General features: G+C 39.7%; 3 protein-coding genes across 3 annotated transcripts; all 3 read right to left on the reverse strand.

Moving 5' to 3' along the window:
- Positions 1-13,938: 13,938 nt before the first annotated feature.
- Positions 13,939-83,900, reverse strand: LOC127651305 (neuromedin-K receptor-like). The gene is made up of 5 exons (XM_052137088.1): positions 83,533-83,900; positions 61,137-61,325; positions 55,784-55,934; positions 21,232-21,428; positions 13,939-14,251 (listed from the first exon to the last, which is right to left on the reverse strand). The coding sequence occupies exons 1-5, from the start codon at positions 83,898-83,900 to the stop codon at positions 13,939-13,941; spliced, it is 1,218 nt and encodes a 405-aa protein (XP_051993048.1).
- Positions 83,901-104,784: 20,884 nt separating this feature from the next.
- LOC127651839 (uncharacterized) lies at positions 104,785-107,661 on the reverse strand. Its single transcript, XM_052137873.1, has 9 exons — positions 107,631-107,661; positions 107,424-107,486; positions 107,280-107,303; positions 107,117-107,194; positions 106,983-107,018; positions 106,861-106,893; positions 106,723-106,758; positions 105,704-105,766; positions 104,785-105,603 (listed from the first exon to the last, which is right to left on the reverse strand). Exons 1-9 carry the CDS (start codon positions 107,646-107,648, stop codon positions 105,172-105,174), a joined length of 783 nt encoding a protein of 260 aa, XP_051993833.1. The 5' UTR covers positions 107,649-107,661; the 3' UTR covers positions 104,785-105,171.
- A 2,884-nt stretch (positions 107,662-110,545) lies between these two features.
- On the reverse strand, positions 110,546-115,098 carry LOC127651844 (uncharacterized). Its single transcript, XM_052137877.1, has 12 exons — positions 115,072-115,098; positions 114,853-114,952; positions 113,474-113,521; positions 113,065-113,139; positions 112,897-112,950; positions 112,653-112,721; positions 112,438-112,467; positions 111,960-111,998; positions 111,818-111,868; positions 111,591-111,674; positions 110,914-110,943; positions 110,546-110,776 (listed from the first exon to the last, which is right to left on the reverse strand). The coding sequence occupies exons 2-11, from the start codon at positions 114,904-114,906 to the stop codon at positions 110,920-110,922; spliced, it is 528 nt and encodes a 175-aa protein (XP_051993837.1). The 5' UTR covers positions 114,907-114,952; positions 115,072-115,098; the 3' UTR covers positions 110,546-110,776; positions 110,914-110,919.
- Between the last annotated feature and the right edge of the window lie 29,081 nt (positions 115,099-144,179).

A 144,179-nucleotide genomic window follows, 5' to 3' on the forward strand; every position in this document is an offset into this window, starting at 1 on the left:
TATCATAGTTTATGTCAAGTTAAGTACAGTAAGGTTGTGTCTATGTTTTGGTTTTGTTCCACATCACATTGGATTCTACAATTGTAAATAAACTGCACCTGGGTTCTACACTTCATCATCGTCATCTACTCCTGTGTCATTGCCTGCCAGCATAGACCCAGCAGTTCAGCTTCTGAGCCTCTATCAAGGGAGTCATCCCCTGGAGGATTACGTTAAGGACTTTTGTGCCCTAGCCTGTCAGGTGGCTTTTAATGAGCTCATCCTCAAGGACATTTTTCAGGTCGGAATTAATGAGCCAATCTCCCCCTTGATGACTGCCGGTCGCAGTCCCCTCAATCTGGCCCAATATAAAGACCTTGCTCTGCAGATCATTGGTTCCATGTTCACTGTGGGGGAGGCGAATACCGAGCCAGAGTTCCACGACATGGCCGCCGCAGAGCCAGAGTTCCACGTCACGGCCGTCAAGCAAGAGTTTCACATCATTGCCAATGAGCCCATGCCTGCCATGGCCAACGAGCCAACGGCCATGTCTGCCACCGCCAACTTCGGCCTCACGGAGGAGAAGGAGGAGAAGGGATTTTGTCTCTGAGTCTCAGCCTGTGTTCATGACCACAGAGGTCATTCCCAAGACTCTGTCCATGCCCACGACCACAGAGATCGCTCCCAAGACTCTGTACACCCACAACCACAGAAGATATTCCCAAGTCTCTGTCCATGTTCACGACCACAGGGGTTGTTTCCAAGTCTCTGCCCATGTTCACGACCACGGAGGTCGTTTCCAAGTCTCTGCCCATGTATACGACTATGGAGGTCGTTTCTAAGTCTTTGTCCATACCCACGACCACAGAGGTCGCTCCCAAGACGCCGCTCATCTTCACGACCACAGAGGTAATTTCCAAGTATCTGCCCATGTTCACGGCCACGGAGGTCGCTACCAAGACTCCGCTCATGTTCATGACCACAGAGACTGCTTCCGAGACTCCACTCATGTTCGCGACCACAGCGACTGCTCCCAAGATTCTGCTTATGTTCACGACCACTGAGGTCTTTCCCCAGTCAATTAGGACACTTAGTTTCGAGTCTCCCACAGCTCCAGGCCATGTCACAGCCACGGCAGAGTCAGCTCCAGGCCATGTCACAGCCGTGCCAGAGTCAGCTCCAGGCCATGTCACAGCCGTGCCAGAGTCAGCTCCAGGCCATGTCACAGCCGTGCCAGAGTCAGCTCCAGGCCATGTCACAGCCGTGCCAGAGTCAGCTCCAGGCCATGTCACAGCCGTGCCAGAGTCAGCTCCAGGCCATGTCACAGCAGCACTTCAGACTGCTCCATGCCATGTCACTGCCACGCCTCAGACTGCTCCATGCCATGTCACAGCCAAGCCCCAGGCTGCTCCATGCCACGGTCCAGGCCCACCTCAGCTCCACGGTCCAGGCCCGCCTCAGCTCCATGGTCCAGCCCCGTCTCTGCTCCACAAGCAGAGTCAGCTCCAGGCCATGTCACAGCCGCCCCAGAATCAGCTCCAGGCCATGTCACAGCTGCGCCAGAGTCTGCTCCAGGCCATGTCACAGCCATTTTCATGTGTCTTGTTTTTATTGGTTTATTATTTAATTATCTTGTTTAGATTTCTGTTTTATCATTGGTTTATGTTCCCCCATGTCATGTATTTAAGTCCTCATGTTTGCCATTGTCCCTTGTCGAGTATTGTTTAGTGTAACGTTATCATGCTATGTCAAGTTAAAGGTGGGGTATGTGATTTTCTTTTTTGACCATTTTTTCAAAATAACTTGAAATCCTATTCCTAACCCACTTACTGGCTGTAAATTAGAAGCACTGAAATGAAAATTAAGCAATTTAATCATCTGTGGAACGGGCAGGACTCGAAAAACTCCAGCCAATCATTTTCAAGACCATCTAGAATCATTGGACAGAAAATGTGTTAATCAAACGGTCGTACCATGCCCCCTCCCCCACCACCCTGGCTGCGTGTCCCGTTCAGTGCACATACTCAAAGCTCGTGACCCAGTAACAGGAAGCGATTGTATTTATGTATGGAGAATAGAGCTTTTATAGTGCTAGTGGGGTTGTTCCACATTTCTATGAATCCTGTTTTGAATAGAAGACCGCTGTACAGACGCCAGGGCTGGCGATGTTCTTTTTTTTACAGTTATGAGAAAATCAGCTCTACACCTTTCAAGAGTGGTATGCGACCCCCTCCTCCTGCTGTGTCAACAATTTGCTCTGAAAAATTGTCTGACAGGTGAATGCACTGTTTGACTAGTGAGTCTAGAACACTGCTAGAACACTGCGCATCTGAGTTTTCGCTCGTGCATGATTGCGCGTCCATGTTTTTCGAATGGGTGGAGTCAGGGCCAGCATTGGAGGAGAGAAGGTAGGACCTTAGAGTTGTGTATTTCAAAATCTGCCGGCCGTTTTGCAAATCACATACCCCACCTTTAAGTCAAGTCCATGTTTATGTATCATAGTTTATGTGAAGTCAAGTACAGTCAAGTTATGTTTATGTTTTGGTTTTGTTCCACTTCATGTTGGATTCTACAACTATAAATTAACTGCACCTGGGTTTCTACACTTCGTCATCGTCATCTGCTCCTATGTCATTGCCTGCCAGAATCGTTACATCAGCCGCCTAGAAAATATGGTTCTGTGTATTCTATAAAATACAAAAATGTTTGCGTATTCCATACTCCCTCCAAATTAATGGGCAATCCCATCTAGGCCCCTACAATAGGAGACAGACATGTCCCTGCTAATCCTTTTGTATCTATATTGCAGGGCCTTGAGCAACATGCTAATACCAAACTCAACTTGAGTTTTTGCATATCTAGAGTATTCCAATTCAGTTACTTACTGTATGAAGTTCCATTTTTGTCAGGATACTGCCTTAAAGCAGCTGCCTATGTAGGTAGTAGGCAGTGGGGAAGCTCACTTGGTTTTGGAGTAGAACCAAGAACAGATAGACTTAAGACAGAGACATCTCTACACAATAAAAAAAAAAAAAATTATAATAATAATCTGTAGAGTCAATTATCAGCAACTGTGGTTGCAAAAGATTTACCATGAAAAATACGGTAACCATGTTTCAGGCTTTACGAAATATAATTTTGATACCTGTACACTTTGCATTGTGCATTACTGTTTATATTAAATGATAATCTTGATACATTAACCTTCTGAAAGTATAAAAATCCGCTTTTCACTTTAGAATGTATTGATAATCCCCGTAGTAATTACAGAAGGACACATGATGATGTGAAGTTCATCAATAGTGGCCTTCCAGGAGCAATAACCAATACATTTGTAGAGACAGTGCTCAGTGTCACTAAACACCATCAGGGTAATGCAATAATACAATAAACATTAACTAAACTACATCAAATATAACACAGAACACCCCAAAATACATAACTGATATTAAAGCCAGCTCCGGTTTGTGCTTGTCGGTCGGTGCCATCTTGGAAATTATGTCAAATGAGAATCGATCTGCCTCGAGTTCAAAAGTTTTTTGTCTGACTTCGTGTTGCATTCCAGTCTTTATTTCCTAGCAGGAGGTAGGCAAATTCAGAGTTCTGAGTTGTCTGGAAAGCAGCATCAGATCTGCAACGTTCTGGTACTTTCTTTAATTGCTTTTAAATTTTTTCTCTCTCTTTTTTTATTTATTTGGTTTTTAGGTACCAGGTAAGCATATCAATAACACATAAACTTAACAACATTTTCCTTTACAGGTTTCACAGATTTATTTATTTTTTAAGATATGCCTATAAAAGGCTGCTTTGATGTAGCTGTGTGGGCAGACATGGTCTTTTATGGGCAATAAAGATGCAGCGATGGACAGTTGGAGCATTGAAAAGATACCACATGGTTTAAACACCAATGTAAATGTTAGCATTAATCTATTTGAACAACTTTTGCCTTCAGGACAGCTTCAATTTTTCTGGAATGCATGATATTTTATCATCCCAAAATGGGATTTATTGGGATAAATGGAAACACCTGTTCCTGGTTGTCTGAAGTGACATCCTAATCATATCCTTTGATTGTTATACATCTATGCAGAGTAATCATCATGAATCACACAAGATTAAGTGCTGCCATATCATTACAAATCCCCCGCCATGTTCTACAGCTGGCAACAAACAGATTGTGGGTTGACATCATGTGGCTTTCTCCAAAACATAAACATAGGATAAGCAGATGTAGGAAATAAGTTGGCTGATAACTCAACAGACCCTGTTACTTTTTCTGTTGTTCAGGATTTAGGTTTTGTGATATGAAGCCTACCCCAGGTTATGCACGTTTGAAACTGACAAAGAATGTCAGTATTAATATACATTCCAATTTTGAGAAGGCCATGACCAATTATAGCTTAAAAGCATAAAAAAAATTTTTTTTGGCATAGTATTCAGATTTCATAGTCTTCAGGTTAAATTGCACCTTAAAGGTGGTGTGTCATTTCAGACCTAGAGGTCCATAAATAATGACTGTTTACAAACAGGTTTCGGCTCCCTAGAGGATAGTCCTGCCCCAAACTCACTACTCAATCAATACTATGTTAAAAGCACCATAGAACAGTAGTGTTTACACTTTTCAGCCTATGAATGGCTTACTTTCACTTTTCTTATTAAACTGGTACTGTATCATTTATTTTAACATAGAAAAAATACACACATCACCTTTATTCACTTTTTAAGACTTTTGGACACTGATAAATCCAGTCTTGTTGGGTGAAAACAATCAGCCCCAATCTCAACCTAACTAAGCTGATCTGTAGTTTAATCTACTCAACTGCTTCACTGTCTCCTGGGGACACACTGCTGCAGCCTCTCTGGTGTGTTCCTCTAGGGGAAAGACAGGACTCTCTCAATTCCCCTTGTCTGGGCAACCAAGTTCTACCACTTCTGAAAGAGTCCTGTTTTCAGTGGAGCTGTCATCTGTCATCTGCATGGCACAGGAGCTTACCATGATGCACCTCTCTGCCAACCGGACTGCTATAGGAGGCCCAAATAGAGTAAATTTGGGACAATTTAGGACCATTCTGATGCTTAGATCTACAACAAAATCTGGGGTCATATTCATTCTCTTGGTAAACTTTGGAATGAGGACTGATGTTATCATAAGAGCCTCTGTATTTGATTTGTCTGTTTTATTGATTATTTGATTTCTTTTGAGAGTGGATCATTACTCAAATTTGTTTCTATTCATCACACAAAGTGATAAAATGGCTTCAGAAGACTTGGAATATAATACAGTAGTCATATTTGATTAATTTTACTGTGGTTTTATGGTGTGTGTGTTTTTTTTAATCCTTTTTCAAGTTTGACAGACCAAGTCACTATACGCTTGTATAATCCAGTAATTAATATCTGTGAAGTATTTTTAAATTCATGGTAGAAAGAAGGTCATACAGGTTTGGGAAGACATCAGGTTAAATAATTACATATTATTTATTTTCCTTTTTATCAGTAAAAATTACTGATTTAAACTCATATTTAAAAATATTTGTTTTGTTCCCTTTTAATGCAGTCTGTACGCATTTTCAGATGTGCGGAAAGTTACATGGTAACTCCTTTTTAATTTCCTCGCTCCTTGTTGTGCATTATAATACCACTATCTGTAGCAATTTTGTCTAAAACTTTCTTTCACAGAGTTCCTATCCTCACTATGATGGCTACATCCATAGGGATGAAAGTTGATAAAATAATTTCCCAGCTTTGCACTATACCAAACTGTAGTCCTGCATGAGTGGACAGCTAGACCAAGCTGACTCTTCGTAGTTCAAGATTACAAGAAGATTCAAGTTAATCCAAAGGCAAAAACAGTCCAGTATTGAGTTATCCAGCAACAATGACCTCCACAGCACACACCAGTCCTTAACCAATCATACAGGTGTGTTACATTAACTGCTTGATGATCCCGACCCTGCCCTCAATACCAGCTAAGAAGTATTGTGCTAAGAAAGAGATTGGGCTTATCCTCTAACACCCTAGCACATCTCATCACATCTCAACACTTTGAATACTGTCTCAGAGAGTGGAGTAACTTAGAAACCACTTAGTATTGAACCACTGTAGTAAATCTGGGAAAATATTTATACACACCTACATATCTACAGAATGCACTTCACAGTCTAGAAGTGAGTTGTGTGTCCATACTATGAAAGTTATGGAACTTGGACGCAGATTTTGTCTGGTAAGTATATTTGGGTGTCCCCATTGAGTCACTTCCCATAAAGAAATGCCTTGCGGAAGTTTTTGCTCACCTAACACATCAACCCTATGTTCCTTCTGCACATTCCTCCAATGATTGGTAATAGTTCTCGTGTGGTGCAGATTATCCCTCATTGCATGCTATGTCTGTTTGGATGGTGAAACTGATACATTCATGTTGTTCTCGCACCAGGTGTATGGTCGAAAATAAATTGCAGTATGCTCAAAATCAATTTTGTCCCAAGGAAAAATTGATTAAGCTCTTGTGAAGTGTCAGAGTTGAAGATCAAACCACTCTTAAGGCAAATCTTCAGTTTGTTGTGGACCTTGAGAGTTTATATTCTGAAATTGTGTCTAGAAGCAAACACAGTTTATTTCTTCATACCTACAATAGTAATCCTTGGTGATCATCTGGCTATAATCATTGCTCTGTGTTTGCCATTAGGGCTGTTTCCTCATCCGCTTTATATATATTCTTTGACATTCCTTACTTGTGTAGAAACTGTGTCGTGTATTTCCTTCTAAAAACTAGTCAACTGGCACAGTGTTCCCTTTCATTTTGTGTAATTTGTGAGTAAAATTCAGGTTAAGACACCTGTAATGGATCATTAGCTTCTCATTCGGCCTCTAATAGACTTAGGCAACACTACAGTACTTCCATGTTTATCAGTCGATATTTATGAGAACGTAATCTCAAGTTCTGGTAGGTAATTACTTATTTTTGAGTAGGAGTAGGGAACCTTTTTTCACTAAGGAGCCAATTTTTAAATTTTTGGTTGATGCATTTTTTCGAAAGAGCCATACCACAGACTAATACGTTTTTCAATAAAATACAATGTTTATATTGCACATAGACTACTCAAAAACAAACACATATGCAAATATTAATAGGTAACATGTTGCAATATAGAATCGAGTACATGTGTTTGTGTGGGTCCCCATAAAATTACTTGATTTCACTTCATGAAAAATGTTATTTCCCTTTTGGGCTGGGCGATATGTAAAAAGCATTTGAATGATAATCATATTTAAAATATCATGATATCCGATTATATGGTCAATCCCCAAAGTCTGTGAATATTTTTGTTTTATTGATTTTGCTTTTAAAATTAAATACATTTATTGAAATGAAAAACTTGAACAAAAGACATCTCTCGAAAAAGCAATACAAATAACGAAGTGGTAAAAAATCTTATATATAACCACCTCCCCAAATCCAAACATTTACTGCCACCAACAGCTCCATTTGCCATCATGTATCAAGTATCACATCAGGTGAAAAATTACTAACAGCATACAAATTAAGAAGACAATTATAAATGTAAAGTTATTTATAATAATCATCATAATAAATAAGCATAAAAAATTCTTGTGTTCCCAAAAAATGGTGTTCACAATGTGTAAGAGTGAACTAAACTTGCAGTAGCTCACAAGATGATCGGAGATCATGTGCAGCATTCTCATAGACTACATTATTCTTGCAAACAGTTTTCAGATGAATGAAACGGAAAAAAGGAGTGATAACTCTTTACATGCGAGTTCCATGAGACAGGGTCCGTTGCATGCCTTTGAACACCGAATCAGACTCGAGCATTGACATCTTTCCTTTTGTCTGTTCTTAAAAATATAATAAAGTGTGTTTATTCAAACATGTCAGTATTTCTTGTCATGTGTCACTCTGAGACATCTTACAGGTCACCCATCTTTTGCAGGTAGATGAGAAAAATTACTGCGCACCGGCAGCTTTTCTTTAATATGTTCTTCAAAATATAATCATGTTTCATAAAATGCGTGTCTTTGTGTCTAATTTCTTGTTATATATCTCTCCGACAAGTCTTTCAGGTCGCCTTCCACAGTGGCTAGTACTTCAACAAAATACTCTGCATTTGACCGGTGTTTATTTCAAACCTTGTTCACCAGAAGTAGGCTGTAAAATTCGGGAGAGAGGAAACCAAAACAGTGTCATTGACTTCAAGCTTTGCAATCGCACCCACTCTTTCTGTTGGAAAAGTATCTCTAGAAAGTTTTAAACGATCATGTGTTGGTGAATGGTGAGAGATCCAGCGAGCCACTTGATTTTGAACAAAGAGCCACTTGTGGCTTGCGAGCCATAGGTTCCCAACCCCTATTTAAGAGGATTATTAGTGGTGTTTGCTTAGGCATGCATAACTATTACTTTCGCTCTTAGTTATGTAAGCTAAGGGAACAAATCCCTAACCTTAAGTGTTTGATACATCAAATGAAGTGGATTGTTGAAGAGAGGTGTATTACTTTCCTAAGCAATCAGACTCATGATATTTGCCAGGCAGACAATAAAACAAGTGGAAAAATCAAATTAAACAAAATATTACAGAGGAACCCGTGGCAGGGAGGATGGCAGGGCCGGGTCGTGATTCCTCCACACCCAGCCCCTCATTATGCTGATGAAGCCCGAGACGGATAAAGGTGACCCGAGACTGCAGTGCAACATAGAGAGAGATACGGGCAGCTGCCCTACACCCGTGCTTGTGTCCTTTTGGTTCAGTTCTTGATTAAAATATTATATACTGTATATTGTCAAGCCGGTTCTCATCTGCTCCTTTCCATTGAACTGGGTTACACTGGTGCCGCAACCCGGGAAGGAGGAGGGATGCACCGTAGTAGAGTCCTCGCCACTACCATCCACCCCAACGGAGCAGCCATGGCCATCTGTCGGGAGATGGAGGAGCCCAGCCGCCTGAGAGCGGAGGAACGGCCTCCGACCGCGAGGGGAGGAGGGGCTTCTCACCAACCACTTGGAGCAATCAGTGCCGCTGCAAGGGGCGGATGAGACCCCTTCCGTCCACCGGAATGCGGCGGGAGTTCCGTCTGCCAGGGGCCGGAGGACTGGCTCTGATCCACATGGGGAGGCACGGCTGTCGTCTGCTAGAGGGTGGAAGACCAGGCTACGGCATACCAGAGAACCGGTGAGTAAATTATAGTTTTTTTCTTCTCTCTCTCTCTCACGCCTCACTCTCTCCCACTGCCACTCCGCATTGGCCTTTTCCCTCTATTTTTAAACATTAGTGTTTCAATTTGGTACCATTGCCATTACAGCGTACAAGTACCGCATTTTTTGGTTGTTGTTTCCCTCCACTTATATTATAGTTATATCTATAGTTGAGTCAAAAGTACAGTAACACTTTGCAGTAAGATTGTATTTGTTTACATGAGTTAATATATACTAACAATAAAAAATACTTTTACTGTAATTATTAATCTTGGTTAATGTTTATTTCAATATATACCAACATATTTTTTAAAGTACCAATAGTATATGTTAACATGAGTTAATACATTATTAACTAACCTGAACTAAGAATTAACTATTTCATTTCTATATATTAACATTACCCAAGACTAAAAAAATGCTGTTAAATATAGTATTCATTAACAAAAATGGAAACACTTTGCAATTAGGTTCCATTTGTTAATATTAGGTACCAACATTAGTTAACATGAACTAACAATGAACAATAATTATTAAGCATTTATTAATATTAGTTAATGTTAATTTCAACATCTACTAATATTTTTTTAAATCAAAAGTTGTATTTGTTAACAATAGTTAATGAACTATGCACTAACATTAACTAACAACGAACAATTGTATTTTAATAAACTAACATTAACAAAGATTATTAAATTCTGTAAATTTATATATATATATATATATATATATATATATATATATATATATATATATATATATATATATATATATATATATATTGTTGTGTTTGTTCAGTGATACCTAATGTTTTAACTAATGTTAACAAATGGAACCTTATGATAAATTGTTACCCAAATTGTGTATGTCTGTTTCAAACACATAGTTCAAAACTTAAATTGTGGTGAATTCTATCCTCCAAACTTCAATTCTAATATCTTCCTATTTTTTATATACTGAACATAACTATATAAACTGTATAAGATGATTTTAACCAAAAGATTAAATTGTGTTACTTGGAAAAGGTAATTTATTATTGTAAATAAATGTATTAGGATGGAGAGCTGTGTCATTATTATTGGGGCAAGTTGCTTTATATGCTGGAATTTTATGGCCAAATATTTTTGGTATAATATTGGTATAGTTTTATAATCACAATATTTGATGGCCAAAGCAATAGTTTGATACTTTTGTACAGTATGTTACCTTTGTTACCTGTTTTAGTAATGTAACAAAGTACATATGTTACCTGCTGAATTAATAATTATTTTAATGCTTAAATTTGAAAAGCATACAGTATAATACATTTACATTTATGCATTTGGCAGACGCTTTTATCCAAAGCGACTTACAGTGCAGTTATTACAGGGACAATCCCCCTGGAGCAACCTGGAGTTAAGTGCCTTGCTCAAGGGCCCAACAGTGGCATCTTGGTGGTGCTGGGGCTTGAACCCCGACGTTCTGGTCAGTAACCCTGAGCCTCAACCACTGAGCAACCACTGTCCCCACAATAATAGATTGTGTAATGTCAGATTTAATTCCAACTCCATATATTGTGCCAACATGTCCCACTATTGACAAAGGGTCAATGAACTGTGTTTTGTTCCAGGGCAATGGTGAAATTTTTTTTTTCGTTTTTTTTGCAGCCATGATTTTAATGTGTGTGCCTATAGAGAATTTGTCTTTTAATAATAAATTAAAACACCAAATTCATATTTATTAGAACTCTCTCCAGCTATTGTTTGCCATTTTGGTACTATTCAATGACTTAAATCTTGGGATTTTTAAAATGTTTTCCTCAAAAAAGTTTTAAGCTCAGTAGCACACTGTTGGTTAACTGTGATAAACTCACCTAACTTTAGTGTGGGAACATTCTACTACAAATAGAGCAGGTCAGCAGCAAGAGACATATTCACAGAAAGGGTTATCTGGTGGTTTAGGGATTAGTCTCATTTGAGTTACACCGGATTTAACAAAAATCCTGCACACACATGACTGAAATATTAATAAAAGTACACTGTCTAGTCCTCTGAGCGCCTCAAGATGAGCATAGATCAGTGGCTCAGAAAATACACCACTTCATCTGCTATAACATGAATCACAAACATATTGAGTCTGGAGGCGATTTCACTTTACGCTGCTCAGTTGACCTTATTTTAATTCAAGTAACTGCATACCCAAGTTTTTTTGTTCTCACCACAGAAATATTGTTATAGCTGAGATTTCAAGTGATGTTTATACAGGAAGCACATATATATATATATAACACATTTATTTCCATGAATCACTGTTTGGCAATTACAATAATTGTACTTGAATCAAAAAATAATTGGCACTACAGAGCTTTTCAAGCAATAACATTCAACACAAATAAAACAAATTAAAATACTTAAAGATCCATTACATAATTAATTACTACCTAACACTGTTCACTATATGTCTAACTGCATGACAGCCAGCTTTAATACAGCATTGTATACTTTACCTAAAAATGTGAATGTCTGTAAACAATTATAGTCATTTTAAATTATGTACAGTAAAATGGAAATTGAGAGTTGCTTGTTTCTAGTTTTATAAGAAATAAAAGCAGATATTTAGAACTTTTGCTGAACAATTTAGTTAAAAAACAAAATTTTCACAAGCTACAACAGAGCATTCAACAATGGAGCAGTGCCAACCAAACTATGAGTATATAATTTAACTCAACTGATAATTTCACAATCATTTTATAATTAATTAAAAAATCTCAAAGCTCATCTCTTTAAACTTAGTAATTTGATCAAAGATATAAGATCCAGCCTCAACCTGCACAAACATTTTCCTCACGTACAGATTGCTATACTTACATAATTACATAGCAAAGCAAAATATTATCCTCATGTTAAATTGTTATTAGGCACAGCTCATGTAAAGTTGAGCCGCATTGTCTAGTCAGACCTCAAACAGATCATTACGGTACAGCACATTTATTCATATTTGTACAAAAACAACATGTGCTTCTTTACACACACTGGAATTAAAAAGAAATGCATTGAGGGTGAATGGGATCAGAGGAACTGTATTTATAAAATTATGTCAGAATGGAATCCAGAAAAGGCTGATTTTACCATAAAAACATTCTGTCAGTAGAACCAAAGAAAACACTAACTTTGACTTTTAATACAATTGCTAAATGCATTCCATTAAGGATGCAAGGTGGCTTTTTAACTTTTTAAAAAGCATCTTAACATCAGAAACACATTCATTAGGCAATAATGTGTCAACGATTTTACACTTTCGCAAATGTTTAGTCAGACAGTTCAGTTGATAATGGATGTGCTATGGGATTATTCATACATTTTCTAGTTCATAAATGTTTAATAATGCACAGAAACCTATGCATAATACATACATTTTTATCAGCAACTTTCAATGTCTCATCATGTCCTTATCTGTTGCTTTTCAAATGAAGTGTTACACAAGTCCTTACAATCATTTCATTAAGTGTGACTGGTGAATGAATGTACCCATGAGCACTATTAAAACATGCCCATGATGTAATCTACATTCATGGTTAATACTTTCAAATTGTCTCAGCACATTCACTAGGTGTCTCTGTCTTATATACTAGAATATGAGTAACAGGCTTGTCAAATGCAGCATTTCGGCTACAGTATGCAAAAAATGAAAGGTTAATAATATGGAACATGGTTAACATCAGCAAAACCAAAATCAAAACACGAAGAAACAAGGGAAAGAAAAAAAAATGGCTTTAAAATAAAGTCTCCTCAAGGAAAGTCACTTAAAGGACACGGAACAATGCAAGTGTTTAAAAGAGTTGAAACGTGACGAGAAACCATTCATTAAACTACAATAGGAAAAGCTTGATTAATTTAGTCAATTAAAATGCATACTTAGTCAATTGAAATGGTTATAAAATAGATATATAAAAAATGCACATAATCTATAAGGGGTTTGGGTGGGGGGGGGGGGGTTGTTACATTACAAATTATACATTTCACATCACAAATCAACCAAAGAGCTGGTGTCCTGGAGATGTAACCTACTCATTTATCTGCACAGGAATTAAGGTCAGTCTGAACACAAGATACTGTCTAATTTATGCAGCATGCTAACATTGTTATAACCATACGATTAAAGAGAACAACCTCTTTGCGCATGCCTGGTCTGGACAAAGTGCTCTTTGGATGTAGGACCATGTTGGTCTTTGGCATGATGAGGGCTGATGGTGGTGTAACAGGAGCCAGCTGGTACGTGATAGCTGTGCAGTATGTGTACTGACGCTAGAGACTGTAGGATTTAGCCTCTTCTTAGCGTGCCTGCCATCCATGCCGGAGATGGCGGTTCAAATCACCCTTGGAGTGAGTCGAGCAGGACCGGTTACAATGGCTCTCCACTATGTCAAAACACCTTGAAATCTTCCATAAAACACATTTCTTCAAGGGGTCATATCATAAAGAATAATATTTTCCTTGATCTTTTGAGAAAAAAGAGCTTAGGAGAACACACTGTAACTTTAAGGACTCAACACTTCCTCCTCAGTTGACAATTAATAGAAACTAATCAACAAAAATGTATTTTTCTTTGAGAACTTTGAGAACTCAAGGGGAAAAAATATAATAAAAAGTATGATATGCCCCCTTTAAATACAATATTATGTTGTTGTTTACATGCTAGTGATATGATGAAAATGGCAAGTCTATGTTTTCCTTCTCATTCGTGACCCTCAGATTTTACAGAATGAGACTTCATTACACTGGCTGTGCCTGATACATCAGTATGAATCTTACATCAAAGTCACTTTGTGCATATGTCTCTTCTTTGCTCGTGGCAGGGTTAGAGGAGCCATTGTGCTGGTGGTTGTGAAGGCTCTTCCGGGCTGGGTGGGCAGAAGGCTCTGAGGGGTCACACACAGCGGCAACAGAGGTCTCCATTCGTGAGAGTGTGTACATGCTGCTCTGATGCGCTACTTTGAGCCGTATGGCTCGGAGCTCGAGCTCATCATAGTCAGACACTCGCACAAATGGGCACCAGCGGAACACACGTTTAAAGCCGGCCCTGAACCTGAGCCCAGAAGAGAACATGATCAGACTGAAAAACTGGACTTATCTATGGGCAAACAAGACAGTATTGTAATAATATTGTACATTAATGCATGAACTTGTGAGATTAGGTGTAAGCTTCTTCCCATGTTCTACTCAACAAATTACAGGGTGATACTCACGAAAACATGGTCATTTCACATTTCAAAATCAAAAGAAACAAACCAAGAAATTACATTTTGCATGAAGGAAATTAAGCCCATTGTAGAACCAAGATTTTTTTTTTGCATTATGACATTATTTTCTCAGCAATTAAGCACATTCTCCTTCCAAATTCACATTACCTTGATGCTATCATATAGAAACGATACTGAACTATCGGTATGAGTATTGACAGATGTTTTATCGGCACACAAATTTTGTATTGGTGCATCCCTAGTCTGGATGTCTAACTTTTTTTTTATATTTATGAGGTATACTCAATGTTCTAATTAGATCTTGTGTAAATAGCACCAGCCACACAGCACGGCTATATATGGAATACTCAAGTATTCTGGTGGAAACAAACAAATTAAAGACAAACTACACCCACATGTGTCGCTGCACTGGCATACTGAGTAAAGATGACGGGCTGTGCTTTTTTCATGCGGATGACCAGTGTTCAATTCCCCCATTTGTCCCACTTTTCCCCATCCTGTTTCCTGCTTCCACTATTAATATTTCCTTTAAACGTGCACTAAGGACTTTTTGATAATAAAAAGGTTTTACATGTAAACACATGAAAAATATTTTTGTTTTAGAAATATGTAAAAGATTATGTACAATCACATGAGACTCAAATCTAATAAAAGCTGTTAATTTTACATGTCCCCTCATGGGCCCATTTGAGTTTCCTTTACTCATGCTGCCTAGAGTTTTTTTTTGTCTATTGAATGCCCTCAGAAATAAAAAATTTTGTCCACAGAACGATCCAAAAACAACAAAAAACTGCAGTATGGCCCAATGAAGAGACTGTGCGTCTATCCCTCACAGTCTTGTTGTCATTCCTGTCAAAAATCAAAGATGGCGCTGCTGTGAATAAGATCTATGGGTGGCAACATCAACATGAACACGTTGGAGTGCCGAGTTGTCAAGCTGGTGCAAACACACCCACATCTTTATGATTGTTCACATAGAGGTTAAGAGATATGGACTGGAACTCTTGGAAAGAAATTGTAATGAAGCTTGGTGTCGATATTAAATAAAAATTAGTGCACTTAGTATAAATAGCCTATTTTTTTTCGCATTACAATATTGAGATTAGAGAGGGAAATGTTCTTAGCTTTCATGAAAATAATATCACAATGCAAGAAATCTAAATGTTCTAAAAATATACTTCATTTTCTTTAAGCAAAACGTTATTTCTTATACTTTTCATTTTGAAATAACGTCTGGACCTATTCTTGATAATTTATTATTAAGGTTAACATGATCTGCAAACAACAAATCTATGAAGTTGTTTTGATAGACAGACTTGTTTTGATAGACAGACTTTTCATAAACAAACATGTTTGCCAAACCCCAAAGTTCTTTAAACAAAATCTAAAGGTCAGTCCATTTCATTGAAGAAGAAATAAAAACTATATCACAAGCTAGGAGTCAGTTAAACAGAGTCTGCTGCCAGAATAACAATTCCTAAGTATTTTTAATAATTGGATGCTGTTGTATACATTGAATATCAGTCTGTTTTTGTCCCTTTATTCAGCATTTTGATAATGATCCTGCCATGTCTAGTTTTCTGGTTACTGTGTAGCATATGGCTGCAAATTGTCATTCTCTACTGGTATCATTGCAATCTAAACCAAATTGGACCTGAATAAATTAGATGTAGATCATCTATCTTCCAGTCTTGCATTTCAGCCATCATTTAAATGTGTTTTTCATCTGTGGTGCATTTCCATAAAGTCAATGCTACAGCTGTCCCAGCCTGATCAAGTTAATGGTGGTTAACAATGGTTGCCAAGCTGCAATTGGTAGATCTCTCGAAAAAACTGGCAGAGCCAGATAAAGGTCATAAGCTACATTTTAGGGTGAGCTATATATACAGTTAAAGTCAGAAGTTTACATACACCTTAGCCAAATACATATAAATATCGACTTTGCCCTGCGGATCAGTGGTTCAACTTTCACTGTGGGTGAGGCGAATAACGAGCCAGGGTCCCCCATCATGGCCGCCAAGCCAGTGTCCCCCATCATGGTCGCCGAGCCAGGGTCCCCCCATCATGGTCGACGAGCCAGCGTCCCACGTCATGGTCGATGAGCCAGTGTCCCATGTCATGTTCGACGAGCCAGCGTACCACATCATGGTAGACAAGCCAGTGTCCCACGTCATGGTCGACGGACCAGCATCAAATGTCATAGTCGATGAGCTAACACCCATGCCTAGCGGCCAAAGAATCAATGCCCACTTCTGCCACGGCCAACGAGTCAACGCCCAAGCCTGCCACGGCTAACAAGATGAAAGCTTCATCCATCCCAGGGCCAGCGTTATTCATCTCGTCGGTCCCAGAGCCAGCATTTCCAACCTCGTTCATCCCAGAGCCAGCGCTACCATCTTTGGCCACCTTAAGAGGAGGAGAAAGGCTTTCGTTTCCCAGTCTCTGCCCATGTATACGACCATGGATGTTGTTTCCAAGTCTCTGCCCATGTTCACGACCACGGAGGTCATCTCCAAGTCTCTGTCTATGCCCACAACCACAGAGGTCATTACCAAAACTCAGTCCATTCCCACGACCACAGAGGTCGCTCGCAAAACTCTGCTCATTTTCACGACCCAGGACACTTAGTTTCAAGCCTCCCACAGCTCCGTTTTCCAAAACTTGGCCCCACGTCATGGCCGACAAGCCTGAGTTCCATGTCATGGCCGCCAAGCCCAAGTTCCACGTTATGGCAGACATGCCAGAAAGAGCTCCAGGCCATGTGACAGCCATGCCAGAAAGAGCTCCAGGCCATGTGACAGCCACACCAGAGGCAGCTCCAGGCCATGTCACCGCCACGCCTGAATCTGCTCCATGCCGTGTCACACCTCAGCCTGTTCCACACCAGGTAACAACCACGTCTGAGTCTGCTCCATGCCATGTCACGCCTCAGCCTGCTTCACGTCATGTCACAGCAACGCCTCAGCCTGCTCCATGCCATGTCACAGCCACGCCTCAGCCTGCTCCATGCCATGTCACAGCCAAGCCTCAGCCTGCTCCATGCCATGTCACAGCCACGCCTCAGCCTGCTCCATGCATTGTCACAGCCACGCCTCAGGCTGCTCCATGCCATGTCACAGCCACGCCTCAGCCTGATCCATGCCATGTCACAGTCACGCCTTAGCCTGCTTCATGCCATGTCACGCCTCAGCCTGCTTCATGTCATGTCAAATCCACGCCTCAGCCTGTTCCATGCCATGTCACAGCCACGCCTCAGCCTGCTCCATGCCATGTCACAGCCAAGCCCCAGACTGCTCCATGCAATGTCATAACCCTGCCTCTGCTCCATGGTCCAGGCCCACCTCTGCTCCATGGTCCAGGCCTGCCACTGCCCCATGGCTCTGCTCAAGCCTCTCATGACTCCACCCCCCACGGGCTCCACCCTGTTCCCATGCTTCACACCCTGTTTCGCCAGGCCACGCCTCATGCCCTGTCTCACCATGCCACGCCCCGTCTTGCCAGTCAACACCACATACCCTGTCCCCCCACCCCCACCCGCCCCCAGCGCACTATTGACTTTGATATTTTGTTTTGGGGCATCGAGAGCTGCCCCGAGAGGGTGAGATATGTAATGTCTATATGTGTTTTTGTTTTGTTTACATGTCTTTTATTTTGGAATTCTAGTTCCTGTTTCTTGTCATCTGGTTCCCCTGTCATGTGATTTCATGTTTCCCTACATGTTCATGTGTCTTGTTTTCATTGGTTTATTGTCTTATCAGTTCAAGTTTGTCATTGGTTTTAGGTTATTAGTCTTGTTTTCTTGTTTATTGGTTTTCTTGTTATTGTTTTACCCAATGTCTGTGTATTTACACCCTCATGTTTGCCATTGTCTCTTGTCAAGTATTGTTAATGTAACCTTGTTTAAGTCAAGTTTAAGTCGAGTTTATGTTTCATGTTTGTAGTTAGGGTTTTTGGACACACGTTGTAAATAAACTGCACTTCGGTTCTTAATTTTCATGTCATCGTCTTCGTCGTTGCCAGTGCCAGCACAGCGTTATAGGTATAACATTTTGGGTAGCCTTCCACAAGCTTCTCACAATAAATTGCTGGAATTTTGGCCCATTCCTCCAGACAGAACTGGTGTAACTGAGTCAGGTTTGTATGCCTCCTTGCTCGCACACGTATTTTCAGTTTTGCCCACACATTTTCTATCAGATTGAGGTAAGGGCTTTTTGATGGCCACTCCAAAACCTTGACTTTGTTGTCCTTAAGCCATTTTGCCACAACTTTGCTTGTGGTCATTGTCCAATTGGAAGACCCATTTACGATGGAGCTTTCTTCATGGCTGATGTCTTGAGATGTTGCTTCAATGTATCCACATAATTTTCCTTCCCCATGATGCCATCTATTTTGTGAAAGGCACGTGTCCCTCCTGCAGCAAAGCCCCCCCCCCCCAAAAATATGATGCTGCCACCCCCATGCTTCATTATTGTCAAAAAGTTCCATATTTGTTTCATCAGAACAGAGGAAATTTATCCAAAAAGTAAGATCTTTGTCCCCATGTGCACTTGCAAACTGTAGTGTGGCTTTTTTATGGCAGTTTGTGAGTATTTGCTTCTTCCTTGCTTAGCAGCCTTTCAGGTTATGTCGATACAGGTCTCATTTTAATGTGGATATAGATACGTGTCTACCTGTTTCATGCAGCATCTTCACAACGTCCTTTGCTGTTGTTCTGGGATTGATTTGCACTTTTCGCACCAAACTACATTCATTTCTAGGAGACAGAGTGCGTCTCCTTCCTGATTTGTATGATGTCTGCATGGTCACATAGTGTTTATACTTGTGTACTTTTGTTTGTACAGATGAACATGGTACCTTCTGGCATTTGGAAATTATTCACAAGGATGAACCAGAATTGTGGAGTTATTGGCTGATATATTTAGATTTTCCCATGATGTCAAGCAAAGAGGCACTGAGTTTGAATGTAGGCTTTAAAATACATCCACAGGTACACCTCCAATTCAGTACAGCTCCTATCAGAAGCTAATTGGCTAATTGTCTAAAGGCTTGCTATCTTTTTTTGGAATTTTCCAAGCTACTTAAAGGCACAGTTAACTTGGTGTATGTAAACTTCAGGCCCACTGGAATTGTGATATAGTCAATGAAAAGTGAAACAATTTGTCTGTAAACAATTGTTAGAAAGGGTTAGGTTTTGTCATGCACAAAGTATATGTCCTAAATCAGGGGTTCTCAACTGGTGGGTCGCAGACCTGTTTTGGGTGGGTCTCGGTAAGCTGGTCAAAAAAAAAAAAAAAAAAAAAATGTAATATGCGTCTCATGTTTGATTGGTCTTTTATTTTGAAAAAAGGTTTATTTTGACAGGCATTCGCCAGAGACGTGCGGTAGTTTACTATGGTAGCCATGGTAACCATTGCCATGGTAACCATCCTGTCTTTACGTTGTTTTGACATTCAGATTCGAGATGGCGAAGCGCAAATATGACCCAGACTATTTAAAAAATGGATTTTCGTACATTGAGGATAAAAAGGGACAGAAACCCCAGTGTGTGCTTTGTAGTGAAGTGCTTGCCAATGACAGCATGAAACCGTCCAAACTGAAGCGCCATTTAGAAACCAAACATCCCGCATCGAAAGACAAGCCGGTGGAGTTTTTTCAAAGACGTCTCCAGGAGCTGAGGGCATCACAAAATTGTCTGACAGCGTCTTGCTCCAAACAAGTATCTTGTTTTGTGGCCTTATTTATTTTGAGTGATTTTGACATTGATTTTATTCACTTTTGTACATGCAGTTGTCATGGTCCTCCTTAGTTTCTTATTAATTTGCTCTGAATAGAGTAAAAATATCTTGTTATGTGGCCTTATTTATTTAATTAACTTTTGTACATGCAGTTGTCAGGGTCCAGTTACTTATTAATATGCTCTGAAATGCACGTTGCACGGGATAATATATGCATGTATGTAGGGTTATGTTTTTAAAAAGATGATATATGAGTGTTTTCAACAGTTATTTTTGAAAAATAAATTTTGTTGGTTGAATTCTAAAAAAGTGGGTCGCGACTTAATGACCATGGGAAAATGTGGGTCCCAGGGTGGGACCAGTTGAGAACCCCTGTCCTAAATGACTTGCTAAAACTATACTTTGCTTATATTAAATCTGTGGAGTGGTTAAAAAATTTGTTTTAATGACTGCAACCTAAGTGTATGTACACTTCTGACTTCAACTGTAATAGCTCTCACAGTATGTTACACCATGTTTTTAACCAAACAGAACCAAATTTGATGCCAATGATTTCGATTCGTTTAGCAGGGCATTCACATAAACTTCCATGAGGTCCAGTTTCTACATTTCCTTCCAAACAAAGGTTTGAAAAATTATACTTTACATCATCTCAGACGTCACCATGGTATATGACTAAGAAATTAAATAGTAATGTGTAGTCATTTATTTGTATAGCACTTATTTAGTGAAACTAAAGCACTGTTTCTTGTCCTTCACTGGACTTGTAATTATCGTAAAAGCCCTTTCATTTAAATCATCGATTTATGATTAATATTTCATAGAATGACGAGCATCTCAAGGGTGCTCATTACTGCATTCTAAGACCTAAAAAGCAGAGAACAGCACTCATGTTGCTATGACAAAATACATTTTTGTCATCATAAATCTTTTGTTGTTTTGTCAATCTCTCATTCAAGATGGGAGATTGAGAGCACTCGCTCACTTAAAAATACCCTCGGGTATGCATGTCGTACAAGAATGTGCATTAGTTACGAGAGTAATTGCGTCAAAGTGTGCTTGTTTCTTACCTGCTATTCAGGCAGCAGTAGATAATGGGGTTGTACATGGTGGAGCTCATGGCAAGCCACATGACTGACAGATAGATCTGCTGAATGAACTTCCATCTAACCAGTTGCTTGTTCAGGCCAGTAACAAGGAAATATATGTGGTATGGCAACCAGCAGATGGCAAAGGTCACCACCACGATGATCATCATTTTCACCACCTGGAAATAGTAAATGAGGACAAGAGTGAAATATTACATGACATATCATATTAAACGTGCATCTTATGCAAAACTGATAACTCTGAAAAGCGAGAAAAAAAATAACTGGGTTCCAACATCTCTTTATAATGAATTACATTTCCAGTCATTCATGATTATTGGATTAGGATTTTTAAAATCTATTTCAAGCCACTGAACAACAGAAAAATATATAATCACTGAATAAACTTGCTTGACCTTTTAGGATTTTATTAATTTGATAGTGTTTCACTGGGGTAAAAAATTAAATAAATAAAACATATCTATTTTAACTTAAAAACTTAAGTTAGCAGTATTTGCTGCCTTTAAATTTAAAGTAAAATCAGTGTGGCTTTACAACTCATTTCAACTCATAATTATACATCTTGTCTTAAAAATAGAATGTGAAATAAAGAGTTGAAATGATTTGAAACTTTGATTTTACTTAAAATTTAAGACACCAATTAAACTTGAAATGTTTAGTACATGGATATTTTGAGATAACAATATATATATATATATATATATATATATATATTAATTTTTTTAATCCACTTTTCTAGATTACTAATTAAATGTAAGGAACTTGTGACACTGAGCATATTAACTCAATTTATTTGCTTCCATCAAAAAACAAAAGAAGCTCCTTGCAACATTTTTAAATCAAGCACAATAAATGACTACATTGCTCCTGATCCAAGCTCTGGTCATTTCAAGACTGGACTACTGTTGATAGGCCTTCCAGCTAGCACGATTAAGCCACTGCAGATGGTCCAGAGCGTTGCAGCGTTTCTGGTCTTCAATCAGCCAAAGAGGGCTCAAGTCACCCCACTCTTGATTTCACTCCACTGGCTGCCAGTAACTGCCCATATCAAATTCAAGGCTTTGACTCTGTCCATCAGGAATGTCAGTGGAACAGCATACTCTTCCTTAAATTTACTCCTCCAGGTCTATGTCCCAACTCGCTCTCTGTGATCAATGAATGAGCGGCGCCTGGCCAAAAGTCCATTTAACGATCATTCACTCTTTCTGTTCCTCTGTGGTGGAATGAGCTTCCAACCAACACATGATTTGCTGAAACACTCTCAGCATTCTTGAAACAGTTGAAAACACATCTTCTGTGAGCACTTAACCAATCCACACTAAATACACTTAATATTTAACAATTAAAAAAATAGAAAACCTTGTCTGTCTCTTTCTTCTGCACTAGCATCTTTACTATATCAGCCACTGTGAGAACTTAGTAGTTTGATACTGCTGATATCATATTGTTGACTTTTCTATGACAAATTGCTTGTAATGTTCGACATTTGTAAGTAACTTTGGATAAAGGCAGCAGCTAAATGAGTAAAGGTAAATGTACTGGGGAAAAAATGGATTGTCAGGTCAACTAAAAATTTATGTACATTTCACAAACCTTTACTCAAATTCCTATGCTGATCATATCATTTTTAATGAAAATATTTGTAATAAATTATTAGAGAGTGCAAAATAAAAGCATTTTCAATAGTGGACCCACTTTACTGTAGTCAAATTGCAAATTGTACGCAAAAAAGTGTCACACTTTTCCAATTGATTTCTATTTGCACTGCATGCAAAATAGCATCTCCCTTTTATAATTTGACTTTTATCTTCGATGAAAATTTTTAATAATTTATAGGGCTGTATATGGTAGAATATATATAAAGAACAATGAAGGGCCAATCATATCACAAACAGTTTTTATATTCATTACATTCATTATTTGAGACACTGCTTGTTATTCAAATCCTAAACCATTCAGCACACCCAAAAGCATAAAACAATGTCAGATACCAAAACGTTGGTCTTACCACCAACAAGCTCAGATATGCAGGGCGAAGCAATGCATATGCAGCAAGAAACAAAACATCTGCCAACATATTACCAACAAAACCAGGACACCACATGAGGTCTTTGCATACTTCCCCCTAAGTTCTTGGCAAATACGGCATATTTGTGCTCTACAGTGTGACACATATGCAGGAACAGTAGGTGTATTAGGAATTAAATTAAACTGTCCACATTCTACATCAATATTATGTAGGGACGCTTATAATGGAATTACCCGGGTTCAACAACCATTATAAGAAAGATAAAGGACAAATAATTACATTAGTTGTCTGAATAAAAGACACAATGGCTAGAGCACTGAGAAGCTGCAGAGGAAGCGAAAAAAGCAAGAGAGTTGAATAGGAGAGGGAACCATCTCCGAAGACTTCTTATTTGGTAGGAAACTTTTGAACTGAAATTGGCTGCACCACAAAGGTGTCCTGAGCCAATCAGAAGTGGCTTTTCAGAGTCGCCTGGTCTGTCCTTTTCAAAGTGGATTTACAATCCTTTGTGTGACGAATTCTTACAAACTTCCTGCTCACAATAGTGCATGTTTAATCATTAACATTTATATCTTGAAAACGGTGCAAGAGACATGAAATTAGTTGTCATCAACATTGTCTACGTAAACAAGCAAGCATTTACTTACTAAATATGAATATTACACATGTAAGTAACAAAACATGTAAATCCCTGATTACAAATCATACTGGTTAATTCAATGGTTTTACAACATGGATAATACAATACATGTTATGAGTAACCTGTCTGTCTGGTATATTATCAGGTTTAGCCTTAGTTACCATTCTAAGTAGAATGAGATGAAGATTATACATATTGATTTGTCAATTATAAGTGATTACAAATCATTACACATATTTGAAAAGTTACATCAGGCTATAATCTTTAATTTGTCAATTATAAAAGTGATCACAGGTCATATAGTCATTTTCAGAATTATCTAGCAAGGCTAGGTATTGTTTACATTTTGGGTCCAAATGCATTCTGGACATTTTAGAGGGTTAAATCACAAGTACTGAGACTTTGTGTGAAATCTTCATGGATTCCTTTTAGCTGGTATTTGCAGAATAATGATCACAATGTCTCATGATCTGATGAGTCTAGTTTAAGTGTAGCAAATTGGTTTATATCGAAGGACAAAACCAGAGTGAGTTTTAAGCCTTTCCAGGGGTTTCTAAGGAGTGTGTTCATTTCTTTTATTGTCTGTAACCTCTGCCCTCATGCAGAGATGGTCTTGATGGCAGTGTCAGGGGATGACCATTAAATGTGGGGGTATTTCCTTAGCAGCATGAAGTTCTCAAGTCATGTGCTATCTGGACAAGTGCCTTTGTTCATTTTATTGGCCAGATGTGAGCTTCAGCCAGACTTCTTGCCGCCTAGTCGAGCAGAATCTTTTAATTTATGACGTTGAGGAATTCCAGGATTAAAAGTTTGGGTTTTCTAGATTCAAGTCATATTGCAGCAATTGTTCACTTTTCTGCACCTAATATTCTACACGTAAGTGGAAAAATAGACATTTTGTCCTTAAATTGATAATTCACCTAAAAAGTAAAAATACTCATTTAATCATCCTCATGTCATTCCAAAAGCTTATAACTATATTTCTTTTGTGAATCACAAAAGCAGATGTTAGGCAAAATGTTAGTTTTAGTCACCTAGCGAACGCACAGTCCATAGAACCCTAGTCTAAGGTAGATATGTGTCCCACTGAGTTCAGTGGAGAAACATAAATATGTTCATTGGACAAGAGGGTCTAAATTCATAATTTTGAGTCCCACCAGGATGCAGTATGTCTGGGAGTCTACGGGAGTTTCATGAGCCCAATTTGCATTGATTCAGAATCTTTGGAGAAAGAAAGAATCTGCAAATTTTATTAATCCCACCCCAAGTTCTGATTGTGTTCACTGCAAACACATGAAGCTTGGGACACTGCATTCGCAGCTTGCTTTCATCGAGAAAGTGGAAGCCGATCACTTTCCCTCTTGCTGTTCTCCATTTGTGCCTCCTGAGGGACCACATGATGGAGGGGCATGAGGGCGGTATGCAGAGTGTGGAAATTTTGAGGAGGATATGCTCCACATACTACACAGATACTCCACACAGAGTGTCTTCCCCAGTGTGGTTTGCCCATTATGACTTGTGCCCTAAGAATGATGTGCATGGTGTTACGTCCAAGGACGTATTTATTGTGTGTCTGTAACATACCAGGAGTGTTATGTGCATGTGTATTTTTCTTTTCTCTCTCTTTCTCTTTACTTTTTGTGTCTTTGATAGGATTAAGGGCTACCACCTGTGCTCGTTAACTCGGGAGAGCTGTCCGCGCACTGACTGGTGCGTGATTCCTGAGGAGTCAAATAAAGCAGCAGAGAAAACGCTGAGAAAGGGGGGAGAGATATCGTGGCGTTTGGGGTTGTTCCGCTCTCCAAGCCCAGACAAGCGAGTGCTGGTTGCGCTCTTTGGTGTGTGTGTGTGTGTCACAATGTGTGTCCTAGTGTGACTTGAGCTTACTTTTTTTTTCTCTTCTCCTTTTCTTTTTTTTGTATGATTAGTTAAGAGTTTGTGGGTAATGTAGGGTGGAGGATACCCATAATGTTTCTCCTGTTTAAAGGTTAGTTAGGGAGTGAGGGAAGTTATTTGTTCTTTTGTTTTGTTTTCTGTTGTGTATAGATAAGTTAATGTTATTTCCCCTTTTAGGTAGACGTTATTTTGTTTTCTTTTGAATTGGGCCCTCCTCCCGAGGTAATACTTTTTGTTTTGGATTTATTTGTAATGTGTTTCCCCATTTAATATTAATTCTTTTCTAGCTTCGGCTAGAGTGTAGAAATAAAAGGCAGACATGCCATTTCAAGGTGAATGTTGTTTGGCTATTTTGTGAATCTGGGACTGGAGAGCTGGAGATCCTCAAAGTCTCTCCACTGTTTGTTCGTCGTTCCTTATTTTACCCCTAGACAAAAGGGGAAAGACGTAACAATTGGGGGCTCGTCCGGGATCCAGGCAGTAAAAACAAACCCGCTTGTCTCCTTGACGCGCCGAATTTCGACCAGTCATTCTTGGACGAGCATCGTTTTTCCACGAGCGAGAAAAACTTTGAGAAGGGGCATATTCTCTTACAAATTTATCAGCGGATGACACATAACTATGCTGTTGGTAAGTTGGTACCTCCTGCAAAAACAACTTACCATGCTAAGCACAAATTCATCCGCGGATACAGCGGCTTCGGCCAGCGTGGTTATCTTCTGCTCATTTAAGTGCTGCGCAACTTTTTCTAGAATACTTTTTTTTAAATCCTCTAGTAAAACTAATTCACAAAGTTGTTTAAAAGTGTCAGTTTTACTAGACAGGCACCATTTTTCAAACAACGTTCTCTTCTCTCTTCCAAACTCAACATACGTTTGCCTGGATGTCTTCGTATGAGATCGAAACCTCTGGCGATACGCTTCGGGAACTAACTCGTATACGCGGAGCACTGTCGACTTTACCACATCATAATCAAGCGAATCCTCCAGGCTTAATGCTGATATAACTTCTTGTGCCTTACCCACGAGACTACATTGAAGTAACAAAGCCCACATGTCTTTCGGCCAGTTGAGTTTACCAGCTATTCGCTCAAAAGCTACAAAATAAGCATCTACTTCAGCTTCTCTGAAAGGAGGCACGAGTTTAACATATTTGCTAATGTCAAACGCAGACACAATAGAAGCCGGAACAGATCTATCTGCCGACATTTGGGACGTTGCAGAGGGTGGTCGGGAACGAGGTACGGGCACCGGTTTTTTTAAGCCTTCTCGATCTAATTTACGCAGTTGAATTTCACGCTCCTTTTCCGCCTCTATAACGCGCAGCCTAATAATTTGAGACTCACATTCTTGTTTTTTTATTTCTAAATCTAATTCTCTAAGTCTAATCTCCAACTTGGGATCATATCGTACTATCTCAGTATCTGAAAAAGCCATAGGTGTAACATCGCGATATTTCTCCCTATCCAACCCCTCTGCCAAAATACCATCCTCTACTAGCTTGTCATATAATTCTTCTTTTATAACTTGCTTAGTAGTCTCTCTCGTCACTCGAATATTAAAAAAAAATCTGCAATCAATAATAGATCTTTTTTTCTACATCGTTCAAAAACTTCTGTGGTAGGAGAAAGAGTGAAGGCTGTCAAATCGAATTCCATTTCTCCCACCACAAGAGGTCTCTTTCCCCTCCGCTATTTCGAAGACATCTCAGACAATAAAAAGAGAAGAGAGTAAATTTCAACTCACCACGTTGTTTCCTTCCCTATAGAAAAGCTTCAACCACGTCGTACGGACGAGCCCCCAATTGTTACGTCTTTCCCCTTTTGTCTAGGGGTAAAATAAGGAACGACGAACAAACAGTGGAGAGACTTTGAGGATCTCCAGCTCTCCAGTCCCAGATTCACAAAATAGCCAAACAACATTCACCTTGAAATGGCATGTCTGCCTTTTATTTCTACACTCTAGCCGAAGCTAGAAAAGAATTAATATTAAATGGGGAAACACATTACAAATAAATCCAAAACAAAAAGTATTACCTCGGGAGGAGGGCCCAATTCAAAAGAAAACAAAATAACGTCTACCTAAAAGGGGAAATAACATTAACTTACCTATACACAACAGAAAACAAAACAAAAGAACAAATAACTTCCCTCACTCCCTAACTAACCTTTAAACAGGAGAAAAATTATGGGTATCCTCCACCCTACATTACCCACAAACTCTTAACTAATCATACAAAAAAAAAGAAAAGGAGAAGAGAAAAAAAAAAGTAAGCTCAAGTCACACTAGGACACACATTGTGACACAATGTGGACATTTAATCTCTGAGTGTAGGGAGTGGAATAAGAAGAATGTGAAAACAAAAGGTGTTGCGCTCACGCGGACGCTGTCAGGGGTGCGAGAAGCTGAAGTGTCTGGTTATGAAAATATTTATTTTAAATGGGCAGGTGACAATCTCTGATTCCCAGTTCACGCAGGTGTCGATCTTAAGAGATACGGGTTCTTTTCAGTCTTTTATACTAGAGAGTGTTTTGCCTTTCTCGGAAAAATCGTATACCGGTACTGATGTGTTAGTACGAGGTATAGAAATGGGCTGCGTACAGGTGCCTTTACATGAAGTGGACTTAAAATCGGATCTTGTCTCTGGCATTGTTAAGTTAGGTGTTCGTAAACAGTTGCCTGTTGCTGGAGTACATATTATTCTGGGAAATGACCTTGCAGGGGGCAAAGTTTTTTCTAGTCCAGTCGTGATGCATAAACCCATGGGTAAGGAGCAGCCTGACTTAGGTGTTCAGTTCCCTTCTGCTTTTCCAGCATGTGCAGTGACACGGGCTCAAGTTCAAAAGTTTCGAGATGTTGTTAATCTCTCTGATTTGTTTTTAAAAACAGAATCCAAGACTGAAGAGTCAGATTTATGTGAGGTGAGCAATGTGACAGATACTTCATTGATCCTTGAAGCTCCCTTTAATGTTGAAAAGGAGAAATTGTCAGCTGAGCAAAAAGCAGATGTTTCCTTAGCAGAATGTGTTAAAGCAGCGGTCAACGTGAAAGACAGAGTGGACGCTAAAATAGGTTATTTTTGGGAGAATGATTTGTTAATGCGTAAATGGAAACCGCTTTATGATGAAAAAGGTTTGCAGGAGACGTTTCAAATTGTTTTACCTGCTAGCTATCGCGTTCCAGTTCTAAAATTGGCACATGAAAATCTCATGGCAGGTAATTTAGGAGTGACGAAAACTGTTCGCCGCATTTCTAAATATTTCTTTTGGCCTGGTCTTCGATCCTCTGTTGTTAACTTTTGTCGCTCTTGTGATGTGTGTCAGCGCATTGGAAAGCCTAATCAGAAGGTACCCCGTTGCCCCTCTCTATCCCATACCGGTAATAGAAGAACCGTTTGAACGACTTATTGTTGATTGTGTGGGTCCGCTGCCAAAGTCCAAATCAGGACACCAGTATGTGCTAACGATCATGTGTGCAGCCACTAGATTCCCTGAAGCCATTCCCTTGTGTTCGTTGAAAGCACAGACGGTGGTAAAAGACTTGGTTAAGTTTTTTACTACGTTTGGTCTACCGCGAGTAATACAGAGCGATCAAGGAACAAATTTCACTTCTAAAATATTCACACAAATCTTGAAGGAATTGGGAATTGAGCACAGAGTATCTAGTCCTTATCACCCTGAGTCACAAGGGGCCTTAGAAAGGTTCCATCAAACTCTAAAAACTATGATCCGCGCATATTGTTTGCAGACGGGAAAAGACTGGGTGGAGGGGTTACCTTTTCTGTTGTTCGCTGCCAGAGAAGCAGTTCAGGAGTCCTTGGGATTTAGTCCCGCCGAACTAGTGTTCGGACATACCGTGAGGGGTCCGTTAAAATTGCTGTATGAACATTTGTTGATGAAAAATCCTTCTTCTGTGTCTCTCTTGGATTATGTGAGTTCTTTCAGAGAGAGACTTCATAAAGCGTGTGATGTCGCTAAGGCTCATCTAGTTGTCGCACAGTCGAAAATGAAGCAGCAGTTTGACAAAAAGAGTGTCAGGAGGAATTTGCAGGTTGGTGACTCTGTTCTTGTGCTTTTGCCAGTGCCTGGTGATGCTTTGCAAGCAAAGTTTTCAGGATCATATGTCATAGAGAAAAAGCTCAGTGAAACTGATTACGTTATTCAAACTCCTGATCGTCGGCGAAAAACTAGAATTTGCCATGTGAACATGCTTAAGGCATATGTGGAGAGGGAACCGAAGAATGCTCTGTCTGTAGACATGCCATTGGTTTCTTCCGCGGTCACCATAACTGCCTCTTGTGCGGTAGAGGATGATGGTGTTGCAAAAACTTCTACCCCTCATCTGAAGAATTCTAACATTTTGGGTGACTTACGCAGTTATCTGGTGCATTTATCTGAAAAACAGTATGAGGATGTGTGTAATTTGATCCAGTCTTTTCCCTCACTTTTTTCAGACGTGCCTAGCAGAACATCTGTATTATGTCATGACACTGAAGTGGGAAGTGCATCCCCGGTGAAACAGCATCCGTATAGGGTGAATCCAAAAAAACGTGAAATTATGAAGGGTGAGGTAGAATATCTATTAAAACATGGGTTAGCCGTACCAATTCAGAGTCCATGGAGCTCCCCATGCTTGCTAGTACCCAAACCAGACTCCACATATCGCTTTTGTACGGACTATAGAAAAGTTAATAACCTTTCAAAACCTGACTCGTTTCCACTGCCTCGCATTGAAGATTGTATCGATCGGGTGGGAGCAGCAAGATATGTGACAAAGCTGGATCTGTTGAAAGGTTACTGGCAGGTACCTCTTACGCCACGGGCTTCAGAAATTTCCGCTTTTGCCACACCCGACAACTTTCTTCAATACACTGTCCTTGCGTTCGGGATGCGAAATGCTCCTGCGACGTTTCAAAGGCTTATGCAGAAGGTTTTATTTGATGTACCGAAGTGTGATGCATATATAGATGATGTGGTATTGTATTCAGACAGTTGGACAGAACATATGACTAATCTTGAGTTATTGTTTACTCGATTGTCAGACTCATCCCTGACTGTAAATCTCGCAAAGTGTGAATTTGCGAAAGCAGAGGTGACATACTTGGGAAAGAAGGTGGGTCAAGGAAGCGTGAGACCTGTAGAAGCGAAGGTTTCTGCGATAATAGCCTATCCATCTCCATCTAATAAACGTGAGCTGAGACGTTTTCTTGGAATGTGTGGGTATTATAGAAGTTTCTGCAAAAATTTCTCCAGCGTTGTGACCCCACTTACTGATCTACTTAGTGATAAAAGGAAATTTGTATGGTCTAATGAGTGCGAGCATGCCTTTTTATCTGCTAAAGACCTTCTGTGTTATGCCCCTGTTCTAAAGGCTCCGGATTTCCACCGCCCTTTTAAGCTGCACGTAGATGCGAGTTCATCTGGGGCAGGAGCAGTATTATTACAAGAGGACCATATGGAAATTGATCATCCTGTGTGCTATTTTTCCAAAACGTTTTCGAGGTGCCAAAGTAATTACAGCACAATTGAGAAGGAAGCTCTTGCTTTAGTACTGGCACTCCAGCACTTTGAGGTTTATTTGGGAGGTAGTAGTGTGCCCATTATTGTATTCACCGACCATAACCCTTTGACGTTCCTTTCCCGTATGTGTAATGCCAACCAGCGTTTGATGCGATGGGCATTAATTGTACAGGAATATAACCTGGATATTAAACATCTGAAAGGCACTGACAATGTCGTCGCGGATGCGCTGTCCAGGGTATAGTGTGTCCTAAGCCATAAGAAAGGTTGTTGTTGTTTTTTTTTCTTTTTTTCCCTTCCTATAATAAGGGGAATATAGGAACGATTTATTGGTGGGGGTGTTACGTCCAAGGACGTATTCATTGTGTGTCTGTAACATACCAGGAGTGTTATGTGCATGTGTATTTTTCTTTTCTCTATCTTTCTCTTTTCTTTTTGTGTCTTTGATAGGATTAAGGGCTACCACCTGTGCTCGTTAACTCGGGAGAGCTGTCCGCGCACTGATTGGTGCGTGATTCCTGAGGAGTCAAATAAAGCAGCAGAGAAAATGCTGAGAAAGGGGGGAGAGATATTGCGGCGTTTGGGGTTGTTCCGCTCTCCAAGCCCAGACAAGCGAGTGCTGGTTGCGCTCTTTGGTGTGTGTCACAATGTGTGTCCTAGTGTGACTTGAGCTTACTTTTTTTTTCTCTTCTCCTTTTCTTTTTTTTGTATGATTAGTTAAGAGTTTGTGGGTAATGTAGGGTGGAGGATACCCATAATTTTTCTCCTGTTTAAAGGTTAGTTAGGGAGTGAGGGAAGTTATTTGTTCTTTTGTTTTGTTTTCTGTTGTGTATAGGTAAGTTAATGTTATTTCCCCTTTTAGGTAGACGTTATTTTGTTTTCTTTTGAATTGGGCCCTCCTCCCGAGGTAATACTTTTTGTTTTGGATTTATTTGTAATGTGTTTCCCCGTTTAATATTAATTCTTTTCTAGCTTCGGCTAGAGTGTAGAAATAAAAGGCAGACATGCCATTTCAAGGTGAATGTTGTTTGGCTATTTTGTGAATCTGGGACTGGAGAGCTGGAGATCCTCAAAGTCTCTCCACTGTTTGTTCGTCGTTCCTTATTTTACCCCTAGACAAAAGGGGAAAGACGTAACAATGGTTTAATAAATTTTGCAGTAATTTTGAGTCCCGCACATTGTGCGTCTCTGGGAGTCTACAGGAGCTTCATGAGCACTATTTGCATGAAATGATCTGAATGTTGATTGGACAGTGGGCTTTCAATCAATGTATTTTTATCTCACTTGAAAGCCAGGCTTCTCTATATAATAATTGTTTGAGCTTTCAAATGGGCTGAACAACATCAAAAATGGCAAATCATTGAAATGGTAATGTACATGATTGACACATTTCAAATTAAAACACAATCGTTGTCATTCAATAAGTGCAGAATGCTCAGCGGTGAAAAATAAGTTGATTACTGTTTATTTAACAATTAATTTAGTGATTAAAAAACATAAAACCTAATAATGAAATAATAAATGAAATAATAATAATAATGAAAAAGGTACACTTTTGTTGACTGACATCTGTGCTTCCCCTCTTTTGAAAAGCACCAACTGCCACTTAAATGCTCTGCTGTCAATTGTCAAACTGTGTTTTGTGTAAAGCCACTCTGTGGCCTTCCACCCTGTCAGTTTTATTTTGTCCTCAAATATTTGCTCTCTCTTCAAACAAGTGTGCTTCTGAGCAAAGTGTGAAGTGTGCCTGCAGGAGCTTCTGCCATAACAAATCCATTTCCCATTTCCTTTCTTCGAGAGGTGAATTGTTTTCATAGCCACATCCCTGAGACTGATTGTAGGAGCCCCCTGCATCACTCCACCATTGAATTTAATTATATTGTTCATGATTTCCCACAGATAGAATGAGTGGAGGCGTGGTTGTGTCCTCTTTGATCTTGATTAAGATCTCCACAATGAATGAATTAATACAAATTTGAATATACTACTACTATTACCACAACAGTATGCAATTGACATATTAATTAAAGGGGTCATGTCATGAGGAATCAGATTCCCTTTCAAGAAGGTAACTTTGACGCTGTGTCAGAAGCTGATGCTATGGGAGTACCCCCATAGGGGACAGTGATTTTGAAACCCATTACCATCACGCCAATTTGATTGGCTGGTGAAGCTTGGCTCTCCGCCTATGCTGTAGTCATGGTGAGCATATAAGCAGAAGCCCAGCTTCACATCACAAGGATTTTCCTTTTCAGGGCTGCATTGACATCTCTTATAACTTTGGAACCCTAAATCAATGTTCATTTTGCACCCGGTGAGTGGGAACGAATCCAAACTTCTCCCTGTCAGTAGCAGATGATGATCATATGGCATCCATTCTGATATCAGTTCTGAAGTGTGCACATTCCCCAAGTATATGCTCATCTGCAATTTGTTTCTAGCATCTCACTCTGTCACTGGCCACACATATGTGCCACTGTGCTGCCACGGTTTAAACTGAACTTTTTTTTCTGCCAACCCAAGGTCTAATTATGTTCATTGCTAATGTATGCTGGGGACACTGTGCTCACAGCTCGCTTTCATTGAGAACGTGGAAACCGATCCCTTTCCCTCCCGCTGTTATCCTTTTATGCCTCCTGAGGGACCACATGATGGAAGGACATGAGGGTGAAAAACAGAGTAAGGAGGATTAGGGGGATATGTCGCCAGCACAAGCCTTGTGTGCCAACGATACTCCTCAGATTGATGTGCATGGTTTGATCATTTTGGCAGGCGAAGATGTAGAAAGTGATGCTATATCACTGAAGGCCTCTGATGCAGAGACTGCAAGCATAACCAGTTGATGAATACAGGACACTCGCAGTACTTAGACCTGAAGGACACGTACTTCCACGTCTCTTTCTTGCCTCGACACCGACCCTTCCTACGGTTCGCGTTCGATGGCCAGGAGTATCAGTACAAAGTCGGCATGTCCCTGTTCCCTCACGTCTTCATGAAGCTTCGCAGAGGCAGCCCTTGCCTTGCTAAGGAAAGTGGGCATTTGCATACTCAATTACTTCGAGGACTGGCTCATCCTAGCCCTCTCTCTCGAGTCACTATGTGCCCACAGGGACCAGGTGCTCAGGCACCTCAGCCGTCTAGGGCTTCAGGTCAACTGGGAAAAGAGCAAGCTCACCCCGGTTCAGAGCATCTCTTTTCTCGGCATGGAGTTAGTCTCATGGAGTCAGTCTCAATGACAGTGTACCAGCGTACAACGAGCGAGCTCAGTCGGTGCTGAAATGCCTCACCTTATTCAAGCCAGGCACACCGGTCCCTCTAAAACAATTACAGAGGCTCCTGGGGCATATGGCGTCCTCTGCGGCAGTCGCGCCACTGGGGTTGATGCATATGAGACCGCTTCAGCACTGGCTCCAGACTTGTATCCCGAGATGGGTATGGCACTGCAGCACGTACCGTATGTTCATCATCCCCGCCTGCCGCCAGACTTTCAAACCATACAGCAGGTGTCCCAACGTGTTTTGGCCACCACAGACACCTCCAAACAGGGTTGCAACGGGCACGCAGCTGCCCAACTGGCCTCTCAGATCTCACGCTCCTCGCGACAGCCCCCTCTGTGGAAAATTCCCTTGAGGAAGGAACTTCTTTCTCAGGGATGGGGCACCCTCTGGCATCCGCGCCCAGACATCTGGAACCTCCACATCTGGCCCCTGGACGGGACGTGGAAGATCTACTACCTGCTGTTCGGGAATATTTTTAATGGGTGGATTAAGTTACTTTATAGACTGCGTAGTTACGGTTCAAACAAATTAATTTATTTCAGATTATTTTACTCTGGATACTCTTTCCCCCTTATTGTTCTTGCCCTGGAACTATTAGCAGCCATGATAAGAAAGGAGGATGATTTTTCCAGGGGTGGCAGCTGGTGGCATAGTGCATAAGCTTTTGCTTTACGCGGATTAAATTTTATTATTTGTCTCCGACCCTACTAGTCCTTTGCCTTGCCTCCACAGAATTATTCATTCCATTTCTAAATTCTCAGGATACTGAATTAATTGGATCCAAAGCTTTGGCTCTGACAGCATACTGCCCAATAATGGCCTTCCAGCCAGGCACCTTCCAGTGGCCCAAACAGGGCATTAAATATTTGGGCATTTTATTCCCAACAAATTTGAGTGATTTAGTTAACAAAATGTATTGAGTGATTTTGAATACATTAACAAAATGTATTCAAGCGATGTGGGCAGGTGGGCTTCATTACATTTATCTATGATTGGGAAGGTATCTATGATTTTTATTAAAATGACTTGTATTCCAAAATTAAATTACTTGCTACAATCTCTCCCTATAGATATCCCCCCCTCTTATTTCAAGCAATTTGATAGCACAGTGAAGTCCTTCATTTGGAATGTTAAACATCCCAGATTACATTTCAATAAATTAGATAGGCCGATTGACAATGGTGAGCTAGATCCACCCAAGTTTTATTTTTATTTTTCCCACCCGTTCCCATGGCTGACTGCCAGGAGGCGGCGGCCATTCTCTCTGCAGTTTCCCTGCCAGCGCTCCCAGCCAAGGAGGCCATTCCCCAGTCACTGACAGTGTTTCCCGGCCATGGAGGCTGTTCCCCAGTCCAAGGCCAGCGCTCATGTCCACAGAGGCCATTCCCCAGTCGCTGTCAGCACTCACGTCCATGGAGGATGTTCCCCAAACTCTGCCAGTGCTCACGGCCATGGAGGTCTTTCCACTGTCACCTCTCATGGCAATGGAGGCCGTTTCCCAGTTGCTGCCAACGCTCACGGCCATGGAGGCCATTTTCCAGTTGCTGCCAGTGTTCCTGACATCGCTTGCTGCACAGCTTTTCCAGTGCCCTGTGATCGTCGACAAGCCTTTCCAGTTTCCTGTGGCTTTCGATGAGTCTGTCCAGTTCCCCATGGTCATGAGTCTATCCAGTTTCCTGAGGCTGTCAACAACCTGTCCTGTTCCATGTGGTCATCGATGAGTCTGTTCAGTTACCCGCTGTCGCTGACAAATCCGTACAATACCCTGTGACCTTCAATGAGACTGTCCAGATCCCCCGTCCTGTTTTCTCCCACCCATGGTTGTTTCCACAACCTCCACCCTGATATGTCCTGCCGGCTCTGCCCTGGTTTGTCCTGCCGGCTCTTCTCTGGCCTGTTCTGTCACCTCCTTCCTGTTTTCCCCTTCCCCCCCACCTATGTCAGATTTCAGCCACTTATGCTGATTGTGTTTTGTTGTCCTTATGGCTGTGCTCTGACACTCTAGTGTCTTGTCTAGTCTATGTGAGAGTTAATGGCTCGTCCTTTTGGCGCTGTCATGCATTCTCTTGTCTTGTTGGTTATTGGCATTGCATTGCTCTTATGTCATTCTTGTGGCTTGCACTCATGTCAATTGTTTTGTGTTTGTCTCTCATTACCTTTGTGCTGAACATCCAGGTCGCAATCCTTTGTCATGTTGTGCTTGGGGTTCAGCCACTTCGGTCTTGGTGTCCCATCTTGTCTGTCGTTTGGCATGAGCACATGTTGCCTTTGTCTCTGGCGATATACGCTTGTGTTATGTGGGTTTTGTGTCTGTCAGAGCTTGTGGCTTTTTTAGTTTCTGTATTGCCATATGTCTCTCAGTCTTGCTTCACACCCTGCCTCCTTGTATGCTCATTATTTGTTTTTTGGATTCACCTGTCCCTCAATAACCTGTTTGATTGCTCTCCCTTTATTAGCTCCTCGTGTTTGCTGTCCTGTGCTGGATTGTTGTCGTTGGTTGGTTTCCTTCCCTGTCGGTTCAATTCTTTGTGTATTTATTTTCAGTTGGTTTTGTTTGTGCTCTTTTCTCCCATGGAAGTCTTGCAGGTTAAGCTAGTCAAAAAGCCTTTTTGGAACACCAGCACATCAGTATTGTTGCAGAACAGCATTCAAAACAGGACAGGCAGAACATGCATTTGTTTTCCAGCAGTGTGTTGCTTATGCTGACACTATATTTATTTATTTTATTATTTATAAATGAACAATAAGTCATTTGTAGTAAATTATCCTAAATATTAAAAGAAGATTCAATATTTTTCAAATTCAGCCTTAAGATTTGTTTTTGTCTTAAAACAAAATAAATTGTGAGGAATTAAGTTTAATAATCAGCATTTCAAATATGACGCCAGACCTTCATAAATGAATAACTGTGAAACATAAATAATTGAAGTAGAGATCAGAGGACTACACAAAGCAAGCATTTCACACACACTATCTGTCAGTCTTGTGGCATTATTATGATCAGATGTATAATTTCCACTGAAAAGTTTAATTGGATTTGGATGTTTTTATATATCTTTGTAGTTTCATCAAAGATCCCAAATACATTTTCAATTGGACATATCATCAGTATTCCACTCCCAAATACCTGCAAGTGTCAGAAATCTTTCAAGAGATTACGTAAAAATATCCCCATCACATTTCAAAGGCATGGCTCTCACAGATGGATGTTGTGCCGGATCTAATACAGGAGGTGAAAGTGAGAAGGTATCCCAGGGTAAAAGCAGACTGTATATGATTGCCACTCACGCTTACCTCCAAGCCAATGTTTTCCTCCTGATAAGTCTCCAGACGGAAGATTGTGCATGCTGAGAGCTGGCGGGTGCATACTGCATTTGACTCCACAACAGCATCTACCCTTTGTTTTCTCTTATCTCGCTCTGCCCCTTCGATTCAGGGATGAGAAAAGAAAAGTAGACTCTCACTGAAATAGAAGTCCTTTTTGTGATTGTTGCTTGAAGTAGTGGACAACTGTAGATCTTTCATTAGGTTGTAGAATGAAGAATGGACAAATAGACAAAGCTTTGATCACTACACTGAAATAGCTCATATCAGGAGAGACAATGAAGTGGCACTCTAACCATCTTGAATAGTTTTGGTTCAAGAAATAAACACCAAAGCGAGTGCTGAAAACTTGTTTAAAAGATTAATCCTGTCATCTTTGCACCAAGGAGTTCTAAATACACTTGGAAAGAGCTATCCATTAGTATTCTCATTCATCTCAATGGCAAGTAAGCTGCCATCTCTGCATCTTGGGCACTTTTTTTTTGGGTACCCAGATTTTGAGACATAAATATAATGTAACTAAATACACTTGAGCCACAGGATAATGATGTCCTGATGACACTGATTGGCAGATGACATAGGAAGAACTTTCACTGTTCCAAATATTTCACTAACGAATATCAAACTTGTGCATGAGCTTTGACATCAAAGGCAGCAAACTCCATTTCAAAATTCCATTTTAAAAATGGGCACTGGTAAAACACCTACTACAACATAGTGTAGCATTTGCGATTTATAAACAAAATTATTTCATCAGAACACACAGAAGCTTTTAACAGGTCAGCAATGGTAAAACAAGCTTTTTGTACAGTTTCGGCTCCAACCAACAGGGCCTTACTGCCCATGCAAGCCAGCCTAACCCTGGAAAATGTAACTGTACACTTGAGGGATGTAGAAATGCAAATTAAAATGCAAGACTGTGTCTTGCATTTAACGGGAATAAAGGAACAGCTGAAAGTGTACTTAATCACGCGTGCCCGTCTCTTTCTTTCCTAAATCATATTAATTTAATACATCATTCACAGTATGCTCTTACCATTCCCGTGAGGGAACATAGGCCCCTAGAATCATCTCAGTAGTGGCCCTTAGAGGATGAAATCATGTGACCATTAAGTCAATACATTCTCATTAAAGTAGGCTGAATTATTAAAACAAATAAATGTGACTAATTGCTATATTGACACCAGGGATTTGGCATCAGGACCAAAGCCAATCTTTAAAAAATATGATGCAGGCCAAAGTCTAATGACAGTCACAACAAAATGAGCTGTCAAGAAGCAAAACACCTATGTTTTATTTTCAAAAGGTGACCAAAGGGTAAATTAAGAATGTGCTAAAATGATTCCCTGAGTCTTGCATGATGACAATGAAAATTGTACATCTGTATTTTAATAGTTAAAAAAATGTTCTTGCTTGTTGATGTTTTCAAATGACTCATTATATTGACTTATTCAGCTTTTAGGCACACAAAGGCTCTGAGTAGCTCAGGGCATATTGTTTGGGCAATATATAAAGAATAATTGCACAAATAGACTCATGTAAATAGGTTGGACATGCCTGCATTAAAAGGAGGCTTTTGTGTGTGGCAAATGTATAGGCATGACATTCTACAATTTCAAGTATGGGCACTTATATGACTTATATTACTGTATAACCTGTAAATGTGAGAATAATGTGAATTTATTATTATGGCTGTCAATCGATATTTCTTTTATCTAATTAAACTGATTAATAATTAATTGAATAAATTACATACATCATTATTGGCTGAGAAAGATAATCCAAATAAAGATAATTCATATGAGAAATACATAATAATTCAAATATTTATAAACATCATATATAGGGCCTGTAATAGATATATAAGAAGGATAGAAAATCAGTTTGAAATAAATTGCATTATTGCGGCAGATGAATAAAGAATTTACTAGACAATACAAAAAGTGGCTTAAGAACATAATATATTAGGCTTGAGTAAAAATATAGATTTTCCAATTCATCACTATATTGATTCTTAAATCACAAGATCAATCTTTTACTCTATGCACAACCTTCTACTATAATGAGAGGAAATCACTTGCATTTGCAACCAAATTTCACACTATTGGACTATAATTTATATATTTGGCAACTGGCTGGTAAATGTTTATATTTCATTCACCAGTGATTGTGTAGTTTAGTGGTGGACTATTCAGCAGCGAGATCCTTTCACTGCATGTTGAGAGTAAAAGTTGTTCTGTGCAAAGACGAGATCAGCGCAACCCATTTGTAATTAAATAATGTCTCTTTTAATACCTTTTCTGTTCTCTACAGTCAGTTGTTTATAAAAACAAAAACAAAACATTGAATTCTAATCATGCATAGCACAGATGATATAAAGCCATTCGAGTTCTCTTTCGTTAACATAACATCTACAGACTCTCTTTACAGAAATGGAGGTTTTGATAAAGAGACAGTAACAGTTTTTAGCACGTGTTCAACAAATTAATGTAAATACTTGTAAATAGTCAAAATTATGAGATCAAACAATAAAAATGTATCACAAATAATATATGAAATATATTTTCTTATTTATTTATTGAATACATGGATTTGTTCATTTTTAAAAAGCCAAAATGTGACCAATATGATGACTATGATTTTTTTACATGAATACGAATACAATATAATTAGCAAAATTAATATTTTCATAATGTTCCTAGTTAGAAAGTCTCATGATATTCTCATATCATTGAACAAGCCTACAGTAATCTGTTTTGCATTGAGTTTGTGTCCAGACCTCACAGTATGCATTTTTATGTTCAATTTGCTCTATATTTTTAGTTGTCACTCTTTGTACATGTGTGCCTCATCATCCATGTGCAGCAATTACATCTTTGCAGATCCTTCGCATTCTAGCTGTCAGTTTGTCCAGATTGTATTGAAATCAGACCAGAGGTTGGGTTAGAATCCATTGTGCAGAAGAGTTTAATGAACACATCCAAATCAGCAATCACAAATGTAGTAGGTAATACAGGCAGAGGTTGGCAACAGGTAATCAATCCAATACAGCAAACAATACAGAAGGGGTAATCCAAGAACGTAAATCCAATAAACAGGCAAAAGATCATAACAAGAAGCAGAATGAGATAACAACAGGTAAACGCTTGGTAAGGCAGGTAAACTGGCAATACTTCGCAAAGTTGAATTGAGTGTGCATGGCTTATATACAAAACAAACAGGAAGTGACATGGTAGGAACTAATGGGGCAGGAAACAGGAAGTGACAGAGTTCAGTATTCAGGTGAGGGCTCCCTCTGGTGGTCGGGAGACTGCTCAGATGTTACAGAACCCCCTTCCTGCACCGTAGCCGCAATCGAAGATCCCTTGTAGATTGCCAGACTCTCTGGCCGGGCAGGTAGTTGGGATGGGGACGCTTCCTACGGTAGGCCTGAATACAGTACATTGAGCCCGGATGGCACGTTAACTGACGTTAATGTCTAGTAGTTTACAGAAAGCTTGCCATACACGTGATGGGCCCCGGTCCGACACAATGTCCTCTGGCAGACCATAGATCCTGAATACGTGGTGAAACAAAGACTTAGCAGTTTCTGTGGCTGTAGGGAGACCTTTAAGGGGAATCAGATGACAAGATTTAGAGAATGGGTCTATAATGACCAGACTAGTGGTGTAACCACTGGAACTAGGGTGATTGGTGACAAAATCTGTACCAACCTTATCGTTCGTTGGATACCTGGGTGTCCGGTGCTGAGAGACGTATGGACCCACTGGGTGATGCGTTGTCTGAGAGTCCGTGGAACGTATTGTTTGGAAGGAGGGCAGGCTGTAGGGATGTTGTCTGTTTGTTGATCCCATTGGATTTCTTCCATAATGTCCAACCGGATGGGAGAGACAATGACTGCAATGAATGTGGTAGGATGGATTCTGGGTGACAGGGGCCATGTGAGGGATCATATCTTCTGGAGAGTGCATCTGCTTTACTGCTTTTACTGCCTGGTCGGTAGGTGACTGTGAACTGAAATCTGTCAAAAACAGGGACCAGCGTGCCTGTCTAGGATTCAGACGTTTAGCACTCTAAATATTTTCTAGATTCTTGAGGTCAGAGATTACCTGGAATGGGTGGACCGCCCCCTCTAGCCAGTGTCACCATTCCTCTAATGCAGCTTTGATGTACAGAAGCTCCTGGTTGCCCACATCATAGTTCCGTTCTGCACTGGTCAGTTTCCTAGAAAAGAAACATTCTGCCTGGTGTGCCGTGCCTTTGTGAGAGTACAGCTCCTATCCCACAGTCGGAAGCATCAACTTCTATGATGAATGGTAAATTAGGATCTGGATATTTGAGAATAGGGGCTGTGGTGAAGGTGGTCTTGAGCTTTTCAAAGGCTACTTGCGTTTAGTTATTCCATTGCAACTTCTTGGGTTTACCTTATAAGAGCGAAGTTAATGGAGCTGCGATGATGCTGTAGTTTCTGATGAACCATATGTAGAAGTTTGCTAAGCTTAGGAATCTTTGTAGTTCTTTGATAGTTGTGGGACTTGGCCATTCTGTTACTGCTTTGATTTTAGACATATCCATCTCTACTTTTTGGTGACTGATAATATATCCTAGTGTATTCACACTGGTGGTGTGAAACTCACATTTCTCAGCTTTCACATTAAGTTGGTTCTTCTGTAGGCGAGTTAGTATTGTCTTAACATGTTGAATGTGTTTCTCTTTGTTTTGTCAGTAGATCAGGATATCGTCAATGTAGGCGATAACACACAGGTTTCAGAGATCACGGAAAATCTCATTGATGAAAGACTGGAATGCTGCTGGTGAGTTGGCAAGGCCATAGGGCATGACTTGATTCTCATAGTGCTCTCTTGTGGTGAGAAAGGCCGTCTTCCATTCATCTCCTTCCCTGATTTGGATGAGGTAATATGCACTTCGGAGGTCTAATTTTGTGAAAATTCAAGCCTTGCGTAGTTGTTCTAGGGCTGAAGGAACTAATGGAAGAGGATATCTATATTTGACAGTCACTGAGTTGAGGCCAGTAATCAATGCAAGGTCTGAGGCCAACATTCTTCTTCTCCACAAAGAAGAATCTTGCTGATGCAGGGGATGTGGAAGGGCGTATGAAGCCTGAAGTTAATGCCTCTTCAACATAACCTTCCATAGCCTGAGTTTCTGGAAGTGACAGTGGGTATACCTTACTTCTAGGAGGAGCAGCATTAGCAAAGGAGTAGCCACGGCCGTCCGCCGGGGGACAGAGAAGTTGCTGTCAGCCACCTGGTCATGGAGGAATGACCACCATGAGGGGAGGAGGGGCTCGCTACCGGCTGTCTGGAGCCGCTGCCAGGGGTGGAGGGGCTCGCTCCCGGCCGCCAGAACACGGAGGGGCATTCCATCTGCTAGAATTCAGAGGACTCGCTCCGGTCGAGGACTAGGCGACGGCATGTCTGTGAACCGGTGAGCAGTTTTTGCTCGTTCTCTCGCTCTCTCTCTCGCTCTCTCTCTCGCTCTCTCCCTCCCCTTGCCTCCCTTCCAGGTCTCGAAAGGTGGGGAAAGCCTGTAAAGGAGGAAGAAGTGTGACGATGAGGGAGGGTGAGTGCGCATGGCCAGCCCCCAATCGGGCTAATCAGCCGAGGAGAGGGATAAATCCCAGCTGGATGTGGCAGTTCAGAAGAGAGAGAGCCACATGCAGCTGCCGTGTGTTTTTGTTTGTCTTTTTAAGTTTTCATGAAACGTTATTTTGATGGTTCGTCCGGTTCCTGCCTCCTCCTTGCCCATTTTAAACCTTGATACATTGATGCTGAAACCCAGGAAGGATGCACTGTCCAAGAAATTCTTGCCGCTGACTGAGGATTACGTTGCAGAGGGAGTGCTCGATCTGGTGACGCTGGAGCACTGCATCAACAGGAAACCGGAAGGGACGGCTGAGGGATCCAGTACCATAGACAGGTCTCTCTCTCTCTCTCTCCCACCCCACTCTTCCCTTTCTCCTCTCTATTGCACTGTTCCCCCTCCCAGGCAAGCACAGGTCGGATTCGGAGACCGGTGTGATCCATCGATACTCCCTCCATAGAAATGGGGGGTATGTCACAGGTCGTGATGGGGGTATGTGGTGAACAATCTGGGCAGCGTGAGACCAGGAAGATAAGTGGTGAATTACTTCCACCTGCACGCCACAACAGCCTCACTTTCCAGCAAGAGGAGGTGGGAGTATTTAATTAAATTAATTAATTAATTAAAAAGTACATTCTGTAATACATACAGTAGCAACAACCAATAACAATCATCATCATTGCAGGGTAACTGAACTGCATACTACAACAAGCTGACAAATTAGACAAATCATTCCAGTCTGTCAGTAAAACAAATAAACTCACTCTTGATGCCAGCAGACACACTCAATCTCATCCTAATCAGTAATGATACAGTAAAACTGATGGAACTGTTGCTTTTCTTAAAAATCATGTTATTCACAAACAAAGGTTTGTGGACTGAAATCATGTCACTACTTAGAATGTCACTTTAAGTACCATCATGTCCTCTTATGTAGTAAATATAATTAAAAGTTTTAAAGCAACATTGTTAATGTGTAGGTCAATTAGAAGTTGAGAGAACAATATCTATATAATATAATTTTCATTTTCTATTATAGCATAATTTCACGTACAGCATCTTTTAAAAATAAATCTTAGTTAGTCTTTCTATACCAACAGCCTATACCAACACTACTGTCTGACGATTTGAACAACACCATGTTCATTAACACTGTATTCATTTTAAAAGAAGTTTAATATTTAAAAAAGCATCTCAAGACACCTGCATTCTCTTTTACAATTAATTTTGCAGGACCGTCAGATGTTTTAGACACTGTTAAGTTAAAAATAATTGTAATATTTATTAACGCATCTCGAGACACCTGTGTTCTGTTTCACCATTAGTTGCGCAAAGCTTTTTCAGCGCTGATGTCACAAATCGACATTCTGATGAAGTTCAGGTTGCAAAGAGATCTTGATGTGAATGTTACACATGATTCCAGATAATTTTTCACCCCGCAAAGTTTCAGCACTTGCTAAATAGGTGATCCAACATTTTTTCCCCCTTTTGGTCTGACATGCAGACAATAATTACACAAGTTAAATGCTGAATCATTTAAAAATCAAAGCATCCTGAAGAGGTTTATAAATGCCTCATGGAAAGTGAACCTTCCCAGGCAGAATTAGGTATTTTCCAATGATTAAGTATAGGCCTATATGTTGCAGGCAGTGACAGAAATTATTTTGTGATTTTATCAGGGGTGGAAAGAGTATTGAAAAATAATGCTCAAGTACTGTTACTTCTTAAAAAATGTAGTTTGAGTAGAGTAAAAGTACCTGTTCTAAAAACTACTCAAGTAAGTGTAAAAGAGTAGCTCATTTAAAAGTACTCATGAGTAGTGAGTATTGAGTACTGAGTTGCGAAAGCTATGCCCCTTTACAATAAAACTTGATGCTGCAGTTTAAAAATGTAGCACACATATCGTAATTTACATTCCCTTCTATGGCTGTTTGAAATAATGAAAATGAAATAAATAAATTAGTGACATGATTACAGAAATTAAAAGATGAAAAAGCTATTTTCAATCTCATAATGTATGAAACATTAAAATCAGTTTATGTGTAGGGTCTACATTTTCCTTAATGCTGACTGAGAGGCTTTAAAAGGAATAATTCATACAAAAATGAAAATTCTCTCATCATTTAGTCACCCTTATGCCATCTTCAGCAGAACACAAATTAAGATTTTTAGAAGAATATCTCAGCTCTTTTGGTCCATACAATGAAAGTGAATGGGTGCCAAAATTTTGAAGCTCCAAAAATCACATGCCAGTCGGGCACCTGGCGAACTGAATCATGTAGCCGAGTCAGATGATCAAGGCCAGCCATCGTCACGAGTTGGATATCGCTAGCCATGCCTACAAGCTTTGGGAAAAGGGGACTAAGGGGACAATCGTGTCTGATGTACCTGGGGGTGGGGCCTCGCGTTGGGGAGGAGCAGGAGACACCAAGTCGAGGAGCCTTGCTTCTGTTGCCCAGATAACGGGGGCCTTAAGCACTGGTTGTGTGACCCAAGGAGTGAGGAAACCATTCTTTCTTTTGAAAATGTGGTACGGGCTGCGGCGAACACAAAGCAAAAGGAAACACAAGATTCTCCTTCCGGCCCTCCACCAGGAGGCCTTTTGCAGACACAGGTGGAACGCAACCACCTTATCCACCTGAGGAATATCTCATTAATACATTTAAAGCTACTAAAGTTATTCAGCCAAAAGTACGCTTTTTGTTCCCCACTGTTTACGTTCACTTTAATGCCTCACCAAGACTGGCATTGGCCTTCTTGGTGAGGCTTTAATTATAAAGTGTATTTGAACATTTAGTATTAGCGCACAAAAATAACAGCCTGCCAATCAAACAGCACACAGCAACAGACGTCAGGAATTATTTTTTATTTTAATATATTTTATCTAGATCAAACAACCAGTGGTTGTCTTACAATCATGACAGATGTAATGAACACCTCTGTTCTAAGTGTCGAACATAGGCTAAGAATAGAAAATTACTCAAGTTTATCATCGATATCGAGGACATCTCTTTCTCTCTTTTTTTTCAGATAAACATCAAGATTGTTTTATTGCCCAGCCCTACTGATAACATTGCCTTAATATCTCACATCAACCCAAGATACATTATAGACACACAGAATCTAGTAAGCAGAAATATTAAATTTAACTTGATATGTTTCTTAAAATTAGAGGCAGGATTAATGCTGATATCTGGCTTGAGCAAAGTTAAATTCACATGACACAGTCAAGCAATTGCCCTTTTTCACTGTGAAAATCCCTTTCAGCTGATGCTTGAGGCATCCTCCACATCCATAACAGTTGGCGCCAGATCTACAGCTGCCCTTCAAGGTTTTTTTTTGTGTGATTTGATTTGACGAGAGTCACGAGACTCTGCCTAGCCAATCATGTTGATAGATAAAAATAAAATCAGGACAGTAGCGAAGTAGCGAACACAGACATTGGGAATATAGCACAGTAAAAGAACAGTTACAGCACTTAAAATGTACTCAAGTAAAACTATTACACTTTAAAGCCACTTAAAAAAAAAAGTACAATTCCTGGGAAAAACTACTTAATTGTATTAAGTACTTGATGAGTATTTGTAATTCTTTGCTTTACACCCCTGGATTGTATCATTTGAAGATCTATGCATCATGCTATTTAGGCTCATAGCAAGGTTTAGGTTTAATGCATCAAAATGATGGATGAAAAATGTGAAAAGCAATTGTCAAAACTCTGTTTCACTTATCGTTGCCCATGGGTCACTACAAAAATAGCACTAAATATTATTAATATGGGAACTAATGTATGAGTTAGTACTGTAAAAATGTGCTAGAACTTTGTCAGTCTGAAAACCCAGACATTTTCTTTGTTTTCAAATGGAAGCAACAAACGATGTTCCAGTCTTTAACAAAAACAGCTTATGTTCTTGGCTACTGTATATCCAATGGAAACCCAAAGCAAATATGCATGGAAATGGCGTGTGATAGCACTAAGGCTCTGTAACTTAGCTCTCTGCTTTGAATGAGATAAGCAAAACTTTACAAGTGTGCTTTTGTGAGTGCAGTTAACACATTGTTGCAGCAGTCCTTGTCCTCCAGCAGAGCTTGATTGATGCTAGGCTCTCTCAAATTTTGATTATAATTATCCACAGCATGCTTTCACATTTTTACAAATACTATAGATGCACAAAGTCACATGGCAAACAGACACAAATGTGTTGCATAGATTATTTAAATATCGTCTTATTTGTCTGTTATATGTATTCCCATGTCAAATTTCTTAGAAATCAAATTATGAAATGTATGTAAACTACCATGTGCACATTCTTTCCATGCTTATGATGCATAAATAAATAAATACAATTAAAAATATTAAAAGAAATGAAACATGACAATTGATAAACAGAAAACATTATGACATTTTCCAACAGGTTACCCCAAAACTACCTACTTCTGCCATTGGTTGGACAATGTTGCTATGTCAGGCTTGTCGGGATACTCAAACAAACTGTTTTGATAGTGCCAGAAAGCCATCCTGTACATGTTATGGGGAAGTCAACCTATCAATGGCTTACTTACAGTTGTATCAGCATATTAAACAGGGATATAATGAAGTATTTTAACACAAAAATTATACATTTTACCATTCTAAAACCTGTATTATTTGCATGATTATTTCCTGAGTTTACTAAATATATATGAAATTAACACAAAGGACAATGAAGAAAAACGAGCACATACGGTATATTGTAGAAACACATATGAATGAAACGAGGAAATGAGGAAACTTGAGTGAGTAGAGAAATACAGAAATAGATAATGTTCACTTATTTTATCAGCATTGTTTACCATTTGTCTATTACACAGGGATTCATAAAACTTTAAGAGCCTGATCCACCCCCAAACACACACAACACCTTTCAAAGAACTGGGCCAAAGCGTGCCCTGAGAACAAAGTGAGGGCAGCCGTTCTAACATCACCAGAATCTGGGGGTAAACTCAACAACAGAGCCTCCTAATCCCTAATCATCAGAGCAAAACGCACAGGTTCACTTTCCTCAGGCTCAGATTAGTTTTATTATTAGATTTTCACAATTCAAAGTGAGCACTGCCTTGCTAATCCCAGAGGCTGACGTATCGCTTCATTGAGGCGACTCGTGGCACATGAATCCCACAAGCCAAGTCAAGTGCAGCTGCGTTGAGCTCTGCAATTATGACAATGTGTTAAGTTTTCATGAGAAAATTTGTCTTTCTCTGGATCACAAAATGTGATTACAAAAGACAGGGTTAGGAATAATGGAAATTAATACATTTGAATGACCAAAATATGCTTATTAACTTCTGATGACTGATGCTGATAAAGATATCCAGGCCCATATGGATTCTGTGCATGTAGAATTCTGCAGAATTTTGACACCCATCATTAACAAATTTGTTATTCAAACTAATATTTGTTTATGACTGTAGTACTCTCAGCTCAGTTTAACATATTTTACCATGTTGTACTCTGCACAATTCTGCAGATTTCCAACAAAATCAGAGCAGAAAATTCCACAAAAGTCTGCAGATTCCATCTGGGCCTGCTAATGTCTAGAGAACAGCATGGCTATGATGTAATGCTGATATATGATGCACAATATATATAATTACACAGTGTTTTCTCAAAATTCACGAAATATTTGAAAATAGAAAAAAGAAAATTGCACTATACATTGAGAGAGTTAGATTTAAATTGTAAATATTATCGGCCAATAAATTCAAAAGACAAAGAAAGAGTGCTACAGCTCAACCATGCTAATTTGTTAAAAGTAACTTTTTGTGCACATACCCCAAGCTGCCCACTAGTATATCAAGGTTTTTACTGAAAATCCATTGCATGGAATATGGCCACTGTTAATCACAATTATCAGCTGATGCCAATAATTTCAAAATGGACAAATATCAGCCCATTAATCAGTCTGGCCGATATACCGGTTTATCAAAAATTGCTATGATTAGATTACAAAGAGTAGCTTAAATTACTCTGGTGAGAAAGTACACTTCTACATACTCCATCTCCATCCCCAGGCTGCCCATTTTTTGGCAGGGTGTCATTCATTCATGTTTAAAAAATCAGCCATTCCTATTGGATTGCTTTCGCAAGTCTGTCAATGGCTACACAAAGCCCTCAAATAGATTCGTTTTTGCCACTCACCAGCTTCTTGGGTCCTCTCAAAAGGTTCCATTTGAACTGACAATGAAAATGAAAATCTCCCCAACCTTAATTGTGAGTTTTCTAAAGGCTGAGAAAGATGTTCGTGCTTCTGGGTTCCCATACTCACCTTTACACACTAGATAAAGTGGGGGCAAACAGGTAGCTAACTGGCTCAAAATACACATATTTGGAATGCTATCCAGCCACTAATGGAGGGAAGGAACATATCATAGGGAGCGGGCAAGATCAAAATGCCCACTATGTCTATCAAAACAGACAGCGAAATGCAGCCATAAATTAAACATATAACCGGCAGTCTGAATGCTTTATATTGGATGTAGAATATATACTGTTTTATGCCTATTGAGTCAGTGAACAGCTGTATTCCAGGACAGAGTGATCCTCATTAAAGGCCCAGATTCTGTCCAAATCCGTGTTTTCTTTTAAGATTCTACACTCACCTAAAGGATTATTAGGAACACCATACTAATACTGTGTTTGACCCCCTTTCGCCTTCAGAACTGCCTTAATTCTACGTGGCATTGATTCAACAAGGTGCTGAAAGCATTCTTTAGAAATGTTGGCCCATATTGATAGGATAGCATCTTGCAGTTGATGGAGATTTGTGGGATGCACATCCAGGGCACGAAGCTCCAGTTCCACCACATCCCAAAGATGCTCTATTGGGTTGAGATCTGGTGACTGTGGGGGCCATTTTAGTACAGTGAACTCATTGTCATGTTCAAGAAACCAATTTGAAATGATTCGAGCTTTGTGACATGGTGCATTATCCTGCTGGAAGTAGCCATCAGAGGATGGGTACACGGTGGCCATAAAGGGATGGACATGGTCAGAAACAATGCTCAGGTAGGCCGTGGCATTTAAACGATGCCCAATTGGCACTAAGGGGCCTAAAGTGTGACAAGAAAACATCCCCCACACCATTACACCACCACCACCAGCCTGCACAGTGGTAACAAGGCATGATGGATCCATGTTCTCATTCTGTTTACGCCAAATTCTGACTCTACCATCTGAATGTCTCAACAGAAATTGAGACTCATCAGACCAGGCAACATTTTTCCAGTCTTCAACTGTCCAATTTTGATGAGCTCTTGCAAATTGTAGCCTCTTTTTCCTATTTGTAGTGGAGATGAGTGGTACCCGGTGGGGTCTTCTGCTGTTGTAGCCCATCCGCCTCAAGGTTGTGCATGTTGTGGCTTCACAAATGCTTTGCTGCATACCTCGGTTGTAACGAGTGGTTATTTCAGGCAAAGTTGCTCTTCTATCAGCTTGAATCAGTCGGCCCATTCTCCTCTGACCTCTAGCATCAACAAGGCATTTTCGCCAACAGGACTGCCGCATACTGGATGTTTTTCCCTTTTCACACCATTCTTTGTAAACCCTAGAAATGGTTGTGCGTGAAAATCCCAGTAACTGAGCAGATTGTGAAATACTCAGACCGGCCCGTCTGGCACCTACAACCATGCCACGCTCAAAATTGCTTAAATCACCTTTCTTTCCCATTCTGACATTCAGTTTGGAGTTCAGGAGATTGTCTTGACCAGGACCACACCCCTAAATGCATTGAAGCAACTGCCATGTTATTGGTTGATTAGATAATTGCATTAATGAGAAATTGAACAGGTGTTCCTAATAATCCTTTAGGTGAGTGTATATTTTGAACACGCTGGAAAACTAAATGATATTTCCAGAAGCTTTATGTTCTTTCACTAAAAATGTAATTGCCTGCACTGTTAACAATGCATTTTATTCTTTGTAAAATCTTAAACTAGCTATTAAACTAGCATGTTTTTTTTTCATGTTTCTCAAGATGGTGCCACGGATGGCCGCCTTGGTGTGGAGCTCTCCAATTCTTTTGTTGTTTTTGTTTGTTTGTCCTGTGTTTAGTCATTTTTCTCCAATAAGTTTTACCAGGGACGAACTGCTGAACATATGGCAGCACATACCAGACAATCTTTTCCCGGTTTTGGACTATTCAGACATATTGCTGCGCATCTGTGTTGTTAAAGCACGCTATGATACACTAAGTGAGGGAAGCGAGCTGGCGCGCTGGTCAAGCTCCGACAGCACATCTTTTGAACAGCACTGCTGAGTATTCATCTAGCGAATGTCTGCTCCCAAACAAACAGACAAACTACATCCCCTTACCCATACAAACAAGGACTTTTCCAGCTGTTCAGAGTGGATCACATTGCGGATTTAACAGGGAAAACATGCTTTTAAATGAATGAAAGTTGGTGTACAGATGTAACAACATTAAGGAAGATGGGCTGTCCTAATTTGGAAGCGCTCTTTATCAACTGTAAGCCTTTCTACTCGCCGTGGGATATTTCCTTGTTTATTCTGTTGTGTATATCCCGCCACAAGCATGCATGAACGCAGCGCTGCAACAGCTGGCTGATCAGACCACAGACACAGAACAACAATACCTGGTCTCACTTATTATTATACTCTGCGATTTTAACAAAGCCAACCTCACCTGTGAACTGTCAAAATACAGACAGCACATCACATGCCTCACCAGGGACAGAAATATACTGGATCACTGCTACACAACAATAAAGGATGCATATCGCTCTGTCCCACGTGCAACTTTGGGACTCTCTGATCACTGTTTGGTTCATCTTCTTCCAACCTAAAGGCAGAAACTAAAATCAGCTAAACCTGTAGTACAGATTGTAAAAAGTGGAAGCACAGATGGAACTACAAGCCTGCTTTGACTTCACAGATTGGAGTGTTTTTGAACCTGCAGACACCAATCTGGATGAGCTCACAGATACTGCAACAATGACAAACCATGGTTTACAGGAAAACTCAAGACAGCTTCATCATGCCAAAGAGGATGCTTACAGAAGCAAAGATAAAATCTTGCATAATCAAGCCAAAAACACACTGAATATGGAATCAACAACTGGCTGGCGAGTTGATGTGTTTTACTGATTTGAAAAGCCCAGTCCCAAACCCCACACCTGCTCTGACATTCACTTCCCACAAACACCAACAACTCCAGTTACCACCATCCTCCCCCCTTTTGCTACTCAACCTGCACTTAGGATCTGTAAAGAGAGAATGTGTGGTGGGGCTTCTGAAAACAGAAGACAAGGAAAGCACAGGGCCAAGATGTTTTTTCACCCACTTGTCTAAAATCATGTGCTGACCAGCTGGCCCCCATCTTCACACAGATCTTCAACAGATCACAGGAGCAGTGTGATGTTGCCTGCTGCTTCAAATGCTCCACTATCTGTCAGAGACGGGACTTGAACTCAAGTCTCCGGTGTGAGAGTCAGACTCTTAACCCTTGAGCCAAATAAAAGTTCAGGCAAAAAATCCACAGCTGGAGCAAAAAACAGCAAAATGTAATTCTCCAAAAACGTCTAGGTTGCTGTTGTAACCTCCATTGATGGAGGATACGAGACGTTGTGTCGAGTGAAGTGACACTTGGACACACTAGGGGATTTTCTTGAATGCCTCGGTTACCTCTGAACTTGAGAAAAGGCCAATGAGAATTTGGCAGACAGAATTTGCATGACGGACAGGCAGCAGATAGTGAGACTGGGAAAATTCACTTCCAGCACAATCAGCACTGTGAGCTCTCCCCACTACTCATCTCCCTTTATACCAATGACTGCACTGCCAAGGACCACTCTGTCAAGCTCCTGAAGTTTGCAGACAACACTACTCTCATCAGCCTCATCCAAGATGATGATGAGTCTGCATACAGAAAGGAGGTTGAACGGCTGGCTCACTGGTGCAGCCATAACTACCTGGAGCTCAATATGCTCAAAACAAAGGAGATGATTTTGGACTTTAGGAGGAATACCCCAACTCCCCGCTCACCATTTAAACAGCACTGTGCCAGCAGTGTAAGTAAATCAGGTTCCTAGGCACTACCATTTCACAGGACCTGAAATGGGAGACCCACATTGATTCCATTGTGAAAAAAGCCCAGCAGAGGTTGTACTTCCTTCACCGGTTGAGGAAGTTCAACCTGCCACAGGTGCTACTAATCTAGTATACTCAGCAGTCATTGAATCTGTCCTCTGCACTTCAATAACTATGTGGATTGGTTCAACAACAAAATCGGACATCAGAATACTACAAAGGACAGTTTGGGCGGCTATCCACATTAAAACGATTCCTATATCGACATAACCTGAAAGGCTGCTCAGCAAGGAAGAAGCTACTGCTCCAAAACTGCCATAAAAAGTCACACAACATTTGCAAGTGCACATGGGGAAAAAGGTCCTCTGGTCTAATGAAACAAAAAGTATACTGTTTGGCCATAATGACCATCATTATGTTTGGAGGAAAAAGGGTGAGACTTGCAAGCCGAAGAACACCATCCTAACCGTGAAGCACGGGGTGGCAGCATCATGTTGTGGGGGTGCTTTGCAGCAGGAGGGACTGATGCACTTCACAAAATAGATGGCATCATAAAGGAAGGAAAATTATGTGGATATATTGAAGCAACATCTCAAGGCATCAGCCAGAAAGTTAAAGCTCAGTCACAAATGGGTCTTCCAAATGGACAATGACACCAAGCATACCTCCAAGCTGATAGAAAATGTGTGGGCAGAACAGAAAATGTGTTTTTGTTATATAAAATAAAAAATTCCCAATAGCTACAGTGGTGACATTTACACTATGTAGAATATTCCTTGCATTAAGCCAGCAAAATAAAATGAGGAACAAACACATGATGTGTTTTAATGTCTTTATTGCAGGTGCAGTTTTACTAAGTTACATGTACAATAAGAAATATATTAGGCTGGTTCATTTTCTCAGTTCAATCACCACTGGCATTTGAACTTTTGAACCCGGTTTTGATCACTTTTTTTAAATATTACAGTGTAAAATCTTGATCTGTTTCACACAGTAACTATTAAAGTGGTCAAAGACAGAAAGAATGCTGCAGCTTAACCATGCTAATTTGTTAATGTCTTTCTGTGCACATGACACAAGTTGGCTGCTACTATACTGCATCAAGGTTATTACCTAAAAGAATCCACTGTATTCAAAAGAGAAAACATGTAGATCATTTCTTTATCCCCTTTATATTTTAGATTTAATTTGCTTGACAGTTAATTAGTTGACAGTATATTTGACTGCACTATGTCCACAACGGTGTACAAAAAACAAATCTAACACTAAAAAACAGCTATATATATATATATATAGAAATTTGGAGCTTAGGTATTGCTTTTTTTGCCCTGTTTTTCTTATCTATATTAACATTACCTATTCACATCCTGCACTGCCGATGTTAAAAGTAAAAAGTAAAAGGTGGACTACCGTAAATATATATATTGGTAATCATACATTCAAAAAAATTTAATATACATTTTATTCAAATGTTTTCCTTGTTTTATTTCTAATGTTAATATCCTGGGTCGTTCTGCGTAACACCTGAGGGCCCACAGTTTGAGAACCACTGCATTATAATATGTGTGTGTGATGTATTTGATCATATGTTTCTCCAGCAGAACAGCACTCAGGAAGTGCAGGTAAGGTTTCTCAGACTGGAGGGTCCATACATCCTACTAACTCAGTTATATAGTATGTATTGCAGTTGATTCACACTAGAGCCAGAGAAGAGGTGTCACACAAGTCAAACTGTGACACAAATGACTGTGAAGTATGAATTTACTTGGCTATAGGATTTCCGAACTGTTCTATGATTGAAAAATCAGAAGTTCAAATATACTGTATCATTTCTGTATGCTGAATCCTGTATTTTAAAACACTCTGCGTTGAAAAAAAGCTAGCACAGCGCAAAGCATAAAACTGAATGCATGTGTGTGTCACGTTTTTAAAAGATGACATTATTTTTAACCTCACACGGTTTCTAAAAACATGACATTCCATGAAAGATGATAAAATAATAGCTGGACACGATGTAATGGTCAAAGGCATACATCTAGTGCAGGTTTACATAGAGAAACAATGAAAATGTATTTCTATGTGAATGGCCCTTTAGCTGTATTTAGACAACTATCCAGCTGCTGCATTGTGAACTGCTTACCTTGCGCTTGGCTCGCAGCTGGCCATGGTAGTTGTCCGATGAGTCACCAGGTATTTCTCCTCCCCATAGCATCATCCCAACGATAGTGTAGGTAATACCCATTACCACAAGTGGCAGAATGTATACCAGCACAGCCACTATGATATGATACCTGTAACAATAACGTATTTTTATAATGACATTGGTAATTAAGAACTAGGTGTCAGCACAACACAAAAAAAGCTACTGAGTGCACCTTTAAAACAAAAAAAAATATTTTATGAGTGTAGCCAAGTGGAGAAATTGTATGTAATTTAAATCTAGTCATAAATTAGGCCCTATTTAAAAACCAGAGTTTTTTGCGGCACACGCTTTCGTCACTTCTCGTTTTGCGCATGTGTGCTGGTTAGAGAAGTGATAACTTGTATTGCATAAGAGAGCTCCCTGTTTTGTTCACTGGTTGAGAATAATTAGGTAAATATCAAATTTTAGATATGTGTTAAGAGTCGTTTGTTAAAATTTAAATGCTCAGTATGTTAAAATAAAATTCAGAGTGCCAGCAGTCTAGAGAAACAAAGCATAGTGTGAGTAGCTGGAAAAGACATGGTACACATACCTGATTCATCAATTACAACGGTAATGGTCAAGGGAGCAAAGAATATATTACATGATGATTCATGTGACTTACCATTAGAACCAGAGAACACACCCACACCTGGCAGTCTGAACCAGTGAACACACCCTTACCTGGCAGTCTAATGTATTGATTACTTTAGCGTCATCAGAGAAACTGTTATTTCCTGTACAGGTTGTGAACCTCTCCCCAGAAAATATCTGGTTGCAGTCCAGAACCATACTTGGTACGCTGTCTCGTGTCGAGAGTGTGAAGTCCAATGAGATGTGTAAGGTGAGATATCAGAGAATTTCTGCTGATATTGAAGAGATAAGTGTAACACAAAATTTATTGGACACAGTTATTGGAGGACAGCTCCAAAGAGTTTCTCAACATGCTACACATTGATGGTACTCCTGAACAGCAGGCAGAGCTGAGTGATTTGTTGATGAAGTACTCTTCATCCATGCTCTCAAGGATGAAGACCTTGGTTTTAGATGAAAGGATCAATGAAAACTTTGATTCACTATAAGGAGCAAAGTTCTTTTCTTCCATTGATTTAGCTAGTGGATATCATCAGGTTGCTGTACACGAGTGAGACAGACATAAGACTGCATTTAAGACTCCATTAGGGATCTCTGAGTATTCTTGTATGCCCTTAAGGGTTTGCAATGGACCTTCGATGATTCAACGTCTTATACAGGCTTCATGGGTGATCCGATTTTTAAGCTCATGCTAGTGTACGTTGATGACATACAAGTGTACTCACCCACTTTCCCAGAGCACTTGCAGAGACTGGAAGTAGTCTTTAACAGGTTTCAACGTTAAGCCTGAAAATTGTCATTACAGTAGCATGAAGTTTGAGCTACTGGCCCTCAAGTGGGCAATCTCTGAACATTTCTGTGGTTACCTGCTGGGTTCCAAGTTTGTGGTCATCACAGATAAAAACCCTCTGTGCCATTTAAAAGATGCTTCTGGATTAGCATGCATAATGATGAGGAGTGGTGGATCAAAAAGTGTCAAAGATGCATCTTAACCATGATGCCACAGCTAAGGATACATCCTCCTATGAAGCCATTTCTGGCATCAAGGCACCCTGAAGTAGTGGCGGTAGATTTTACTTTGCTTGAGCCTGCCTCTGATGGCCGTGTATATTGTGACAGATGTTTTCACAAAGTTTAAAAAGGCATTTCCAACCAAGGTTCAGAGGGCTGATTCTACTGCCAACATGCTTCTGAAAGAGTAGTTCATGAAATATGGTGTGCCTGAACGATTGCATTTTGATCAAGGCAGAATTTTTTAAAGCGACATGATTGCTGAGTTGTGTAAAATGTATGATGTAAAGAAAACCTGCACCACGCCCTATTCGACTCAGGGTAACTCTCAGTGCAAGCACTTTAACAGAATGCTCCATGATCTATTATGTACACTTCTCCCTGAAAAGCAAACGGTTGGCCAGAACACCTTCCTGAGTTGGTTTATGCTTATAATGTAACACCACATGGAACCACTGGATACTCACCACATTACTTGTTGTTTGGAGTCAACCCGCATCTTCCAGTAGATGCACTGCTAGGTCAACAGCAAACTGTGGACAGAAAACATGATTGGTTAGTGATTCACCAAGACATATTGGAAGAAGCTCGTGAAAAATCCCCGGAATATTCTGAACACAAGGCTGAAGAGAGACTTGCCCCTTTTAATGACAAGGTCTATTGCCCTGTGATTGATGTGGGTCTGCAGGTATACTTACGTCACAGACCTTTAACTAGGAACAAAATACAGGATTCATGGGTCTTACTGTATACAGGGTCATAGATGTTAAGTGTTCAACACATACTATTGAGATGCTTCAGGGTGATCCTATAAAACATTATCCATAGAGTTGACTTCACCCTTGTGTTAACTCCTGTTCCTGAGCCAGAGATGACTGAAACCTGTTTTCCCACAACACCACAATCATGGGGAGAATCTGTTTCTGAGCAGGTTGAAGTTGTGCATTCGGATCCTGATTTTGTTGTGCATATCCTAGTCTAGGAGTGGTGGTGGCGTAGTGGGCTAAAACACTGAACTGGTAATCAGAAGGTTGTAGGTTCGATCCCCACAGCCACCACCATTGTGTCCTTGAGCAAGGCACTTAACTCCAGGTTGCTCCGGGGGGATTGTCCCTGTAATAAGTGCAATGGAATAAAAGCGTCTGCAAGAGAAGAGAATAAGAACCCTGAAAACACTGTATCAGCCGCTGAAGCCCTGATAGGTAAACCTGTACTGATTTGAGAGAACATTGAACAACAAGTTTTGATACCAGAGAGAGTTGAGTCCAGCAATGAAACAGCTACTAGAGTGTCTGGTCCAGAGAGGGTTGAGCCTGACACTGGCACCACTCCTATAGTGTCTGAACCAGAGATGAAAAAGCCTGTACCAGCACCAAGATGAACTAAAAGAGCCAATGCTGGCATACAATCAAACCCATTTAATGAGCCAATATCAGCATGCAATGCTGTTTCACTCAGTCCTGAAGTCTTCTCTCAGGTGTTAACAAGCCTGGGTAGAGAGTCTTCTGAGAAGCTGCTAAAGAAGGGAAAAATATTTATTAAGTCATCGGGAACAATGACTTATAGCAGGGGAGAATGTAGCCAAGGGGAGGAATTTCATGTAATTTAACTCTAGTCATAAATTGGATTGGAGTTTTGCGACACCCATTTTCCGGCACACTTCGTGTTGCACATTTGTGCTTGTTAGCAACTTGAGAACTTCTATTGTGCAACAGTGCTCACGGTTTTGTTCGTCTGTTGAGAATCCTTGGGTATATATCAAATTTTAAACAAAATACTTATAAATTGCATTAATATGTGTTCAGAAGTGTTGAATGTTAAAATGTTTTTGATGGGTTGTTTTTGAAGTATGTGTGGAGTTTGACCAATTTTGGTGCACATGCAAGGACTGGGTATGTAAATTTAAAATAAATTATATCTTATAATATTATTTATAGTGCAGAGTGTTTTCCAGTTTAGTGAATAAGGGTAATATGTGTTATATGTGAACAATTATATTGTTTTAAACTGTTATACATGTCCTTAAAGCTTGGTTAAAAATGCATAAAATTCTTTGGGTAATTTAAGCATGTGTTAAAGGCATAAAATGCTGTGAAAGATATAAGAATGTATTAAGGTGAAGTATGCTGAAACATCTTAGTAGGCTAATACTCTGTTTGTATTTTAATTTAACATTAGCCTCTACCATATTTCATTGAACCATATTTGATTTTTGTATTTAATTTCAGTTTTTTAATTTACTTTTTTTTTTTTTTTTTTTTAAATGGCACCATCGTCAGTTGTTCTTTTTCTTTTTTTCAACAGCCGTCAGAATAAAAAAAAAGTATTTTTTATATATATATATATATCTTGTGTTGTTTATTTACAACCCACTGGCTACATGAGAAATGCTTATTTGCAGATAAAAGATTCAGATATACTCTAGATATAATTATCAGCAAAGGTCACTGATAAATCCATATCAGTTAACCATTACTGTTAAACTGTTTGACACTGACAATGTTTTTAAATTCTAGCTAAATGCAAACTTGAAAAGTAAAATGAGATTAAACAAAGAAATAACATAGTGTTTAAGTAAATTAATTATAAACTTCAAGGAATTGTTCACCCAAAAAATAAATAAATAAAACAATTGGTGGACGGACCCTCCACCTCCAAATCGATTCCGCTCCAAAGTACAGGCCTAGGCGTAATGCTCATTCCTTCGATGATAAACGCGAGTCCGACCATCACCACTGGTGAGACAAAAATGTGACTCGTCAGTGAAGAGCACTTTTTGCCAGTCCTGTCTGATCCAGCGAATGTGGGCTTGTGCCCATAGGCGACCTTACAACAGGCCTACAAGCTCTCAGTGCCTCTCTCTGCCTATTGCAGACAGTCTGAGCACTGATGGATGGATTGTGGCTTCCTGGTGCAACTCGGGCCGTTGTTGTTGCCATCCTGTACCTGTCCCGCAGGTATGATATTCGGATGTACCAATCCTGTGCTTGTGTTGTTACACGCGGTCTCACAGTACGGACATTGCAATTTATTGTCCTGGCCACATCTGATGGCATGCCTAAGGCACATTCACGCAGATGAGCAGGGACCCTGGGCATGTTTCTTTTGGTGTTTTTCCAGAGTCAGTAGAAAGGTCTCTTTAGAGTCCTTTAGTTTTTATAACAGTGACTTTAATTGCCTACCATCTTTATGCTTACAAAATTATCTTTAAAATACTGTCTTTTTTTGCTGAGTTTATAAAGGCTTCACAAGGTTTTATTTATTTTTGGCCATATAATGCAAGTAAATAGTGATTCCAGCCTGTCAAGTTAAAAAACAAAAACAAAACAAAAAACACCACCATAAACCACAGTTAATGTAAACATTATGACTATATTTACAATAGTTTTATGCTTCTTTTTTCCAAACAGGCTGGAGTCACCATTCACTTGCATTGCATTAAATGGCAAATAAACCCTGTGAAGACTTTTTTTTAAAATGACCTTTTGCAAACCATGGATGAAAGAAAGGCATATGGGTTTGGAGTAACATTAGGGTGAGTAAATAATTAAATAATTAAATAATGACAGAATTTTCATTTTTGGATGAACTATTCCTTTCATGTATAGAGCACCTTTCATTCAAGACTGTAGTTCAAAGTGCTTTATAAACAAGTCAGTAGGAAAGGAAGAAAAAAATAGTGTATGCATATTTAAAGAGCTCTCACATGAAAGGGTCCTCTGCAGGTCTGGGCCAGGCAACGTAGCAAATGGTCCGCTTGGGTAATTTTTTGATGGTTGAAAAGAAACAGAGGGGAAAGGCCAAAACCACCGCCAGCACCCAGATACACACAATGATCACCTTAGTGGCTGTAGCTGAGAGACGTGGTTTCAGGGGATGAATGATGGCCATGTACCTGTACAATTGACAAACAGAGCACTGTTCAGTCTTATGCTTCAGACTTATGAATACACCATGAACATTCAAAACTACCTGTTTCACAGCTTTAGTTTATGCAACATCAAAGTGACAAGATTTCACAAACAGATTATGGTTGGGCAATTTCCAATTTGTATGATGTTCTAATTCCGGATTTATAACAGGATACATCAAAGAATGGAGAATTTACATCTGTGCTGCTGTAGGAGGGAGAAATCTTTCACTAGAAAACTAAACAAGATTTCAACCACTCAGGCAAGCATTAAAGAAACAATTTACCCAAAAATGAACATTTTGTGATTATTTACTTACCATCATGTTGTTCTAAACCTGTATGCTGCATTTTTTCATGAAATATATGAGACATATATTACAAAAGAACGTAAATGCTCCTCGTTTTTGGTGTCATTGATATCAAACCTGAATTTCAATACCAGCCACAATTAGCCCTGTTTCTTTTCAGTAAATAACAAAAACATTTTGGTCTGTTTCTCACAAAAAAAGGTATCATATGACTTGGAAATAGCATACATGTCGTAGAGTCTTATGCTACTTTAATGGTGGTTCAGTCATTATTTGAAATGTTTTTATAAAAAAATAGTGCAAGCAATCATTGATTAAATCTGAACTTTGGACAATGACATTAAAATGTGGGTCTGCTCTTTACAGTTAACATATTGAAAGTCATTTAAGTGTGATAATAGGCCATTTGCTGTGGTAAGGAGTCATGGACTCATACTTATAAGCTAAGAATGGCTTGTTAGACAGCCAATTGTCCCGTGGGCACAGAATGTTGCTTAAAAAAATGGATGGCATGGACTACAAAGCACTTTTGAAAGCATCTTGGACAAACCACAGCAAGGATAAAGGAAGGACACATACTGTGTATTATAACACTCAATTATCTAAGCTAATAATGTTATGACCAATCAAAAAAGGAACCAGGAACAAAAGATCAGTAGCAACGTTTAATGAAAGAACTTAAGCAGCAACAAAATCAAAACAGTAACAATCCAAAGTAAACAGAGCAGGCGACAGCTAAGCTGAGGGGTCTGAGGGATGAAGTCCATGACCAGCAAAATCCAAGAGTGAGCAGATAGGAGCAGGTGAACCAGAGAAGTAATCCAATAATGGAGGTGAGCTGCTGGAAGGTGAGTAGACAGATGGAACGGTAGGGAGGTAATGACTGAATGCAGCCCCAAAACAAAACTGACAGAAAACTAAAAAACTAAAAAAGAACACTAGACAGACAGAGCTGAGAGTCGCTCAGTGTGGCTGATGCTTGAGGATACAAGATGATCTGGCACAGAAGAGCACACACAAGGGAGTAATAAAGGCAAGGGTGAATGAGAAACAGGTGCTGGTAAACAGGATAACGAGCCCGCCATACTCGACGAGCAAGCCTGCGAAACCGGCATGCGCATGGATACATATAACACAACAGAACAGTCTTACCGGCAGATCAGCCCGAGATCCCGACATTATCTCCCCTCTCAGGGGTGGCATCTGGTGCTCCCAGACAAATATATTTTGACTACATTGGAAATCGTCAATAAGGGAGGGATCCAGAATGTTCTGGGCTGTGACCATAGCCGTCGCAGTCAACCAGGTGCTGGAAGCCCTGACCTCTCTGCCTGACGTCTAGAAACTGCCGGACTGTATTATCCGGACCACCACCGACAACAAGAGTGGTGTGTGGGGGGGTGGGGGTTGAGGGTGAAGGGAAGAGTGGATGACCGGTTTAAAACAAGAAACTTGAAAGATGGGATGGACTTGTGGGTAGAGGTCTTGAGTGGGAGGTTCTTGGTGAACAGCCAGACCTTCTGGCCAGTAGGGTTGCAACGGTATGAGATTTTCACAGTACGATAACCATCTCAGAAAATATCACGGTTTCAAGGTATCACGGTATTACACAATTATTAATCTTTTTTTTTTTTTTTTAACAAACGCTTTATTATAATTGAAACTTGAAACCATTTTTTTATATAGAAGTATGTGTAAAACAATTCTCTATTTTTAAAATAAATAGAATAAATAATAAGGCTTACAGAATTATAATAATAAACCGAATTATAAACATAATAATAAAAATATCATGTAACTATAACATGTTATATAACTAAAGCATGTTAGTTTACATGTTAGCATAGCATGTTAAATTAACTACTAAATGACAAATCACATCAGCTGTGTGAGCTTTTAAAGTAATGTCCTGTGATTATTAATAATTAACATATACAGTAGGTGCGCAACAGCGCAGCCAGACTGCTCCTGTTTGTACCTATAATTCATTGGTTCTCAACTGGTTTTGCTTCAGGACCTAGATTTTACATTGGAAATCAAGTGGTGACCCAGTTAAGACATAACCTGTATTTAATGTATCCTGCGTCGCATTTCCTTTTATGTTGCATAGTTTGTTCTTGGTTTTCAAGTACAAGAACATGCATCAAGTGACATTTTGTTGTTGATGTCAACATCAAAAGCGACAGGAAGTTTTCTCTCCCCCTTTTAAAAATTGAAGCGTATGTTTATTTGCAGATTATGAGCCCATTATCTTGTTTGTTTCCTAATTTCAAACATAATTCAAACAGAACATACATATTACAAAGGAGGAACGGCTCCATGTTACCATGGTTAGATCAGTGTAGCTAGTCTTAAATAATAGTAATAATAATAACTAATTATATTATTTATGAAAAAATAAGTACTAGCTGAAACACATCTTGAAACTTTAATTACAACTGCCTCTGTTGATATATAATTAGGTCTAATGGATTCTACCTTTAGATTATTTTATATGAAACTATAACATTTTGTCAAAATATAACAGTAACTTTTACTTGTAAAGGTGATGATATATAATAAAATAAAAAGATTTGCACATAGAACAGTGTTGTTCTTTTCCTCCTCAGTGCTGTTTGGAATGTCGGGGCTGCCTATTGTTTAAGAGATTCAACTTGACTGTAACACTTTAAACTAGAAAAGTCTCACTAGAATTTAAATTCGTCTCAGTTTTGAGGACTGCGCTCTGCAAAATCGAGGGAAGACTGTTGTTGCACGCGCATGCCAGAGAGAAGAGCAGATCATGACCGCGAGCTGGTTCCATTACACGCATGCAAATGTGCAGATGAGATGCCTTTCGCTGATTGCGAGGTTATCATTAAACCTGCCTCGACAGTCCTAAATAGGGCTTGGGCGGCCGCCAACATATCTTCAATGGGAGAAATATGGTATTGTTCTTTCCCTGCTGTTGCAACCCAGTCCGAATAGACCTGCGACCCAACCCTGTTGAGAAACACTGTTTTAACTCACACACACACACACACACACACACACACACACACACACACACTCACTTATGTCAGACCCCATCGCCTCGCTTCTCTCTGACATTTTCTCCGGTGCATGTGTGTGTGTGTGGTGTAAGTTGACGAATCTGATCTGAATCTGCAGTCGAGGAGTAAAGGAGATGCGCACGCGTGGAGATTCTCTATCTGGTTGCATTTTTTTTCTTAATTCTGTAGATAAGCAAATGTACATGGTATGAAAACCATAAATTTTCATACCATGGTATGTGGTGAAACCGGTATACCTCTGCAAACCTACTGACCAGTAACGTAAACCGGTTGGGACGCGCTGTGTAAATCAGCATGTGCCTTGGTGCGGTCCTTCTCCTGAAGAAGAGTCCTCCGGCCCTGGTCCCAGGTTCAATGACAGCGTCTGACAAATGCCAAAGCAGAGGGAATGGCAGCCTCCGGTTCCTGGGAAGAGAAAATTGGTTGATAACCAAGACCTGCCTGTAGATGACACTGGTAATGAGTTATGAGCATATTAAACCCAGAACAAATCCAGGAGGCAGGATTCTGGGAGGTGAAACAAGGGAGCATTTGCTCGAGGTTTGAGCTCACTCAGTCTGGGGATGAAACCCAGAAGAAAGACTAATGGAGGACCCTAACTGCCAACAAAACTCTCTCCAGAAATGGGAGATAAACTGGGGACCTCTGTCGGAGACCATATCCACAGGGAAGCCATGGATGTGGAAAACATGGTCCATAATAGTGGCAGCTGTCTCCCGGACAGAGGGAAGTTTAGGGAGGGGAATGAAATGGGCAGCCTTTGAGAAATGTTCCACCTCCATTAACACCACGGTATTGCCCAGGGAGTGGTGAAGGCCGGTGACAAAGGCAAGAGCAATGTGGTATCAGGGGTGGGAGGGAAGAGGGAGAGGTTGGATGAGGCCAGCAGTTAGGCGATTAGAGGTCATGTTTTGAGCACAGACTGAACAAGCTGCCACAAACCGGTGAACATCTCTCATCGTGGTCAGCCATCATAATCTCTGATGTACCAATGCCAATATACGTCTGACCCCCAGATGACAAGCAATGTTGTATGAGTGGCCCCACTGGAGGATGGGTGATCTAACCGACTCCAGCACAAAGAGCAGACCCACTGGGCACCCCCATGAGAGGGTACCATCCTAAGAGCTCTCTTGACCAGAGCCTCAATACCCCACAAAACTGCTGCCACCACCTGCTCAGGTGGAATGATGGACTTGGTGTTGACCGGACGCTCTGGTCCAGGAAAGATCCTAGGTTTGGAATTTTTGGAACCAGGATGGTACGAAATCTTAAAATCAAACCAGACAAAGAAGAGTGCCAGTGAGCCTGCTGGGAATTTAACCTTTTAACAGATTGAATGTATTCAAGGTTTTTGTGGTTGGTCCAGACCACAAGCGGTTTCTTGGCTCCCTCCAACCAGTGACGCCACTCCTCCAAGGCCAGCTTGTCCACCAACATTTCCTGGTTACAGATGTCATAGTTCTGTTCAGCCTGAGAAAAACGATGAGAAAAATAGGCATGTGGATGAGTCAAACCATTGCGAGGGGACTGTTGTGAAAGGACTTCACCAACACCCATCTCTGATGCATCTACCTCCACCATGAAAGGTTGATTGTGATCAGGAAAAATCTAAATTGGCGCTGAGGTTAATAGATAAATAAGTTTGTTAAAAGCAGCTTGAATTTTGGCTGACCACGCAAATGATTCATTGGTGGAAGTAAGATTCGTCAGAGGGGCAGCAACTTGTATTTTAATAAAATGTCTATAAAAGTTGTCAAATCTCAAAAGCATCTGCAGGGCTTTGTGGGAATCAGGTATTGGCCAACTGTCTACAGCCATCACCTTGCCAGGACCCCAGGAACGGAACTGACTGTGCGTGAAACTGACAATTCTCCGCCTTCACCAATAGCTTGTTCTTGAGGAGTCTCTGGAGGACCTGGACGATGTGCAGGGTGTGCTCCTGGAGAGACTGTGAGAAGATCATTATGTCATCCAGGTATACAAAGACAAACCGATTAACCATGTCTCCCAGCACATCATTCACCAAGGTCTGTAAAATGGTAGGCATTGGTCAAACCAAAAGGCATGACAAAGTATTCAAAATGCCCCGTAGGGGTGTTAAGAGCCATCTTCCATTCATTCCCTTCCCTCATGCACACAAGGTGATAGGTGTTGCATAGATCCAAATTTGTAAAGACGATTGCCTCCTGCAACAACTCGAAGGCTGAAGACATTAAAGGTAAAGGGTACTTGTTCTTGATAGTAATGTAATTTAGCCCCCAAGAGTCGATACAGGGGCGAAGCAACCCATCTTTCTTCTCCACAAAGAAGAAACCTGCACTAGCCGGCGATGAGTAATGACAGATGAGTCCCGCTGCCAGAGACTCCTTGATGTATTTCTCCATGGCCTCCCTCTCAAGGCCTGACAACGAAAACAGTCGACCCCCAGTAAACTGCCTGGACCCCCATCAAATCTGGCACCTCAACCTGAAACACAAGACGAGACAGGAGAAAGTGCTGCTTTTAGACAATTCGCAAGGCAAAAAGGACTCCAAGAGGAAATGGAGCCCCTTGCCATACAAACCTGAGGATTGTTCTTTATTAACCAGGGATGCCTCAAAAGGCAACCTGATTAAGTAAATCACAATCACCTCTCTATGGTTGCCAGAAATAAACAGCATAATCCATGACGAAATGCTCCCCTTGAAAAATCTCACAAAGCTGCCAGATGGCCTCCCTTCCCTGCAGAGAATGGTCAAAAACTTTTTTCATCTCAGTAGAGAATTTCACATACCTGAAGGAGCCTGAGCCTCCCAAACCACTGTTCCCTACTCACGAGACCATCCAGTCAGCTGGGTAATGATGTAGTCAATCTTAGCTGGGACTGTGGGAAACGCTGACAGCTGCAGGGTGAATTTCAGGGAGCATTGGGACAAGAAAGGTTGGCTTTTGGATCACCATCATAAGGAGCTGGAGGATTGAGATGAGGCTTCGAATTCCACTGGGCAGGAGGCCTGACAGGGGGAGGGGGAGGGGCAGGGTGCGCTGCTGGAGGACCTGATTCGGCTGGGCTCCATAAGTGCAACATTTGCTCTGTAAGTTCCGAGAGTTGCGCTGCCATAACTTCGAGCATTTGGTTAGTTGAAGGTAACTGCTGCTAGTGGAGGCCGAGAAGAACACCCTGCTGCAAAACAGTGGCCATGAGATCTGGAACTTCTGGAACTTGCAATGCTGTGTGTGACCAGCAAGGAGGCAAAATCCAAAAGTCACCAGATAGAGCAGGTGAACCAGAGAAGTAATCCAATAACGGAGGTGAGCTGCTGGAAGGTGAGTAGACAGATGAGCACTGGAATGATAGGGAGTTAATGACTGAAAGCAGCACCAAAACAAAACCGAAAGTGAAAAAAAAAACAAATAAAACACACTAGACAAAGCTGAGATTTTCTCACTTGCCGGTAAACAGGGTAAAGAGCCTGCACACAATAAAAAGCACACACTAGGAGAAATATAAAACACAACAAAACAGAACAGTCTTACCACCAGATCAGCCAGAGATCCCGACAAAGAATAAAGTCTATAACTCTACCCCTTCATAGTGTTGTGCTAGGATAAACACACTTCCTGTAATCAAATTAAGCTATTCCAGCAACAGTGTTTTTAACTGACACCCGCTATATTGCCATTGAAGCTGCAAATTTAAGCGTAAAACCATAATTAAAAAAAACAATCTGTGAATAAAGACCATTGCCACAATAAAGCAAAGTGAAATTATAGCCATTGTGACTCTTTTATTAATGAATTATTTCACCCTAAAATTCTGTCATCTTTTACACACCCTCATGTCATCTAAGATGTGTATGATCTTTCTTCTGCAGAACACAAACAAAGATTTTCTAGAAGAATATCTCAGCTCTGTAGGTCCATTCTATGCAAGTGAATGGTGGCCAGAAATTTGATGCTCCAAAAAGCAGATAAATTCTGCATAAACATAATCCATCAAACTCCAGTGGTTAAATAAATGTCTTCTGAAGTGCTCCACTTGATTTTGTGTATGAACACATCAAAATGTAACTCCTCTTTCACTGTGCATCTTGACAACATTCTCCTTGGTGATCATGATTTCAAGCTCGTCTACACTTCCTATAGTGCCATCATGCAGTCTGCGCATGTATCAAGTACTAGTAAGTGTAATTAAAGCTTGAAATCATGATCATGCCTAGAGACAGCAATGGCAAAATGTACAGTGCAAAAGGAGTTACATTTTGGTCTATTCGCACACAAAACCAACTGGATAACTTTAGAAGACACTGATTAAACAAATGGAGTCAAAAGGATTACCTTTATGCTGACTTTATTTCCTTTTAGGAGCTTCAAAGTTCTGGCCACCATTCTCTTGTGTTGTGAGGACCTACAGAGCTCAAATATATTTTTCAAAAAATCTGGGATGGCATGAGTAAATGATGAGAGAATTTGAATTTTTTAGTAAACTATAACTTTAATAAAGTACTCGCGGTTTAAAGCAAAAAACATGTCTGGTAACGATAGCGCGTCACACAGTTCTGGGAGCATTATGCGTGTGAGTTCCTCCTTTGTTCTGTGAGGATCTTTATTATATTTTTCAAATGTGTCAATAAACCTGCTCTTTGGCTCAGTTCAAGTTTGTATTGACTTATTTGCTCTACAAACTCTTTGCAGGCTTTGAATTTGAGACACCGTTACTTCAGGATGATCAAAGCAACATTTCAGATGCGATGATTGGTCCGCTGGTTAATCCAGTTATGAACGAGTTATTCAATCACATTACTTTTTTATGCTTATGTACCTAATAAATTCAATAGAAATGTATTTGGTAAAAGTGTTTTCATAGTGTATGAGCAATTCTTCTTATCAAATAAAAAAAAAAATTGTGTGCATTCTGGAGATTTTATTCACATCTTGGTGTTTCCATCTTGCAGTTTTTATGTTATATCTCAAAATGCATGTAAAAATACCTGAATGGTAACCCAGCTAGTGACATGCTCATTCTGTGCTAATTTTATGGCTTTATGATGACATAAAGCTGGAAGTTCAGGACCTGTTACAGAAATACAGTTTGAATACACTTAACATAAAGAATCGCAATATTAGCATATCATTAGTGGTCGACTGATATATCGCAGAGGCAGATCCAGCATCCCGTGGAGCGCTCATTTATTTACCTCTAAAGCACATATTCTATAACTCTCTCCTAAGCAGTTCCCTGTAACTTTTAACTTTATTTTCGAATACCATTTGCAAATATGCAGATATCTAGTTTAAACAGATTCATGAACCTCATGAAAATACAGCTTTTTCTTCCCATCGAGGGCTCAATTAATATCTTCCTCTGAAGCACATATTCTATCAGCCAGAATCAAAACTTCAGGATCAGGATCATAAATTCCTCTGATTCACAAATCATGATGGCCACTCAGTTACAATCCAAGAAGGCTATCCAGGCTGTTTAAACTGTCAGGAGATTGCTGCTTGTGCTGGACTACACGGTAAAAGCGCTTCACGGTGCTATAAGTAAATGTCTTTTTCACTATGCACTGTATGTACAACTGGTTTGATTCTGTATTTTTTTTATAAAATAAAATTAACGTGGACATGCCATGCATGGTTGCTGGACTAGAGTGTGTACTGTTATTTACTTCTTCCTAATATATATATATATATATATATATATATATATATATATATATATATATATATATATATATATATATATATATATATATATGACGATATGAAGAAACTGCTATCTACCTTCTAAAATACAATATTATTTGTTTAGATTCTTTTTTACAAAGTTAAAGTTTTATATAAAATTGAGCAAATATAGTGCTAAATAATTTCATGTTTATGATATTTACCATATTAAATTGTGTGATATATCAGCCTCTCGGCAACCCTGCTCTCTGGATATCGGCATCGGCATCAGCCTTTAAAAAAACCCAAATCAGTCGGCCACTAGCAATATCACTTTTAAATGAATCAGTTGAATCAGTGACTCAATGGCACAGTCATAACTTAAAGCTGAATTATGTACATGTGACGCTACTGTTCTACCCGCTCTAAATGGGCTCAAACCAGCATCTCTGTCATGGGAGGCGGGTGTGCTAAAAAGGAGGCTAAAAGCTACAGCCTCTAGTGTCAGTCGCTAGTGGACCTTTTGAGGCCAGGAGCGTGAGGTTTATACACATCGCACAGCTATCTATCAGCTGGCTGCCATTACACTCACCCCCATAAACCTCACTCCCATCTGGATCATGGCACCACTGTGACACTCCTGTTCTACCCGCTCCAAATGTAACTCGAACCGGCGTGTCTGGCATGGGAGGCGGGTGCGCTACAGCCTCTAGCATCATTCACTAGTGCACCTCTTGAGGTCAGGAGAGTGAGGTTTATAAACATTATAAACTATCTATCAGCTGGCTCCAATTACATACAGTAACAATTATTTCACCTATCCTAGCTTAATATGCAGTAACAACTATAAGAAAGTCATTTGTAGGTTTATTTTCTCAAAAAAACTCATGGTTACTGTTGCAACCTCCATTCCCTGATGGAGGGAACGAGACATTGCGTCAAATGTAGTGACACAAGGGGTCATTCTTAAGAGCCTTGCATATCTCTGAACTTGGGAAAAGACCAATGAGAAATTGGCAGACAGACTTTGCATGTCCCGCCCCCTATAATAAGGTACGGCCATTTACAGTGGTAGGTCTAGTGTTGTGGCAAGGGGGACACAATGGCTCGTTCCCTACATCAGGGAACGGAGGTTACAATCATGACGTTCCCCTTCTGTCACTCACTCAACATTGTGTCGAATGTAGTGACACAAGGGGTCCCATTGAAAAGTGCCATGCACTAGACCGTTTTACGTGAACTGCTGACATAGGTGCTAGCAGGCTGCTACGCGCTATAAGCAACTGTATCGGCCGCAAGTAACCCTCCCCTCAGTTTGATTTGTGCGGCCCATCAAACCCAACACAACGACATAGAGTCAAACAATGGCATGTGTTGGGGCGGGACTATCTGTTTGTTCGATCAACAGAAGACATGGGTATATTAGAAAACATTTTTTTGCTATTTCGTTCAGTGGTGCTAGTGGTGTAGATATAACTCCGCTCTCTGCAGTGCTTTCATACAAGTAGTGTTTCGTTCATAAACAAATACATGTTTTTGTATGGATCTAATTTATCTAATTTATTTCACTGTTTTGGTTGTGCACGACTTGGTGGTTTTAATCTAATCAGTTGACTGATTAGTTTAAATCAGTCAGTGAGTCAATGACTCACTCATTACATAAATTATGCTAATTTATTGGCTAAATTGTTGGTGTAAAGATATAATCTTCAGAAATGGTCACTGAAAATATCAGTGAACTAAATCAAAATAAACTATTAATCGAAATACCCACCACTATTTGGAAAGTTGTGAACACATACAGTAATGTATATTGTATCATATTATATTGTATACCCTGGTCCCTACTGATTCCTACCCTTAATATTAGCTATAAACATATATATAAACCAAACATGTGTATAGCAAACATCCATAAACATAGATTTCCAGTTATGAATGAAACACAAATAAAATCGACTAATTATATCATGCTGTGTTGATGATAATCCACATTGTTACAACACAGCTAGAAATAATTCAGCGAAATAATATCACAATCACGTGTAATACCCCTCATGACAGAACATTTGAACTGGGACTGAACCTACTGGCCTCCACCATTCTTCAAAAATGTTGCACATAATAGTTCTATAAAAAATTCATAAACATCACTGAATGCAACTGAATGGAATTTTTGTCTGCAACACTATTTATCTGTCAGAGGAATTAAACATTTATTGTACTGAAGACACTATGTGGGCAAGTGGTGTCAGCACAAATCTCACAGTTTCCTCATAATGCAATTCTGCAGGAACACTGACCCACTGCAAATTCCATCCTAACGTCACAAGTGCTCTATGGACAAGTGCAGTAACTGCCTAACGGCAAAACTGGGCTTTGTGATATATAGCCTGAAGCCACGAACACTGGGTGACACTTTGAGCACAGGATATAACTGTGAAGCACACTCTCACTGAATTTGGTTTTCTCTTGTCTGATATAATTCTCCTCATGCTGTAACAATGTTTTGGTTGCTTACTGGTAGCAAAATAACAACAACGCCTCTTTTGTCCCTTATAATAAAGGAAGAACTAAAGCATTTATTTGTTTTAAAGGGGTAATATCATCAAATAAATCATCTTCCTGAGGTCCACTTACAGTTTAATATTTGTGAATACAATTTAATAGCATTTTATGACTATGTCAGCCCTCTCTCTGACCCTTAGAAATCCCTTAGAATTAAACAGGCAATATAATGCATATATATATATATATATATATATATATATATATATATATATATATATATATATATATATATATATATATTATATATATATTTTTTTTATTATTATTTTTATTTTTTTGCTGCTGTGCCTTTAAGATTTCTATGTTAACACTCTCTTTACATGTTAAAGCATTTGGCAGGCAGGTTTGCTGCTCATCTCAATAACAGCCTGCAGTATATTGTGACAGGTTTACAAAACAATCTGCGCACTGTTAAGGTCAGACTGGAATGATTGAGGACCTTATTACAAATATACTTTTGTAACTAACACCGAGCTCCTTCAGAAGGATATGCAGAGCAGTAGGTGCTACACACAGCTAGGAACACACACGTGTTTTAACACTTTCCCATATTTTAATCTTAGTGTTTGTTTTTCTGGTGTTAGAATTTATAGTATCTGTACTACTCTCCACTTATTATATCAGCATGACTGAAGGCCACGTTTCTAAATATCATATAGTCATTCTTAATGTGTAAATGTGGGCAGTTCTGTGTTAAAATGTACTCATTGGTCTGATGTCAGAAAATTGCATAGGTAGGAAAAAGCAGATTTTGCAGCTTTGTTTAAAAAAAAAGGTCTTTTTTCACTGGGCAGTTTTGAGTTTTGAAAGTATGTTTTTATAGTATACCTCAAGCTCTTTCATCTCCAGAGATCAAGAGAAATGTAATTCTTCATGATATCAAAACCAACCAACTTCCCTACTGAAAAAACAATACGGCTAATCACCAGCATATTTTGGCATATGTGTGTCCCCACAAGGCTTCTTAACTAGCTTTAAGCTGTAAGTTGTTTTTTAAGCTGTTTATGCTGTAAGTGATTTTTTTTCATGGAAAAGGATGCAAAAAAAATGTCCTACTCCCTTAAAGATATTCATTAAAAAAAGTGTCTTGATGTATCTCACTCTGTGACAGCTGTAGACTTTGTAAATAGCAAACAATTGCTCATTCTCGTCGTATTTGAAGCAGATCATTGACGCTATGATTCATAATGTTTGTCAGTTGAGGGTGCTATTGTGCCACTGTTGAATTTGACAGCCACAGGAATAAACAATGCTGCTCTATTGCTGAGTTTTGGACTCAAAATTATATTTAGAGGGTGGGTTTTGGAATGAGGGGGTATGGCAAATTCAACGGCTCAATCAGGTGAAATCTTCAGAATGCTAAAATCACTTACAGCACCTTTAACCCTCTGGGGTCGACGGACGCGCCGGCGCATCCTGCTAGATTTTTTCCATCATTACAGCGGAAACAACATAAAATTCTCCATCATTTTGGGGCATACAGATAAGTGTAAGACATCATTAGAGACTATAAAGTGTCTACTTTTATTTGTGTACACTCACAATAACAACAAAACTTTATTTAGTCAAATAAAGAAAATAAAAAGGGTGAGCTGTATGCAGTCTCTTGGTTCGCGAGCGTATATCTGAAACACGTCACAAAAATTAACTGAAACTCTGCAAATACTTATCACACAAACATGAAACATATGTCTAAAGAAAGCTTAAAATGTATACTTAACAAATATTCTTCTGCAATGTAATCTGTATGAAACAACATGTACAGTTTCTCCTGGCTCAGCGAAATATCTCTAATGTGATCACACCCACCAGCAGAGTGTGCTATTCATACGGTAATGAGACGATCAAATCAAATGGTAAACGCCCCCGACTGTGCCTTAAAAATAAAAGTTAATTCCCTTTTCTGCACGTTTGAAAGATAGCACGATACACAAGTGAGAAAACTCCTGGATAGTGACGAAGAGTTACAATTTTCCTCAGAAGAAGAGCGGGACTCTGATGAACATTTGTATTTTGAAGAGAGACTTGATCCAGCCGAGGATACAATTTCGGACGAGTAAGTCATTTCGTTTTCATTAGTTGACATACCATTTTATATAAACATGTACATATTTTACTAGTGGGACTGTTTCCAGACTTGCCAGCCAGGATTCAGAGTACTGAAATATGTCCTAATAAGCAATATTTAGTTACATTTAAATGCTGTTTCAGCTAAAGCAGGTATTTTAATTGTGTGCTGTATGATATAAATATGATATGTAATATGATATAAAAATAATATGAATGCTTAGATTATATTTTAACTAGTGTTTATGCTGCCTCATTATCATCAACAAAACTTGTGCTTGCAAATATATGTTCAGGTTAAATTAGTAAAATGCACTTTAAATATGCCCATATTAGTAAATCAGCATATTATAATGATTTCTGAAGGATCATGTGACACTGAAGACTGCAGTAATGATGCTGAAAATTCAGCTTTGATCACAAATTGCATTTTACAATATACTCAAATAGAAAACAGTTCTTTTAATTTGTAAAAATAGTTAAATATATCACTGTTTTTACTGTATTTTGGATCAAATAAATGCAGTCTTGGTGAGCAGAGGAAACTTCTTTTAAACAGTAGTGTAGGTCTAAAATTAAGTAAAGTCTTTATGTAAAGAAAATGTATAATCAGATTACTTCTTTTAACATAAAACTTGATTTTGATCATTAAGTCTCCTCACATTCATTCTCTTTCTGTCACATTCCTCATTGATAGGCCCAAGGGAGGGGTCTTTTGTCTCCTCAGGTGTGAATTACAATCAATATTCATTATAGTTCACGCCTCCTCACATATGACCTTTCTAACACTAAAAGTGTCTTAAAGTTCAATTACTATATTGTTTGGTATGAATTAGTGATCAGGATGGTTTTCACATCATTTTGTACCAAATACTCTAGGCTACAAGATCCAGTTCTCAAAAGGCTTGTGGACAAATGTTTAGTATGTGTTATATGGCCTTATTTCAATGACTTAAAAAATGTGTTTTTTCAAAAACCATGCAACCATGCTTATTGGTCAATAAGACCCATCATGTTGGTCAATCAGCTTCTAAGTTTAGCTGGTGAACCATTGATTCACCAGAATAGAATAGAAAACACAAAAAAACAAACAGATTCAAGTCAGAATTGTGATGCATATTAATTCAGCTCATACATTCCTGACTCATCTTTAAGCACATTTTGCCTAATGTTCTGTTTACAGTGTTAGACTTGCCTGCCACATTGACTAAACAGCTTATTATGATTGATTTTATAGTGATCTCCATTCATAAGAATGAATGCTGTATCTGATTAACTTGACATTTAATTAAGTGGAAGTCATATCTCAGATCAATCTGCGCCAGAAACAAACAGAGTCTAACTGCAGTTAAGATTTTAATAAGCAGAGCTTAAGGTATTAATAGCCTTAAACGCAATAAAATATACTGTATGCTGCTTATTTCCATCACTTACACAAGTGTAGATTGAAGAGCAAAAAAAAAAATCAACAAATCAAAAGCCACAACATGTATGTTAGATCCTCTCTTAAAAGAGGCATTCCCTGTAATCTCTGAACCTCTTCTTAATATTATTAAATCCTTGCTATCCTTAGGACAAGTCCCAAGAAACTTTACAATGGCAGTTATCAAACAACTTATTAAGAAACTACAGCTTGATCCTGGAGAACTGGCTAATTATAGACTGATTTGAAATCTCCTGTTTATGTCAAAAAGGTAGTATCCTCCCAACTATGTTCATTTCTACAGAGAAATTGTATATATGAACAATTTCAGTCAGGACTTAGGTCTCATCACAGTACAAAGACAGCAATTGTCAGAGTTACAAATTACTTGCTCTTATCATTCGATCTCTGCTGCATTTCTCTTCTAGTGCTTTTAGATTTTAGTGCTGCCTTCAACCCATAGATCACGATATTCTCTTGAATAGGAGGAGAATTATGTTGGCATTGGTGGACTTGCATTAGCATGGTTTAGGTCCTATTATCAGACTGCTACCACTTTGTATGTGTAAATGAGCAATTGTTAAATCAAACAAAAGTTAAGTATGGAGTGCCACAGGGATCAGATTTAGGGCCTCAGCTGGACTTTAAAGACATTAATCATTAATCTTCAGTTCATACGAAATGAGACGATTTGTTTAAATACTGGGGTTCTAAATACAATTATTATGTAATTATTTATTTTATACACAATTACAATCATATCTAATCAAACTACACAATGATGACTAACACTTTAGAAGATATTATAGTTTAATTTTCTGTTAAAGCATGATTTTCTGTAAAGCTGCTTTGAAACGATGTGTGTAGTGAAAAGCGCTATACAAATAAAAATGACTTGACTGTGCATTAGATGCATTCTTGTGTTCAAAAGCAGCTAGACAGTATGCAACGGAACCTAACAGAACACAGGGGTCTAAAGACACATTTTTAAAAATGTAACTATTTTTAACTTGATACTTGATCGTCTTATAAATGTTACGCTCATTGCACAAGACACTTAAAAAACAGTGACGAAACAAGGACGTCCATATGGATGTGTATGGTTATAGCGGCAGCAGTGACGTGCGGTGATGACTTAAAGAGGCTAGGCACTGAGTTATGAAAGCCAGATTACCTGATTTATTGTTTAAGCTAATAATACGTAATAACAGTGAACATTACGCACAAGCGCGGCATATCAAGAAATGTACAAATCAGGATGTATATCGTGTACACTCACTCACTCTCTCACACACACACACAAGCGCACAGCCACATATCCAATCTTTTCTTACATACCAATCAGTTTGAAATGATCGGATAAGTTTTGGGCCCTTTTGCTGCACTAGTCCATCTAAGGCTGGCGTAGACCTCCCTCTTGCAATTAACTCATATTTGGAATTAAAATCGAGCTTGGAAAAATGTCTTAATTCCGTGATTACAGCCGGTGCTGTCATTTTGATTTAGATTTTGGCTAGCTGTGGTGCAATGACGTTAGCTACGCAAATGTCCAGGAATATCTCGATTTTAATTGGTCCATGTCTGATACGTAACGGAGATGATTACGGGCATAACATATTTACGTCAAAAGGCACAGCAGATTTGTGCTTTTTGCCGTACATGTTAAAGAATACAGGATCGAAGTGCGCATGCGCAGCATGGGTTTTCCGCTTGTCGTCTGCAATGAATGGACCGTAAAAGCACTGCTTATTCTACCATTTGTTTTTAGTTGATTATGCGTAACTGCTACATTTGTCATCATAACGTCTAAACAATTGGAATAACACACATATTGCATATATAAAAATCACAAGAATAAAAAGTAAAAATATAAATACAAGTTTATTATTTAATAAACATTTTATTTTTGAATTTTGGCAGGGTAGGCAGTGCCTAGTTTGCCTACCCAGACCGCACGTCAGTGAGCGGCAGTACTTAAAATGGGATGAATTTAAAGACACATCTTCTTTGAGTGTTTTACCCTTCGAACTGGATAACAGTTAAAGCACATTATGCTGTCAGCAACCTAAATAAAGCATTGCAACTAAAAAAATAAAAAAATAAAAGAATTATGAGAAATGTTTATACTTGCATATTGAGTTTAAAATTCCAAAAGATTCCAAAATCCAAAGAGCAAACATTGATGAATTCCAAGACATGATTATGATTGAGTTTGTATGATGTAAACAATATCAAATGATAAAGCGACATTTAGACTGTCAACAAAAAATATGTGCTCCAAACTCACACCCTCCCTCCATGTGAGCACTAGGGCTGGATGATAGGATGATGTTATCGGATATCAACGATGTCTCACAAGATCCCAATGCCGATTGAGAACAGACAATGACCGACAATATCAGTAAATGGCAAAACCATGGATCTGGGAATTCGTCAAATATATTAAACAGTGGCCAGGGTGTGAAGCTAACAGCCGCAAAATGTGACAAGGCTAAATCCAGTTTGCAAGCTCCTTGTCCAAATTTATTTCATGTGCTGGTAATTTTCTCATCTACCCGCAACAGGTGGGTGAACTCTAAGGAGTCTCAGAGTGACACATGAGAAGAAAGGCTGTTTGTCACAAAGGCATGCGCTTCAAAAACACTCTTTATTAAATTTTTAAGAACAGACAAAAGAAAAGCAGTCAATACTTTTGTCTGATTCACTGGTTGTTCAGAGGCGTGCAGCACGAGCCTGACTTGTGTAACACACTCATGCAACTTAAAGTTTTCACTCTTTTTTTCTCTGTTTCATTCATTTGAAAACTATTTGCAAGAATAATGTCATCTGTGAGAATGCTGCAAATTATCTCCAATCATTATTCTTTTTATAATTATTATTATTAGCTTTACATTTATAATTATCTTTAGTTCTTAATCTGTAGGCTATTAGTAATTTTTCACCTGTTGTCATTGATGGATGATTGTTGGAGACAATAATACAAAATAATTTGTTTTATCACTTTGTTATTTTCTTGCTTTTTTCATTTAGTTTAAAGAGCAATTTATGAAGTCAATAAAGCAAAAAAAACCCTCAGCAGGGGGGTTGATGATGTAATCGGATAGCACAATATTTTTTAACCCGATTATCGACAAATTCACACACAAATTAGCTTTGTGGCAAAATTGTGACAAATTTTCAATTGTTGCCAAAGGTTTGCTGGAGGTTCACCATGTGACGAGGCTGGCAAAGAATGAGGATCTAAGTGCAGCTTTATTTTAAAAAAAAACACAGGGAACCTAGCACAGAGCATAACAAAACATGCAAGAACTGACAAATAAACTGGGGGAAACAAAGGTTTAAATACACAAGGGAAAACAAGGAACACCTGTGGAAACAATCAGGGAATGAGAAACAATCAGGGGAAACCCAATCAAAAAATGAAACTACAAAAGAACTAAAAAAACCTAACAGGAAACAAGAACTAAACAAGAACTTCAACATAAAAGCACAAAAACAAAAGACAACAGGGAATATGTGACCCCACTACCGGCAAAGAGCTGCAAACTTCTGGCAAACATTTGCGGTGAATCAAAAGCACATTTGAATGTGAAAATAACGAGCAGCAAGTTTAGATTTTTTTGTAAGGGTTGTTTTAACCCCAAATTGTGATTGCACACATTGCCACCTTTCAGTCATATGACTTGACATTTAAACAGACATAAAAAAAAAAGCTTTAATATGGCTCCTATAACATAAATAAATATGATTGGTGGGCAGACGTTGGCTGTGAACAAAAACACTCGTTCATAACATTCTCTTTATAGTGATTATAGGGAATAGGGAGCGATATCAGACTGTTCTGAAGAGAACCAACCAGCTGATTACAGTCACACTGTGATTGGTCAATGACACATTGACATTTTTAGTTTGCGGTGTGTGCTGCAAAAAGTCCTGCAAGAAAATACTATTTAATTCTCATGAACGAGCCATCTGGTGCCTTCCATCCCATGTATAACAGCCTTTACACGCTACTTCTTTTAATAATTATGAATCGTTCCAAAACAATCACATTGAATCGAATCGTGACCAAATTTCAGATATCACGATGCATCATAATCATTATCAGATCAATATCATTATAGAATCCTAATCAAATCGAATTGTTGTCAGAGTGAATTGCTACACCCCTAATTTCTAAACTTTGCAATAAAGGAACATGTTGTTCTCCAGCTTCTTGGTTTTTGTTGTTCGTTTATGTTCTGATTTGCATTAGAATAGAGATCAGGATGAATTGAGATCAACGAGCTCCAAGCACAGTACCGCTATCTTTCTGGTGGTGCTAAATGTAGGCTATGTCACTCTCAATTAAATATTTCCACTTATGCAGGGTGAGAATAATAAATGTACAGTTGTGTTGGTGCACATTCATTTCACTGTCCAATATGTTTGAATAAAATGAAATTTATGGTGCATTGTAAAAATTGGAAAGCTTTAAACCTTGAATTATCAGGATTAGAGGATAAGCTGAAAGTGTAAATTTAAATTAGCAAGGGGACAATCATTACTGATCTTGTTAGGCCAAACTTAATGTTGCAAGCATACTGAATAACGTACCCCAAACCAACTTTAGTGTTTAGTTCTAATTGATAATACCCAAAGGGTAAAAATGCAAGTAAATTGGACCATAATCATACTGCCTATACCCTTTGGAACAGCTTTCACATAGTGAGCGTGAATATATGATGCCTTGTATTAAAGTCTAGGGCAACTACCCACTAGGGTTTTAAATTTGAACGTATAGGTTTGTACTGTATATATATATATATATATTGTACATCAATTTTAATGACTACGCCTACCACTGATTCGTCATTACATGTGAGCCTAAATCAATTTTAAACTTGAAATGAGACTTTTCAATTCAGGCTTAGAATGAGTTTTCTAATTATGCTTATTTAATAATGCAACAAATTATGTTTATGAATGTATTTAAATTGCAGAGATTGCACTGTGTTAGTGCTTTCCATGAATAGAATAAATGTGCATCTGCATCTCAAAAGAAGCCCCCTGAAGGCGCTGTAAATAAGTAAATAGAGCTCACTAATCCATAAATCTGTGAGTCTGCACAATCATTGTTAAGCCATTCACTGCAACAAGTCAGGCGTTATGCTAAGAGCAGGATGGACTGTTTGAGGCACTTTTCCCAGCCAAGAAAAATATCGGTACAGAGCAATTTCAACATACACAATATGACTACCATGAAACTCAACATAAATAACTAGATAACTCATCCTTAAAGCAAGACACTGTAACTTTTTTTTTATTAAAACATAACAAAATGTTATTAATGAGACCATCTAAACCATGTCTTTACCCAAATACACTTTGCCAATAATTATATTATAAATATTTTAGAGCTGTCGAGACAGATTTTGTGGGAAATTGCATACATGTGTCATTCGCCTATGCATGCTGACGTCATATCCTTAGACAGAGAAAATAAGATCCGGCTACTGATGCGAGTGTATGGTGTGGGAGTAGCTGAATGTTTATTGTCACAACAAACAAGAAAATGTGACAATGGATCATTCAAAACAGCAAACCTCCATTGAATCACTTTGTAAAAACTAAGAAACCCCTACTAAGGAACTGTAATCGTTATAGGACATTTCACTTGCTAGCACACATGTGTAATTTTCTTTATAATGGCAATAATTTAAATAAATAAATCCTTTAGTTCTATAGGTTTGCCAAAGACATGCAAGTCATGAAATTATGTTGACCACTGGTTGGTAACAATGACAATCTATAAATTAGTTACTACCGTGGTCTATTTGACCAGAATATCCTGCAGTCATATATACTTTACAACGTTTGACCTTATCAGACTAGCAATCATTATGTCTACTGTTAACAAACGTTGCCAAACCATTGTAACGTCATTTATTTAAAAACATCAATGTTTCCAGTACGTCAAAACAACAGCATACGATATGGCACTTATCTGCTAAGATGACATTGTTTTCGGATATCCGTCTTTTCCTTTCTTTTGTTATTTATTAGTCCATTCGCTCTGATAAGATGTCCTGTATCCAGTGTACACAGGTGCCTCGAAGCACATTCAACCACAACCAAAACAATGTTCTTCCACAAGAAACGTGCAGTTTTATTTTTTAACCACTAGAGGGCCAACAGTTACATTGTGTAGCTGTAAATGAATTTTTCCAGTTTATATGAATACAATTCTCTTTGTACAGGAATACTAAAGACACACCAAGTAACGTTTTTACTTACAGTGACACCTAGCAGCGTGGATGCAGCATTATTAAAAATCAAAAGGTTTTCAGTAACAGGTGCCATTGTAGAAACTCATTATTCACAGTCAGCCATGACTAATTTAATCTGCAATTAAAAGTGTCCAATAGCAGGGTGGTAACTGAGATTAAGTGAGTAGTATTACCAATGGCCAGATTATGTAAAACAACACTAGTTTTAATGGGAATGGTCATGTGATCTCAGCATGCCAGCCCCATTAAGGTGACCCTTTCCATGCAGATTTCAACAGCTTTTATAAGGTTACTGATTTTATATGTTTCAAAGTTACAATTTACTTTTTTTGGAGTAAAACTTTTTCAATGAGCTAAAAATTACTGAGTACATCTTTGAAGATGGTGTCAAAATGAATTGACTTGGCTTTGCCTTGCACTACTTAACGTTAAATATGTACACATTTTCAGATAAGAGAATTAGGACACTATCTAACAGAGATATTTGAGTCTCGATATACTTTTAGCAGTCAATCAAGATAATCTTTGATACACTGAATCGTATCTATGTATATGTAACAACTGCGAGGCTTGTGTCCTGTTGCTTCTGCTTTACATAAAGTTCAGTCAGTCACATTTGTTTAATTGTAGTTAGCAAGTATACATATAGCAGTATGCATATAGCAACAAGCATGGTGTTGTGCGCAATTTAACACGTAAACAACATGATTGTGTGTGTGTGTGTGTGTGTGTGTGTGTGTGTGTGTGTGTGTGTGTGTGTGTGTGTGTGTGTGTGTGTGTGTGTGTGTGTGTAAAAACATGTATTGTTCCCACAGTAATTCAATGTAAACTTGACATGTACTCTACCTGTCGACAGCTATGGCACTCATGGAGTAAATGCTCGCAAACACGGAGGTGACAGGGAAAAAGTTGTGAAATTTGCAGTAGGATTCACCAAAGTACCAGTCACCGTGCGTGGCATAAACAAAATTGATCAATGTATTGAAGGCTGCCATCGACGCGTCCGAAAACGCCAGGTTGAGCAGAAAGTAATTGGTGACAGTTCGCATCTTTTTGTGTGCCAGAATGATCCACATCACGATGAGATTCCCGAACACCGCGACCGCGAGGATGGAGCTGTACGCCACCGACCAGAGCGCGACGCGCCACGGCGGCTGCACGAACTGATTTGTAAAGTTCGCCGTTATGTTAGATCCGTTTTGTGGTGGTGTCATTGCGAAAATGTTAGGAAAGCTTCTGAGATTAGATACCTCGTTACGCACAGCAGTTAGCCTATCAGTGACTGCGCAAGTGGAATTTGGAAACTGCGCGTGATGCACACTGTTCCAAATGCGCGCGCGGGCGCAAGTCCTTTTCTCAAGCGAAATGGGGCAAAATGTCCCTAATAAATGGTCGATTTTTGTATTGATGCTGTACGGATCGATTGACCAATCTTGTGGTCTTCTATAACGATATCTAAACCGTTTTGAAGTTGTCTCTTTCCTCCTGTTGAACACAGCCAGAGAAGCGCAACGTAGATTCCTCTCCGATGCAGTGCCATGCACAATGTAACTGATGTAACTTGTGGTACTGGGAGAGAAAAGGATCGATTGATTCACTGTGTCGTGTTAAAGTAATGACAATGACAAATGGGAGTGGATCCTGAACGTGATCAATAAATAAATACATTTAGAACACGGGTCAATGGCCAGTATATGTAAAACAACACTAGTTTGATTGGTAAGAGGGATGTTTTGCATAAAATATGAAAGTATAAAAAAGGTAGGCTGTAGGCGTCCTGTGGAGTGCTATCTCATCATAAATGGCATGATTCTCATATATTAATTAAAAAGTCAACCTCTCTTTTCCTTTGGGTCAGCCAAAAACACATTGCATTAGACACATTCAACAATGTTTATTACTCATATCATGCCACTGTCATATTGGTCCCTCATGGCGCTATGGTAACAGACAGATTTGAATACTTCTCAAAAGATATATACACCGATCAGCCACAACATTAAAACCACCTGCCTAATATTGTGTAGGTCCCCCTTGTGCCGCCAAAACAGCACCAACCTGCATCTCAGAACAGCATTCTGAGATGATATTCTTCTCACCACAATTGTACAGAGTGGTTATCTGAGTTACCGTAGACTTTGTCAGTTGGAACAAGTTTGGCCATTCTCTGTTGACCTCTCTCATCAATAAGGCAATTCCCGTCCACAGAACTGCCACTCAATGGATGTTTTTATGTTTTTGGCACCATTCTGAGTAAATTCTAAAGACTGTTGTTAATGAAAATCCCATGAAATCAGCAGTTACAGAAATACTCAAACCAGCCAGTCTGGCACCAACAATCACCCACGTGATTATCTAATCAGCCAATCGTGTGGCGGCAGTGCAGTGCATATACAGGTCAGGAGCTTCAGTTAATGTTCACTTCAACCATCGGAATAGGGAAAAGTTATCTCAGTGTAGCATAGCCTGGTTTTTGGTGTCAGATGGGCTGTTTGAGTATTTCTCCTGGGATTTTCATGCACAACAGTCTCTAGAATTTACTCAGAATGGTACCAAAAAACAAACAAAAAAAGAAAAAAACATCCAGTGAGTGGCGGTTCTATGAACTGCTTCAAACAGACAAAGTCTACGGTAACTCAGATAACCGCTCTGTTGGGTTGGTGCTGTTTTGGTGGCACGAGGGGGACCTACACAATATTAGGCAGGTGGTTTTAATGTTGTGGCTGATCAGTGTATATGAGATCATGTATATATTGTATCACACTACACAGTTTCATCAAACTCATTGTTTAAGCTGACTGTTTTCATCTTCATGGAAGTTAAAATATATATTTGTTTTATTTCTTAAACCATGAGCTGAATAAAATTGAAAGTGATGACATATGATGACATGAAGACTACATCATCTGCAAAAAGCAGCGATGAGATCCCCAGCCCACTGAACCGCACACCATCCCCACCCCGACTATGCCTCGATATCCTGTCCATTAATATCACAAACAGGATTGGCGACAAAGTGCAGCCCTGGCAGAGACCAACCCCCACATGGAACAAATTCGACTTCGTGCCGAGGACCCGAACACAGCTCTCGCTTTGGACGTACAGGGATACGAGAAGGGACCCCCCCACCCCGTACTCCAGCAGCACCTCCCACAAAACACATCTGCCTTCTCCAGATCCACAAAACACATGTAGACTGGATGGACATACTCCCAGGTCCCCTCCAGGATCCTTGCAAGAGTAAAGATCTGGTCCATCGTTCCATGGCCAGGACGGAACCCGCACTGTTCCGCTTCAATCCGAGGTCGACAATCGGCCAAGCCCTCCTCTCCAGCACCTTGGAGTAAACTTTACCAGGGAGGCTGAGAAGTGTGATATCCATGTAGTTGGCACACACTCTCTGATCCCCCTTTTTGAAGAGGGGAACCACCACCCCATTCTGCCACTCCTTAGGCACGGATTACAAAATCGATCATCGACCTTCGGCTTAGGGTGCTCTGGTACCATGTACACTTATGAGCATCCATATGTTGCTCATAATGTTTGTTATAGATAATCTATGACTAGCACAGAAGTCTAATAACAAACATCCACTTGGGTTCAGACTGGGGTGGCCGTTCCTCCCAATGATGCCTTTCCAGGTGTCCCTGTCATTTCCCACGTGTTGAAGTCAGCCAGCATCAATATGGAGTCCCCTACTGGGGCCCTATTCAGGACTCCATTCAGGGTCTCCAAGAAGGCTGAATACTCTGAACTGCTGTTCAGTGCATATGCACAGACAACAGTTAGAGTTCCCCCACAACCCGTAGGCGTAGGGAGGCGGCCCTCTTGTCCACCGGGGTAAACTCCAACGTAGCAGTGCTCAGCCAGGGACTTGTGAGTGTCCTCACACCCTGGGAAACTCCAGAGAAGAATAGAGTCCATCCCCTATCCAGGAGTATGGATCCAGAGCCAAAACTGTGCATCAAAGTAAGCTCCACCAGATCCAACTGGTAGCGCTCCACCTCCCTCACCAGTCCCAGCTCCTTCCCCCCCAGCGAGATGACATTCCACGTCCCTAGAGCTAGCCTTTTCTGCCCAGGTCTGGTCCGTCGAGACCTACGGCCTATACTGCCACCCATATGGCAGCGCACCTGACTCTTGCGGTTTCTCCAATGGGTGGTGGGCCCAAGGGATGTAGATGGGGGTGTCATGTCACTTCTTCGGGCTGTGCCCGGCCGGGCTCCGTGACAAGCCCGGACACCAGGCGCTCGCCGACGAGCCCTCCGTCTGGGCCTGGCTCCAGATCGGGGCCCTGGGCTTCCTCCGGGCAGGGTAACTCCTCCTCTTGCCGTTTTGCCACATTAATGTGAAAATTACCATGAATAAAAAAAATTTACAATAAATTTTCTCTGAAGTGTAAACTTCTACATTCTTTGAATGTTATTATTTCTGGATCCAAGCATTCCAAGCTGTAGATCTAAGCCGTTCGATAAAATTAACCATTATTCTTTATTCTTCTAGTCAAAATTTGTGCTGCAAAAAAATAAGCCATGGATTATCCTGCTATGTGTGCGTTAAACTATTTTAAATGCACCTAGCCGTGGATTATCACTTACATATAATATGTCAAGAAAAGAATCTCTGATGAATTAGTTATTGTGCATCCCATCCTTTGAGTATTTTATATACGAGTTTCGGAAATGTATTTGATATATACCCTATTCGGCTGAGATTCAGTTTGTAAGTCAGCTTGAGTCCCTTGGCACCCAATTGTGGCCAACCCTTTGTAACAACACCATTGTTTGAATCTTAACATGCAGAAGGCATTGTACCTCTCAAAGTGCATTTGGGCCAGGGGGCATTGGTAGCTCATCGAGTATTGATGCTGACTAACACCCCTGGAGTCACAAGTTCAAATCCAGGGCATGCTGGGTGATTCAAGCCATGTCTCCTAAGCAACCAAATAGGCCCGGTTGCTAGGGAGGATAGAGTCACATAGGGTAACCTCCTCGTGTTCACTATAATGTGGTTCTCACTCTTGGTGGGGCGCGCGGTGAATTGTGTGTGGATGCTGCGGAGAATAGCTTCCACATGTGCATTGTCTCCATATTAATGCTATCAACAAGCCACGTGATAAGATGCGTGGGTTGACGGTGTCAGACACGGAGGCAACTGAGATTCATGTTTTCATGACCCAGTTTGAGGCGAGTCACTACACCACCACGAGGACCTAGAGCACATTGGAAATTGGGCATTCCAAATTGGGGAGAAAAAGAAAAAAAAAAAAGTACATTTGGGCCATGAGTATATCAGTCAAATTTTTTTAACTATATTCCAGTTTCCACATGGACTGCTAGTAGTTTGACCTCAAGGTTGAGTAACATCGCATAATGCCTGTTTTAATGATGGCTGAGATGTAGGCATAATGGGCTGCTGTATTGTAAGTCACCACCTAGACTTCCCAAAAAAGTCTTGTCTCCTTTCAATTATCATATCAACATGTCACATTCGTAAATGCCAAGAGGGAAAACACAGATAGCCTCATGGGCTTCACCTGCCACCATCTCTGAAATAGCCTCAGGTAATTTGGAGACTTAACCAATATACACACATACTCATGAGTTTTGTCTGCCTGAGAAGAAAGCAAGTAATGAATATCTGCATTAATATCCAAATGAAAACATAGCAGAGCAGGGAAAGTAAAATTTTAATAGGATTATGTTGATAGTTTTCAGTCTATGAAATCAGTGTGTCTTATTTTTTGAAAAAGGAATAGTGTACATTAAGTAAATGTAATTGTTGCACATTTTCTAAAAATCCATCTGTGATGAAGAAAATAGGTTTCCCTAAAGGTGCGCCTTTGGATATTTTGGAAAAACTGCTATGCTGGGATGTTTTATGATCGTAAGGATTGATTCTAAGCAATTCCTAACCGGACTGACAATATACCACAAAAGTTCCTTAAAAGCAAGTGTTGTAGAAAGGCTAGGGGATCTCTATGGAATCCCAAACAGCTGACTCTGCAGCACCATATGTTGATTATGGACAGCAGAGCCTCATAACAGAAGCAATCCTGTCCTTTACACAGGCACCCTGAGAGCTAAAGACAAATATTAACAACCTGACAACATTCATTTCACATTGCAATCGCATTCGGACATTAGCAACTCCCTAATAATGTTGCCCACTGTCCATTGACCCTTCAACAGCACAGCTAATGTGGTGTTCAGTATGGTCTTCAGACGCATACACAGCCCGAGGTCCAGAAAACAAATGTGATATTGATGGAGCTTTCATGAATGTCTACGCAGACTTCATATACGGAAGGTGACTATTAAGTCATAGCCTTAAACACACATACAAATATTAACATAGAAACCTTGATTTGTTCAATTGCTATGTTGCTATGTAAATATCAAGGTTTCTGAACCTCAATTTGGAGTATAACATCAAACACCAGGATTGTGGATTCATCAATTATGGAAAATAGATAGTTCAGACACTTGAGCTGGGACTTGGGTTTGGTTTTCTTGTCAATCATGGTTGACTGAAAAAGACAGCTCATGTAATTGCAAATACATTTGACTTTCTTTCTTCTGTGGAGCTCAAAAGACATTGTTATGTAGAATGTTAGAGACTACAAACTCCAACATGATGTACCTGTCCATATGTCCACCTGCTGCTCACAGTGAAGTTGACAAGTCTTCGTCCACATGAAGAGGTTTTCTTGAATAGTCTGCATGACACACATGGCACCATGGGACATCAATATGTTGCTACCGAATATATTGGTATCCTGAAATCAACCCTGTTCTGCTGAACAACTGACAAGTGCCATCTCCCATCAGATATTTTTGCATCAATTCAGATGAGTTTGCTTATTCCTGCGGTGCTTCTGTTGAGTTGTTGTGCGAACAGTCTCAGAGGCATCAGGTCTAGTCCCATGGAAACCAGGAAGTAATTGCTTACACAAAATCAATCAGAGATTGCACATAATGGATTCAGAGAATGATTCAGAGATTACAATTTTACTCCACAGATGTTTAGGTTTAGAGTTGGGGTTTGAGATAGGGTTTATGGTTAATACAAATCCTGTTTATAGTATTACATCATTTACAACTAAAAATACAACTCTCTTTACAACTCACTTTTGGCCCCCATTTCTGGACATATCACCCAAGCTCACATGCGCCCATATGTTCAACATCACTTCCAACATTGGCCACTGGGGGAAGTGATTTTAATTTCATAGTGTTCAGACCAATTTCAGTGGAACCACTTTCGACATACTGTCCCTGAATTCACAGTGAGATCAGGTTAGGATAGCCTCAGATTTCATTTTCCACAGATTTCCTTTTAGCATTTAAAAACTTTGAATTATATAAACAACCAGAAATAAGACATCTGTAGTGTAACGGTGGTGGCCCCTGTATTAAATTTAAATAGATTTTAAAATTTCAAAATTCGGGTGCCAGACAGGTTTAGGCCCGTCAAAATTAATACCTTGTCCCAGATAGCTCTAAAAGCCACCAATTACATGCAATAAAACAATAACAAAATAAGAGTGTATCAAATTTCAAAGCACAAGTGTATATCATAAAGAAAACAGTAAACAAAGGCAAGGAGTCAAAAACAAACAAAATACCAGCAATAATTATTCAAGAGAGAGTGTGTGTGTGTGTGTGTGTGTGTGTGTGTGTGTGTGTGTGTGTGTGTGTGTGTGTGTGTGTGTGTGTGAGTGTGTATTTATCACTTTGTGGGGACCAAATGTCCCCATAAGGATAGTAAAACCCGAAATTTTTGACCTTGTGGGGACATTTTGTCGGTCCCCATGAGGAAAACAGCTTATAAATCATACTAATTTATGTTTTTTGAAAATGTAAAAATGCAGAAAGTTTTCTGTGAGGGTTAGGTTTAGGGGTAGGGTTAGGTTTAGGGGATAGAATATAAAGTTTGTACAGTATAAAAACCATTATGTCTATGGAAAGTCCCCATAAAACATGGAAACACAACGTGTGTGTGTGTGTGTGTGTGTGTGTGTGTGTGTGTGTGTGTGTGTGTGTGTGTGTGTGTGTGTGTGTGTGTGTGTGTGTGTAAATGTATGATAGAGTTCAGGCAATAGGAGGGTTTGTGAATGGTGCACGCTGGTTCACGGAGAGTCCAACAAACGGGAATAAAAAGGTAGGTCAGAAGAATCAAGGCGCTTCCACTTTAGACATTACATTTTTACAGTCACACCTTGACCATGGAGCTCTTTGGTGCTTGAAGATCAAATTAACTCATGCCACTCCACTTTCACTCAAGAAGTGCAATCAATGTTGATGAAAAATCCAAGCCTCACTCTCTGGTGAGGAGCACTTGTCAAATTAGTCCCTTTGTTGTTCCTGCCTCTCTCCTCCAGTCGAGTTCCTAATCCACATCACAGTACACAAAACAAACTTTCTCCTTACATCAGCTTGGCACACCTCAACTTCACTTCTAACCAGTCTCAAATCTCTCTTCTTTTTCTCCTTTGTCATCAACAACCATCTTCCTGGTTACCTTTATTGTTGCCTTTATTTTTGACACCTGGTAATCTGATGAGTAGCCATTTTAGATGGTGGTGGATCCTTAAAGGGGCAGTGCACAGTTCTGCTCTGCCACAGTTGGTTGATTCCTAAGAAAAGTGCAAATACAGTGGCACTAACACAACATTACTCTGGTTGAGCATCCAGATCAGCCTGACACAGCAACATTAAATCAACTGATTGTGTTATTTTGGGGCAGTGCTATCTGTTTTTTTTTTTTGTTGTTGTTGTTTGTTTTTGTCCAATGGCAGATGGGGGAGTGTTCAGGAAACCTGTTTAATAACAGTAATTATTTTTGCCATTCCGTTTGGTAACACTAGTGCCACAGATATTACACACTTCACCTTTAAGGATGAATAAATGGCAGATTAACCAAAGCACTCAGGCTTTTCCTGCAGGGAACTCTCTTATAAAGCAAAGATTCTGCAGATACCGGCGCACAGATGGAGTCAACTCGAAACAGGTTGGTTGTGACCAAATGGCACACAGACAATCTTTCTCCATTTTAGTCAAATTATAGCCTTAAGTAACACAAGAGGCAAGATAGCTTTTATTTCTAGTAACCTTTAAAAGGCTTTTCAAGTCTAAGTCTATTTCAAATGTTTCATAACAGCTTTACAAGTCACAAAACAAAGTGATGACAAAGATTCACACAGTACCAGCCCTGAGGTATTTCAAATACTGTAAGTGGTACAGTGTAACTGAATGTGTGTGTCTCTCTCTCTCTCTCTTCCTCATACTTTATTTCCATGATGACCTCAAGGCACAAGGGCCCCAGGAGAACACATTGCCAGAACTTCATACGCTCCTTTCAGAAACGCTCAACTAAATGCAAGTGACATTGGCATCGGCGAGATTTCATGGTTGTCACTCATAGTTTGAGAGGCAAGTTTCCTCCGTGCTGTCATACAATGCATCTTTACAGAAAGATGTCTCCAAATGAGCAGAATAAGGATGCAGTCATTGCATTGTGATCAAAATCATAGTGTAGATGTTGTTTTTCATTAATATGGGCAATCACAGGTAAAATGCCTATATGATAACACAGGAAATTAACATGTTGCTTCCAAAAGTTCATATAACCTGAAATCAACTCCATTCAAGTGCCATCCCCCATCAGACATTTTCACATCAATTCAACCATGGCCAACTTTTCCTCTAGCACTGCTGATAGCTTGTTGCTTGAGCAACTTCTGAGACCTACGTACTGGTCCCACGGGAACCAGGAAGTAATGGCATTCGAGTCAAGTCATTTTTATTTGTATAGCACTTTTCACAACACACATAGTTTCAAAGCAGCTTTACAGAAAATTATGCTGTAACAGAAATGTAAGATGTAATATCTGTAATGTCTGAAAGTCTTCATTGTGTCGTTTGACAAAAAAAACATGATTGCAGGCCTTTAAATATATATGCCATTGGGTTGTAAAGAAACAACACAGGATACAAAAATATATTTTTGGGTTTTATTCTGGCGGATGTTTTTTTTTTTTTTTTAAAGAAAGACAAAGCAGCGGTCGATGGGGTCATAATTTGAATTAGTAAACTGAGTAGGTGTTGATGGCCAATGTTAGAATAATGACAAAGTCTTCAAAGTCCATCCTGAATTGACTGTGGAAGTGCACGAAGATAAAATGTCCTTTGTTATTTGGCTGATGAAGGCTTTAGTTAGCAGTTAATTCTCTAATACTTCACGTAAACTGTTGAGTGTGGTTCGGAGGTTGTTTTTTAGCTCTAAAATGAAATTTTTACACTTTCTGCTTCAGCCCCTAGGGGACAGTGATTCGAATTTCAGTAAGCATAGACTGATTTCAGCAGCAGAACTTTCGATCTACTGTCTGCGAATTCCCTGTGTGATAAGTCTTAAAATGTTGAGCTCTTTATAACAAACAGAAATATGTATCTATTCCACAAACAACTTTTATTCAGGTATCATTTCCTATTAATCATCCACTTATTTGGTATTGTATTGTCCAGGGCTGTAACCATTCTAGACATTGAGGAGGACATGTCACCGCCATTATTCATAATAGTAGTCAATCGGTAGGTATTTCAGTGACAGATTCTTAAACATGGTTACATCCTTGGTCTTGTCCAGCATCCTTCTTTTCATGATGAAAAGGTATTAGCAAATTACCATTTTAGTAAAAATCACGCCACTTTATAATTGAGGCGTTTCCCATATGATCCACATTTCTTCCCCAGTTTGCCCTTCTGTTCAAATCTCCAATACTTAGTGGCTCATTGGTTTGGCAAGGTCTTGGCATTCTGACCAGTGAAGGTTACATCACAGACTCTTGGAAGAGACACAAGAAAAGACCGTGATGCAAATGTCACTGAGTCCTGATAAGAAGGTAGAAGCTTATGCTTAATTTAGCATACCGTGATAATAGCAATCCAAGGAGTATGACAACAAGAGTGAGTCTTCCATTGAAAGACTAATTAAAATTACACTCTGGGTATTCTTATCACGCTTCTGGAACTGTCGCATCCTTGGAAAATGGGAATCGAGGGAGATTCACAATTGCTGGTAATTATGAAAATTAAGATGAGATCACACAGCGCAGTTTGTTGTTTATTAAGGCAAATCAGTGTAAAAGACCTTAGATGGCTCATGAAAGCGTAAGACAAATAGCATTACAATTAGGTGGGAAATGTAAGACTTTTACATTTGAAAGAAACAAAACCAGATCTAAAACAAAATGGCACAGGTCACCTCTTCACTTTCAATATCTAAATACATTTAATGTTAGAGCATTTTTAACAGACATGAATTTTTTGTGATCAAGTGAAGGAAGCACTTCTGAAAAAAGGGTAATGTTTTATGGATACTAGCACTAAAATCACATTCCAATCCACAATCTTAAAGGAATAATTCACCCAGAAATGACAATTCTGACATAAATTACTCACCTTTATATTGTTCCAAACCAATATGACTTCCTTTCTTCTGTTTAACACTAAATAAGATGCTTTTCAATACAGTGGCAGTAAATATACCTCACTTATAAGCTTAAAAAAGGACCTAAATGCATCACAAATATATATGCAATTACATTTTTGTGAAGGCATATCACAGACGCAGATGCTTTTATCCAAAAGCCACTTACAAATGTGGAAAGCAGCATAAGCAATTCAACCTAAGGAGGCAATAATCTAAGAAGTGCTGCAATACAATTTGCTAATAGTAGATGAAGGTGAGAGACAGGTGAAGGTTTTTTTTTTATTTATTTTTTTAAAGAAGATGAAAGAAGACAGTTAGTGCATTAATAGGAATGGGTCAAGTGCTCACATAAGAGATGCATCTTTAGTGTAGAGTTTAGGTAGTGGGGTGCGGAGCTGAAATTCACAGTGATATTCTAAAGATTCTTCATTATCAACATGATAAATGCTTTGCAGAAAAACCTGTTGCATGCAATGTGCTTGATGCCTACTGCCTCCTGATAAAAGTTCCCATGCTCTTCTGGAAGTGGAAGACCTTGAAGTAGTGCAAGTAAAATATTGTGATGCACTTGTTTTTTGCTGTGAAATCATTGATGATTTTGAAAAGTAAAAGTAACAATAACTATATTGCTGCTGATATTTCAAAATGAGTATTTTATATATTTCAAATGGGAACCAATCTGTCATTATGAAGATTTTAACAAGTCATTATTTAATCATGTCATCGATCTCCCTATAATCTCCTGAGGTCCAGCAAATAAAAAGGTTGTACCATTTGGCTTTTTGAAATATCAATATAGTGTTTGGTGCATAAAAAGCATGTGATATTAATTTTTATATATATATATATATATATATATATATATATATATATATATATACAGTATATTATAAATAATATATACAGTATATATGTATATATATTCAGGTGGCTGAAACCCTTTTTTAACTAAAAATACTCAACAAATTCAAAATTAGGTTGATATTTCCTTTTTGTTTATTTTCTCTAAGCAGTCAAAGAAATGCAAACAAATGTACTTATCAACCTAATTTATGTTTTTAATCTATTTTACATAAATAATATTGTTTTAGATCCAATGTGATGTATTTAAAAGTAAAGTAACTTAACTGAAAATCAGTAACTGTAATATGAGTACACATATTTCAAATGTAATGTATTGCACTACTAATATATCCCTGAAAAGCCAAGAGAGTCCTCTTTGTGGCATGTATGGGCTAAGAGAAACTTATATAACAGAAGTCCTATACAAAAATGAATAAAGTCATTGACCCTGAGTGTCTGATGTATGTAATGTTTTTATGACTATTATTTAATATGTCAGGCTTTATAGGGTTAAGATGTAATTTTTCCGATAGGTCAGCTTTCTGCCCCGGGAGACCTGCTCCAGGTCATCTGCAAATGCTATCAGTTTGAGGTAGATTGTTTACAAGAAACAATAGCTCAGTGGCTAAGTGGCCAGCTACAGACACTAATAAAAAGAGACTTGTAATTGCTGAAGCAAAAAAGAAAAAGAAAGAAAGAAAAGAACAGAACAGAAGAAAAAAACATGAAGTACTATTCATCGGGCCAAAAAGGTGTATACGTGCGATTGTGTATTGTTCTGCCATTAGACTAGTTAACACTTTAGTGTGAGCTGCACAAGTTATATAAACTGCTCAGATCAGAGAGTTTGATGACAGCATGACAGACCCTTGTTTCTTCATCATTTCTTTTGTATAAGAAATTTCATACAGCAAGTTCAATTGGCTGCTCCAATCAGCTTGTTAGAAGAGGCTGTCTGTGCTCTCACTGATGTAGTGTGTGCTTCAGAGTGTCTCTGTGATGAGGGAACAAATGGGATGGTAAAATTGCTCTGCTGGCCACTGATTAATGTTTGGTGTGAGGTAAGAGGACTCTCGAAAGTATAGGTGAGGCTAAATGTACAAACCAAGCCATCAATATTTGTCTCTTGTGTGCACTGATCACTGTGGCTCATGAATGGTACCATTTGTGGATCTATGATTCAGAGCCTGAGTTTAGGAACTGCATGGATGTAATCTACCTAAAAAACGGTTGCATCTCCCCCCCTCCCCCCTATAATTCACCCATGCTACAAGGGGGGGGGGATTCAGGTGGCCATTTCATCTTTTTCCGCAGTCAAAGAAAAGCAAACAAATGTACTTATGAACATAATTTATGTTTTAAATATATTTTACATAAATAATATTGTTTTAGATCCAATGTGATGTAATTAAAAGTAAAGTAACTTAACTGAAAATCAGTAACTGTAATATGAGTACACAAATTTCAAATATAATGTGTTGCACTACTTTTGGACTAAGAAAACATAATTTGATTACAGTAACATGTTACTTTGGTATCATTTTACACCCTATACTGGTACTGATACATTCATATTCCCATATTGCAAAAAATAAATAAATCAAATAATATGAAAAATTGTAATCAGTGTTTTTGTCTTATTTTCTAATAAAAAAAATATCTAAACACTCTTAAAACATTTTCTTGAGAAACAAGACGCAAAGACAATAATACTTAATTTCAGAGAATATATATATATGTAAAGTTTATTTTACGTTACCTACATTTTTGCAAAAGGATTTTTATGTGTCTCGTCATACGTATTGTGGTATATGACATCACAACCATTTTTTAAACTTGTAATATAGTAGATGACTCCAATACATTTCAGCACATGCAGTACATTTTAATGTTTGCATTACATAACCAACTACAATTATAAGTTTGTTCAGGTATGTTTCAATTGCAGAGTAGCTCAACTGATAGAGCCTTGCCCTTGCAATGCCAAGGACCAATTAAATAAACTTAAATTAAGATATATCCTGTGAAAACATATTTATATTATTTTAAGGATTATTTAGATATTTTGTACTGGAAAATTGTGTTATGCATTGCAAAACATGTGTAAACAATGCAATTAAGCTAGAAACTCTTTAAAATGTTTCAGTCCTTGAGGAAAATTCATATGGTCCTTTTTGATTTGTAAAAGTGACAGACTCAGTCTAATTAATTAAATGCTTAACTCCCGCTGCTCAAGAGCCGGAACGGTTGAGAACCCTTTTCATGGCTGACATCACAGGCAATAGCTTCTTTTTATTCATGCTTTCCCATGGGAGACATACTTCCTCTGTTATTTCATTTCCTTTCTATCCTACTTACTTGCCTTTTTCTCATCACCTTCCTGAGCAAATACAATAAGTGTCCACATGTGACAGCAAATAGCAGCGGAGGGAACAGGTGGGACTGAACAAAATGACAGAAGAGAAATTCTCAAAACATACAATGTGGCAACTCCACATATGAGATTCTTAATTATCCCTTACTGAATTGAAAGCTTCTTTGAAATGAATCACAATTACAAAAGATCTTTTCAATCTTTTAAAATATCTCCACCCGAATTTGACAAACCGACAACTAACAGCTAAATAGATTTCCAATTGCATTATCAATAATGCAGTGAAAGGAAAATTGAAGGATGTTACAGGAACACCTCATGGATAGAAACTGTTCCATACAAACTGGCATGAAAAAAGGTCCAAATGGAGGAGCTCATTTTCTTGAGCTATTACAAAAGCTTGACCAAGCAGGTGATCAGCTATGCTTGAGGTGACTTTTCATGTCAAAAAGTCTGCCTCCTCAAATCTTGAACCATTTACCTGTGTGCTTACCCTCAAAACTATAAAGTTGCTTATCGTGTTCTGAGAATACATTTGACATTGTTAGTTTTAAGTTAAAGGACTAGTCTGCACAAAAATGATGCTATTATTTACTCACACTCTTGTTGTTCCAAACTCGAATTACTTTCTTTTCTTTATTGGAAAACAAAAGGAGATGCTAGGCAAAATGACTGTAAAAGATGCAATGGTTACTGTGGGGAACATTCCACCTAACATCTCCTTTTGTTTTCCACACAAGAAAGAAAGACATATGGGTTTGGAGCAGCATGAGGGTGAGTTAATAACTATCAATAACTAGTGAACAATCCCTTTCAGTTGGCTTTAAGCCATATTGGTTGATATATTAGTTTTTGGATTGATTGTCTTGATTAATGCAAATTGATGTGCTGTATGGGTCCCATTAGGCAGTTGATCTTAAAATGTGTAAATAGTGGGTGCTTAAAAACATTCTACTTGTGAACACTTTCATGAAATATATGTCACATTTTACACTAAACAAAGCAAGAAACTAATTGTAAAACATGATACTAATGTTTATATATATATATATATAATTTACTCCATCCAACTATCTCTCTTGGTTTACCTTACAACAAAGGAACAACAAAGAACATCAAAGCTATTTTAGATTACTGACAACAAAAGAAATATAAGAAAAGACCGGTAACACTTTACAATAAGATTTCATTCATTAGCAGTAGTTAAAGCATTTGGTATCATGAACAAACAATGGACAATATATATTCCACAGCATTTATTAATCTTTGTTAATGTTAGGTAATAAAAATACAATTGCTCTTTGCTAATTCAAGTTAGGACATAGTGCATTAACTAATGATAACAAATACAACGTTTGATTTAAAAATGTCTTAGTGTGTTGTAATTAACATGAATCAAGATTAATAAGTAGTGTTAAAGTAATGTTCTTTGTAAGTTCATGTAAACTAATGTTGTTAACTAATGTTAACAAATGGAACCTTATTGTAAAGACATAATTAATTACTTCATGCAGAAAATGTTTACATTTGTGCTTAAAATAAACATCAAAAGGCAGCGTTAAGATTATCTTCATAAGAGTACTCCCAATAAAAAGAGAATTAAAAAAACATGACATAAGATTTAGATTTTGAGCTGTAATTTACAGGATTTGTAGTGAAAGTAAGTAGTCTTCGGTTCTCTGCTGCACTCTGGTGAGCATAAACCACACGTACAGTGAAACCAAAGCAAATCTGTACACTTAAGGGGGAGTTCCAAACAGCTCATCATATACTTGCCCTAATATTGTTCCAAACCAATATGATTTTCTTATTTTGAACACAATAGATATTAGATGGCATGTACAGTGAAAGGGAATGATTAGTTCTCCTTTTGTGTTCCATGGAATAAAGGGTTTGAAACATTATGTTGTACGTGTTTATGTTGTACGTTTTTCAGCAGAACTCATTTGAAGAAATATATCTCAGCTCAGTAGGTCCTTAAAATGCATGTGGATGGTGATCAGACCTTTGAAGCTCCAAAAATCACAGTCAACATAAACATCATCCATTTGACTCCATACGGTTTAATTAATGTCTTTTATTTTTATTTGTAACTGTTATCCATCGCTTCTGGGTCAGCTACGCATTCATGAGAGCGCTGAATTCACCTCATACCGCTGCTGACTGGAAGCAATGCTTTTATATTTAAAAGTACTTAAATATTGATTTGTTCACACCAAAAGCGATCTTGTCATATTAGAAGACATTAATTTAACAGCTGGATTCGTATGGATAACATTTAGGCTGACTGTCTGTTCTTTTTGAAGTCTGATCACCATCCACTTGCATTTTAAGGACCTACTGAGCAGAGATATTTTATATTTTTCTTCAAATGTGTTCTGCTGAAAGAAAGTCAGACACACCTGGGATGGCATGAGGTGAGTAAAGGATGAGCGAATTGCATTTTTGAGTGAACTAACCCTTTAATTCCAATGTATAGTATTTGGGATCAGCCTCATCCATGATGTTTGTATAGAGTTTTTTTTTTTGGAAAAAGTCTCATGACTTATCCTATGGATCCCTGTCTTTCTTATCCTCTTTGATCACTTCATCTTTTCCTCTGTTACTTCCTTCTTTTCTTTGTCTCCTTCTGACATCTCTCCTTCTTCTCTTCTTTCTCCATCTTTTCCTCTTCATCTTCATCGTTCACCTCCTCTCCAGCAAAGCACTCAATCCAAATGATGTTCTGCCAGCACCTTGGTCACCTTGGTCTGCATGATCTGCAGCGTGTTGTAAATTTGATTTACACGGCCCTCTAAATCCTGCTCATCTGGCTTCAGTTTTAAAGGATCTAGCTCCAGCAGACCATCCTTCAGCAGAATCTGTCTCCCTTTATATACTCCAGCATAGTATTCGCATTAGGATATTCTGTCAGAGCCTCCATTAGATCATCTTTGGACAGGCAGAAGAGGTTTGAGCAGCCTATGCTATGAATATTGGCGGTTCTCTGATTCCCAGGCTTGCTGCCCTCACCAAAGTAGCTCCCATCACCAAGGATGACAAATTGAGTGACACCATCATCGGCTACCACAGCAAGTTTGCCTTATTTTATAATGTACATCTCCCGTCCAATGTTACTTTTGCGACAGATGTAGTCACCCGGGCTGAAGACTTGAGGACAAAGCTTCAGCAGCAACTCTATTAGCAGCCCAACTTCACAGTCTGCAAAGATCTGCACCTTCTTGAGCGTATCTAAGTTGATGTTCATGGCTATGTCCGAGCGCAACTTGTCTGACAGGTACCTCAGCACCTCTCTTTCATCTTGAGCTATTTTGTTAGTCCACAGGTAGTCAAACCACTTGATGACATGGTTCTCTAGTTACTTGCTGACATGACACGCATGCATGTATTGTTTAATGTTGTCAATCCTTGCCTGGAACTGAACCAGGGCTACGTTCATGTTCGAGATCATGGTGGCAATATTACCCACAATGGTGGGTAAATATATGAGCATAAAATAATACAGTGACTTAATTTTTATTCTTCTTGCTTGTCCATTGTAATCTTGTCTTATTAAAACCTGAAATGCTAATTCTTACCTTGCAATGATGACAGGAATGGTAATTCTGAGCAGACATTGATAGTTCAAATGTCCCGCTGGGTTAATCACAAATACCTCCTTAGGCCTTAGAAAAATGAAGTTAAATTAGGAATTATCAATAGTGATTACTTTGAACTTGAAAATCACAAATGAAAAATTACTGAAAAAATGCATACTAACCCCTCTTTTTCTTTTTCCTTTACTTTCTATTTTTCCTTATCTTTCTCTTTTTCTTTCTCATTTTGTTGCTCCTTTCTCTAGGAATCTCTAGGCCCCATAGAATTACAGAGTCAAATTAAAGCTAGTGATTTCAAAAGGAGGAGTATGTTGGTGGTTTATTTGTTCTGTTTGTGCTCTGTAATGATGTCCCAGTCTCCTATGACCCTGAGAAGAATTTGGAGATTAATGAGAGACTGGAGTGACAATAACAGTCTCCTCCCTGCTTTCTTGAATAGCACATAATTTATACTCTCTCCAACAAAAGTTGGATGTCTGTGGATGAGGCTTGCCATTTATACAATTACAGTAAAAAGGAGAATTTTGGAATTTGCTGTCCTTTCACTCTCTACATTTAAAACTGATTTGATGCTCATGCTTGAATGGTTTAACTATTGACAGAGTTCCTTGTGTAAAAGGTACATCTGATAGACTACATTTGTTGTGATGTTTATTTAATTAACTGTAAATACTTTGTAGCTTTACAAAATGTCTACACATTATACTGCTGCCATTTGTAATTGTTCTTGCTGGAGTGTGAGCTGGAGTAAGAGCGATTGACCCTGTGTATCAACATATCTGCCCAGTCAGCACTCACCCATAGATAACCCTTTATCCTAGTAAAACAAACCTAACAGCCTTATTTACATTTCACAGCCACCCAAAGCTTTATTAAAAGCATAGAAGAGAAATAGATGTAAAATCCTATAACTTTCTATTCATTCCAGATTTACTGTATATGAAAGAAATCCCAGGTTTGCAATATGTTTTTAGCACTGGAAAAAAGTGGGTGCAGGGGTGTTACTTAAAAAAAAGGTATTGCTAGTAAATTTAACAAACCATATTTTCAAGAAAAGGCTACACACAATTATGGGTGGTACTTGGCAAGTAAAGTACTCTTTGCAATATTATATTTCAAGTAAATTTTACTCACTCATTGTTTTTAACAATGCTTTTTAAAAGTTTACGATCGTTTCAATTTTCTTTATGTCCTTAGCCATGTACCACATAAAGCAGAAGCCTTCCACATGGAAAATGAATTCATAAAATGTAGTCTATCAAACGTCATCAACTTTCACATATTGGCAAAAGAAGCAAGATCCAGAGCTTTGCATGTAGACCTGAACACTTGATGCATATTACATGATGGCGGTAACAATCAACAGATCATTTTGAGTAGTAAATTAACTTCAGACTTTACAAGAAGTTACCAAATGTAACAACAAAATTTACAATAAAACCAGTCTAAATCAACTTTTAAACAGTGAAACCATGCAAGCTCCATTATTATTCCATCCCACTACATGCTTGGAACACCAGCTTTGAAAAGTCATGCAAAATGTACTTATTTTATCGGAGTGACTATCAGCACAAGGTGTAAATAGCATCTGCCACACAGTGCGGCTATTTGCAATCAAATGGCCTCTTGGAAATACATACATTTTTAATACAATTAACAATGATGTTACTACAGTAATATGGTGTTTATAGTAACAATGTTAAATTTTGAACTTACTATGATTTTACTACAAAGTCCCATAGTGATACTATGTAGTAACATCATGAATATTTTTTGGGTACTACTTTATTTTGCAGTACTGTTCTACATTTACGTACTATATCATTACAAAAACTACAGTAATTTCTATGTACTAACCCTAACCCTAACCCTTAACCTAACCCCAACCCTAACTATAGCCCATATTAAGTACATGTTGCTACCTAATATTGCTCAGTACTTTATTGGGTAAGTACACTGTTAGTATTCTGAGTGTACACAAGCTGTGAAATAAAGTGCAAACAATTTTTGTAAGATAAGTTTAAGTTTAGGGGAGGGGTAGGGGTTGGTCTAGGGTGTCTGTGGGAATCTAATAAACAATAAAAACCGTGCTATTCAATTAGAAGTGCAAATAGTATCTGCCACTATTTTGAACCAGTGAGAAAATAGCATTTAACACAATTTTCACTTAGTGCAAATAGCCTCTGCCTTAATTTATTTACCTGTGAAATGTACTCTAATTAGCAAAAAATATGTCGAGGTTTTTTACATAAGGATTGATAAATGATGCCACATTGTAAAAATAATAACAATCATAAATAATTTTTACTTCTAAGCTAGAGCAATTATTTTTTACTAGTTACAATTTTTAATTGAGTACAAATGTACAATTTATGTAATATTATTAATATTAATAATACATTTCATTTATACAGTGCTTTTCCAAAGATCAAAGTGCTTTACAAGCAACAACAAACATAAATCCATCAAAATAAAACAACGCAACCATGATTCAAACATATAGTTTGGAGTGAAAATGTGGATTTGCACATGTCTGACAAATAGTACAACCAAAACGAGCCATTGGGTAAAAGATTACATGACCATAGTAGTCCCTTGTTGAGTGGGGGTACCAAGCAACCCGTGTCTACACAGCGCATCTCCCATACCACAGAGATGAAACAAACACAAACTATAGGACACAAATGCCGAAAGGGAACTGTAGAGACGAGGAGGGTGGGGCCGTGCTGGAACAACACACCCCTGGTCCCCAGTCAGCAAACTATAGGACTATCAGCCTGATGGGGCGCGCGAGGGATAAAGGCGGCCGGTGACAATGGTTCGAGAGAGAGAGAGAATTACAGGCAGTTGCACTGTGTGTTTATGTTTGTGGAGGTGTGATTGGGAACCACGTGACGGTGCATCAGAGAACCGGTGAGTGAGGGTTTTTTTCCCCTCTCTCTCCTCTCTCTCTCTCTCTCGCTCTCTCTCTCTCTCTCTCTGTCGCTCCGTGTTGGCCTTTATCCCTCGCCTATTTTGTTTTGTATTTGTTTTTACCCTCCTGCCTCCTCCCAGCTCAAGCAGGGCGGGGATGACCCACCGGCAGACGGGCGAAAGGCGGAGGAGGGCAGGGCCGGGTTGAAACAACGCACGCCCGGTCCCCAGTCAGCCTGATTGGGGCGCATGAGGGATAAAGGCGGCCGGTGACGAAGGTCCGAGAGAGAGAATTACAGGCAGCTGCTCTGTGTGTTTATATTTGTGTGTTTTTCATTTATTTCTTAATTAAACTATTATTTATATTGTCAATCAGGTTCTCGCCTCCTCCTTTCCATTGAACTGCTTTACAGGAACACACACGACAGGCACCAAGGCACGAAACCCTTCCATCAGAGAATGTAGCCACACCTTCCACAGCAATCACACCACCCGGCAGACAGGGCGGTGGAATCAGGTAGGCCAGGCGAGACACCACAACAAGCTGGTGTAGTGAAGCAGCCCGCACACCAAAAGGAAACCATGATTCAACATTTTAATCCAATAATGTCCATTTTCAAAGAAATATACATTTATTAAACAACTACAACAATGAGACGGAACTAAACAAAAGACAAACAAACAGCTCAGATGTGAAGTGGCAGCCAAACGTGCACAGCATATTTACACCAGAAGTCCTGTGTGTGAAGTTTTTAATTTCACGCTTAAACCTTGTTTTCATCAGACATGGAAAAAATTTTTATTTCAGTAAAATATATTTTATGAAAAGTTTTGAAATCAGAATAATCCTCACAACAAAAAATATTTTAGTTTTTTCCACATTTTATTTAGTTTTCCAAAGAGTTACAAATAATAGTCAATTAAAGAGGCATTTATTGCAGTTACACCAAAGACCATTTTATTTCAAGACAGAGAGTGAATAAAACAGCACAGAGAGAGAACATAAAACATGTGATAATGGTCACAGCAGTGTTGCCTCAATTCTTACAATAAGGTCATTAGTAAACATAATCAGTCAAGAAACATTTTCACACACAACACAACAGCAATGTGCCTAATTTTGTTTCAGCAAGCCATTTAGACAGCCCCTCAGTCTAATCCAGTCCCTGTGCTAAAATTTTCAGACCATAGAGGTGTAGTGTCAATGTCAGCAATGTGACTTATAGGTCAGGATAATGAGGGCAGGGCTTGTGATCATCTCACTTACTACACGGACAAACCAGCACCAGGGGCTTCAGCTTCCAACACCTGTTCTGCACCAGTGGTAACCTCAGGCCCCACCATAGTGGTGTCGATTTCCACAGCAACTGAAGGTCCCTGGGGGATGAGGGCTGGATCAACAGCAGCAGTTGCAGCAATGACGTCAGGAACAAGGTCAACAGCAGCAGCAACGTCCACGGCGGGAACATCCACAGCAATATCAACAGGCGAGATTTCATTTGCAACACCAGCATCTATAGCTGGAGCTCCTCCAGTAGGCTCAGGCCCAGCTTGAGCCCCAGCCTCCACCCCCTCTATGCCCTCCGCCCCCTTTGCTGCCTCTGCCTCCTCTGCCCCTTCTGCCTCATCTGAGTTCAACGGAGCAGCTGGCTGAGCAGGCTGATAGCCGTAGGGAGGGTAAAACCCACGGAACTGAGGCTTGGATAGAAAAGAGAAATGTAATGGAGCAAGGAAATGAGACAGTATTGGAGTTTGAAAATGTTTGATCAGACAGTTCTAATAAAATGAAATAGCTTACTGCTCCTTCCTCGTCTGACCCATCTCTTCTAGGTGCAAATAGAGCAGGGTTGAAAAACAAACCCTGAAAGAAATGTTCTTGTTTGGATCAATACTAATTCCATTCTTAACAGAAAAGTAAAGGGCAAAGAACTTTCAGTCAAATTCTAATTTGAATTTCAATTATATTCAGAGACAACCATAAGTTAGCTATTAGAAGGTAAATTTTTTATAAAAAGTGTAATACTGTGACTTTATAGCTTTATCTGTTAGAGCATCACAACCAGCCCAACATAGCAACATTGGCTAAAACAACAGAGTGAGTTTGGGGAGGGACTATCTTTTTGACCGAACAATGTTTGGGCAACCTGTTTAAAAACAGTAATTGGCTGATTATGTGGCAAATGTAGTAAGAGTAGTATGGAATGCCATTTCGCATTCAGCCATTAATTTAGCAATTTCGTTTGGTGTCAGAGTTTGCACACTTTACCTTTAAATGTGCACTTAGTAAAATTTGTTTAAGTCCCTGCCACCTAGCGGTGAATAGTCAGCATTAGTTATCAGTTACCAATGTAAAAAATTTGATATTTGCAGCAGTGAGCTATGATTAATTTATTCCATGAGTAACAGTAACCATTTACAGTGGATAATTGAGATAAACAAGTAATAGTCAACTGGTATGATGCTCATGAATGTGCACCCAGGACCATCTGTACTGTATGTTTAAAACATCTTTTTCTGACAGATATTACTAGTCTTCATTCATCTCAGTGTACATCATTTTAAATATATAAAGAGCCAGAGGGCACCTTTTATTATTAGTTTTTTGTTTAGGCTAAGAGATAGCAAAGCTAAGCTAAAAGCTAATCACTGTTCCTTTGTTTACAATGGCCACTGGCTATTTTTCAACAAACAAAACCAGATAACAATACATGACTTTCTATTCATCATGGGGTTCATGCGTGTAAAGTGTTTTTTGCCCGATAAACCTATGTTACTTTGATTCTTAGAAAGATTTTTTATTGAAAGCATGTTGCTAACCTGCTCTGTTTCTTGAGGTGAAACTTGAGGTTGGGTCTGTAAAAAAAAAAGATATATTTTCATTAATCCAGCAAAACAATTCTTAAAAAGCAACAAAGTTATATGATTAGTAATATGATAGAACGCGAGTGAGCTTACATCAACAGGAGCTGCTGGAGCTGCTGGTGCTGCCTGTTAGAAATAGAAAAAAGCTAATTTGTTCTATTTGTTATTCACACTATGTTTTTAGTTGATGTGTAATGAATAAGTGTTTAACATACAGGCTGTTGAGCTGGAGATGCAACAGCACCAAAACCCTGCAAATGCATTTGGCCATATTAAGAGAATTTTATAAAATACTACATACTGTATATGGGTTTATATTTATCTCTCTAGCCATTTTGAAATCTCTGACCTGTTGCCGCAGCTGTCCTACCATTCTGTAGAGTTCCATCAACTGCAACGCTGTGTTAGCATGACTAATTATTCCCTCCTGCAGGACGGCAAGCACAATATGCATGACACAATATATTAGGCCATACATTAATGTCTACTCTAAACATGCACAGGAGTCTTACCTCATTGCTGCCACTGTCAGGGGCCTGAAACAAGCAAAGAAAGAAGAAACTGTCAGAAATGTGTTTTGAAATTATTAAGACGTCTTCTCAAGAAGACTATATTATGCCAACTTAAACTGAGGTGTAGAAAAGAGAACTTCTTACAGGGGCAGCTAGTGAGGAGCCCAGCAAACACATCAGGAACGCAAAAGCTTTCATTATGTTCCTCTGACACAGAGAAAAATAAGCATATTAAAATTCTTTTTGATATTAAATGCTCATCAGACTAGTGTACAACACTCAGAATTGCTTATGCAGTATGCATTCATTAATACTTTGAACAACAGGTAATGTAAGCTAGAAAGACCTTACCTCTCTTAGAAATCTCATGGACAACTTCTTGGATTTTAAAGTGGAATGCATAGCTACTGAGCATAGGTCTAATATATACTTAGCAGCTCCTGAAACAAACCAATCACATGTCAGCAAATACCAAAATCTTTTCTTTTTTTTTCTTTCTTTCTTTAAAATATCCTTATTCTTATAACAGGGATGGAATTACAATGTTAATGACCCATTATGTATTTATACACTGTGTAATTATACACTGTGAAATTCTGCATGTTGCACAATTTTTCAAAAAGAGAGAGGGTAAAAGATGATGTCTACCCGACCCTCCAGACAGGAGGATGTCAGTCTGTGGTGTCTATTTGATGAAATTGTTTGGATATTTCTGACTTAAAAGTATTTCCAAGGTCCCATTTCATGTCATAGTATAGCCTGTAGGCACCTACCAAATTGATCAATCTAATTAAATAGATCTTCACAATAATGGCAAAGCTCAAATCTGATTTATCCTGAGATAGACATTGTAAATGCTTTTGGCTCCTTATTATTGTGGCAACACGACAGCTTCTATATGTTGTTATTGTCTGCGTTTCTTCACCACTCTGTTGTTTGAAGCCTAACAAGGACTGATATTCCTAATGCTTCAGTCATTATGTGTAGTCAGTCTTCCATCTAAGAATGTGAAGATAAATGGTTTATAGATTTCAACAGAGACAAGAGAGGATACACACTCTGGCTTCCCCTCAGCCATTCTTCTGCAGACTAAACATGTTTCCTGAGAATTTATGGCTTTCTTATTCCGGTTTCTCAAAAACCTATTGTTTATTGTTAACTAATATATGATTTTACAAAATTGGCTTCTACACTAGTTTTGTATCATTAACCTGTTATTAATTCATACAACCTAGTCTCACAGAATGAACGCTACTATAACAACATGCTTGCAAACTGACTTTTACATGCTGTGCTCTATGTTTTGCTGCAGTTTTGTGGTGAAATTAACATTAAAAGCATTACAACAATTGTGTATTTTATTCACTTTCACAGAAATCACGACTACAACAGCTGATTATGACTTTATAGACACTTTTACTCACACACTGCCAGAAGAGTTGTTTAGGTTAAGGTTAAAGTTGTAAGTATAATATTCACCTTTAAAAAACCTTGTCTGATTATGACACCATTTCATTCTCTTTTGGCGCCCCCGACTGGACATTTCACTGGGAAACTGCAGCCAATGAAGCATCAAGGGTGTAGCCAGGAAATTACTTTTGGGTTGGCCACAATAAAAATGGTGGTAAGGCCAAACTTTCTCCATATTTTTTTATCAGTCATAAAATCTCATTAAGTGTTGACACCCAATGTGGCAGCATATTTCAGAGCAAAAATCAAGGCCTTTACAATCCATATTGGCTTGTCCACATACAGTATCTGCATGAAAGTGCAAAATCTGCATTTTCATTTTATCACCATTAATTAAATGATTCTCTCAATTGAGGTTTATACATAATCAAGCTTTCTTAAAGGTGAGCATGAAATAAAGATTAATGATTCTATCTTGTTGAGCTGTGTGACTTTTTACAGCATGGAGGTTCGAACTGGACATAACAAAGCATGATATTGTGTGAAATTGCTTTGGTTATAGTTTAAAACAGAGAAATAATGCATAATTTACGTTTCAGACAAAAATGACCTTGTTAGTTTGTATAGCTTTCTTCTCTGCTAGCAAAACGAATTCTTAAAGAAGCCAAGCTCAACTCAGTTTGCTCTCTGCTCTACCTTCACACTCCAGTTTTAAACTAATGGTGCTTAAACGAATCAATGTTTTGAATGAATCTTTTAAGTAAACTAATCATTCTCTGTATTTTCCATTGTTCCATCTCACAGTGAATTTGGAAGCAGTAGGTTGACTTTTATTGAGCTAAAGTCAGTCTATGCCTACTTAAATTCAAATTTATTAATAAATGCATGATTTACGGTAAAGCTGCTTTGAAACGATGTGTTTTGTGAAAAGCACTATACAAATAAAACTTACTTGACTTGACTGCCCCCAATGGCTGAAGCTCGAAGTGTTTTTGAATGTAAGGGCAAATGTGAGCTACAGTTTCCTGATAAAATTGCCACAAAGGGGAACCAAAAGTGATTTGTAAAGAAAGTTTTTTTTAGCTGTAAAGGATGTAATACAAGCTTTTGTTTACTCTATCCCCAAACCCTAAACATAAATGTTAGTGGAGTAAAAATGTATACTTAGAGGGAAAATAGAACTTCTCAATTATGGTCGTCACTTCTTGTGCAAACGCAAATACTTCTTTGTTTCAATGTAGGATGAGAACCCGGGTCTCCCACGCCACTGATGTAATGTGCTTCCAGTCACACAACAGGAGAAAGTAAAAAGTTGACCCAATGCAAAACTGTCTGATGAGAGATGGTGCTTGTCAGTAAATCAATATGATGGGGCCAATGCCAGGGTACTGGAACATTCGGAAGCAACATACTGACTTCCCTTGTGATCATGTTGGTTACTGTATAATCCTGTTATAAATCTGTTGTATTTATTCAGTCATTATATGTGATGGTGCATTTTATATGTTGAAATTAATGTACTTCAATATTTGTATGCTGTAGTTTCTTTTATAAGTGTAAGGGACTATTAAATAATTTTTTCCTGATTTTTGCGGCCCAAAATGACTGAATTTGCTACCGCTTTTTAAACATTTCGCGATGCAATTTGCAGTATTTTTTCCTTTTCATTTATTTTTATTATACAAAATTATTATATGGTCATCTATCAAAAGTTTGGAAGTTTTAGTCAACTGTAATTTCGAAACAACTACTACAAAGAAGTCGGAAGAGAAGCATAAATTTGTCATTTGTTGTTTAATCAACTTCATAACCGAAACACAACTTACACTAGGCCCACATGAAAAAATTAGCTTTGATATTGAGTTTTGTTTCTCACATATCAGGATATGATCAAAACAGCATATTGTAATCTGTACCTTGCAATCATATAACAATTTTAATTTCTTTTCAAATATTTCATGTTGAAAAATGAGCTTATTTTAAATAATTTATCCAGCAAAAATATGTACTAATTCTAATTAGCATTGGCTAAATCAGCTCCATCTTGTGTGTTGATGTTTTTTCCCCCTCTGAGTTTCAAGATGTTCCTGTGGGCAAAATAAATCATATATTAAACAAGAATAAATAAGTGCTGTTAAGTGATGTTGAAACATCATTAAAACACTTTTCTTGGTGTTCAAAATTAAAATGAATGAATAAAATTGAGACACCAGCCATATCTCACCAGTCTTCATGGCTGCTGGGCCTGAGACACCTGAAGGAGGACAAGGATTGTTCATGAATTCAAGCTATTTCGTCAGTGGGATTCAAGGGCATAGATTTGGCTTGAACATGCATGTACAGAATATGCTGTTTCTGAAAAACATGTGCTGACAAACGAGATTCAGTGGTTCTTATTTTGGTTAATAACATCCTGGCAAAATACAGCTCTAGAGGAGTAATTATGTTGTCAGATCAGAGCTTTACTGTAGGGTAGGGTTTTTGAGAAGGGTCTGGCTGCAGACTGTGGGCGATTGGAGCTCCACTCTCAAACAGGAAATACGTCACCTCCACTTCGTAAAAGTTTAGTATACTGCTTTGATATTGTGTGTGAAGATTAGGTGAGGTCACGTATATATGCGTTCGGTTAAATAAATATATATATATATATATATATATATATATATATATATATATATATATATATATGCTCGGTCACAGTCATAGACAGTATAAGGCCGCAGTAGAGGTGACGTATATATGCGCTCCGGCGCAGTGGAGGTGACGTATTTCCGCTTTTGAATGGAGCTCCACTCGCCCCGTAGTCTGCAGCCAGCCCCTATTGGGGTTTTTAGCTTCTCACGCTTATGCATGAAAAAGATACATGCATTAAAATCTTTAAAGACACACAGATATTCACACCTGTCCTGTCTGGGTCTGCTGCTCCTGCTGGGTTTGCTGCTGTGTATCATGGGGTTGTGGAGGAGCATCCTGGTAGGGGGTCATCTGTACATGTAAAAATGTAATAAAAGATCAATGTTTTCCCCAAATTACCCAAAGTGCCATTATAGTCAAGCCAATTACCATGATGAAGTTATTGAGTAAATATGAAACCAGAGAGGTAAGTTTATAAAGCGTAATTATCTCACCATGGGTGGCTGTTGAGGAGCTGTCTGTGGTATATACTCAAAGGGGAAGATCTATACATTTGGATATATAGAATATTAAAATGTTTTATCTCAATCAATATGTTTTTTTAATTAAAATTTTATTTCAAATGCAAGAACTTACATTGGGAAATTGAGGGAACTGAGGAACATTTGGAAGGTCCTGAAATTAAAGGGATAGTTCACAAAAAAGTTTATTAATTACTCACCCTCATGTTGTTACAAACCCAAAATACTTTCATTCTTCCGTGAAACACAAAAGGAGTCGATTAGCAGAATGTCTGAGCTACTTTTTTCCATACAATGACAGTGGACAGGGACAAAATCAGACAAAAAAGCACCATAAAAGTAATATAAAAGTGATGCATGCACTATAGTACAAGTCTTCTGAAGCCATACATTTGTGTAAAGAACACACTGAAATTTGAAAAGAAACCTTGTTGTTCACAGAAAAGGTTGTCACCATTTACTTTCAATGTATGGAAAAAAAGAGTGATTTGGACTGTAACTTAACTATTCCTTTAAAGTGAAAATTTGTACTCCCAGAATAAAGCAAGATCTGTAAAAATCAGCTACTTATGGGACAAGAAAATAATCATTACCTGGTGCTGAGAGAAGTCATAGGGGTAAAACTGAAATGAGGACAAAGATAAACAAAACCACCATTTATTGAATTGCACTTTCTCTGTAATAATTTTTAATGAAGCATTAGCAGAGCTTATTTAAAAAGCAAACACCAAAGCGATGCTGGATTAATTGATTTCAAACAGCATGCGCTTAAACCTCTTTCTTAAAATGTGCCTCTCTATTCACTCACAATTTCCACACTTTTTTGGCCCGGGGCTTTTGGAAGAGAGTACTTGATGAAAGCTTGGGTAGGGAATGTCTGAAAACAGAGAGAGATACTATAGTCAAGCCACAATGTTAATGGTTATGATCATGTACTAGGTCTTTTGGTATCCAAACTTGTGTTACATATTGGTTAAATGCATCTATCAATAAAGTAATGAAGGCACCTAAAATGTGTAATGGAAGATTTGTGCATTGCAAAACTGACTCACTGGTGTGCCAGACGGTCCACCTGCTGGGTTATTTGGAAATCTCTGAGGGAAAATCTTTTTGACAAAAAAATAACATCTGAACTGGCTTTTTAGTACACCAAACCTTAATAAGACAGTAAATGATTCTATTAAACATTCTATTTAAAAAATAGCAAAAATAGCTCATACGATTTCCATGCTGATTGGAGCATTCAGACCAGGATGTGGCTGAGCTGGCATGCCAGGGTAGACACCATTAGTCCCCTTTGAGTCACATGAAAAGAGTTATAAGTATTTTTACATGAAGCCTCAAAAAGAACATGTTTAGTTATAATTACTAAGCTCAGTCCTTATTCTGTAGCAACCTCAGGATTTTCTATTTGAGTTAATAGTCAGTTAAACCTACACAGTTTATCATATAAACATGTATCACAAAGTAGCATGTCATCATAGAGTGTAAAATTACAGAGCTATTTCCAGCATGCAATTGGGCGCAGTGTGTTGATTATGGTTAAAGCAAGAGAATCCGTGGAATGGTATGCAGTTTTGGGATATACTGTAGAATTGATTAGAGTGTTGTGTGTGTGGTTGGCCCCACCTGCCCTGGGACACCAAAATGAGGGAGATAATTGAGAAACGTAGAAAGCTGGAGAGAAATGTCAATAAACAAACACAAAAAGATCAGTTTCAGCATCTGAGCAATACAGACACATAAAACGAGCCTGAATTTAAAATTGACATTTATACTCAAGGGTGTGATGTTAAAGGAATTGTTTACTCAAAAAGTGACAATTTTGTCATAATTTACTCACCCTCATGCTGTTCAAAACCTGTTTGACTTACTTTCTTACGTGTAACACAAAAGGAGATCATTAATATTTTGTTTGGTTTTTCTTTTCAACACAATGGCGGTGCATAGTGCCTCACTTTAAAGCTTATACAGTCCCAAATGTCTTAAAAGTCTTCTTAAATATATCTTAAAAGTAGTCCATTGGATTTCTGCATTATATTCCAAGTCTTCCAAGGCATGCAATTTGGCGAGAAACAACTTGAAATGTATGTCTTGAAAAAATCTTGAGGTCTGTAGCAGTCTTATGAGTGCATGAGAGAAGCTCATTCACAGTGACGTTCTCATCAACATGCAATGGAGTTAACATTTTTATTGAAAAATTGCATTCGTTTTTGTTTGTATCTCAATAAAATGAATCGTATGTCTTCAGAAGACTTGAATATGATGCACGAGTTGCATGGACTACATTTATGATACTTTTGGGATATATTCCAGGTTCAATACAAGTTGAGCTCAATCGACAGCATTTGTGGCATAATGCTGATTACTACAACAAAAAAAAAATACATAAAAGATAATAGAAAAAATATTTTAGTGTGATAAAATCACTTACTAACCTTTCTGTGTAAAGGTATTGACAATTTTACAACTGCGTTGCCATGACGATGTATAATGTCAACAATCCCTAAAACCCAAATTGACTGTACAAATGACGATTTAAACTTTACAGCTCAAATAATACTCAAATAATAATATTTTAACAGAAGATTCAATGTAAGTGCTTTTATAAAATTAACATTTCTGCTTTTAAACCCTCCAAAAATTGGCCACATTCCCTTTTATTGTGGCCCATTCATTTCCATTGTAAGTGCCTCACTGTAACCTCGATATTTTCTTCTTTTTTTTATGAAAAGGAGGGATGAGTCAAAATACATTTTTATGGTAATCAACATTATGCCACAAATGCTGTCGTTTGTGCTCAACTTGTATTGAACCTGGAACATTCCTTAAAGATTTAAAGTGAGGCACTGTCCACTGGCATTGTATTGAGAAGACAGGCTGTGAAATTCATATAAATAAAAAATACAAATAATACATTACCTTGTGTATTCCATATAAGGAAGTCAATACGGTTTGGAAATAATTTTAGGGTGAACTATTCCTTTAAGTAAAAAGTGTGCACTTACTGGTGCTGCAGATACTGCACCAGCCAGAAGAAGACACAGAATTGACGTCCACATGATTATGGAATCACAAATCTTTCACGAACAAGGATGTGAGCTTAGACTGACAAAACAGATGGAGTATAAATTATTTCCTATAGTTCCTTACTGTGCTATTTCTGAACAATAACCTAAGAAACAGAACCATTTTGAACTCACAGTTCACGAAAATGCCTTGCTTACCTTGAATGCAGGTAGAGTCAGTAGCTCTGGGTCATGAGTTGGATTGGTTTAAGAGTAAGTACATGCTTTTATTTGGTCTCAGGATTAACAGTTAGCCAATCACTCTCAGGCTAGACTTTATCATGATCTCACAGATGGAGAAGGATGGTTATTGAGAAAATTACCTGTAGTCAGACATAATTTGTCTGACAGGTATTATTATAATGATGACAGCTGAGGAAACTGCTGAAATCAGTAACCTGTGTTTTGCAGCTCCATGAGATACAAAATATAGACTCTGTACTTTAAAAAATTGGAAGTAAGATTGTTTGAATATGAAAGTTGTTTTAAAAAATCAATATGAAGCTATCTGGACAGGCTCCGATGATAGCTTTATGGGATGATGTTTCATTTAATCAATAATCTTTCAGACAGTGGCCTGGGAAGCTCGATGGTAACTACCACCTGGCTACCACCCCTGGATTTCACTAGTTCGCCAGTTCGAATCCCAGGAAGTGCTGAGTGACTCCAGCCAGGTCTCCTAAGCAACCAGATTGGCCTGTTTTTTTCCTCATTTTCTCATTCATACAGCATATAATGTTGAATCACAAGAACTGCATTATGACAATATTATGATGGCTATGGCAGTAAGAACTAGTCCAATACTGTGAATAATATTAATTTAACATTATGGCAACCCCAACCACCCTGATTTAGTCTTCTTGTTCATCATCATCGTCCTTTAGAACAGGAGCCTGAAACATTACAATTACTTAAACATAGCCTTATATTATATATGTACTGTAACATGTCATTACAAATTTAGACCAACAGACTGTACCGGGCAGCAGAGGTAGCAGGAGCAGCAGGGGCAGCCGGGACAGCTTGGGCAAGCCAAGGGGATACAGCTGGAGAACAGAGGGAAAAAATATAATTATTAAAAATTATTATGATTTCAGAGAAAAGAGGGCATCAATGGACTCTCTGATTTCACGTAACAATAGTTCCACGTTTCGTGTAAGTTAATGTTTCATGTTCAAATAGTGGACACAAACTTACAACTTCAATACTTTCTCTGCCTGCAGGCTGGAGAATCTCATGTTAGATGAAGCCACGGACGGGTTGAACCTACAGTGAATTAAAGACATATTAAGTAAGGACTGATCACATGTTAAACTTTTATTCAAAAAAGTGCATCCTGTGAAAAGATGTTAAAGTCATTTGAAACTTACAGGGGCTCCAGTTGCAGCCTGTTGAGCTGCCAAAAGCTGGAAAAAGGAGGGTAATAAAGTTTGAAAGAAAGAATATACATATTTATATGTCAGAGTAATGTTATATATATGTATACAGCATCTGATGGCTTTGCTGACCAGCCAAGTTCCTTTTAGGGGGCTAAAATTAGCTTATTTATATCTTGTTATAAGATATATTATGTAAATATATCTTTGCTTATCTCAAAGCTAAATTTTAGCTGTGATTGTAATGACATTATATTCCATTTGGTAGGTAACAGTACAGTACAAATTAATTGAATTTAATCATTGTAATAAATGTATAGTACTGGTGATGAGATCATAATCAATCTGCATCTTGCAGCACTGTTTTTCATGCTTTTTTCATGCTTATTGCGCATGAAAAAACTCTCTGTGTCTCCAAATTTTCCAATGCTTTCTGTCTAACTGAGATAAATATATATATATATATATATATATATATATATATATATATATATATATATATATATATATATATATATATATATATATTTATATATATTTATATTTATATAGTAAATGTAAAACAATTAATAAAAAATTCATTTTAATAGTAAGACTTTACATTAAGTTTCCCTTTGTAAAGGGTTTATAAAGGGGTTCGTTAATGACTAATAATGACTAATGCATTATAAACAGGGTTGGAGAGTAACGGAATACATGTAACGGGATTATGTATTTCAAATAAAAAATATAAGTAACTGTATTCCACTACAGTTACAATTTAAATCATTGGTAATTAGAATACAGTTATATTTTATTACTGAAGAGATTACTTTGCATTTTATTGTCATTTGTTTCATTGAATAGTTAGTCCTTACAGTTAAAAGACCTTTCTACATATAAATGACGCGATCCAAAGTGGATTTGAACTGCTGTGAAACACTTATGATGTGTTACATTCATATGAGGAGACAGTTAAGCAAGTTTGGAGTAAGTTTGGAGCAGAAGAAATAGAAATAAACCTTGTGTACATTGTCAGCATTACGCTAAGCTAAAATGATCATTCTTGCCATTTTACATGCACATGTTGTCAGGCACGATCATATTTTTCATCAAGAAAATTCACGTTGGATAATGATTTCTTTTTTTTCTAGTAAGACCTTTGATATTAGGGCAAAAATCATATTCTTGATAATAAATATTTCATTGTTTTCCTGTAAAAATAAAAAAAAAAATCATTAAAACAAGATCAGTACATCTTGTTTTAGAAACAACACTGTATAAGATATTTAGGTTTTTCAGATAATGTATTTTTAACATGTGTATTTTGTCTTAAGGTACTGTCAGAGTTTTAAAAACAAGTGAAAAATCTACCAGTGCTGAAGAAGTAATCCAAAGAATTTAGAATACGTTACTGACCTTAAGTAATCTAACGGAATACATTACAAATGACATTTTACAGCATGTATTCTGTAATCTGTAGTGGAATACATTTCAAACGTATCCTTCCCAACCCTGATTATAAATCATTTATATGCAGTAGGGTGGTACGGTATACCGGTACTAACGATACCAACAAAATTTAAATGGTACGATATGATCTTGTTGTTAATTTTGGTACCATATTAAAGTATGCTGCCATTAGCAAAATGTAATGTAAGGTGAGAATTTTGAGATGAAATCAAAGACCATTTGGAAAAAAAAATAACAAAGTTTTAATATGGCCTAGTGTGATCATTAAACAGCAGAAGGATGTCATTTTATGAAATAATATACAGAATTAGAGGCTCCATCCTGCTCTGTCATCTCCTTCATGCACACACAAGCAGGCGCGCACACAAATGCAACACACATTACTAATGCTTGATTTTCATGCAGTGTGTCCAATAGTATCCATCTGCAGAGCCGCAGAGCAGTGTTTAGTGGTATAAATATAAATGGATGAGAATTAAAATTACCTTTTTCACCATTGCAGCTCGGAGATTTCAGCTCGCTAGTCACGGGTCACGGGTTGATATAAGGAACACTTCACAAACAGGAAGAACTTCAAAGGTCTTTCAAAATAAGAGCTCTAGTCAACCTGATGCGTGAAATTGAAGATATTATGACAGAAAAATATTACTACTGTATAAAAGTGTAATATTCAAAGTAGTCGCAGTAATACTCATAATAACAATAATATAATATTAAATGCATATATTATTAATATTCTTATATGTAAGCAAAAGCAAGTGTACTGAATATCAGCATGTTGTGATTCAGCTATGGCAACCTTTTGCCTCAGGTAATCAGATTGTTTTAATTTAATGTTGTCATTAATACTGTAAAGCTCTGTTGTGCATCTTTTTTTTTTTTTTTTGCCAGAAATTATATATATTATTATTATTATTATTGCTGAAATATTATTTTTAGCTCTACTGTAACGAACCCCGCTCCTCTAGTTCTCCCCGCTTCATCGAGCTCACAGGCTCGCTCCCCGAGCTCACACGCTCACTCCCAATCACCCCCCTCTGGCTCTCATGCACGCTCCCAGTCACCAGAGTATTAGTTTCACCTGTACTCGTCCCAATCACCTGGTTATTCGTTTCACCTGCACCGCTCGTTTTCTCCCCTATATATATCACAACCCTTTAGTTTCACTCTTGTTGTTTATTGTTTAGTTTACCCCTTCGCTTTGCCAGCTCTAGTGTTCCCCTAGCTCCCCTGTCTATTCAACTCACTTGTTTACCCGTACTGCTATTCTGACTTCCCCGGCTTCGACCTTACGCTTTCCTCGACCACTCTTTTGTAGTTTTGCCCCGTTGCCATATCCTGATTCCCCGGCTTCGACCTTACGCTCCCCTCGACCACTCTCTTCTGGATTTGCCCTATTTGTACTTTTGCTTTGCCTGCAATAAACGCAGTTTGACTATACCTTGTGACTGTCTCTTCTTGTGCGTGTTACAGAATAACCAACCTTACAGAAGACAGTCACAATGGAATCCATTGAGGATCTCCGCAGCTCGCTAGAGCGGATTTGCACGGCGCTTTCTGCCCAAGGATCTACGGTTGGGAAACACGACCAAGCGCTCACGGCTCAGGGACAGCAAATACAGGAAATACTGCAAACGGTACGTACCATTTCCGATCAGTTTCAACCTGTTCCACCTGTGTCTGTCCCTGTACCCGTTGATGTTCCCACCGCATTTCCCAGCGCCGCGAGCTTTCAACCCCCCGAGCGGTTTGACGGTTCGTCGGAAGCTTGTCAGGGTTTTTTAATGCAATGTACTGTTTATATGACGTATCACCCCCTTTTAAGCACTGACAGTGAGAGAGTACATTTTTTAATCTCACTGCTCTCGGGTAAGGCACGGCAATGGGCCACTGCATTGTGGACTGCCGAGAGCCCCCCTTTTGACGTCATATGATCAGTTTTGTTACCAGATTGCCGTGGTTTTTAATCACCCGGCAGCTGGTAGGGATGTAGGCAGCCGCCTCGTGTTTTTGAAACAGGCGTCACGCACAGCCGCTGCCTACACACTTGATTTCCGCACCCTTGCCGCGGGTAGCGGGTGGAGCAACCCCGCTTTGTTGACTGTATACCGCCTGGGTTTGAATGACCAGCTCCAAATGGAATTGGCATGTCGAGGAGAATCGCTGTCGCTGGAGAACTATATTCAGCTCTCCATCACAGTGGATAACCTGCTTCGCGACCGTGCTTGTCGGAGCCCCTCTGTCGTCCAAGAGCCTGCTACGGGTCTCAACTCGCCTAAACTCGTTTCTCCCGAGTGCTCTTCCAAATCCGAACCCATGCAACTTGGTCGCGCTCCACTAACCCAGGCAGAACGAGCTAGACGGTTGACACAGAGCCTCTGCCTATACTGTGGCACCCCGGGTCACCGAATTGACTCATGCCCAGCCGGTCCCCGGCGTTCTGTCTCCAAAAGCCAGGTGAGAATGTCTGTCTTTCTCAACGTTACCCAGAAACAAGTCTGCCTCCCGGTACTGTTGAGTTTTAACAATGTCTCTTTTTCTACCCCAGCCCTAGTGGATTCCGGGGCAGCAGGAAATTTTTTAGACGATGGCTTGGTCCAGAAACTATCCATCCCACTCAGTCCGGTCGTGCCACCTCTCAGAGTTAACTCTCTAGATGGGGCACCCCTCGGATCGGGTCTCATTTCCTTCCGGACCATGCCATTGTCCCTCCAGGTGGGCTTGTTTCACACGGAGCTCATCCAGTTTTTTATAGTGCACTCACCTAGAGACCCTGTGGTTTTAGGCCACCCCTGGTTAGCGCTTCATGACCCCCACATTTCCTGGCGCACGGGGGAGCTGTTGCGCTGGACCGACCACTGTTTGTCACATTGTATTTCCCTTCCGGTGTCCTCCACCTCCGTAGAGAGCCCTGAAGTGAAGTCTCCTGTCTCCATCCCTCCTGAGTACTCCTCCTACGCTGATGTGTTCAAGAAGACCCAGGTTAGTCTCCCCCCACATCGCAGTGTGGACTGCGCCATCGATCTCCTTCCGGGGTCCCCACTCCCTAAGAGCCGAGTGTACCCCTTAACGCTACCCGAAACCAAAGCCATGGAGGACTACATCGACGAGGCGCTCAGTCTAGGCATCATTCGGCCGTCCACCTCCCCGGTGGCGTCCGGCTTCTTTTTCGTGGGCAAGAAGGATGGCGGGCTTCGCCCCTGCATCGATTACCGGGCCCTAAATAAGGCTACGGTGAAGTTCGCCTACCCCCTGCCTCTCATCCAACCGTCCCTCGAGCAGGTCAGTAAGGCTAAGATCTTTACTAAGCTCGACCTCAGGAGCGCGTACAACCTTGTACGCATCCGCAAGGGAGACGAGTGGAAGACTGCGTTCATCACCACCAGGGGGCACTACGAGTACTTGGTGATGCCGTACGGCCTCGCCAACTCCCCCTCGGTGTTCCAGTCATTCATGAACGACGTCTTCCGGGACATGCTAGACCTCTTCCTCGTCGTCTACATCGACGATCTTTTAATTTACTCCTCCACACTCTCTGAACACACCGTTCACATCTCGAGAGTGTTACAGAGACTGCGAGAACACGACCTGTTCGTGAAGGCAGAGAAGTGTGCCTTTCACCGCCCCTCCGTCTCCTTCTTGGGCTACGTCTTATCTGCTGGAACTATAGAGATGGAGACCGACAAGGTTGCCGCAGTCCTGTCCTGGCCCATGCCCAGCACGCTCAAAGAACTCCAACGATTCCTGGGTTTCGCCAACTACTACCGGCGTTTTATTAGAAACTTCGGCAAGATCGCCGCACCCCTCACATCCCTGACCCGAGGCAACCCGAAGTTCCTCACTTGGAACACACCTGCCCAGCAGGCCTTCCAGGCCCTAAAGGAGGCCTTTACAACCTCCCCAGTTCTCCAACAACCCGACCCCACTCTGCCGTTCGTGGTAGAGGTGGATGCCTCAGAGGTAGGGGTGGGAGCTGTGCTCTCCCAAACACACGGGACTCCCGCCAAACTATACCCTTGCGCTTTCTATTCCCATAAACTGTCCTCCCCCGAACAGAACTACGACGTTGGGAATAGAGAGCTGCTGGCCATCAAGCTAGCCCTGGAGGAGTGGCGTCACTGGTTGGAGGGCTCTAGGTTCCCTTTCATCGTTTTCACCGACCATAAGAACCTGGAGTACCTCCGCTCAGCCAAGAGGTTGAACCCTCGACAGGCCAGGTGGGCGATGTTCTTTACCCGCTTTAACTTTTCTGTCACTTTTCGCCCGGGCTCCCAGAACATCAAGGCTGACGCCTTCTCTCGTCTCTTCGACCATGACTCAGAACCCCCGGGGTCAGAGACAATCCTCCCCACGTCGTCCGTCGTCGCACCCGTTAGGTGGGAACTGACGGAGGCCATCCTGCAGGCTCAAGGCGACGAGCCCGCGCCTCCTCAAACGCCCCCAACAGGATGTATGTACCCACCATTATTCGCCCCAGCTCATGCAATGGGTTCACACTTCCCTCTGTTCTGGCCACCCGGGGATTACCCGTACTACTGAGCTCCTTGCTAGGAGATTTTGGTGGCCCTCACTCAAGGACGACGTCCACGACTACGTCCTCTCGTGTCTGGTCTGTGCCCAGTCCAAAACACCTCGTCACCTTCCCGCAGGACTCCTCCAACCGTTACCTATCCCTGACCGACCATGGTCCCACATCGCCATGGACTTTATTACCAACTTGCCCCCCTCCGACGGCCGGACCGAGATCCTAGTGGTAATAGACCGTTTCTCCAAAATGTGCTGCCTGATTCCCCTACCCGGGTTACCCAACGCGACACAACTGGCCGACCACATGATCACCCACATCTTCCGAAACTTCGGTATTCCCGAGGAGATCACTTCGGATCAGGGTACCCAGTTCACGTCTCGCTTCTGGCGGGCCTTCAGTGACAGACTGGGTATCCAACTCAACTTCTCCTCGGGATACCACCCCCAGACCACTGGCCAGACTGAGCGTCTCAACCAGGAGATTGGCAGGTACCTACGAGCCTACTGCGCCCAGACCCAAGGCAGCTGGTACACCTATCTCCCCTGGGCCGAATGGTCAGCTTTTCTACTGGTCTTACCCCTTTCCAGTGCGTCCTGGGCTACCAACCACCCCTTTTCCCGTGGGAAGCGGATCCCAGTGACGTTCCGGCGGTGGATGCCTGGGCCCGAAGATGTGCCCAGGTCTGGAGAGCCACCCATGACCAGATTCAACGCTCCACCCAGACCCAGAAGGCTAAGGCAGACCGCCGATGCCGTCCTGCACCCCTGTTCCATCCGGGCCAAAGGGTTTGGCTCTTGACCCGAGACATCCGCCTCCGTCTCCCATGTAAGAAGCTAAGCCCCAAGTATGTCGGCCCTAAAAATAATTAAACGTATTAACCCAGTCACTTACCAATTACTTTTGCCACCCCGCTACAAAATTTGTCCTGTGTTTCATGTTTCCCTTTAGAAGCCCGTGTTCTATAGCCCCATGTTCCCGCCCACGGCAGCCCAAACACCCCCTCCACCACTCGATGTCGGTGGTCAACCCGCCTATACGGTCCGGGCCTTGCTAGACTCCCGACGTCGGGGTGGCGAGTTGCAGTATCTGGTCGACTGGGAGGGCTACGGACCTGAGGAACAGTCGTGGGTACGATCGAGAGATGTCCTGGACCAGGCTCTCAAGCTAAACTACCATCGCCAACATCCCGATCGTCCTGCACCGCTTCCCAGAGGTCTCGCTCCTCGCAACCGAGCGCGGCCGTCCGGAGCCGTCCGTAGCAGAGGGGGGAGTACTGTAATGTACCCCGCTCCTCTAGTTCTCCCCGCTTCATCGAGCTCACAGGCTCGCTCCCCGAGCTCACACGCTCACTCCCAATCACCCCCCTCTGGCTCTCATGCACGCTCCCAATCACCAGAGTATTAGTTTCACCTGTACTCGTCCCAATCACCTGGTTATTCGTTTCACCTGCACCGCTCGTTTTCTCCCCTATATATATCACAACCCTTTCGTTTTACTCTTGTTGGTTATTGTTTAGTTTACCCCTTCGCTTTGCCAGCTCTAGTGTTCCCCTAGCTCCCCTGTCTATTCAACTCGCTTGTTTACCCGTTCTGCTATTCTGACTTCCCCGGCTTCGACCTTACGCTTTCCTCGACCACTCTTTTGTAGTTTTGCCCCGTTGCCATATCCTGATTCCCCGGCTTCGACCTTACGCTCCCCTAGACCACTAGACTCTCTTCTGGATTTGCCCTATTTGTACTTTTGCTTTGCCTGCAATAAACGCAGTTTGACTATACATTGTGACTGTCTCTTCTTGTACGGGTTACATCTATATTGTTGAACAGTATTATATTTTAATTTGATTAAAGCTGTACAGTATGTATTTGATTAAACACAATTTGATCATAACATTTAATTAAAACATTTATCATGGAATCCCAAATATTTCAAAATTAAAAAGCATAATTTGTATCTTTAAGACATTATGCAGTTATTTTAGTCAAGTAATTTTTTCTTTTTATTTGTTGCTTAAGTATCGAGTTAGTAACAATACCAATGTACCAAGGCTGGTATTGTACTGATATCATTGCATCTTGCCAATATTTTGGTATTGGAGCAACCATAATAATATGCAGTTATAATAACATGAATGAAAAGGGTGACTTTCATGCAATACTTGCCAAATAGTTAGCCAATTTAAACTCATGTTATAAATGCTTAATAAAGGTACTTATTAATACTTCAAATCAAAATCATAAAACGTCATAATTCATTATTTATGTCACAATACTGCAAAAACAGATTATTATAGAGAAAATAAAAAGTATTTGTATTCACTACTCAAATGTCTTGACTCATGTCACTTTGCTTGTGAAGTTGGTGACAAAAGAATGCAGCTACTCAGAGTGGAATCCTATGTGTCAAATGGAATGTATCAGCCAAATATCTTTTAGGTCTTCATGCTCATCCACAGCAATAATGTATACCTGTAACTTTGATTTTTCTCTCTAATTAAAAGTATATCTATATTTTTTATTTCCCTTAATTGTTTTGGTCATTTATGAATGAAGTAATCCACCTTTCCCTTGCTTTGTAAAGAGTTAACCAATGGCTGATGAACTGAATGTGTTTTACTGTAGGTTTGAAAAGCCCAGTCTCTCTGATCTTCACTTCACATACACCAGCACCTCATGGAACACCCCTCCTCCCCCCTCCTGCTACTCAATCTAAACTTATGATTAGTGAGGAGGATGTGTGCCAGGTCTTTTGGTAACAAAAGTCTAGGAAAGCTTCTGGTCAAGATGGTGCCTGAAAGTCTGCACTGACCAACTGGCCCCCATTTCACACATATCTTTAATAGCTCACTGGAGCAGTATGAATTTCACTGCTGCTTCAAACGCGCCAACATCATTCCTTCAGGTTGCTTACCGAGCAAACAGGTATGTGGATGATGCTGTCAATATGAGACTGCATTATATCCTGCAACACCTTGACAGACCTGGGATTATGCAAGGATCCAATTTGTGGACTTCAGTTCAGCCTTCAATACCATCATGCATGATCTTCTTTCAACAAAACTGACCCAGCTCTCCATGCCCACCCCCAATCTGCCGATGGATCATCAGCTTTCTGACAGATAGGCAGCAGCTATTGAGACTGGGAATGGATGCTCCACTGCTCGTACACGAATGACTGCACTGTAAAGGACCCCACTGTCAAGCTCCTGACGTTTGCAGATAACACCACAGTCATCTGCCTTATCCGCGATGGTGACAAATCTGCATACAAATGGGAGGATGAATAGCTGGCTGTCTGGTGCAGTCACAACAACCTTGAGCTGAAAACACTCAAAACAGTGGAGATGAAATTGGGTTTTAATCAAAATTATTAGCAAGAATATGATTTTTGCCCTAATATCAAAGGTCTCACAAGAAAAAAAGATATTATGATCCAACGTGAATTACGTGGTAACGTGCATGTAAAATAGCTAGAAATAGCATTTTAGCTTAGCGTAAAGCTGACAATTTACACAAGGTTGATTTCTATTTCTTCTGCTCCAAACTTACTTCAAACTTACTTCTCTGTCTGCTCGTATGAATGTAATACATCATAAGAAATTGTTTCACTGCTGTTGAAATCCACTTTGGATCGCGTCATTTATATGTAGAAATGTTTTCCATCTGAAAGGACTAAATATTCAATTAAACAAATTACAATAAAATGCAAAGTAATCTCTTCAGTAATCAAAATACATTTTGAATGTAACTGTATTCTAATTACCATTCTATCTTAACGCTATGAAATGCGTCAGGGAAGATGGTCTTTCCCAGTCCTATTCTTTCAGGGGGAAAAGACCCTGCGGAGGCCAGTTCCTGCCCAGTCTAGGGGGAGGTAACATGTGGCAAATACACCACGAGGGTTGTGAAGCATGGCCTGGGTGTGATAAGCTAAAGAAATAGCATCAACGACCCAGTGGGGGTGGAGCCTCCACTTTCCGCTGGGCGACACCTGTCACGATAGCGTGTCCGCCATCATGTTGCGGTTGCCAGGGATGTGAGTGGAGTCGCTGGAAGAGATGGTGGGCGAGTTGTGACATAAGTCGAGAGCGCACGCTGCCGTGGCGATTTATGTACGCTACCGTTGCGGTGCTGTCTGAACAGATCAAGACGTGCTTGCCCCGGATTAGTGGGAGAAACCTCCGTTGTGCAAGAGATACAGCCAGCCGGCAGGGGGCAGGTTAGAGACTGTGGAAGAGGTCCTAGAGAGGTGTCTTCAGAACTCGTCAGCGCTGGCCTGCCGGGGCTGAGCAGTCGCAGGCCAGAGGCGAGGGAACTGTGTCCGGGGAGCCGGAACTGTAGCGTTTTGGGGCCGGGGTGCTGTGAGAACGGCGCACACTGGCTAAATGAACTGCTGGGCAAAGTCGTCGACGGTGGGAGACGGGGGCATGAGAAATCGTGACTTGTCAACGTCGTGCATCTCGACCACACAACGTCGAGTGAGTGACAGAAGGGGAACTGGTCACCATTTCTTTTCAATCTTTTGACATTTATAAAATTTTTGACACTTACCTATTTCATTTTGAAATGAGGTCATAAAATGATGCATGCATGATTAATGTTATAATTATAAAAGAATCAGCAAAATTCAGATTTAAATTGTTTTAGATGTATAGCATGTCACACCACAAAACATTTCCAACAGTATTTCATGTCAAGTACCCATATACCATAAAAGCTATGAAAAATATGAATAGCATTACAACATTCTCCCATAAACCCATAGCACATTTTCATAATACAAAATGCATGTAAGTGTAAATGTTTCAATGAAAACATGTAAGGTTTTGTCTTGGTGTCATCAGTGTTGAACATCAGTGTTGGTGTCAGCAGTATCGGAAAGTAGTGGTGAAGTTTCTGGAACAGAAGCCCCTTTGTACTTTGATGTTGGGAATATAGCGGTAACTAGATTAGGATCAGTGTGATATGGATCTGGCTAGACAGTGGGCAAGGCTGGCTCCTACACCGATATGGATGTTCCATGACTTGAAGAGGAAGCTCCCATGTTGGGTAAGGTGTTTTCTGAAGACTGGCCATGATCACACGGCATTTGATCATGGTCCTGCAGACTAGCTGTCCCACCAGTCATGACATTATAGTTTGGGTGGGATCCACCTGTAGTGGGTATGTCATCCACACTAGATGGCAAGGCTATAACACTAGGTGGCTGGATCAGTGGCTGAGTAGGTAATTCCAGTGGCAGGGAAGGTATTGGTGTGGAAGGTATTGACCAGTTGTAGCGAGCTAACAGGTACAATAGGTTGTGGTGCAGCCACAGGAAAAACATTGCCTTTCAACTGCAGGCATGTGCATGCCAAAATGACCCATGCGAACACTCCAAAAATGTTGTCCATACAGTATGTACAAACAACTTTTCATTCAATACAATTCTACCTATTTTATATCCATAGAAATTGATTCATTTACCATTTGTTGTTGAATCTGTGGAACCATGAAATAATATGGGACCTGTGGCAAAATATGAAAAAAAAATATATATATTTTTAGAACGTTCATCAATTTATTATAGTATAGAAATCTCTGACTAATTCATGCACAGGTGCCGATCCCATGTGTGCTCAGGTACTCAGGTGCTCTAGCACCAACGGGTATGGCTGAGCACCTAATGAAAAGTATTAAATGTTCCCCATTCATTTTCTCCATAGGCATTTCAAAAAAATATTTAATAAATATTTCTCAGAATTGGCCCAAAGAAAGCTCTATTATTAATTAATAACATTAAAACATTTGATTAGAAGAAAATACTTTTTAAAAATCGAAAAAAGTGATTGGTATTTGGGAACGTCTCTGATTGGCGGATCTCACTTCGGGGTCGTGGTTTTAGCGGAGCCAGAGGAATTATTATTTGGATTTTACGAGACATTCATCAAGGCACCTCCACTCAGAGAAAAAACTTTAGTCCTGAAAAACTAACACCAAATGTAATTGAGCAGGCTGAGCATGCACAATCTTATATTCCTACCTATTATTTAGGATAAAAATGTTTATAGTTAATTTGTTGCTTGCGTCTAAGTGTTCATGCACGCACTGTGCTTAGCCCAAATTACACTGCTTTGTTTACACTGCAGGATTTATTTTTATTTTTTTAAAAGCACCACCCACCAGCAGAAACAAAAATTGGCACCTGTGAGTTGCTTTTACAGAAACTTGCTGTTACCTTTTGTTGCTGAGGCTGGTTTGGATACAGTTGTGGAGCACTGGATGCCTGTGTTGTTTGGGTTGTGCAGTTAATGGTCTTGAAGTCTGTGAAGCGAGTGGAGCCGGAACTGCATTCGCAGTATATTGCTGAGATGTTGCATGCTGGAACACAGGCACTCCATAGTAAAACTGATGCAGGAGCAAGGGCATTTGAGAACAAATGTATAAATTATAACTTATTTTAGGAGATTGACAAGTGGAGCTCAAACAACAGTAAAGGATTCTGAGCCAGATGAGATTGAATCAAAGGTAGAGTCATACTACTATATGGTCTGTTTCGTCTTGAATGTTTCTGTTTGAAATTTCTAAGAGAGATTGTGTGTACCGCTAGCTAGCTCTTCTCTGAATATGTGAGGCAATACCTTACATCATCTGTTTGGACGTATTCTATTGGGTTCATCGGGGTTAATCAAATAAATCAAAATGCATCAGATGTGACACACAGAAGACAGATAATACAATTTTTTCCAGCCAAATATTTTGACATTTCACCAAACATTGAAACAAAAAAGCTTGCTTGAGGGTTACACAGCTCAAGTTAATTAAGTTTGGGATTGGACCTCAAATCAGAAGTTTTCTCTCATTTCCTGTTATGTATTTAGTGCTGACTACAAACACAACCACACACATATTTATCCTATTGTTTCCTAAATGTTAGAACTGCACTCTTACCTTTGTATTGCTATTGGTGGTCCAAGAGTGGGATAGTAGAAAAGCTGAAAAAGACATTTTCAGGGGGAAAAAGCAAGAGAACTTATATCATTATTTTGTTTCATCATTTAGTGTATCTCATGTTCTCAAATTTTTTATTTGTCTTTTGTTCTGTCTCTCTACTATTTGTTACACAATGCACAATTTATTTGGGTTTAAAGCAGGGTATCTTATTAAAAAAAGAGTTCTGTGAATGTAAAAATTTGGTAACACTTTTTATGAAGCCCATATTTATAATGTATTATAAAGGCATTATTTAGTAAATGCATTTTAATCAGGGCCGTTTCTAGCTATTATCGGTATAAGCGGCTGCTTAGCGCCCCTGAGCCAACAGGGGGCCCCACAAAGCAAGGTCTTGTTTTATTTAAATATTATTTAAAATATACAGTATATACAGTACATACCACAAGCTGCAACCTCCAACAAGGATTTTGCTTAGGGCCCCCATATGTTCAGAAACATCCCTGATTATAACGCATGCATGATGTCTTATAATACACTGTATAATGTGTTACTAATATTCAGAAATAATTGTAACTACAGTTATAATACATTATAATACCTAGACTTGTTATAGTTAAAGCTTAAAGAGTATACTGTATTATAACATCTATGAATCAACATTCAGTTTTATCCACAGAAGTTGTAATGTAATATACAGTACATGTGTAAATTAGGTATTTTATAAGTGCTGTCATGCAAAAGCAGCATAGTGTAACCTATTATAAGGCTTTATGATGTGATCATATATCATTTTAAGTGGTATTGGCCTTTTTGGGTAACACTTTACAATAAGGCTCTATTTGTTGACAGAATTAGTTAACAGGAACTAACAAGGAACAATATTATTATGCATTAATGTCAATGTTAATTTCATCATATACTAATACATTTTTTAAATCTAATTTGTATTAGTTAACATTAGTTAATGTTAGGTGTATATGACTTTCTTCTTTTAGCCAAACACAATCGGAGTTTTATAAAAAAAATATCCTGGCTCTTCCATGCTTTATAATGGGAGTGAATGGTACCTTAGATTTTGAAGCCCAAAAAAGCACATCCATCAATCAAAAAAAGTTTATTTATATGGTTTATATTTATAACTTTATAAACTATAATCACTGGCTTCAGGTAACGGCCGTCCGCGTGTTCACAAGAGAGTCAAGTTCTGGCGTATGACATAGGCGTAGTGTAAGCTCCGGTGAGAAGTGACGAACGCAAAATGCCGGTCACGAATTAAGAAAAATGTTAGAGGATTTCAATATAAGAGAAGAGGAGATTTGTTTGAGCCAACCAGGAACTCCGGGAGATGGAGGAGGCTGAAGCAGTGGCACAAACAAAATAATCTGGTAGACAGAGAGTATGGGAGACATGATGGTGCTCATGCAGGAAATGCAAGGTAATGCCAACAGAGGCTGAGTTTGTTTGCTACCACGATTGGATGATTGGAATGACTGGATATATGCACGAACGCACCTTTTTAAGATTAATACAAATCCACAGTATATCTGAAACAACTCACTTCTTTTCGCCATTTTCCTTTGCTGTAAACAACGCATGCTTCCGCATTCATCAAGTCAAGTGGTTTTTGTTGTCGTTTCAACCATATACAGTTAGTACAGTACACAGCGAAACGAGACAACGTTCCTCCAGTACCATGGTGCTACATAAAACAACATAGGACAAACACAGGACCACATGAGACAACACAACTAAATAAAATACCTATATATACCTATATAAAGTGCCCGTGCAAACATATGCAAAAAGTACGGGACAGTACAAGAAATTTCTGACAATGAACAGGACAATAGACACAGTGAGAGACAGTGCAGCGCCGACCAGTACACAGTAGTGCAAAAAGATGACAGTTTCTAAAAACATAAACATAACATACTATAAGATAGTGTTCTATGCACATAGCAGTTATTGAGGTAGCAGACAGTTATAAAGTGACAGTAATTGAAGTGCAACTCAGGACACGTGTGTGTGTGTGTGTGTGTGTGTGTGTGTGTGTCAAACCAGTCTCTGAGTATTGAGGAATCTGATGGCTTGGGGGAAGAAGCTGTTACACAGTCTGGCCGTGAGGGCCCGAATGCTTCGGTACCTCTTGCCAGACATCAGGAGGATAAAGAGGTTGTGTGAGGGGTGTGTGGGGTCGTCCACAATGCTGGTTGCTCTGCAGATGCAGTGTTTTTTGTAAATGTCTTTGATGGAGGGAAGAGAGACCCCAATGATCTTCTCAGCTGTCCTCACTATCCTCTGCAGGGCTTTGCGGTCCGAAACGGTGCAAGTCCCAAACCAGGCAGTGATGAAGCTGCTCAGGATGCTCTCAATAGTCCCTCTATAGAATGTAGTGAGTATGGGGGTGGGAGATGTGCTTTCCTCAGTCTTTGAAGAAAGTAGAGACGCTGCTGGGCTTTCTTGGTAATAGAGCTAGTGTTGAGGGACCAGGTTAGGTTCTCCGCCAGGTGAACACCAAGGAATTTGGTGCTCTTGACGATCTCCACAGAGGAGCCGTCGATGTTCAGCGGAGAGTGTTCACCTTGTGCTCTCCTAAAGTCAACAACCGTAGGCTTTCACTTACCAGAGCTTACACAAAGCCTACGTCATACACCGGAACCCGACTCTCTTGTGAATACGCGGACGGCCATTCCCTGAAGCCAGTGATTATGGTTTATAAAGTTAGAAATATAGATATTATTCTTACAAAAACGCATCGCTTCGCTTCAGAAAGCCTTTATTAACCCCCTGGAGTCGTATGGATTACTTTTTTGATGGATGGATGTGCTTTTTTTGGGCTTCAAAATATAAGGTACCATTTATTCCCATTGTAAAGCTTGGAAGAGACAGGATATTTTTTAATATATCTCCGATTGTGTTTGGCTGAAAGAAGAAAGTCATATACACCTAGGATGGCTTGAGGTTGAGTAAATTATGGGATAATTTTCATTTTTGGGCAAACTAACCCTTTAAGCATGCTTGAAGTAGTGAAAAAGTACACATTTGTATAATACATTATAACTTGCAGATAATATTTGATGTTATTCATGTTGTTATGCCTTATTGTGAAAGGTGTAACTAAGAATAGGTAAAGCTTATAATGTATTATTACAGTGGTTATGATTATTGAAGTTATAACAGATTACAAGGCATATTATGCGACATTACAAATGCATCATAAAAATCGACTTCATAGAAAGTGTTTTCAAAAATTCTATTATCTGGGGCTGCTGGGGATAAGGCAAGTACTTAAAGTGCTCAGGAAGTTTATGCAGACTGGCATTGGAGTTGGGTTGAGAGACCCATGGATGGGCCAGAGTGGCTATATGTGGCTGAGGATCAGTGGGCATTCAGGTTGGAACTGCTGTGGCACTGGTACATGTTGTGCTTGTACCATTACCTCAGATCCAGATGGTTTGCTCTGTATCATTAAGGCTCCCTGGACAGGCACATCTCCCCTTGGGACTGATTCTGTCAAATCAGCATTTGGGGAGCGCTTTGAAAAAAGGTTGATACAGAGGATTAATTAGACATATATAATATAAGTTACATAAACATGTGGTAGAAAACTGCACCCCATGATTAAATTAATGTGAAGTGGCAAATTCACAAAGATAATTAAAGGAAATTAATAGTTAACATTATGATGAAGTGTCATGTCTACCTGTAAAATGTCTAAATAATCAAGATTCAACTGGGTGAACAGTAATCTTAAATACTAACTCACCAGAACTCCAGATGTCCTTGCAAGAAAACATGCAAGCAACACAATTAGCCTCATTTGTTTCATCCCTAGAAAGATGGGTTTTGCTTAAAGCATGTTAACATGTGAAAACATTAGAAATTATTATCTTTTAAAAATGTCTTGATCAAAAAGAAGCCAAATACACACCTTCTAATCCACTGATAATGATGGAAAAATAAATATGTGGAGAAGGGTGTACTTAAACTGTGTCAATTTGATGAGCAACCAATCAGCTTTGGTGAAAACATCTAGAAATAGATTCTGACCTCAGACCATATCAAACGTCAAACTGCTACTTATTACATAAATGAATTCTACAATCTGTAGAGAAGACTGAGTATACAAACAAGACATACAGGTGAAACTCGAAAAATTAGAATATCGTGCAAAAGTTCATTAATTTCAGTAATTCAACTTAAAAGGTGAAACTAATATATTATATAGACTCATTACAAGCAAAGTAAGATATTTCAAGCCTTTATTTGATATAATTTTGATGATTATGGCTTACAGCTTATGAAAACCCCAAATTCAGAATCTCAGAAAATTAGAATATTGTGAAAAGGTTCAGTATTGTAGGCTCAAAGTGTCACACTCTAATCAGCTAAACACCTGCAAAGGGTTCCTGAGCCTTTAAATGGTCTCTCAGTCTGGTTCAGTTGAATTCACAATCATGGGGAAGACTGCTGACCTGACAGTTGTGCAGAAAACTATCATTGACACCCTCCACAAGGAGGGAAAGCCTCAAAAGGTAATTGCAAAAGAAGTTGGATGTTCTCAAAGTGCTGTATCAAAGCACATTAATAGAAAGTTAAGTGGAAGGGAAAAGTGTGGAAGAAAAAGGTGCACAAGCAGCAGGGATGACCGTGGCCTGGAGAGGATTGTCAGGAAAAGGCCATTCAAATGTGTGGGGGAGCTTCACAAGGAGTGGACTGAGGCTGGAGTTACTGCATCAAGAGCCACCACACACAGACGGGTCCTGGACATGGGCTTCAAATGTCAAACGTCTTACCTGGGCTAAAGAAAAAAAGAAATGGACTGTTGCTCAGTGGTCCAAAGTCCTCTTTTCTGATGAGAGCAAATTTTGCATCTCATTTGGAAACCAAGGTCCCAGAGTCTGGAGGAAGAATGGAGAGGCACACAATCCAAGATGCTTGAAGTCCAGTGTGAAGTTTCCACAGTCTGTGTTGGTTTGGGGAGCCATGTCATCGGCTGGTGTTGGTCCACTGTGCTTTATTAAGTCCAGAGTCAACGCAGCCGTCTACCTGGACATTTTAGAGCACTTCATGCTTCCTTCAGCAGACAAGCTTTATGGAGATGCTGACTTCATTTTCCAGCAGGACTTGGCACCTGCCCACACTGCCAAAAGTACCAAAACCTGGTTCAATGACCATGGTATTACTGTGCTTGATTGGCCAGCAAACTCGCCTGACCTGAACCCCATAGAGAATCTATGGGGCATTGCCAAGAGAAAGATGAGAGACATGAGACCAAACAATGCAGAAGAGCTGAAGGCCGCTATTGAAGCAGCTTGGTCTTCCATAACACCTCAGCAGTGCCACAGGCTGATAGCATCCATGCCACGCCGCATTGAGGCAGTAATTAATGCAAAAGGGGCCCAAACCAAGTACTGAGTACATATGCATGATTATACTTTTCAGAGGGCCGACACTTCTGTATTTAAAATCCTTTTTTTTATTGATTTCATGTAATATTCTAATTTTCTGAGATTCTGAATTTGGGGTTTTCATAAGTTGTAAGCAATAATCATCAAAATTATATCAAATAAAGGCTTGAAATATTTTACTTTGCTTGTAATGAGTCTATATAATATATTAGTTTCACCTTTTAAGTTGAATTACTGAAATTAATGAACTTTCTAATTTTTCTAATATTCTAATTTTTCGAGTTTCACCTGTATGTCTTAGACATAATCCAGATGGGTTTCTGGTGATTTGATATGTTGGTTGAATTTTTTAATGTTTAAAGTAAATAAATTATGGATACATATGATTATAAAAACTAGGAGTGTTTTATAGGTTTTGTGGCAGTCTGTAAGTCTTAAATCATTGTGATGCTCTCATTTATTCTCACATTTTATTCCACAAACATGAGCGTAATTAAGACATTTGACTGATTTCAAAGAATCCAAAACTTGCATTCACCCACATCAGAGGTTGAAATACTTGTGCTCCTTCTTCCCAATGTTGATTAAAGCATAACCACGTTTACCCTAAGGAAAGGCACTTTGGTTCAGTTAATGATAGATATAATTCTGTCATTCCCACAAGTAAAATCTACACTTATTTGCTGACACAGACGGCAGTTTTAACAAAGCAGCCAGGAATTTTCCAAACATGACTGGATATGCACACAAGAAGACCCTATAATTAAAAAAAAAAAGCCATGACACAACCTCTCCCCATCAGCGTTCTTTTGCGTACCATTGTGAAGCAAGTAACCAAGAGTTAGCTAGACTGTATCGGTACAGAGATGTGACGCTATCAAAGGTTAGGCCCATTTGAAGATAGACATCAGCAGTTAATAAGTGTGCAGTGACTCCAGAGTGGTTGTCCCACCCAAGACAATCTCAAAATTACATATCCACCTCTTGTTATGTTGACAGTTGCACCACACCTAGTGCATAGTGCATCATCTAGAGAGTTGCATACATTGACCATTATATTAAGCAACACTGGTAAGGTATTGGCTGAATGGTCATTCATAACAAATTATTTTCTTTTGATAATTTTCATGCATATTTAATTTTGAAATTTGTTCACACAGCTTGGCTGTAGGATATTTTTTCAAAGAAAATGTATCAGTGTTTCATTGACAATACTGACATGCAGCGACAAAATCAAGTAACTAAACATTTTGCTAAAACTTATGACCGGAATCAGGTCTCGTAGATGGATCGCTTTGGTTAAACTATCTTCAGATTCAGAGAAAAATGGGTGAATATTGCAGTAACTACAAAATCCACACTTCTTTTTTTTCTTACTTTCAGAATTGGCATAGTTACTTATCTTTGTAGGGCAGAAGAAGTATAAATCAACATTGTTAAGCATTTTAAGTTGTGTTGCTTGCAAAGGCATTTCTCTAGCGTCCATCTTCACGGCTGGTGGTGGTGCTGACTATGGGGCTGCGTGTGGGTGCTGGTGCTGGGGCAGGTACTGGAGCAGGGGCAGGATGAGGCAGCAGTGCAAGAACAAGTACCCACAGTCTTACAAAAGAGTTCAGAAAATAAACGATATATATTATTCAAAGAAAGGTACGTATATCAAAGTCCTCATTAAGGCCTCTAGGTGATAAAGTATGAAGAGTAAATATCCAGAATGCCTCTTTTTAAGTAATTGTGTATTAACATCACCCCCTAGGTAGAACCGGCCTCAAGAGGTATTGATAAACTCCTGGAAAGTGGTACTGATAGATCCTCTAGAGCAGATATATTATAAACCATAGCGATTTTGATTAAAAAAAAATACTATTAAATATATATATATATATATATATATATATATATATATATATATATATATATATATATATATATATATATATATATACACATGTTGTCAACTTTCAAGAATACAAACATTTTACCTCATCACTGCCAGAGGAGCTCCAAGGGTTATGCCAGTTGCAGAGCTGTCAAGAATTGAACGTTAGATGACTGAGGTCACAATTTTGTAATTTCTTGATATAAAGCATCAAATGCATTTTTATTCACTCTAAAACAGTTAAACAAGCTAGGCAGCTCAGTTGCATAAGCATAGTAAGATCTGAAAAGAAAAGGAAAAAACTGTGGTGAGAGTAAAAACTTCTGTAATTTCAATGAAAGTTACAGCTCCAGAGCTTATAAGACACAGTGTAGTCAGTAATATAAGACTGTTCATTTTATGATGGCACATATTAACCTTCAAATAATAGAAGTTACAGATTATTGTGACTTAATATATAATTGATGGCAATTCTGTTAAACAGACAATGTGTTTTTAACTACAAACACCCTCATAGGACTGACAAAAAATAGCATCTTGTTCTGCATGCAAGCACCATGGTTTGCCACATAGGGTCACCCATGAGCAGTAGTGAAGTTATCAATATCTGTAATTGTTTACAATTCCTAAATTTTACATTATTTAATTTATTTTAAAAAAAAATTATACATTTAAATTGTAATCAATTAAGATATGAGAATTGTAATTATTTTAAATAATGGGAGAATTATCAATGAGATATGAATAACTCATTCATTGTGTGTTTAAAAAGAATATACTGTAATTTGAGAGTGATTACTACCAGTTAAAAGTGTGGAAACCTTTACTCTTAATTATAATTATTAGCATCATTTCAGAATAAATCAAATCTTCAAAACTATGTAACAACACAAATGAAAGTATGGGAATTTTAATGTTAAGCAAATTAAAACTTGTCAAAAAATGTGTTTTTTCTTCTTCAAAGCAGTCACCCTACATTACAGCTCTGCACATTCTGCATCTCTCAACCAACTTCATGAGGTATCACCTGTGATGCTTTTAAAAGTACTGAGTTCCAATGCCTAATGTACTCTTGTTGGCTACTTTTCTTTTTATTCACTATCCAGTCCAACTCATCCACCGAAAAAAAAATTCTTAAGAACTTCATAAGCACAAATCATATTTGTCTGCAAAAACAATTTCAAGCATTTAAGCATAAACCCTTTCAAATAAGAAGAATTTTAAGATCATGAGAAACAAATCCAGTCAAGTGTGTCCAAACATTTGATTGATGGTGTAGCATATATAAAATGAATGTGGCGGGACAGCTTTTGGACAAAAGTTACACTAAATGTACGAAATGAAGCAAGATAAAGAGCAGACTACGCCACCCCGTTTCTATGAACGGGGAAATTTCATAAGACACACAGGTTCGCTACCACAGAGGACAAGAGACATGGATATGAATACAAAACTATTTTTATTTTCACAACAATAATACATTTAAAATGTATAAAAACAGGTAAGAGTTCACTACTTCAGGGGGCACCAAACCAAAAAAAATGGAAAATAAAGAGAAACTTTCAGGCTGAGGCTTACCAGTAGGGTGGCTAGCTGCACAGTGAGTATCCTAAGACCACACCAACACTCACACACACACTCACACACGGCAAGTGAGAGAAAAGCAAGTGCCAACGGCAAAACACTCTGTGAAGGAAACACCACAAAAAGGACAAGGACAGCTAGCTTCCCTACACCGGGGGCCTCCAGTTCCTGAAACAAACAAAAAACAAAACAATTTATTCCACAATTAACAGACACTCAGTTATAGGAAAGCAGATTCCAATGCTGAAGAAGGGCAACAACTGGCGAATTACTGGCCACCAGTTATACAGACGGGTGTAACCCAGAAAGGTTTACACTAAATTGCCAGTAAGGCCTGAACAATGAAGCAGCCAACTGCTATAAAGAAACAAAATAAAAATAACCCACAAACATCATAAGTCAAACAATACAAAATAGAAATGACAATTAATTATGCTTCAAACAAATTAAATCACAATACAAAAAGTAATTAGAAAATTCAACTAGGAAAAGCACAGCCCAAAGAAAACAACAAATTAACAAACAAACAAACAGTTGGTAGCGATATCGCAAAAGGTGGGGCTAAGGTGCAACATTGGAAAGTCTCACGCTTAGTGACAGCCCTGAGACTAGCCACCCTTCACCAAGACCACCAGTATTAGCGTAAAGCTGTTTACAAAACAAATAATCACACTGTAGTATAGAAGAACAGCAGAACAGACAGTGCAGTCTAAAAAAGGTTATCTAGGAAGCATTCGCCCCGCAGTCCACAGCGACGAACCGCTCCCAAGCAGATTAACGCACCGGTAGTAGAGCGTTAGAGCCACAGATTATTCGGTTACTCACAGCCCATGTTAATAAGCAAAACGCCAATGTACCAGTGTTCCATCGAAACATACACATGAACGGAGAAAAGACAGCCTGCACCCCCAAAAGCAAAGTCGCACCAATCCTGGTCAGAACCTGGCTCCCACAGAGCTGTACACACACACGCAAAAGCGAATCTGACTATGACGCATACCCAGGTGGCCCGAACTCCGCCTTAAATAGGTCAGGGACAACAGCCCATTGGCTGTCACACCCATCAGTCATTTAATAATCACACATAATAATAGGGTGGGTTCTAACCCGCCTTGCCACAATCTACCCCTAGCTCTTGCATCGTCGCCCCGACGATGGACCAACTCCTACTTCAGCCAGGAAACTACCTAGTGCCAGGGCCTAAAGAGGGCAGAAACAGCATTAGACACAGGAGCCACCATATCGACACCGGCCCTCACCACTTCCGCTGCCCGAGGGAGGTGGTGTCGGTTAGGATGATGACCGGCGTTAGCTCGCCCAGTCCGTCGCAAGGAAATTCCACTATTACCAGGCTGATCTACTGGTACGGGTTCTATTAGCAATTCTGGATTTGGAGGCACCACACCAAACTGTCAAGGGGCCATATTCTCAGTTAAGCATCGGGGCGCAAGGGCCGGTAATGACACTGGATCCCTTAGTGCTAACCCACCATGTGCCTGTGGGGTTTCAGGTACCAAAATCCACAGATCAACCTCATCGGATGGGGATACCTCCGATGGTAGTACCTCAACCACCAAAGGACCACCTGCAGAAGAATCAACAACAGAATCTCTCCGTACCCGGGTTTTCAATAATGAGCGGTGGACCTGCTTTACCCTACTCAAATCGTCTACCGGCGCAATTGTATACACTGACCCACCTGCCTGAGGCGCTCTTACCACCTGATACACCACTGGGCTCCACAGGTCCTGGATCTTATGGCACCCTCTCGCACCATAATCCCGAAGGTAAACCAACTGGCCCTCCCCCAATGGTGCATCTCGAACATGCAGGTCGTGCTGCTTCTTGCGACGATCTGCCGCTACCTTTAAATGCTCTCGGGCCCCTTCAAAGGCAACCTCTAATCTGGTTTGGTGCTCCAAAACCCATTCATTCACGCTTCCAGACACCATCTCTTGGCTTCTACCCAAAAGAAAATCGATAGGGAGCCTTGGCTCTTGGCCAAACATCAGAAAGTAGGGCGACTCACCAGTCGTTTGATGAGGGGTGGTATTGTAACAGAAAAGGACTTGAGGGAGAGCAGAAACCCAATCTGTCTTTCGGGAGACGGGTAAGGTGCGCAGGAGATTATGCAAAGTCCTGTTAAAACGTTCGCACTGCCCATTGCCAGCCGGATGATATGGCGTAGTGCGGGACTTCTCAATCTGGTAAAGATTACAGAGCTGTTGTATTAGGGAGGACTCAAAGCTGCGGCCCTGGTCAGAATAAATGCGACCAGGAACACCAAACTTATAGAACCACTCCACTACCAATGTGCAAGCCACAGTCTCAGACCGCTGGTCTCGAGTGGGGATTGCAAGAGTGTACTTTGTGAAGACATCAGTCATCACCAAGACATTTTCCAGCCCTGAGCGAGATGGTTCCAGCAGTGTAAAATCAATGGCCAGGATCTCATTTGGCCTGGAGGCCAACAAATGACCCATGAAGCTACGGGCAACCGGCTGCGTATCCTTGGCAACCTGACACCTTTCACACTCTCGACACCACTGGGCTACATCAGATGTCAAGCCTGGCCAGTAGAAGCGATGCCGCATCAGCTCGGTGGTCCGCTCGACCCCTTGGTGCCCATGCCCCTGGTGCACTTGTGTCAAAACTTCCTTATGTAGGACAGCTGGAAGAACTACCTGGAGAATCTCCTCACCACCATTGGAACGAAACACACGACGATGCAAAACCCCGTCTTTCTCCAGTAACCGATCCCACTGACGCAGTAGGACCAAGGCAGCCTTGGACAGCTGCCGGCGTTCTTCAGAGGTGGGGGGTGTTCCCAGCCTCCAAAACACCAAAATCTCCTCAATCACCGGATCTGCCTCCTGCAGTGCCTTCATGTCACCCACCAAACTAGGCAGAACAGACACTACAGCTTGGGTATACCTAGAGCTACCCCTGATGCTTGCCTCATGACCTCTGGAACCTCAGTCCCTAGTAAAAAAATCCCTCACCTCACTATGGCTAGAAGGGTCCTGTCTGGAAAGTGCATCAGCATTCCGGTTACTCCTCCCTGAACGATACCGGATATCAAAATGGAACGCTGCAAGCTGGGCAGCCCAGCGCTGCTCAGTAGCCCCAAGCTTTGCAGTGGTAAGATGGCTGAGAGGGTTATTATCGGTGTACACAATACACTTCTGCCCTAACAAATACTCTCTAAATTTCTCAGTCAATGCCCACTTGAGCGCCAAAAACTCCAACTTCATGGAGCTGTAGTTGGACATGTTGCGCTCAGTGGGCCTGAGACTGTGGCTAGCATAAGAAATGGGCCGTACCTTACCTCCTTGTTCCTGGGAGAGGACAGCTCCTAATCCACCATGACTAGCGTCTACCTCCAGGATAAAAGGCAGGGAAAAGTCAGCAAAGGCGAGTACTGGGGCAGTAGTAAACCTACTCTTCAGCTCATCAAAACTCTGCTGGCACTGCTCAGTCCAGGCGCTAGAAAAACCCTGCCCTGCTCTTGTTCTAGGCTTAATGGCGGTCCATTCGGCTACCATTTTATGCAGAGGGGCTGCCAATTTCGCAAATCCCTCAACAAAGCGGCGGTAGTAGCTTGCAAAGCCTAAAAATGAACGCAGCTCAGATGCACTAGTGGGGCGTGGCCAATTAGCTACGGTCTCAATTTTACTGGGATCAGTTGATACCCCCTGTGCTGAGATGACATGTCCCAGATACTTTACCTCACGTTGGAAAAATGCACATTTACTCAATTTAGCCTTCAAACCCTCACGTTCCAGACGACTTAAAACCACCTCCAATCGCTCTAACTGTTGCGGCACTGAAGAAGAGAAGACTATGATGTCATCAAGGTATAGGAGTAAAGACCTACACTGCTGGTCCCCAAACATCCGTTCCATTAAACGCTGGAAGGTGCTTGGGGCATTGCAAAGCCCAAAGGGCATGCGATTCCATTCAAACAACCCAAAAGGGGTGCAGAATGCAGTCTTTGGCCTATCGCTCTCAGTGACAGGGACCTGATTGTAACCACTAGCTAAATCCATAGTGGAGAACCAGCAGGCCCCTGTCAAGGAGTCCAACGATTCCTCGATGCGCGGCAGAGGGAAAGCGTCCTTTCGAGTCTTTGAGTTTAACTGCCGGTAGTCGACACACATACGCAGACTACCGTCTTTCTTTTTAACAAGGACAATTGGGGAAGCATACGGACTGCAACTCTCCCTTATAACTTCAGCCTCCAACAGCTGGTTGATGTGGGACTTCACCACCTCATATTCTGACGGAGGTATACGCCTGTACCGTTGCCGGACAGGGACGGTGTCCATCAGGGGAATGTCGTGAGAAATCAAGCCTGTACATCCTAAGTCACCCTCATGAGTGGAAAACACAGACTGGAATCTGTAAAGCAAGTCCCTTACCTGACCTTGTTCTACTTCTGATAAAACAGACAAATCAAGCGCTTCAATTTGTTCTTGAACAACAGGAATCACTTCAAGGGCTAGGGAACCCACGGTGGCCACCACAGACCTGACCTCACTAACTCCTGATGGCAAGCTAACCACACAAACATCATTTAGTGTACCAAGGACAGTATTAGCATAGAGCAACACGTCGGTGGTTCCCACATTTACCACAGGTAGATAAACAGTACCTTGTGTAACCTGCACTAATGCAGGAGAAGCCAACAGACCAGCTGGTAACCCAGACTCTGGGGGCTCGAAAAGAACAGTACTCTTGGCGTATTGCTCGGAACAAGTAGCTGCCACAAACTTCATCATGCCACCTGGGATGCGACATGGTCTCCGCCCTCGCGCTCTAACTCTTCCTGAACTTACCTCAGGAGTCTGCTTATCAACTAAACGACAATGTTGCAGCGCCTGTAGAACAAAATTTGGAACCTCTGCGGTCGAAGGTGAATCAAAAAGGGCCGGGCCATGTTGACAAAAAAGCTCCTTGTAGCATCGACTAAGGACATTCATTCCCAGAACACCTGGGACCAGAGTACACAACCCACCAGGAGGGTCCCGTACAACAAGCACACCGCACCCTGCAATTAACTGACCACACAGTTCGATGCTCAATTCCATATAACCGATATAAGGGATTGAAAGACCATTAGCAGCTCGAAGCTGCAGCCATTGGCACGATTTAAGTCGATCCTGACCCCATGGTTCGAAATGTTTCCGAAAACAACTCTCGGTAATCGTAGTTACCATGGAGCCAGTATCCACCAAACAGGGCACTCGAACTCCGCCAATCAATACGACAAGGTGTGGGCATAACGACATTAGACGTGACATATTTGAGCCAGTTACCTCCCCATCCGTGCTATGGCCCTGAAGCACGGTGGGGACTAGTTTCCCGACATTGCTGATGGGCCAGGCTGTCTACCTCCAGCTAATGACGGGTTGGGGAGGAAAGGAAGCTTAGAGCGAGAGGGGACACGTTCCCCGTCGCAATCTCTGGCAAAATGACCAGGCTTTTGACACCTCCTACATACAACAGGGCCCTGTCGGGGAGGTTGACTCCACGACTGGGGAGTCTGCAAACGGGCAAAACTTTGTGTGAGTTTAGTTAACTGTTCTTGCTGGCATTTAAGCATATCCCTCATCTCAACCAACTCAGAGCTCCCTGATGACCTACTCAAACCTACGAATGGGTCCCCTTGCACCCCATATTGAATCCCGTGAGCTGAGGGGACGGAATGACTTTGGGCTCTTGTGCTTCCTGGCATACCCTCCCTCTCCCATCTAAGGGCTTCGCTACGAACCTCCAACAAAGTTAACGTAGGTTGACGACGTATCAACTGTTTTAATTCACGACGGAGGGTGCTATCAAAAACATGTTCGACGAATTGGTCTCGTAGTAAAACATGTGAATTTGGCATACCATGAGGGGATCGTTGTTTCACTTGCTCAAGGAGACCCATCAGGACAAGGGAGAACTGCAATGACTGTGAGCAACCGTACAATTCCCGCAAAGCTGAAATAATTCTGTCTGGGTCTTTACGCTCCACCTCTGGGCGGTACTTGATCTCTTCCTTTGCCTCCCTCTCCAAATGGTCAAACAAGTAAAACGCTTTATCAGTATCCGAGAGGTGACGAACGC

This window comes from Xyrauchen texanus, chromosome 11 (assembly GCF_025860055.1).
Source record: "Xyrauchen texanus isolate HMW12.3.18 chromosome 11, RBS_HiC_50CHRs, whole genome shotgun sequence".
In the NCBI taxonomy this organism is placed as follows: Eukaryota; Metazoa; Chordata; class Actinopteri; order Cypriniformes; family Catostomidae; genus Xyrauchen; species Xyrauchen texanus.

Bases quoted from the DNA above. Each gene is read 5' to 3' on its own strand.
- LOC127651305 (XM_052137088.1), bottom strand. From the start codon at position 83,900: ATGACACCACCACAAAACGGATCTAACATAACGGCGAACTTTACAAAT. The intron at 21,429-55,783 runs GTAAGCAGTTCA...TACTATTTCCAG, and splicing joins AGCTGCGAGCCAAGCGCAAG to GTGGTGAAAATGATGATCAT. The intron at 14,252-21,231 runs GTAAGAAACAAG...TTCTGGGCTCAG, and splicing joins TACTGCTGCCTGAATAGCAG to GTTCAGGGCCGGCTTTAAAC.
- LOC127651839 (XM_052137873.1), bottom strand. The intron at 107,304-107,423 runs GTAAGAAGTTCT...TGCTTGTTTCAG, and splicing joins GCTCCTCACTAGCTGCCCCT to GCCCCTGACAGTGGCAGCAA. The intron at 106,759-106,860 runs GTAAGCTCACTC...TTTTTTTTACAG, and splicing joins CTCCAGCAGCTCCTGTTGAT to ACCCAACCTCAAGTTTCACC.
- LOC127651844 (XM_052137877.1), bottom strand. From the start codon at position 114,906: ATGTGGACGTCAATTCTGTGTCTTCTTCTGGCTGGTGCAGTATCTGCA. The intron at 111,869-111,959 runs GTAAGTTCTTGC...CCAAATGTATAG, and splicing joins AGTTCCCTCAATTTCCCAAT to ATCTTCCCCTTTGAGTATAT. The intron at 111,675-111,817 runs GTGAGATAATTA...TTACATGTACAG, and splicing joins CTCCTCAACAGCCACCCATG to ATGACCCCCTACCAGGATGC.